Genomic DNA, 130,375 nt, shown 5'->3' with positions numbered 1-130,375 from the left:
CAATGCTTTGCAATGCAGAAAGGCTGTCAGAGGCCACCACAATGCCGCAACACTGCAAAGCAGATTCCGCCCATTCCAATGCCAACCGTATCGCTATGAGTTCCGACGTGAAAACAGAAAGGCGATCTGTCAACCTCTTCTTGACCGCCAGCCCCAGGTCAGGCACAAAATAAGCGGCGCCAGTACGCCCACTCTCAGGATCCCTAGACCCGTCGGTATAAATAAACACATCACCTGAGTGCTTATCAATGATCGCTTGAACGGCAAACTGCGGTGCCCTCCCAGCGACTCCTCTAAGCTTGCCATGCAAGCTAACATCAACAGGAGCCGGGACAAACTTCCATGGCGCTATAGCAGACAAAGCCACCGACGGGCTCACACGCAGATCACCAACCCCCGCAAGCCGCGCCTTCGCATTTCCTACCTGGCTAAAAACCATACCGCCAGCCTCACTCTGCCCCCCATCAACCCTGAGAAAGTCCCTCACCAGGTGAGAGCTCGTATGACCTTGCACATTCACCCAGTAAGCCAACAGAAGTTCTAGCCTCCGGAGCCGCAACGGCAATTCCCCCAACTCAACCTGCAGCGCCGAGACAGGGGAGGTCCTAAAAGCCCTACAGCAGATGCGCAAGGCCTGGGCTTGCTCCACATCAAGCTTCTTTAAGTTAGTCTCAGCCGCAGACATGTAGGCTATACAGCCATAATCAATAGCCGCCCTCATGACGGCCCGATAAATACCCAGGAGCGACCTTCTGCTGGCCCCCCAGTCCTGGCCGGATAGACAACGAAGCAAGTTATTCACCCTTTTGCATTTACCACTGACCTCATCAATGTGCTGACGCCAACTAAGCCTCTCGTCAAAGGTGACCCCCAAGAACCTCACCTCCCTGACCTGTTCGAGCACCTGCCCATGCAGTCGAAGGGAGACGTCCCTATGCCCATTGAAGAAACAGATCACTTTAGACTTCCGTACGGACAGTTTAAACCCCCACTTCAGGGTCCACTGCTCCACCTGCTGTATTGCCCTTTGCAGTTTCGCCTCGTAAAACCGGAGATTCCTCCCTCTCACCCATAGAGCGCCATCATCAGCATAAAGGCTCCTCCCAACAGACCCATCCACGTCGTCAAAGATGTCCTTAATCATAACATTGAACAAGATAGGGCTACACACACTCCCCTGCGGGATCCCATTCTCTACCTCATAGACCCCAGAGTAAGCAGCGCCCACTCTGGTTTGGATACGCCGGCCAGACAGAAAGCTCCGGACCCAGTTAAACAGTTTACCCTTCACACCACACTTCCGCAGCTTAATGAGGAGCCCATCCTTCCAAACCATATCGTACGCCTTCTCCACATCAAAGAGCACCGCAATAACCTTTTCTTTCTGAGCCCTGGCCAGCTGGATATCAGATTCCAAACACAACACGGAATCCATGGTGTTCCTGCCCCTACGGAAACCACTCTGGTGCGCGGGAAGCAAACCCTGACTCTCCAAGAAGTAATCCAACCGCTCGGTAACCATGCGCTCCATCGTTTTCCCGAGCTGCGACGTCAAGGCAATCGGCCTATAACCTGAAGGGTCAGACGCTGGCCTACCCGGCTTCAGAACCGGCACCACCGTAGACTGTTTCCACGCAGATGGAACACAACCTGAATCCCAAACACGGTTGAAAAGACCCAGGACTAGCCCAAGCGTGTCATCAGTCAAATGAGAGAGCATGTCATAGCACACCTCATCTTTATCCGGGGCTGTCTGTTTCGCCTTAGAAAGTGCTCTTCTTAGCTCAAACAAACTAAACGGAAGGTCAAGGTCATCTTGAGTCGAAGGCTGGTGCCCAATCAGCTCAGAATTCTGGGCCAAAGTACTCTCCCTGTAGTGCCTTTCCGCAGGTGAGAGATTGTCAGAGCTGTGCACCGACACAAAGGTGCTGGCCAACAGTTCAGCTTTGTCAACGTCGCTGACTGCTTCAACACCATTCAGTATTAGGACCGGGGTCCCATGACGGCGCTCAACCCCATGCATCCGCTTAATCATCCCCCAAACATCCCCGAGACGCGTTTCTCTCCCAATTTTGGAACAATACCGCCTCCAATAGGCACTCTTGGCCGTTCTTACAGTTTTCCGCACAACAGCGCGGGCCCTCTTGTAGTCAATGAGGGCACCCTCAGTGTGGGTAACCCTTAGCCGGCGAAACGCCGCATTTCTCGCCCTAACAGCATAACCACATGCTTCATTCCACCACGGCACCCGCTTCCTATGTCCACTACCACCACTCTTAGGAATCGTGCCTACCGCTGACTGCGTGATGAGCGAGACAATTGCACTATTGAGAACATCCACCTGAGTCAATCCTCCTTCCCGCAGAACCCTAGAACCATCATCAGCTTTCCTCAGGAAAGCCCCCCAGTTCGCCCTTGCCAACTGCCACCTCTGGATCCTCGTCCCCCTGACCACACAGCTCCCAAAGCCAATCTCGGTGCGGACTAGATAGTGATCGCTACCAAAAGAAAGATTACCAAGAACCTCCCAACTACAAACACCAGCTAACTCCTTGGACACAAGCGTAAGATCTATTGCACTTTCCGTACCGGTCCCCATATCATAGCGGGTCCCACTCCCATCATTCAGACAAACCAACTCCCTTTGATTGATAAAACCCTCTACCACCTGCCCATACCTATCGGTACCACTACCGCCCCACAAAGCGCTATGCGCATTAAAATCCCCACACCACACGGCCTTTCCCCGAACATCCTTACCGATACTATGTAAGGACTCTAACGTTAACTCACCACACGGATTATAAAGGTTAACCACAGTAACAGCTTCACCACCCAGCCAGACCCTTACCACCAGAGCCTCCGGCGCTTTACTCACACTGACAACAACGTAATTTAGGTCATCTCGGATAAACACAGCCACACCTCCGCCTCTACTCTGCTCCCTATCATTCCTTACACACACATACCCTTGTATCCCAAAACCCCACCTAGGTTGTAACCAAGTCTCCTGCACGCACATAACGTGAGGCTTGTTCAACAAGGTAGAGACAAAATGCTTAAATTCCTGGCCATTAGCACGAAGACTACGCGCATTCCATTGCAAGACAACCACCGCCATTATGAGCCCCCGGAACCTGACGGCGCATCGGGAGCCCCCCCACTCCCACTGCCAGAATGGGGCAGGGTGCCTTCCCGCAGCGCATCCTCTATCTCCGTTCACTCTGGACCCCCAGCTCCAAAGTACTTCCCTGCAGCCTTAGCGATGATCCTAGTCTTTTCGGATCTCTTCTTGGTTTGACCAGTACAGTTAATCACTTCCACCATAAAGAGGAAGAAATCTTTCCTCTTCACAACCAGTACATCCTCCGCACCCACAGGGCCTCTGCCCGTGGAAGCCACACTCACAGGCATCCCAGTGGGGACCTCCCCCTGGCCGCGGGCAACGCTGCCCCCTCCCCTGTCGCCTAGGTCACCAGCAGCACTGGCAGCCCGCACTGCATCCACCTTCACCTGACTACCAGACACCTTCTTGACCGCATCCGCGTAGGATATGCCTCGAGAGGCTCTAACTTTTTGCACCTCAGCAGCCCTCTTGCTGAACACGCATCCCCCGTAGGCAGAGCTATGCTCTCCCCCACAGTTACAGCACTTGAGTTTTGCTCCTTCGTCACACTTCCCATACTCGTGGTCTCCTGCACATTTACCACACTTCTGCTTCCCTCTACAGACCGCTGCAATATGCCCAAAGCGCTGGCACTTGAAGCAACGCAGGGGCGGCGGAACATATGGGCATACGCCATAGCGCATGTACCCAACGCACACCACACGAGGCAGGATCCCACCTTCAAATCTAATCATTATCGACAGGCTGTCACACCTTACCCCATCCCGGGTCACCTTCAACCGCCTAGCATCCACCACCTTAGCTCCAGTCAAATTCTCCTTTATGTCATCCACAGATGTCATCGTACGGACGCCTACGATAACTCCCCTGACCGTGCCTCTTACAGCATCAGACACAAGAATGTCCTTCCCCCCAGACACTTAGCTTCAATCGCCTTCCTTTGCTGAGCCACGTCCTTGCACATGACCAGCAGCGAGCCATCCCTAAGGACACTTGCATGCTTGACCACTCCCACAGCTACAGTCAGGCTCCTTGTCAACGCCATCGGATCCCACCCCTTAAAGGACACATTATCCTGCGCGAGCTTTATGAACACCTTACACTCTGAACTCACATCCCCGATATCTGCAACCCCCCGCCCTGCTCCTCACTGAGAGAGCCCTCCATAGACGAGCAAGAAGACGCCCTACGCTGCACAGGATCAGTGGCTCCAGGGGAGTCCTCCCCGCTGTTCATATCGTCACCGACCAGGTCACGCTTCCTCTTCTTCTTCCCCGTCATACGGACCGAGGCGTTCCTCTATGTTGCCGTAATATCCAAACAACGCTCAATAATCCACCGTCAGCGTGTATCTTCAGTTGTTGTCTTATGGCGGTTTATACCTATGGTGTTTTATGGCAGTTTCAGAGACCTACCGGCTTGCATCAGACTTGTGTCGTGCCTCCCTTGGCACGGCTCTGCGCCCCCACCAGATGGGCACGCCCCACACTTTGAGAAGCTCTGATCCATTTCCCCCTGCTCTGTCAGCATTGCTCCCTCACACACCATCAGCGCTGACCTGATTTTACGCACCGGCGGCAGGGAAACAATTTTATTCATGTGGACGGTTCAGCAGAGAAATTATTGGGATTTCTTTGCAGCTACTGTAGCTCAGATTTCTACTGTCGACACAGCATGAAACTGTGCAGACTATAAATACTGCCAAAGTCTTCTCCCCTGCCTTCCGTGAGTCCCATTTCCGAGTTAAATGTACATGCAGGAAGTATAATACAAGTTTACAAGCCATATTTCTGTTAGAAGATTTCTTCTAGGCCATTACGTTTAGTTTAGCCGGTGTAAGTACATTATGGAGTTCAGCGCTTCTACAACTCTGGCTTCCCTTGGCGACCCAACAGACTAGTTTTCCAGATGACAGACAGAGGGGGGAAATGGTAAAAAGACAATACAAATCGAAACTTGCATAATCACACAAAGTTGAAGTTGTAAAGATTTTACACGTTGTTTAAAATAAAACTAATTGGAAAAATATGCTCATGAAATCTTTATGTATTTTTTCAGATAGGCCTATATTATTCTATTTCTATTGCATGTTTTCTAGCCTCAGAACAGCAAAGCCAGAAAGAAAAAAATGGAATTGATGTCAAAGGGACAAGCACAGCTCATTGGAGTGCTAGGTAAAGGCGTAATATTTGTTCACATAAAACAGTCGGCCGGTTTAGAGTAAGAAACTCCCGGGCTGAAAAGTGGTTCCAGCTCGCTCGTGATTTTAAGTAATTTGATCAATCTGGACCATTCTGAGAACTTCTCAAGGTGGTTGGCTGTTCTTTGTGAAAACTTTGTGAAGTTCCGGATAGTTTGATCTCTCCCACCTTGACTATATCAGGTTTGCCAGAGAAACATTGGTCCTTTAAACCAGTGCTGTTCTGCTGTTAAGCACAAGAAGTGTAGTGTAGAGCATAGGTGTCAAACTCTGGCCCGCGGGCCAAATCTGGCCTCCACCACGGGGCTCTGCTGCACTGCTGTGTGAGCTGCAGAGTGAGAAGTGCACTTTAAGCACTATTGAACAGAAGTTTAGTGATGTGTCAGTTCAGGTGTACAGATAACTACACAGATGTGGAAATGTTAGTTAGTACATTTAAATGTTTTTTTAGATCTTGAGAAGTTTATTTTGTTATAAAGTCAAATGTTTATCTCTGTGTATAACTGTAGATCAACTCTGAAGTTGTAATGCACATAAACTGAAGCACAGTATTGGTGAAATTACACTTGTTTTTCTAAATACATTTCAGTTTATGAGAACAAACGTTTGTACTTTCTTTAATCGATCCAGTAATTGCTTCAGGCTATATAAAGCTATTTTTTTCTTATATTTTCAATAGTTTTATGTTTTACATTATGTTCGGCCCGCGACCCAGCCTGAGCGTCGAAATTCGGCCCGCGGCCCAAATGAGTTTGACATGAGTTGTGCTCTGACTCAACATACGCCCATTGCTCTAATTTTGTGCTTGACTTGATTCTTTGTATACGATTGGAGAACGACTGTGGAGTCTGTCCAGAAAAAACTCTTGAATGTATGGGATTTCAAGCTCTGTTTTGAGAAGATTGCTGACTCTGCAAAACTGCAAAACAACTGCTGCCATGAGTTTGAGTCAGGACGCCCTAGACGCGCATCCAAAGAATAAAAGTCCAAAGTATCTGCCTTCAAATGTACATGGCATTTACCTTCAGTTAAAATTAGATTAGTCAACCTTTAAATTTTCTCTTTTTACTTTGAGTGACTCTTAACTTGAGTCCAAATTCGTATGGCCTTATCCTGTGATGTTGCTTCTCAAACTGCAACCTGCCACGCCCTGTGCACGCTCCTGATTCCACTGACCACTGGCCACGCCCAAACATGTCTGGTGCTCCTCTGATCATGCCCACGTGCCATGTGCTTTTCACTCGCGCTAATAATTCCACCAGGTACTACAGAAACAAGTGGTTTCTTCATCTGTCGAATTTATTAACATCCATCTCTCACATAGAGCCATAGAAACACACTGGGAACATTTGAAACACACAGATATAACAATAATTAGCTTGACGAAAAATAAAGACAATTGACGACAACATTGACTTGACAAGGGCGAAAAAATGAACCTCGTTGGCTCAGTACCGAGGGCGAAATTAGATTTGGTTTCTTATTTCGGTTGAATTATGTCTATGAATGAAAATGAATCATGCAGCTTTTACCATCGGCTGAGATTGCTTCTTCTGTGTAATCAACGTCGCCTTGAGTATACACAAGCCTAGCAGTGTGCTACAGCGCCCTCTGGGCACAGAAAATTACAAGACAGAAAATTAAGTTAAAATGTGGCAATAACACTATCAATATTTTCCCCGGTTGGAAGTTAAACTTCATCCGAACTCGGGGCGCAAACATGTCTAATCTTGATAAACTCTGGGTTCTGAAACGTTTCCAAGAAGAAATTCCGAGTGAGGCTGTTCCTGTGTAAGTTAAAATAGGACTTAAGAGGACAAGTGAAAGGCAGCACACACTCACCTTTTCTGTTGTTAAAAATCACCTCCCAACAGGACCATGCACGCTCCTGGAAATTAAATCAATATTAGATATTTTTGGGAGGAGTTTACGCATCAGGCTGTTTGCAAGGTCACCATGGTAACATTTGCAAACTCAGCCCGATGCTTCACCATTGTTCCTCCATTGTGGAAGTTTGGGTTAACTGCAGTTTTGTTTTTTTAGCTCCAGTCTTGTTGGCGTAAGTGACTCACCCATTATTGTTTTCACTCCGTAATCTAAATTTAAGTAGTTATTTGCCTTCAGTCACAAGACTACTGTGATAATTCATCAAAAATATCAGCAGCCATGCCTATTCAAGGCTTAATTGTGGTGGCCTCGTGCTTAAAATCAGAATCAGAAAAGATCATTACCATTGTCAATAAACAAAATTCAAAACATAGGAACTTGCTTTGGTGATTTGGTGCAACGTACAATAATGAGCAATAATCAAAATTAAAGCCGCGGAGCGGCGATTATGGCTCTCGCCCGTGCAACCGCCTTCCCGCCTGTCCATGTTTTCTGCTGCGTTTTGCGGCATACCAAACGAAGCTCAGTAATTCACTGTTGATGACTGCGTAGTTTGCGATTCAAATAGTAGTTTGTCCTGACTGTCCTGAATTGCAAGATTGTGCTGAACGCAGACCTGAGCAGGGAGAAAGAGAGTGACTTTTTATTGATGTTCAGGGGGTCAAAAATACCTGAGTTGTGGCAGAAAGAACAAAGTCAAAGAACTAAGTCAAAAGAATTAAGTCTAAAGAATAAAGCCTAAAGCTACGTACGGACTGCCGCGGCCTAATCGCGCCCGACGCAGAATTTGAGCGCGTGTACATTTGAAAGGTTTACGCACCAGACGCGCGCTATCGACGCCCCGGCCACTGTACACGGGCGCGCGTATGGCGCGCTTGAGCTCTCTGCGCACATGCGCAGTAGAGGTGTTGTCGCATGAGCAGTGGAGTTGTTTGTTCATTGTGTAAAATGGCCGATATCGAGAGCGTTTTTGGTTTTCAAAACTCTCACACGGAGGCGCCGGGCTTGTTTCTGTCTCTGTATTCCACCGTGAATACATCGTACAGCTCCTTTCTCCCACAAACAGCCACAATCAGTCTTTCGTCTGCCATTGTTGACGAGCAAAGAAAAAGTGGTGCTTCTTGGGGAATTCCACGGGGGATACCGGAAATGCGAGGGGCAATACGTCCGTACGTATCTCACTGGCACGCGCGTCAGCTCTGATTGCCTGCTGCGGCGGCTGCTACGCTTCAGCTGCAGAGACCTCAACATAATCTGAACGAGTCGCGTAAGCCGCTTTGGTCGCCTCGGCCGGCTCATACGCGCGCTCAAATCGTCGAGAGCGTAAAAAAACGCACCAATCGCGGCGCAAAAACGAAGAAATCACGCCGTGGATAACGCACTACGTGCTCGACGCGCGTTTACCATAGACTTTGAATGTAAACTGGGCGCTTCGGCCGCGGCGGTGTGGACAAGGCTTAAAGAATAAAGTCTTAAAGAATAATAATTCGAATGCGGCACGAGAGGAAATGTCCCATCAAAATAAAAGAGGAAGAGGAAGTGAAGGCATTCATTGCACCTCTGCTGGCCAATTGTGAAAATACACAATATCTGCAATAGTAGAAAAAGCTTCAGTTGTAGTCATCCAAGAGTCATTGTCAATTGTCATTGACAATGACTCTTGGATGAGAGTCGAAACGTCTATTTTTTCAAACTGAGTCCAGATGACTACAACTGAAGCTTTTTCTACTATGGAACACGCCTGGACGAATGAGGGATTACACCGACAATATCTGCAATGCACTTTTTTAATGGCGTCTTGAGGAGAATATAATCCATGAGTTTCAAACAAATCAGACAATGTTGAGTTTTTCACACAATGGGTAGGGGGCGCTATACAGTAAATTTGTTACATGGGTATTTATTTCCAATCAAACCATAAAAACACATTAGTGAGTGAAATATGAGCTCCGTAGATCAATTCCAATAGGCGTGACTTGTCCTTGAAAAAACAGAAAATTAAGCCATTTTTGAGGGCGTGTTACGCGGAGATCGTAAAGAATATCAACATTATTTTCAATATTTATTAATTTTCAATGTCTTTAGATGCAAAAGGTGTTGTTTTGAGCTTGATCGGACAAAAAACCTAGGACAAGTACGATTTTGAAAAGTCAAGCGTGGCGGTGCCACTTTGATTCAACATGACTGACTTCCTGTTTATCATAGAGAGATGCTGCCAGGTGCTTTTTACTCGTCAAAGGTAGTTCTATCACTGTCTCAAGTTTCATGTGCCTAGGCCAAAGAGTAAGCGTTTCATGTTTTTTCCTTTTTTGAACTAGTCAGCACTATTGCGACGGGTGTTCTCGCAACCTCCATTTTATTGGAGTTCGGGCCGAGCCGATCGCGTCTATGTCCCCATGTGTGACATTCATCAATGTTCAGGGGGTCAAAAATGCCAGAGGTGTGGCAAAATTACCATGCAAGAACTATAATAAGAAGTGTAAGAACGAGAAAAAAAGCATGTCTCACCTTTCTGTCTCCCAAATTATGTCCAGATTTCAGTTGCAACTGGTTTACTCCAAAAAAAGGAAATGTTTAGTCTAGTCACTCGTGAAACAGCGTCAAGAGGGGCCCGTAGTGTCTGCATTCTTGGTGTGTGTGTCTAGAACATGTTGTTGTTGTTGTTGTTGTTGTTTTATGGCGGTTGACATCCGAGTGTTGCATTACCGCCAGACTTTATTCCTTAGACTTTGTCGTAGTCCTAAAAGTTCTTCTTCCAGTGCCTTGACTTCCAGTGCTTTGTCCTCAGACTCTGTCGTAGTCCGTTGTTGTTGTTGTTGTTGTTTTATGGCGGTTGGCATCCAAGTGTTGCATTACCGCCAGACTTTATTCCTCAGACTTTGTCGTAGTCCTCAGACTCTGTCGTAGTCCGTAAAAGTACTCCTTCCATTGCTTTGGTGTTACAAAGCCCATGAGGTCATGATATGTCTTTGTGACTAGAATAGTTGTTGTTGTTGTTGTTATTCCAGGGAGACTCTTCTTCATCTTCCTCTCCTTCTTTGACGTTCGGTGCTTCCACCGTACAGCGTTAGGCTTCATTCTATAGGCTTTAATATGTCCACTGATGTCGCTGCTTGGTAGCCGTGCGTCTACGAGACTGGGCGAGGACAGGAGACCACCCCCACCCCCATCTCGTCACTCTGATCACTCTGACTCCCCACAAGCAGACCCCCATCACTCCGACTCCCATTTAGCGCCTTTAGCCTGTTTTCTATATCTGCCCAATCAAGCTCCTTTGTTCCAAGGAATCTCCCTGCAGCTTTAGCAATGATCCTGATCCTTTCAGTTCTGCTTTGAGTCTGAGCAGCACAGTTTACAACATCCACCATAAAGAGTACAAAATCTTCTCTATCCACAACCAGGGTATTCTCATTAATTCTGGAACCTGCACACTTGGGACCTCCACTCTTGAAACCTTCACACTTCTTGGGAGCCACGCTGGCCTTTCTCATTTCGCCCTGGCTGGGAGCAGCGCTGGCTCCTCTCTCTGTATTTACTCTAAACTCGTTACTTGAAACTTTCTTGACTGCATCTGCATAGGATATACCTTGAGAGACCTTTATTTTCTGCACCTCAGCAGCTCTTTTGCTAAACCTGCATCCCCCGAAGGCAGAGCTATGTTCTTCCCCACAGTTACAGCACTTCAGTTTTGCACCCACGTCACACTTCCCATACTCGTGGTCTCCTGCACATTTACCACATCTTTGCTTCCCTCTACAGACCGCTGCAATATGCCCAAAGCGCTGGCACTTAAAGCAACGCAGGGGCGGCGGAACATATGGCCTGACGCTATAGCACATGTACCCAATGAACACCTTACTAGGCAGGCACCTGCCTTCAAGTGTTACCATTACCGACAAGCTGTCACATCTTACCCCAAACCGGGTCACCTTCAAACGCCTAGCGTCCACCACCGTAACTCCAGTCAAATTCTCCTTAACTTCATCCACAGACGTCGCCGTAGGGACACCTACGATAACTCCTCTGACCGTGTTTCTTTCAGCATCAGACACAAGAATGTCCTTTCCACCCAGACGTTTAGCTCCAATCGCCTTCCGTTGCTGAGCCGCGTCCTTGCACACGACCAGCAGCGAGCCATCTCTAAGGACACTCGCACTCTTGATCACTCCCACAGCTACAGTTAGGCTCTTTGACAATGCCACTGAATTCCACTCCTTAAAGGATGCACTATCCTGTGCAAGCTTTATGATCACCTTACAGTCTCTGCTCTCACCCCGGATATCAATAGCTTCAGCCTCATCCTGCTGCTCATTCCCAGAACCCTCGGACGAGCTAAGGGACTTTTTACGTTTCCGGGCACGTGCAGGCAGAAAAGGCTGCTCCTCCACGCCGTCCAGAATGTCTTCCATCCCCGATCCACTCTCCTCCGCCATCTCCCGTCTCTCCAGACCGGGTGTTGAGCAAGGTCTCCTCACAGTTTTAGTCCAGGGCTGTGTGTAGTAAAGACTTTATGGTTTAGACTTTATTGTTTGGGCTTTATTCTTTAGACTTTATTCTTTAGGCTTTATTCTCTAGACTTTATTCTTTAGGCTTTATTCTCTAGACTTTATTCTTTAGGCTTTATTCTTTAGATGATCTATTGTCACTGTCAAAATAAAACTCCTTCTGTATCTGTAAAATACAGAGGCCTTTATTTTGTAAGTGTTACAGGCGATCCAGGCACCTTCTGCACTGACCTGAGCAGGGAAAAAGGGAGAGAGAGAGCCTCGGTGACCTGGCTGCACCCCTTACTCCCTCTGCCTCCGTCACCTAGCAACAAAGACCCGCCGCTAATGCTAGCGCTAACTCTAATGCTAATGCTAAGCCCACGGCACGAGAGGAAATGTCCCTTTAAAATAAAAGAGGAAGAGGAAGTGAAGGCATTCATTGTGCCTCTGCTGGCCAATAGTTAAAAATACACAATATCTGCAATGCACTTTTCTTTACGCGGAGACCGTAAAGAATATCAACATTCTTTTGAATATGTATTAAATTTCAATGTCTTTAGATGCAAAAGGAGTCCAGATCCTGCAAATGGAGTGGAGTGCCAGGTTGATGGCATCGTCCACAGACCTGTTGGCTCTGTTTGCGAGTTTCAGGGGATCCAGCAGAGTCCAAAGTACAGCTATACAGTTTTTGACGGTGGTTGTTGTGATGGTGTAGAAAATTCTATTACATTTATTTTCGTAACGCCCGAAATCACAACAGTAGTTACCTCAAAGAGCAAAATGGCAACAGTTGCTAACAATAAATAACTTAATTCACACGTTCTAGCACCATAATATACATTTTAATTTAATTTAATTTAATTTAATTTAATTTAATTTAATTTAATTTAATTTAATTTAATTTATTTTATTTTATTTTGTTTTATTTTATTTTATTTTATTTTAATTTAATGGAACAGCATGTATTATTGAACAAAGGTGGGGCTGTCCCTGCCATTGGAGTTTTCCAGCTTGTGCAGCCCTTCACAGAGAGCACATTCTGTGCAAAAGTGCACTTCTTAAATTGCAAACTCCCCCTCATGATACGCAAGACAGCAGTTTTTGAAAAGTTTCAGATTTTCTAAATGTTCAAAATTATATTTCTATAGAAGAGCACACATGTGAAATGATGACGTTTCCAGCAGTCTCAGCAGTCTTCTAAAAAAAATATTGAATAAAATGTTCAAACTTGTATGTCATCGTATGGTTATTATTTGTAAGTGGCATTCCTCATTATTTATTACTGCAAACAAACATTTTATCAAGGGTCTACATGATCGGCCACTAGATGGCGTATTTGCATCGGTAGTATTCCCACTCGGGCGCTGGTTGGTTTTGCCACAGAGATTCAGATGTTATTTATTGTTCATATACGATTTAAGTTTAGGCTGCTTTATTGTTCCCTTAAGATGGCCTACTTTGTAAAGTTTAAATAAGTTGGAATCATTTAAGGAAAGCTTTTTTAAAGGCCATGTTTCGTTCGAGGAAAATTCTTTGTCTCCGAGAGGAGATGGTGATAACTTGTAAAGACAGTGCTCTTATTATTTAAAATAAGTCTCAGAGGGCTCCTTGAATGGGAGCTGGTTTACAGATGCTGCGTCGCTGTGTCTAAGATGCTCTTGCTGCCTGGTATGTCAGACCCCTGCCTTGGTCTCCTCCGTAGACCGTATGGTCTCCTCACATCTTCAGCATTGAATACAGATGGAGTTAAGCCTCAGCCTCCATAGCTCTAAGGCTACACTGTGGTGCAAGAGCTGAGCCAACAAATATGAACTGAACCAAGCAGGAATGCGCCTGGCACTCTGTCTGGCCTTTTTTCTATTAGGGAGGAGGGGGTTGTCATAACTGGGGTACTATGTAGTAAGATTGACTCTAATGAGACTCAGTAATCACTTAACAAAGACCAGGTGCTCCATCTTCTCTGTCCCTCCAGACAATAGGCCACGGTTTGATTTGTGACAAGAAATCAAGACCACAAATGATGTTCATCTTATGTATAAAAGGTTTATTAAATGACATTTGACAAAATAAAATAAACAAATAAAATATATCAAATATAACAATAATCCTATAACCACAGTTTGCAAAAGAATAATGGCAAATAGCTACAATGCCCATATTTATTTCTTCCTGTACAAAAATAAATCTTCATAAGTACTTTATTGTAACCTCTATATAATATTAAATAAAGGAGCACATATATACACACAATTGCAAATAAAAAAAACCAAACAAATATTGATTGCACTTGTATCTGTACAAAAACAAGTTTCAAGTATATTTCAATCCCTCAAGGACTGGGACATATCTCACAGGATCTAAGGGACTTCCCTTAATACAGTGTCCAGAACTGACATATATAAACTGGGAGTTGTGGAGATCTGTAGCTTCTCCCTCTTTGGCTTCATGATGTTCAATCAGTCCAACAGAAAAGTGCAGACAAGTACAATCAGATAACAATCCTCTGAGGATACACTTTTCAAAGTTTGTGAGGAGCAAACGTGTTTCCACTTTTACCGTGTGTCCACTTGGCCAGTCTGTAGCACTTTCCTTTGTACTGGCAAGTGGAGAGCAGCACCATTACCTCACTCTGTGCTATCCAGTGTCTATGAGCCAGCTGCAGTCTGTGCATGTTCCACATTGCTGAGCTGCAGCCGGTCGAGCTCTGACTCTCCATCCTCTGGAACAATGTACTAGACAAAACTTGGCATGAGTCAGAGGCATCTGAACAATTTTTGAGCAGAGCAGAGGACACCACGTCTCCTCTACTCCCTCTTCTCTGTTGAAACTCCTCTTTCAAAGTCCAGCTCATGTCCGTTTGAAGAGTGCCTCTAGTTTGTGGATCTGAGAGTCTCTTGGGCTCCACTCTGGCCTGACAATGCCCTGCTCCTGAGACTGAGCCTATGTTCAGGGACTGAGCGCCGTCTGCGCCCGTACCCCTGGGGGCTGATCTTGTCCACCGGGGCACTGCCGATCTTCAGCTTGTTGTTGAGCTGGTGCAGGCGGTGTGCCAATTCATGCACTGTGCAGGTACCAAGGTAGCAGCCTGGTCTCCGGGGTTGGTTGGATCTCTTAGTGCGGACATTAGTATGAGAGCTATAGAAGACCAAAGATAAATAATTAAGCTACAATTCCAAGTTTCCAAAAGGTTATTGAAGGATTACATGTGTAGCTGTATTTACCTGGAGTGTGTCAATGAGTCCCTGAAGTCTTCAGGTCTGACCAGTTTCTGCTCTGTAGACAAAGCGTGAAGATCCCGTCTGAGCCGGCTCCCCAGCCATGTGTTTAGCCTGGGCACAAGAACAAGTCCATTAGTCTCACAAATTAGATTTCTCTGAGTCTAATTTAAAATGAATAATTCATATGAGTAACGAACCTCTTTTTGAGCTCAGGGTTAAGCTCTTCACAGTGTGCTGCTGCGGCCAGCAGGCAGCCGCATAGGAAGGAGCGCAGGATGAATCTCATTTTGAGTCTGTGGACATCAGAAAGACAAACATTAGTCACTCATTCATTTCATAAATTAATATTCAACTTTTCATGTCTCTCTATAGCAATGTTAAGTACAATAACAAATTTCTGTACAATGCCACATCAAGAGTCGTAACCCCAAGTTATTTGCACCTATCATTCATTTATTTAAAAAGTTAAGCTAAGGTCAAGTTTTGCTGGGTTAAGTAAACCTACAACCATACTTTGGGCCCCTAGCCAGTGACGCGAAGGACACTCAGAAGTCCAAAATAACCATGGCTCTAAAGTCAAACACAGCTAAATTTGATTAAACTCACTCACCTATGCAAATCAGTGGTGGCCCAAAATAGCACTTTTATTGTAACAAATAAACAGAATTGAAATGGTGTCTGACCCTTTGGGGCAATACTCGGTCAGACACATGTTAAGATCAGAACTGCTTATATAACCAGAGATAACCTGTCTATACACTTGTTCTCTGATCACAAAAAGGATAAGAGCAACAACCAACGTTTTAAAATCACACATACCTGTTAGCTAGTCTCCACAAGATGCAAAAGCTCTTTTTAAAGTTTCAGGTCTATTCCTCAGGTTGAATTGACTTCTGTAAGGCAGCTGTGTCACTTCTCTAATAGCCCGTACACAGCAGACAGGCAGCATTTATAGTGGAGGTGGGAGGGGCTCATTGACTGACAAAACAGCCTCTCATCTTTTACTCCCACCCCACGCAGCGCTGCTCTATGGACGACATCATGAGAGGCAAGGAAAACGAGGAGAAAAGTTTTACAGTTTCAAAATGGTTTCTTTTCCCAACTAGAAAATACATAATTTCCACAGCAAATTTAACAGAAATGTACTTCAGAAATGGTAAAGCATTAAATAATAGTATGTTCGAAGTAAGTAGTTTTTATGCTACAATTGAATTGTTACTGTTTTTTCCCCCCAATAATATATTTTTTACATTCACTGTTGTTACCACTAGACTAGTCGGTGTAATCCCTCATTTGTTCAGGAGTGTTCCAGTCCAAAAGATTCAGATGTAGTCACCTGGACACTGTTTTACTTAACAAAAAAAAAGTGTATTGTATTTTAAAAGTGTCCAGGTGACTACATCTGAATCTTTTTCTACTACTAGACTACTATTACTACTACCTCTTCCACTACTACCACTACTTTGCGAGCTCATTAACTATTGGTTGAAATTACATCCTTTTGAATGTACTTTATTTCTAAGAAGCTAAATTCTTCTTCTCAAATGGATTATTTACTAAGCTATAAATATCCAGGACGTTTCCACTTGCATTTCTATCATACACAAATATCAGCACATAAAATATATTCATCTTTTCATAGTAGGGGCTCAGAGGCATAGCTGTACTTTGCCGGCGGCCCGACTAATTGCTTGTAATACAGTTTGAGGAATGTTTGTTCTCCACGTCAGTGCGAAAGTACATTATGAGAGCGATGAATGTTTCTGAAAGACACGAGCCTTGGGTAACTCAATAGCTGCAGCAGGTATGCTCAGCTGTAACACAATACACTTGATGGATTTGTTTGTACGAGGCAAATATTTAACTCCAGAGCAACACATGATTTATTATTTGTGCAAAGTGGAATTTTACAGTTATCTAAAACTAAGTGTGGACCCAATATGGTCTTCAGCAACAATCTCAATCAAGTGTGAATAATATTAACTCAGACATTTTTGACGCAACTGTTTCTAGCGGATCACATTGAAAATAACCCTTCAGGTCATAAACATTCTCCAGTTTGATCTAATCTTTTAAAAGTTTCCACAGCATGGCATTAAATGGCTAAGTTACAGGTCAGGTCTTTATAGAGGCAAGCCCACAGACAAAGAATGTATGTTTTTTATGGTATTTGTGAGCAATAAAAACACCTGTAACTGATTAAATGCAAAATAGATAAGTTTAATGCCATATTGAGGAACATGATTTTTAGGCAAACCAACACGTAACGGACCCACCACCACAAAATGTACATAGTGCACATTTAAAGATAAGAGCTGATGCGTTTTCCTGAAGAGACTGTATGTTGCACTGCGGTTATACTAATAAATGTCTGCTGCAAATTGACTTAGAGCGTTCGATCTAATGGAAATTAAGTGACTCTTTATGTGTCAGAATGTTTTTACATCATCAACATTATCATTATTGGACGTTTATTGAATGAATTATAGTTGAATTTATTCAATGGATGAAACTGTGTAAAACCCAGTTGGGTTGAACAGTGTAAAATGAGGACATGAGGCGATGAGGAAATTTCCCAACTGTATTATGTGTTTCAGAAAGTGGGAAAGAGAATCTTCTTTCGCTTTCGATGAACAGAAAAATTGGTGCGTTTGTTGGTTTCAACATGCCCAGCATGCTCAACACATGAATCCACGACTACACCCATTTTTCCGTGCAAAGCTGCAATGTCCCCCTCTTTCAACACAACATGGTGTCATAATTTAAACCCAGAAAATATATAAATGCTGACCACATGTTGTAAAGCTCCAAACATTTTGTAAGCACTTTGTAATGATAATTGCTGTCGGCATGAGATGCAATCCCCTTAGTGGAGTTTACTACAGGAGATTGTGCAAGGTGGACAAAAACTACTTTTTGGCTCCATGAATAGCATTTTCTTGTCTCTTGTGAAGCAGATGTTATAAAATGAATGATTGAATTGAACACCTTTTTATTGTTTGTTTGTTTGTAAAGGCACATACTGGGAAATTCTGATAAAACGGTTGGAAAGTAGGAAACGCTGACTGTTAGATCTTAAAACACATACTTCAGAAGTGACTCAGTAACAGTCGGAGACTGTCACATTTGTCTACAAATGTTTGCTATTTTCTCATCATACGTATCTAATCAAAACCTTTTCCCCAAAATATTTTGATTAGCCTAGATTCAAATATGTTGTCACATCTTCAGGGATCAAACGAAAGCATGTTTTGTACAAAGAGTAGGTGGGGATTTAACAAGAATCCTTCAGGGGAAGCGGGGAATAACAATGACTATTCTGGCAATTGTTTGAAATGGAAATATTGGTAATTCTCACATCAGGATCTTTTGGCTTTACAACCATAAACTAAACCGAGTATAGGCTACATTGAAAAAAACAGGGCCATTAGTCTATGCAGTGACAGTTTAAATGAAGGTTTAAAAACAAAATAAAATAAAAAATATATAAAATCAGTATTGAAGCAGAATAAACCACACTGTCATTGGGACACTAGGTCTAACCCAAGAACTAAACCACATCTTCACTAGGACCTAAACCAGGGTGACAATTAGTCAAGGTGACACATTGTTTCATCATGTTTGTGCAACTTTAGGCAAATGCATTCCAGAGTTATGCCACACTGTGCAATTAAAAAAAAAAAAAACATTCAACGTGTATTATTACAGAAACTGTGAAACCATTATTACTAACAATTTATCCTTGGCATATATATACAGTATATATATTTTGTATTTGAGAGCCAAGTGCTTCTTCATTTGTAAACTGGGGGACCCACGCCCATGGATGTGTCCCGTCTGCACGCACGCGCACTGACTCCTTCTGTCAAACATGGCTGTGCTTTGGAAGAAGGAAAAATGCTGAATTGTGTTGGTATATTCCGGGAATATCAGCAGGCATGGCAAGATTGGCTGACTATTTCATTGTGGTTGGATACGACCATGAAAAAGCCGGTAAGTTTAACTTTGTGTCAGCTTCAGAAAGGATCTCGTACGCTGTGGTTTGTGCGTCAGGCCGTCAGTCACTGTGGATGTTGATGCCAGTGCGATTAGCCTGCTGCTAGCTCAGAGCTAACAGGCGACAGGGAAAACTCCTTATGCTGCCAATAGCTAAAGTCAAAATGTAACAATGCCTTCATATGCAAATCTCCTGAAGATAAATGCGTCGTTTGGGAAGCAGATCGCAAACCATCTTATTTAAGTGTATGTAACTTGGAAGAGACAAACTTTCACGAGATTCCCAAATCGGTCATATCCTGTCCCTGTTGCTCGTGATTATGACTCCCCTGTTACTTTGTCCATTGGAGTAATACATGTTATGATAACGACACATACATATACATATTAAAGTATGTTCGGGAATGCTTGAGTTGCAGGAGACGCTTAGTTTGAACCATGTTTATCTGTTTGGCTCTTTTGTTGCTGCACGCCCCTCCCGTCTCCCGTTGGTTGCACGCTATTTTTACCCACTCCTGCCACACTTGTCAAAATTTTGATGTGCAGCGTTTGTTTTTGCCGGAAGAGCGCTGAGTTTTTTCATAATGGGCGTAGCAATGCTCAGCTGCAGAGGCAGATTTATGCTGAAGTCTCCACGGCTCTGAGGAGGGACAGGAAGCTCCCCATGCCTGATGCACAGCACTGGAATGCTCTGCTTTGGACGAACACAACTTTTGCTTTTCAGGCTGTGGGAGGACACTGCTCACTGCAGAGAGGGCTATTTGTGGACAGAAGAGAGAAAACATCCACCTGTGTCCAGCAGTGTAGTAGTAATCTATAGGAAGCAACCATATTGTAAACAAGGACCGAAATGCATGTAAATGAGTCATGATTTGACAAATAATGATGCATTCATTTTATTAAATTATTGTCCGAAAATGGTCTCAGTTGCGTGTAACTTTCTCGTAATTTTCAGCTTTTATTTTTCAAATTTCCCTCACAAACTGCAACGTGCTTGACTTAAAACTATGATATTGTTTACCACATGTACTATACCACCAACAAAGGACAAGGACAAATCTTATGCACTTTAAGTTGCAGCCTGTCTAATTTACAATTTTACAAGTTGGCGTTTATGTTTGTAATAGTTAGCATCACTTCACTGTCTGGAGCGTAGGCCTGGTAACGGTGGCTTCTTTGTACCAATGCCACGCTGAGGCCAGTGCAGCTGGCTTGAATCTACTATGAAAGTCACAATAGATTGCTTTGGACAAAAGGTAGATGACCAGTGTCTTTTATCGCCTTTGAGTGCACCAGAGTTGTCTGCCAGAAGAATATTTTGTTTGTGTAAGACAAACTTTTCCTGGCAGTGCTAGGAAGACCCTGACTTTTCTTGCAGAAGAGGCTGCTCAGGCAGGACGCAGCAGAAGTGACCAAACATCAGATCTGTGTGCGTGTTGATTATTGTTGATGGTGGAATTCATATCTCACCCAATCAAGGCTTAAAAGCGTGCTAATGCAGTGTCAACATGTTGATTCTTTTGCTGTGAATTGAAATTGAAACGATAGACCCCAGGCAGCCTCTTATGCACCAGACCCGAGTGTCTGACGGAAGAATAATTAAAACCAGGGAGTGACAAGCCGTTTGGGTCGTGCTCTTTTGGGCTGCTCTGGCTGTTTCTGCGCCGGCTTGACCCAGTTCTTGTCAGATTACTAGGAGGGATACAATGCCAACTAAGCATGCAGTCCATATGTCATTCAACCAAGTAATCTCTGTAACTGATATTGCACAATTACATTATAATGTCACAGAAACCAATTCCATTTAGGTAGCTGGATGTTTTAATTTATTTTTTATTATAATACTTCTCGATTATTTTCCTTTTCCTTTTTTCCACAGTAAATACTTCACACAATCCCTCAAGACACATGACCTATTTCACCAACTATACAACGCTAATCATTAACTCTGAGATATTTTTCTATTTCCAGCGTGTTGAAGTGATTTAAAATAGCGAAAGTAGGGCACTACTAGATTCCTCATCGTAAAACCACGTATAAATGCCGCTTGTCAGTCAAACTGCAGCGTTGAGTGTGACAAAGTCCAGCAGAGCTTTTATGATAAAAGGGAATTTGATCTGAGGAGCAGATTCCTCCAACAGGACCCGAGTGTAGCGCTGATCCCTGGGGGGCCGTGTCGTGAGTTGCAACACCCTGAATTATTTTAACAAAAATGCTGGTATGCACCGGGAAAGCAGAGATGGATGCTATGTACTAAATCTGCGTTGTTCTCTGCTTTTTCCATTTGCAGACGGGCAGTGTTTTTCCCTCACTGGCTGGAAATGTTCTTCATAAATCCAGTGTGTTTTTGCCCAGCTGTCTGTCTCAAACTGTGAATTGGAGGAATATTATAGTTCCTAAAGTGTGATATTATGTCCAGATTTTCTAAATGAAGGGCTTATGTAAGGAATAGAAATTAGAGGAATTTACAAACATCTTGGAAAATACCTTTCATTTGCAGATTTGTGGGTTTCTGTGTGTCTGGCCTGAGTAAATTGATAACTAGCTCTAATATGACACAAAAAACCCAGAGGCCAGAGCGAGTTTCGTCGTCATATAAAGCTAACAAACATTAGCACGCTGACGGTGCAGTTCTTGCTTTACGGAGAATAAAACTCTCTAATAAGATAGAGTTCTCCAGTTAGATGCAGAGAAAGTGCTTTGGTCTCATTTTCACCCAAATAGATGCTTTTACATTATACATGTACTGGAGAAAAACAGATTTCACTTTATTACATGCAAATTTATCAGGAACAGGCTCCTTAACTTTCTTGTTCTTGTCTTGATGGATTTTAGACTACCTATTTTAATTTTTTTGTGGGGAGACTGTGGATGGTTGTAACATGGTGTGAGGACCAGTTAGGAAACAGGAGTATGCCATCTTTATTGAGGGGAAAACATATTTTGAAGCTTGACATAAATGTTTCAACCCAAAACGTTTGTGTTTTGTGATGGAAATGTTTCAGACAAAGTTCTAACTCTGTAACACTGAGACACTCTAACACTGTATTAGGAGTCGTCTCTTTGGGAAACTATGTTGCCTTTTCTTTTTATTATGTCAAACCATTTTTCTAATATACAATATACATATGAACTAATGCAAATTAGTTTTTATAAAATACGAGTTGGAGCAATTGACATGAAGATGGGGATTGTTTGTAAAGGCATCTGAGAATGTCTCAAATAAAGTCTCTCAATCAGATTAATGACAAAATGGCCAAAGCTCTGTGATGTAACACTGAGAAGACGGGCCTACATATAATCTCACAACTGTATTTAGATATAAAAATCACATAATCACATACACATACTTACATTGCTGCAGATAAACAGACTTGGAGTTATGCTCAGTCACAAACTGCAGTTATAGATGATGTTCTGGACTTTCAGTTCCCCTTTCTCTGTTCTTCCCGTAATGCCCTTTATAGCCAACAAATGTAGGTATTTTGTGTAAAAGTTTGCGAGCTCACAAAGTGAGAGAGTTCTAGATGCTCAAGCAAAAAGTCCCTGTAAATCATCATTTACTTAAAAAATGCAAATCTGATTCATAATGTTGAGGTCATAATCTTGCAATTTCATTTTGAATGAATATTTGGCTTGCAAGTTGAAATGATGTTGCAAAATGATTTTGAAATCAGTGTCAGCTGTGGTTGTTAATAGCATCACATCTAGTCTAAAAAAAGCTTTCATAAACAACACATTTTTGGACCCAAATTGCTATTCATAATACAATAGTTAGCAGCTGTGTGTTTGTTGCAGGATGAAAATATGTTTTAGTGGCTTATTTACTCAAAATATGTCAATGAGTTCATTCAGTTAACCCTTGACCTCTGTGGTTCATCCTGCTTTGTCTCAAGTTGCCCCTCGCCTTGTGCTCTTCATCCACACTCGAGCACGCCCTACTGGCCCGACTAATGCCTCAATTCAAATGTTTATTTTTAAGACGCTTTTGCATGTTTTCTATTTTTTGATCATCATAAATCATCTGACTGTAAAAATAATGTCATTCACTGACATTATGAATGATCTGAAATAATTTCCTGTACCTCTGGTTTTTCAGCATACAATATTGTACCTCTTTAGAGGTCTAAAGTTCAGGGTTAGGTTTTGTCCTTAAAAACATGTTATGGTTTGAATAGAACATACCACATACAAGCTTTTGATAATTGCGTCAGTTCAAATGTGAAATTGCGTTTTCTATTCCATAGCGATTAATAGTGCAGCCCTTGTTTAAGCATGTTTTTATTTTTTCATTTCATGTTTAGTATTTTCAGTCACCGCTGCCGAGTTGTGGAGAGACCACAACGGGGGAGTTCCTTCCTCTGTTACATTGATTCAGAGGGAAACTCCACTGGCTACTGTGAGACTTGTTATGCCAACAAATGCTTGTCCAAATCTGATCAAAATCCTGGAGGTGAAGGAACAGTAGTGAGGTCTGTTGTCAAAATGTCAAATCTCCAAGTCTCTTCACGGGGGGCTCAGAGACACACAGCAGCTCAGATCTGGACCAGCTTTTCCAAAGTAAATGTTCTCTTTGGAACACTGCTTCTCGATTTGTAGCTCCGTCTTTCTTTTGCCTTTTTGATTTATTTCCCTTTTGGCATGGTGCTTGTCCTGCCATGACCTGCAGTACAATGTGCATTAGAACCTGGGCTGGACAATTCATCAAATTTGAACCAATTGAGATTCAGTTATGTCTGATAGTCGATGTGCTGAGGGTTTTTTGATTGAGTGGTTCACAGCTCTGTTAGAAAAAACGTGGTTTGCAGCAGAGTTCAGACATTGGAGGAATAAACTGATCTATTTTGTGTGTTAAATGGCAATGGTTTAAAGGCTGCTATGTTTATGATCATGAGATCAATACTAAAGGCCATGTTGATTTTGATATTTGAAAAGAAAAAAAAATCTAAAATTGAGGGGGGGGGGAATTGTTTCCCCCTCCATAATGCTCAGGTCTAATTACAACTTCCTACAAGTGTACTTCCTTCCTTGTGGGTTCCCTTTTGACACCTATGACTATCCAAAGGCAGTCGTTTTTGGAGAAAAATTGAGAATTGGATCAGGAGGAACTGCTGCAGACATGATTCATCTTCGGTAATAAAGTGGTGAAAAAAAGATAATCAATAACTGATGATGAGCCGGAGCCCGGGGCCAGAGCCGGGGCCCAGAGCTGGGGGCCGGGGGCCGGGGGCCAGAGCCGGGGGCCGGGGGCCAGAGCCGGGGGCCAGAGGCCACCGGGGCCAGAGCCGGGGGCCACCGGGGCCAGAGCCGGGGGCCACCGGGGCCAGAGCCGGGGGCCACCGGGGCCAGAGCCGGGGGCCACCGGGGCCAGAACCGGGGGCCACCGGGGCCAGAGCCGGGGGCCACCGGGGCCAGAGCCGGGGGCCGGGGGCCAGAGCCGGGGGCCGGGGGCCACCGGGGCCAGAGCCGGGGGCCGGGGGCCAGAGCCGGGGGCCAGAGCCGGGGGCCACCGGGGCCAGAGCCGGGGGCCAGAGCCGGGGGCCACCGGGGCCAGAGCCGGGGGCCACCGGGGCCAGAGCCGGGGGCCGGGGGCCAGAGCCGGGCCATGGGGGCCAGAGGCCGAACCGGGGCCACCGGGGCCAGAGGCCGAACCGGGGCCAGAGGCCGAACCGAGGCCGAACCGAGGCCGAACCGAGGCCGAACCGAGGCCGAACCGAGGCCGAACCGAGGCCGAACCGGGGCCAGAGGCCGAACCGGGGCCACCGGGGCCAGAGGCCGAACCGGGGCCACCGGGGCCCGAGGCCGAACCGGGGCCAGAGGCCGAACCGGGGCCACCGGGGCCCGAGGCCGAACCGGGGCCAGAGGCCGAACCGGGGCCACCGGGGCCCGAGGCCGAACCGGGGCCCGAGGCCGAACCGGGGCCACCGGGGCCCGAGGCCGAACCGGGGCCCGAGGCCGAACCGGGGCCACCGGGGCCCGAGGCCGAACCGGGGCCCGGGGCCGAACCGGGGCCACCGGGGCCGAACCGGGGCCGAACCGGGGCCGAACCCACCGGGGCCACCGGGGCCACCGGGGCCACCGGGGCCACCGGGGCCAGAGGCCGAACCGGGGCCAGAACCAGGGCAGTCTGACGTGACTCGTGCGTGAAATGAAGTCTGCTGGTGGCCTCTCCTCCACAGTCACATATGCATTGTGCTGATTTACCGTTTATAGCAGTGCGATAAATCACCAGGATGAAGGAAGAATGTTCAAGAGCAAAAACATCTGCTCTAATCAAGAAAGACCAACAACCAGCGTTCGCTTACGGAGAAATGCGCAAATAAAAGTAACTCGGCCGTGCTTACTATGAATAAACGGCCACTGCACAGAAGGACGGGCTGGTGCAGTGGAGAGGGAAGACGTTTAAATGAGGTTAAAACAGTCCAGACAAGCTTGAACTTATTAGCAAAATAGTCTTGAGCGATGCTGGTGAATGTGTATGGAGCGTAGAAACCCAAATGACACGCTTCCAGATATATCCTGTGTAATACTTTTTTTTTGTGTATCTGATGTGCTTACTGTATTTTTTTCAGGCATTTGTTATTCAGCATCTTTTCGGATAAGCTTGTGTCTTTGAAATGCATAATCTTGCATTAGCCTCTCTCTGCCCCCTTTCCTCTCGATGTACGTCTCCATGACAACACTGTTACTCAGGGCACAGCTGCACTTAAGCAAGGTTTGAGCAGTAAACGCTAGCAAACTTTAGAAACTTTTTATTATGAAACTAGTTACTCGTACACTTTCCTTGGCATTATGCAGGCGGTAAAACACTTCATGCAATCAAGCTTTTTAGTTGGAGATTTATAGAAGATTAGAATTATTATATCATTTTATTGAAGAATTGCACAAAACAAAAAGGAAAAAAAAACAGATGGCAAGTAAAAAGCTCTTACTAATCTAAACTAATTTTATAATAAACTCAAATGTCTTTAGAAACATAAATTAGATTAAAAAAATGTGTCCATAGTTTGTCCATAGAGATTTAGCATTGCTATGATGGCTCTAAAAAACAAATCCAAATCAAACGTGTACACAAAAGTCATCATAACGACTGCTGTGTGTGTAGTTTTTATGGTTATTGTTCCCATAAAAACTATAACTGCATTAATTTAGTATTCTTTTTATTGGAAGATACTTTTACAGTTTACTATTGTCAGATGATATTCTCTTCAGTTGGAGATCAGTCATACTCTTAAACATGCAAGCGCGTGCCGTGGACCTATCACATTCAGTCCGTATGTATGTTTCTGCCAAACTCCAAATTAAAAAATCAAACAAATGACTCCATTTGGGGATTTTGTCTCCCTTACGCTTCGACTAGCGGATGTTCAAATTAGCATGTTCCTTTTCATGCCTGGTTTCGATTAAGCCGGCCGTGGGGTTCTTTACAGTTATCAGGGGGGTCATATTTGTACGCACGGCTTGTTTTAATACAACAGTGCAACCTCATGGAATGCAAGGAATCCTGTCATTTATTTTAGTCCCAGGTCGAAAATTGGAACTGGAAGCATATGATATCAATTAGAGGAGCTGTAAAGACGTGTTACAGTTAGACCGCGTGGCCCTTTGCACCGCGCGGGGTCCAGATATGCCTCACTGCCGGGCCGCGCAGGTGAACAAAGGCCAACACAAAGTCTTGCAGACCTGAGATGAACACACGAGACCCATCAACGCCGTGTCTCGGGAGCCTTGCCGGGCTGAATTTATCCCCGCGCCTGGTGGAGTTTTAAGGAGCTGTTGACAGCAGGCTCGAGGCAAACGCAGCCACATGATATTATGGTAATTAGCTGCGGTGAAGGGGAGAAACGACCTATACGTGACCTGTGACCCCTCCAGACATTTGCGCCGATGGTCTGCTGAGTCAGTCAATCGGCTGCATATCGCTTCTAATATTGGTAAAGAGGATATTGAAAGGTTTCCTCAGAGATCGTTATCAATTCAATACTGAACATTTATTTGGTACAGTATTTGTCAGATATTTTTTCTGCACTGCCCCAGTTTCAATTATTTTTTACAAAAGTGAATTTCCCTGAAACACTTGCAAGCTCTCTCTCTCTCTCTCTCTCTCTCTCTCTCTCTCTCTCTCCTACGGGAGGCTGTGTGTGTCTTGAAAAGCAGAACTGTTTTACAGACAGATTGTGCCCTTAAATTGATATTATACAAAACTGGAACTTCTCATTGGTCCTTTATTTTGTGAGAACCTTTCTTATATTCACAGAGGAAAAAAATCGGAAATCTAACTTGAAATAGAAAATTAAATATTAAAGTAAAAGCTAATGCAGTATACATCTTCAAGGAGACAAGCAGATGATTGACCTCTACCAGAAAAAGTAGCATAGCACACTTTTAGTTAACATAATGTTATCTAAATAAGTTTAAATTGCTCTCCTTGAGCTACCAATTTAGTTTATTTGACACTTAGTAATTTGAAAACTACTAAAAAAAGGTCAAAAGTGCAGAGTAAAGCATTTAAAGCAACGACATATACAAACAATGGCCATGAACACTGTGAAATAAGCTGGATTAAAAACACAATAAGTTGCTTGTAACATTCTCGATCAAAGCTTAAAGTGCATTTTGCAAGACCAGTCCATATGGGGTCCCAGCGGGATAAAGTTTATTTTTTTTCTCTTTTCACAGCTCGAGCGTGCACTGGTCAGCCTTGCAAATCTGAAATGTGTCTGCAGTGTTGTACACCTGTTATAGATCAGCCTCCAGCTGTCATGCTTTTGTCTAAATAGCATGCCGTTATTTTACACTTCTTGGACAAACAGTAACTAAAAAAAATGACTGAGCTTTCGAAGGACAACTGATCAATCAGTATGCTGCTTTATTTATTTATTTTTCATAATGTTCTGGAAATGTATTGATTGAACTGAGCTTTGGAAAGAGTCGGAGCAGAAAGCCAAAAAAAATGCCCCCACATGCCTCTGGGCAAACGTTGATTTTTTTTTTTTTCAGCTCTGCTCACCACCCCCACGTTGCCTGCTTGTCACACAGCTTTACTACTAAAAATGAATGACCTCTCTGCTTTGTGTTAGGGGTTCCATATCTCACTTTAGGCCACATTCCTCTGAAAACATCTTGAATCGGTCAACCTCAGCAGGGCATCACCAGAGTTTTGTGCGCAGTTGTTATAGCCGTGACATGATATGCTTCGTGGTCGATCCAAAAATTCAATTCTACTTTATTGGTTCAGAGAAATTAGAGAGTTTAAATTTAGACGGGCCTAGGATTTTGGTTGTACTGTCCTCCTTGCAGTGTGAAATATATAAATAGTAAAATAGCTATAGTAAATCTAAGGGATGCATGATTTTTTGGGGGAAATTATTTTTATTAAGATGTTTCTGTATAAATATTGCAATAGACTTGCAATATAAAGCTGTAAAATTGAAGTTTACAATGTGCACTCTGTCTGAATAGAATCTAACTTTTCATTTTGTATTGAAGCTTTGCTTTAAAACATTATATAAGGGAAAATATATCCATAAAATTGCTTTGCCTCTCCTGTACATCAGTTTCAAAACGATAGAGACACGTACTTCATTTATGTGATAAAAGTTTGTCTGTATCTACCCACAGGTTCAGGAGAAGGATGTGGGAAGATTATCCAACGATACCCCAAAAAGGACTGGGAGGGCACCGCGTTCCCTCAGGGGGTTGAAATGGTAAGAGTCTCTTTGGACTTTGCATGTGATGTACCGGGGCAGTCTGTTTCCCTGCTTCCCAACATATAGACCTGTGTGTGGGCCAGTACCACTACCATTACGCACATAATGCGCAGTGCGTGAGGCATCAAGTGCTTCAAGGGGCACCACCAGCTTGACCAGGCAGTTTTACAATGATCCCCAGACCCTTCTTTAGGATTGTGATTTAAGCAATATAGAAAATTAAATAGCCGATATATTATTATTATTTACAAGTTTGAAGGGGCATGGGGGCACCACTAAGCATTTCTGCTTAGGGCACCCAAATGGATAGCATCGGCCCTGATTTTGGCTGCAACAAATGCATATTTAAGTAGTCAACCAGTTTGTGATTATGTTTTTGTTTACCATAAGTGAGCGCACCTGAAGAGCTGCACCAAGAACAATTATACATATATAGTCTGCACCTGTCCATAAGGCGCTGGTGTGCATGTTAATCTGAAATATTTAGACAGAAAGATGGTAGAGATGGGCTGGGCAAAGAAAATTATCATTCAATTTCGGGGTGGGTTATAATTTCTCTGTGAATATGAGTCTGAATGTTGTAAAACATGCAGCATTTTGAAGCTTAACATACAGCGAGCACCTCTGGACTGTCCCTACTGTCTCTCCTGTCCCCCCTGTCCTTGACCTCTCTGTGTGTCTGTCTTCCTCCTACTTTTCAAATACACTTTTAACAAAATTTAAGGTGGACATTTTCTAACTGGAGGCTTCTAGATAAAGAATAGTAATGAATAAAGTGTATTTTTGTTTTGCATTTTGAGTTAGTAATGCCACGGTCTTGGTTATAAAACATTTGTGTTCTGTATAGTCCAGATAACGATTATGATGATCAAAGTACAACTACATTTTTTGTGTCAACTAATCACACTGTTAAGTTGAAGGGCCCGTCAGCTCAGAGGGTCATACATTATAGTTTTGAAGTAAAGCCCCAAAGCACGTGTACATACCAGTACATCATATGGATTGCACTTCTGAACCAAGGTAAATGAATAAAAACATGCATTGTTCAGAATCCTACATGTTCCTGCTCTTATCAATGAGACGGTTTTATTGATTACATTACGATCTAAAGCTGGTAATGATCACTGGCTTTGTGTGCATACGTTAGTGTTTTTTTGTGAACACAATTGTTTTACTTGGTCAGATGAGGACAATCAAGTCTGTTACTGCGACACAAATTGAATCGACACATTTGTGAGGAGGATGTCAAATGCCTCGCAGTCTGTTGGTGGCCGGCAAGAATGTTCCGTTTCATTCTACACACAAAATTAATTAAAGGGCTATAAAATATGCTTTGTATCCTCTTATTTGTGTCACGCTCTGTAAATGCTTCTTTTTGTATTCATGTGGATGATCGCTTAGCTCGGCATAGTATATTGCATGTATATTACTGTATAACAAACCTGAAAGGCTAAGAGAAAATCAAATTGAAATATTCCTGGGTGTAAAATTCTTCATGGATGTTGATGGTTACGTGATTTGTTGAGTCGGTGAGAATCGTGACTTAGTTGACGCTTTACTCTGCTCTAGAATAAGCACTATTCTTGCCAATAAGCTCATTCCATTCCGTTCAGCAGATCTAAAACTGAATGTAACTATACACAAATATATGCGTTTGGTTCTGAAGGTTTTTGCTGCATCTTTCCAAGAACCAGAATAATTCTTTTCACATATTGCTCCAGAGCGGCTGAGACCGAGTTCAGTTTGTGACTTTGGAGCCGACAATTGCAGCTTCATAAGGGATTATTCCACGTTGGTGTTAACTTACATTTAGAGTGTTTTAAATGCATTTTTCTTGGCTTATAAATTAAGTCAAACTTGTATATAAAAAGACTACTCTCATCATATAAAAAGATTGATTTTGCAAAAGTAAATCATGCTTGAATACAGTGCGTGAAATGTATCCCCCTTAAGATTCCACCAGTTGGTAACATAAAAAAAGAGTTATTTGTCACGTACTCGGGTTATTACAAAAAAAAAGCCCGTCAAGGAACAGGAAATAAATTTTATACAATTACTTTTCCCCGTAGACTGTTACTAAGGCTCTATCATTTTAGTTACTTGATTTACATTGCACGCCAACTTTTCCAAACAGGTGGTACAAGGGCTCATATTGTTCAAATATTATGATATTGTGTATAAATGTTATGCAGCTCCAAGGCCTGTTTAATACTGTGTGTGTGCAAGAGCTAAACAATGGGAAGCATACCGTTTCATGAAAGATATCAGGCAGATCTCAAGCCAAACGGCCCTAAAAATTACGTCAGATAATTGTTAACTGTGTCATGTGATTTATTTATATGTATTTTTTATTTTGCTCAAGTTGCCATAGCGTATCATGCTGTTTTGGGTTATTTTAACATCACATTTATGCCAGACGCCTTTCCTGACCGTAAGCTCTTCTTAATTTGTTGGACCGTGAACCCTTGTGGCTGGATCTGACCACATGTTTGACCTATGAGCTAAATTCTGAAGCTTCTTAGCGCCAAGTAATGAGGACGGGTGGCTCCACAGCATCATGACTCAAAAATCTTGTCGTTACCAAATATTCAGAGTTAAATATAGCCCGGAGTATTGCTGAATGCATTTTGTTAGCGCTTCCAGATGTGTGCATTGGGACCTGTTGCTCCCTCGGTGCAGTTGTCATCCCGATGCTTCATTTCGTGTCGGCTCAAGTGAAGACCGAGGGCTATTTTCAGCGCCTCATTGGAGACCGCTAGTACTGAATTAGGATGCTTTTAATGTTCGACAAGTTCTGTTTTGGCAACATCCCTGAATATTTTTGGTAATTTAAATTCTTCGAAAATGCACACAGAAAAATAAAAATGGCGGTAACACGCTTAATGTGATTCATATGTTGTGGTGTAGTTTAATCTTGCACAAGGGTCCCAGGGGGGTAAGCAGGGACAGGAAATGTGCCTGTCTGTGATGGTGTGTGACAAACTTTTCCTCCAAAGCAAAATTACTGAAATTCCAACTTTGAAGCCCTAATGAAGACACACCATAGTGTTTAACAGACCCCACTAAGCAATTTGCATTTTGGCTCTGTCTCGGCCTGGTATGTAAACCATTATTACTTGCACATTTTCTTAACTCCACGATAGAAAAAACAAAAGAAAATGAGTCATTTACAAACTCCAAAAGAGGCGCACATCTGTACAAAACAGTGGATGAGGCTGAGCACGAAAAGCATTTTGCGGTCACAACAGGCCCCCAGCAAACTAAATAACCACAGATGAGGAATGCACATAGAAAAAGCCTTTACAACTTGCGCCGGAAAAATGTGTTTCTAATCTTTGCAGTGAAGTGATGATGATAGGAACCAGCTCGATGCTCGTCTGTTCTGGAAGAGCCCTGTCTAGATGGAGGTCAGTGCAGCGTGCCTTTTTTTTATTTTTTTATTTTTTTTTTACATCTCCGTTAACTGTAAATAGACACAGAGGACATAGTACAACTGTCAAAATATACGGCTGCGGGTAAAAATGACATTTCTGCGTCTGGACTTTAGTGGTTCATCGTCCGGGGCACATACCACAGATTATTACAAGCCGGGTTGGATTGGCCGCTCGGGCGAGTTTAGTTTCGTCTCGATTGTGCCCCATCACTCACACAAATGTCAAAGTATAAAAGTACGTCCTTCCAATAAATTCAAACAAAACCCTTATTTACGCTTTTTAAAACTTGGCATTACACTGTTTATGTTCTTATTTCAGACAACTGAGGAATATAATTCAAAGATTGACATTATTTTCAAAGTTGCTCCAGCATTTATTTATTTTTAATTAAATCCTATCATTGTTGAGCAGTCTTCTTAGAACTTAAAAAAAACAAAAAAACAGTTAATTTATTTATTGAACGTGTTAAGTCCCCACGATGGAGGCTGCTCCGGGTGAATTGCATGCGAGTGGAGTTTGTTTGCGTTTGGCCACAGTGACATACGTGACAAGACGGACGGAGACGTCTTGAGTATTTTGTCCATGAGGTCAGACGCATTCCTGAGCAGTTCACAGTAAAACACCAGGGTCAACTCGACACATGTAGCCAGCGGACGTCAGGGACAAGACTTCACAGGACACGCCATCAATCAGTGTCTCGTCAACACGTTTTGTACAGCACCACGCAGGCAATTCAGTGAAAATTCTTTAGTCTACCCTTACTTATGCCGTCTGCCTTATTTTGAAGATTATATAATTTTTTTCTGCCCGAGATCTTTTGACACTATCGGCTACGTGTCTGAAAACAGCTGCTATAACATGAACTGGTTACTTTGTTTCTCTGTGACGTATTTCACAGTTTGTGTTCATAGCTTTAACCAACCTTATCTGAAGAACATTTGTTTTAGGTCCTGGTGTTTTTGTCTTTGACTTCGTTGAATATGACTGTTTTACAATTCTACTAAATGATCGAAAATAAATTTAGTGTACCGGTTCTACAATCAATTATAACATACTATAATAGTCAGTCTACGAGGGAAAGAGACTATGAGCTTTCAAATCAGTGTTAATTTCTTAGATAAATGCATATTAATGTATTATTATTATTATTATTATTATTAAGATTTTTTTAAATAAAATATCCCATTCAAATGTATTCATATGGGTTCTAAATTGGTTTGGAAACTCTGTTGTTTAGTACAATGTTTCTTTTACCAACAATTAAAATAGTTGTAGCTAAAGATTTTCATTCTTCTCGTCCAGAGTTTGACTTCTTGACCTCCTTCCCTTTCCCCCCATCCTGCTGCAATCACGTCTGAATGTCCGGGAAAGACAAGCTATTCAGAAAATGTATTAACTGCTGGCTCCAGAACATATGAGACATTTTTAGTGACCCTGTTGTGACACTTTATTTATAGTCGTTGAAGGACTTTTTGAAGCTATTTGAAGCTGTTTATTGGGATGAGCGGCTCATGACAAAGCTAATCGCCTTGTTCATCATCATTAAGTCTTCAGGCGTCGTTAGTGTTTAGGCCCCTGTCCAAATCGCAAACGGATGAGAGAATGCACCACGGCTGAATCACTCAACAGATCACTTCACAGAAATGGCCATAATTTGACATGTCGCAGCGCACGTCGTCGAGTCCTATGATGTTTACGGCAATGAAACTAAACAGTGCATTCCGAGTGGCAGGATGCAGTTCCAATGGGATCATGTGTTTGACAGGAAGATCCACAGATGAGTAATCAATGCTCGCCGTGCCAATGGGGCCAAACACACCAGGAAACAAAGAGCTGTCGTCGAGCAAACTGGACTTTCCACACTCAAAACCACTGAAAGAAGTCGGAAGGAAATGAAAGGAACACAAATTAAAAAAGTGACTGTAATGGCAATGTTTTTCATTTTTATTGTGTAGTTTTAAATAGTAGTTGTCTAGTCTAATTTGCCATTTTCAATTAAATGCTATGAATAGAGTTAAAGTGAAAATCATGTAATCCACATAATTTGCTCATTATAATATTTAATAGATTTGTTTTACCGCTTATTATTCTCTTTTGTCACTATCATCATCAAAAGTGAAATCCTGCTTCCGAAGAGTGCACACGCTTTTTTGCTCGCTCCGCTTGCTATCGCTGCTTTCCTTATTTATTTAGCTTTTTAATCAGTTTTTGTCTTCCAAACATTTTTGCTTTAGACTTTTTCAAGTAAACCAAGGATTTTAAGAACATTTTTCCAGTTTTAACGACATATCTGACGCCAGCGACATGTCCGGGAGAAGAAGGGAGAAAGACTGTGAACGCTGTCGGAAATATCAACAAGAAATTAATGAGCTGAAAACACGGATATTTGTTTTGGAATCTGAAAAAGTTCTTCACGATACCATTCCTGTGTCAACCGACGGTAAGAAGAGCACACTTTTTACAAGAAAAACTGCTACTTTCAACCTAAACCGCAGTGACTCTGTGTCGTTTCCAAAACTGTCTAAAAACCAGAAAGACCAGGCTGTTTCTTGGAACAAACTTGGAGCAAAGCCTAAACGATACAAAGATAACGTGAAGTCACCTAAAATACAGCTCACCAACAGATTTTTACCACTTTCAGAGATCGAATTAAATGAAAAAAGGAAAGATGACGTGGCCAAAATACAGCAAGGAGGAACTGTGCCACAAGCCAAGGTCACGGAGATTGTTTTAGTTGGGGACGGCGCGATAAGTCACGTGACGCATGAAAAGATAAACACACATTCTTTTCCAAGCGCCACTGTTTCTGAGATAACGTCACTCCTTCCAAATATTATGGCTAAGCATGGAGGAGCTAAACAGCTGATTGTGCATGTGGGTGCAGTGGACATGCGGCGGGAACAGACTGAAGTTTTGAAAAAAGACTTCTTGAAGTTATTCGACGTGCTTGATAAAATGGAAATCAAAACATTCATAAGTGGACCTCTTCCAAACATCGACAGGAGGATAAACAAGTTTAGCCGGCTTCTTCAGCTGAACACATGGCTGTCCAAAGAGTGTTCCCCGAGAGGACTACACTATATTGAGAACTTCTATCTATTCTGGAAACGAGAGGACCTGTTTAAGAGAAATGGCCCCCACCTATGCAGAGGTGGAGTGAGGGTGCTGACAGAGAACCTGCTCCACGCTCTGAGGCATTGGACTGGGCCTGGACAGGGTCCTGAGCAGATAGTTAGAGAAGAGAGGAATGAGAGAAGAATTCCTGCTCCATCAGCCAGAGACCGAGCCAATGTTTCAACATCAAAAGCACCACAACCTCAGCCTCCACCAAAGGATTCATCAGCAGCTGCTCCACCACCACCAGCAAAGGATTCAGCTCCAGCTGCTCCACATTCACCTCCACCGCCTCCAGCAAAGGAACAATCTTCAAAGGCCTTGGACCCATCTGTGACAAGCCCAACAACATCCCTGTCATCGCCCCTGCCTTCACACCAGCCCTGGGTTCCCCCTGCAACATCTACTCCCACTAAAGATTCATCATTCTCCTTCTCATCTCCACTCTCACCCATGGGCCTTCCCAGCCATTTTGAAAGTCTGATCAAATCAGGCATTAAGATGGCTCCACTCACGCCCAATATAGCAAGGGCTATGACGACTACACCAACAAAAGCCCCACCACCCATCCGCCCTCGCCTCTCACCTGGTCCCAAACTCTCCTTGGCTACAAAAGCCCCACCACCCATCCAACCTCGCCTTTCACCTGGTATCTCCCATAGCTAGGATGCACTGGGTCTCAGCGTTGCCGGAACTTATTGTCACATTAAAAATCAAACCAACCCGGGGCCCTATGTAAAAAGAGCCCCCCCTAGTGCTATTTCTGTAGCCACATCATCACACAGATGGAAAAACAAAATGCGAGTCAGGCCCAATCTGAGAAATGTGATTCATATTCCCTGTGAAAAGATAAAGCCCAGTCTCACTGAAACTAGTCTGAAACTTGCTGTGCTAAATGTCAGATCCTTATGTAACAAATCTCTCTTAATTAATAATTTTATTTCTTCTTATAATCTTGATTTTATGTTTTTAACTGAAACATGGCTTGACAAAAACACAGGAAATGTAGTTCTGATAGAATCTGCTCCACCCAACTTTAAGTTTGAATCTGAAACACGAGAAAACAAAAAAGGGGGTGGAGTCTGTGCTGTCTTTAGAGATGAAATAATTACCCGCAGGTTGTCTTTTGGGGTGTTTTCATCATTTGAGTATGTATCCTTTAAAATGGAGCTAAAACGGTCTCCATCCATTCTCTTCATTGTTTTATACAAGCCTCCCCAGCACTGCCAAAGTTTTATTGATGATTTTACTGAGATGCTTTCAGTCATATGCACAGACTTTGATGGTTTGGTCATTACAGGTGATTTCAATGTGCATGTTGATAATATTTGTGACAGAAACGCTAAAGAGCTTGATGCTGTCCTTGAAACCTTCAGTCTTACTCAGCATGTGAGAGGCCCCACCCACAGCAAAGGACACACTCTAGATCTCATAATTACAAAGGGGGTAAATATTTCAAATGTTAATGTGATCGATGTTGCTCTGTCTGATCATTTCTGTGTCTTCTTTGACCTGTCTGTTTCTCCCAAACCTCCGGTTGGTCCTGCAGTTGTTCAGAGGAGACACATAAGTGATGGCACAGGTGCACTGTTTATGGAAATGATAAACTTTGAAAATGTCTCATGTTCTAATGTAAATGATTTGTTGAACTCTGTTACATCTAGTGTTTTGAATGTTCTGGACACCATCGCCCCTATAAAGGCTAAAATGGTTAAAAATAAGCAGAAGGCGCCGTGGAGAAATGATGATTCGGTCAGGGCACAGAAAAGGGAGTGCCGCAGGGCCGAACGGAAATGGCGCAAGTCAAAGCTCCAGGTTCAAAAAGAGATTTACAAAGAAAAGCTGAACATGTACAACCTAATCTTATGTAGAACTAGGGAAAGATATTTTTCTGAAATAATTGGAAGCTGCAGTAACAACTCGCGTGTCCTGTTTGCCACAGTAAACAGATTAACAAACCCTCCAGCTCAGCTGCCGTTAGAACTCATTTCCACATCCAAGTGTAATGAGTTTGCATTATTCTTTAATGACAAAGTTCAGGGCATTAAAAACGCTATAAATCCCACAATGCAAAAAATTACCCTAAAACCACCAAGACACTTAGAGCTAACTCACTTTGCACCAGTAACTGACAAAACTGTCCATGAGATCATCACCAGTCTGAGTTCATTTACATGCTGCCTTGATGTGTTACCCACCAAATTTCTAAAGTCTGTGCTGAACAGTTTGTTAGCACCACTCACTCACATAGTTAACATGTCGCTTCAATCTGGAACATTCCCAATGTCTTTGAAAACTGTGGTCATAAAGCCTCTCCTAAAGAAGAGCAGTCTTGATGCCGCAGTACTGAGTCATTACCGGCCCATCTCTAATCTGCCATTTTGGGGCAAAGTCCTTGAAAAGGTTGTTTACCAACAGCTCACAGATTTCCTCTTAATAAACAACTCATTTGATGTTTTTCAGTCAGGTTTTAGACCTCATCACAGCACTGAGACTGCTCTTGTCAAGGTGACAAATGACATCCGCCTGAACACTGACACGGGCAAAGCCTCAGTCTTAATTCTGTTAGATCTGAGTGCTGCTTTTGACACTGTCGATCATGGGATCCTCTTACAGAGACTAGAGGACTGGGTGGGCATCACTGGCACTGCCCTAAACTGGTTAAGGTCCTATCTGGAAGACAGGAAGTACTTTGTTGAAATTGGTAGCTGTGTCTCAGACCACATGACCCTGACCTGTGGAGTGCCCCAAGGGTCAGTCCTGGGTCCCCTTCTGCTCAACCTCTACATGCTGCCGTTGGGTCAGTTGATACGCAGTGAAAATGTGTCCTATCACAATTATGCAGACGACACTCAGATCTATGTTTCACTGTCGGCAGGTGACTATGGACCAGTAGATTCACTCTGTCACTGCATCCAACAGATCAGTTTGTGGATGCAAAACAACTTTCTCCAGCTGAACTCAGACAAGACTGAAATAATCGTTTTTGGCCCACAGAAACAAAGAGAAAGTGTTAGCGGTCACCTCCAGAGTCTCGCTCTAAAACCTACAAACCAAATTAGAAATCTGGGGGTAATAATGGACTCAGACTTGAACTTTAATAGCCATGTCAAATCAATAACATCAGCAGCTTTTTACCATCTAAAAAACATTGCCAAAATCAAAAATATAGTGTCAAAACCAGATTTAGAGAGACTTATCCACGCGTTTGTCTCCAGTAGATTAGACTACTGTAACGGCCTGCTCACTGGTCTCTCCAAACGAGCTGTAAAACAGCTGCAGTACATCCAGAACGCTGCTGCTCGGGTCCTGACTAGAACCAGGAAGTATGATCACATTAGTCCTGTTCTCAGGTCTCTGCAATGGCTCCCTGTGGCTCAGAGAATAGACTTTAAAGCAGCTCTGCTTGTGTACAAGTCTCTCCATGGCCTAGCACCAAAATACATCTTGGATATGTTAGTGCCATTTGAACCATCTCGGACTCTGAGGACCTCAGGGACCGGCCTCCTGCTGGTGCCCAGAGTCAGGACAAAACATGGGGAATCTGCGTTTCATATTCATGTGCAATTACTGTCGAGATCACATGCAATGGTATTTATTTATTTATTTGTCTATGGGAGTTTTTATTTATTTATAGGAGATCTTCTACTGAAAGTGTTTTTCAGACTTCCTATAAGTGATCTGTTCTTCTGTATCTACCTCTGTATCTACCTGCGTTGCACCAATGAAATTTCCCCATGTGGGACAATAAAGGATTATCTTATCTTAGTTTTATGCAGCTAAAATCTGGAACAGTCTTCCTGAAGATGTGAGACAGGCTTCTACTCTGACAATGTTCAAATCTAAGCTAAAAACAGTTTTGTTTAGCTGCGCATATGGCTGAAGGGATTTTTTCTTTGCACTCTTCTCTTTTGTTTGTGATTTTATTAGTTTAGAAAATCAGTTGGATTTATAATTTTTAATTTAGTTAATTTTATTGTATTTCTGTAATTTCTTTGTGATTTGAATGCATTTTTCCTGCTGTGAAGCACTTTGAATTGCCTTGTGTATGAAATGTGCTCTACAAATAAACTTGCCTTGCCTTGCCTTGCCTTGATCTATTGCACTATGTGAATTGAAGACGATTACCATTCCTATGTAACCAGCTTAAGGAAATCAAACTGTATTTATTTTTGTTTTTAGTTTCGTGATGCAGAAGACAATTGCAGGTGAACAATAATGGTAGCAAACAGACAATAGAGTAGTATAATGCAACACAAAGTACATTACAGACATAAACCGAATACCATAATCATGAGAGAGACGAGACAGTTCATTTGAGTGGCACATACATGGGAAGTTGTGTGTGTGAAATAATGTAAACATCGTAGGAAACGGGAAGAAAAGAGAGGAATAAACTAACACTATTATGCAATAAACTTTTAAATACTAAATAAGTATATACTTTATACTTTAGGTCCTAAGGAGATACGATCCATCAAGCTTTCTGAATGATATGATTTTGGGTTTCCTCTTTTGAGTAAAAAATTAATTGAAATGGTTTTTGGTTGTTTCTCGCAATAATTTTTTTGATGTATATATTTAGGCCCGAGCGCCACAAGCTGGCGAGAGGCCTATTAATCTCGTAAGGCCGTGCAAAGCACGGCTGTGAAAGTGCGCACATAGTGCGCACGAAATCGAGCGCGAAGCGCTCGCCCACTTCCAAACACTCACTAACGCACTCCTTCACTCATGCACGCCCCGTGCATACTAATTAGTAGTAGGAAAATGGAACATTACCGTTGTAAACGGGCGAAGCCCGTGCAAAATTGCGCACTAAACGAGCACTTTACATTGAGATGACGACCGCGAAGCGGTCGTCATCCCCATATAAAGCACTCATTTGCGCTAAGTAGCTCACGAATACGTTCCCCATCTCTTGCATGTTCCGTGCATATAAGCATGTAATGCAAAAAATGAACATTATTACTGTATAGAGGGCCAAAAACACAAAGTGGGCGGAGCCCACTCAAAATTAACGAAAGTACCCGTCAGTGACCAGGAACCCACACCATGAGGTAGGAAAGCGCGAGCGCTTTCCGAAAATGTATAGTTTATGATATTTGAAAAATGGGAAACATTGTTTTCGCATCGGAATATTATTAGGCCCGAGCCCCAGCAGGGGGAGGGCCTATTGCTCCCGCAACGCTGCCGAAGGCAGCGTTGCAACTGTCTGACCAAACATGCGGGCGCAGCCCGCATGTTTGGTACCCCGTCGCCCCTGGCAAGTACAGTGAACTAGCCCATGCCGAAGGCATGGATCATGCATACTTACTCCTGCTATGACAGAAATAGTCAACAATTTGTGAATGGGCGTAGCCCATTCACAAATTGTTGACAACAGCAGCGCGAAGCGCTGCATTCCTCCAAAAACCCTCCTGGCATCGTCCTGTACGCGAGAATCCATGCCGCAGGCATGGGCCATGCTTGTATCTGCTCAAATCAATGGAAGTCTATGGGGAGTGGGCGGGGCATCCCGACGGAATGGGGAGTGACGAGCGCGTAAGCGCTCGTAATGATGATTCCACCCCATGGCGGCATGGGGAAGGCTTAGAGCTTTCAAACGATGTATAATTTGTTGTTATAGTGGAAACGGCTATATTGTTTTTGCTAAAAATATTATTATTTTTATTTTTCTTGTTCTTCTGCTTTTTGAGCTCTAATTTGACCCCCTGAACATGCTCAAAAACTCACCAAACTTTGCCCAAAATTCAGAATCGGCGAAAAATTTGATTTTTTCTGGGCCATTTTTTTTTTCGTTAAAAAATGGCGCGACAGCGCCACCGACAAAAGTCAAAATACATTGCGCCTATGGGAGACGCCCCGAGGTCAACTTTGTCGTAAAGCTACGAAATTCGGGACACGCATTCCTCTCGTGAGGACAAAAAAAAAATATTATTGTGGCCACGCCCCCAGACTTACCCTATGGCCGCCATCTTCCTTTGAAAATGAAAACAAGCTGAGTTAGCCATTTTGTTTACGTCAAACTTTGACGAACTCCTCCTAGGGCGTTTTGCCCACCGACTTCAAAATCGGCGTACGTCCTCTGGACAAGTGGGACATCTAAAGTTATCCAATTTTTTGAGATACCTTTTACGGTCTGTGTGCGGCGCAGCCGCAAAGTTGGACAACTTATTTTGGAATATTGCAGATCTAAAAATTGTTCCCATTTGATCAAAACCAGTCCGATTAGGACCAAATTTGAATCAGTTGTTAAACTTTCTAGTTTGGACCAGTTTAGGCTGACAAAATTGAAATGGGCGCGATAGCGCCCCCTACAGAGTGACCTTTAAATTAACATTGAAGGTCAAAAATTAGTTTTACCAAAATTGTCTAAACTTTACCCAAAATTCTACTTTGCCGTCCCAATCACAAAAGCCAATCACAAAAATGCCTAATTTTTTACGGCGTAGTCGTAGCGATGACAGAAACCTCCCATGTTATCCCTATGGGAAAACCACAAAATCTCTCAAATTACCACATTTTTATGTTTTACACTTTAACGAAGTCCTCCTAGTGCGTTTTGCCCACCAACCTCAAAATTGGTGTACGTCCTCTAGACAAGTGGGGCATTTAAAGTTATCCAAATTTTAAGGATAACTTTTACGGTCTCTGTGCGACGGAGCCGCAAACGTTTCCCAGAATTCTGACTATTTGGCCTTCAGAGTGGTCTATAAACAATAGAGTTTTTCCAAATGACATGATATTTTGAACAAAATTCTAATTTGCCATCCTGATCATAAAAGTATGAGAGCCAAAGTCATATTTTGTACGGCGTAACCGTAGCGTTGACAGAAACATCCCATGTTATCCTTATGGGAAAATCGTAGAATTGCTCAAATCACCACATTTTTACGCTTCACACTTTAATGAACTCCTCCTAGGGCGATTGTCCGATCAAGCTCATATTTGGAGAATATCATCTACACAAGCGGGGCATCAAAACTTATCCATATTTTGATTCTAAGTGCTACGGTCTCTGTGTGGCGGACCCGCAAATATATGTCAGAAATGGGAAAACAGCGAAATCTCTAAAATGACCACATTTTTACGCTTCACACGTTAACGAACTCCTCCTAGGGCGATTGCCCGATCAAGCTCATATTTGGGGAAAATCATCTACACAAACGGGGCATCAAAAGTTAGTCATATTTTGATTTTAAGTGGTACGGTCTCTGTGCCGTGGAGCTGCAAATATACTGTCACAAATGGGAAAAACGCCAAATCCTTGAAATGTTCACATTTACGCTTCACACTTTAATGAACTCCTCTGTGGGCAATAGCTCGATCAAGCTTTACTTTGGGAAATATCATTTACACAAGCGCGGCATCAAAAGTTATCCATATTTTTATTCCAAGTGCTAAGGTCTCTGTGCGGCGGCGCAGCAAATTTGACTGACACTTGTGTTCATTTGCACTGGATTGGCCATGTCCAATGTGTCCCCGTCTGTCAAGTTCTTTTTTAATTCAACACACAATAAGGGCGCCATCTTTATCAAGTCGAAAGCGCAGAGTCGGAAGGCCGGCGGCCCGCGAGGGCCGTTGGATGCCGCTTGCGGCTTTAATTCTTTCTTCTTCTTCTTCTTCTTCTTCTTCTTCTTCTCGGGACCAACCCCCCTATTTTTCACCCAGTGAACATTGACGAAAAGTCACAAAAATGTTCACACCTCTAAAAATCGTGCCTCTCTACATTCTGGCTATTTCCCTTTTCTAAAATAAAAAAAATTGGCGCGTCAGCGCCCCCAAATGTACCAAAAATGCATTGAGAGATGGGAAATGACCCAAAAAAAAATCTGATCGTAGAATCATGAAATTTGGCGCAGAGGTAGATGGTGACAAGAGAAGTAAAAAATATTATTATGGCAACGCCGTCCGCCCAACCAAATGTCGGCCATATTGCTTCAAAAATGGCTAAACATGACTTCGGAGTTTTTCCAAACGTCGTACTTTTACAAACTCCTCCCAGGGCGTTGGCCCTAAAAAGCTGAAATTTGGTGAAAATGCTACTGAGGAGTGGGACATCAAAAGTTATCCAAATTACATTGATACCTCTCACGGTCTCTGTGCGGCGAAAGCCGCAAACTGTAGCTAGAATTTCAGAAATCTTCCATATTTAAAATTTCTGCCGTTTGCGCAGATAAAGTCCGAATTGCGTCAAATTAGAATCAGTTGTTAAACTCTTTGCCCTAAACCTACTTGAAGTGAAATAAATTCATTTGGCGCCACAGCGCCCCCTACAGATTTTATATGGAGGTTAAATGTTTAGTTTTGCGAAATTATATGAAATTTGACACACAACTCAATTTTAGCATCCCCATCAAAAAAGTCAATGAGACCCATGTCATAATTGTTATGGCGTTGCCGTAACGATGACCGAAACCTTTCATGTTATTCCAATGGGGAAATCGCCAGAACATGTTTACACTTTAGACTTTCACAAACTCCTCCCAGGGCGTCAGCCCTATTAACCTGAAATTTGGTGAGACTCCTCTTCAGGGGTGGACCATCAAAAGTTATCCACATTTTCATTCAAAGAGTCACGGTGTCTGTGCGGCAAAGCCGCACATTTTGCCAAGAATTCAAAATAAAATAGCTTTTTGATGGTAAAACAAAGGGGAGAAGATGTGACAGCGTCACAGATTCAGCAGTAGGCGTAATAAAAGGACAATTGGGGCGCGTTAGCTCCTCTTGCGGCGTGGCGGCGGCGTGGCGGCGGTGTGGCGGCGGCGTGGCGGCGGCTTGGCGAGGGCCGATCATTGCCGCTTGCGGCTATATTTTGTTCTTATTATTGTAATTGTTTATTATTATGAATTGACCAAATTATATTGACATCCTTGAATGTGTTAACATGATGCAGACAAATCCATTGTGTAATATGGATGTCAAGATTATTCGGTTAATCGATAATCCCGGTTATTCAGGTCCCAATAACATATTACTGATATAGCAAGGCCCACAAATTCTATTTTAAGATAAGTTAATAAATTAACATTTATCTAATGAATAGATGCTCTTTTACTCTTTTATTTGAATTTGTACTTGTTAGTTTGTAAAAAAAAAAAAATATATATATATATTTTTTTTTCACACACACACACACACACACACATCTCATCTCAGATATCACATTTCTCTCATATATATATATATTTTTGAACCGACTAACAAGGACAAATTAAAAAAAGAGCCAATAAACTTCAGATAAAATTGTGATTTATGTTCTAATCATAATTGTAACACGAAGGTCTTACACTGTATACTGTGACATCTCCTGTGTGTAATTCAGGTTACGATTTGATTACTAATGTGAATGTAACGTGCTGTTCCTCTTTGAACATTCGAGTTGTGTTGTCCTGGCATATTCTCGGACAGGACAGCGGGGTACAGTGAGTAAATGGTCTCCTGCCGTGACCTGAGGAAGCACCTGTTTCAGAGCAGCTCACTGCGCTCAGAGTCCCGCCCCGAGTCTTGTGACGTGGGCCAGCCATTGTACATTAGCACAAAGATGTTTATACCGCTCTTTCAGTTCTCTTCGTTGTGAGCGCAGGCTGTTTGGATGTTTTCTTTTTACACATGAAAACAACAGTGTTTACCAGACTTCAGCTGATTGAGGTAAAACACAGCTGCAGCAATAAACTCGCTGTGTAATATCAAATCCCGGCACCACAACTTTTGTTGATGTCTTGTTGACACTTTGAGACAGTACTGTCGTCATCACCGAGGGAATTTTTAGCTTTGTTTAAAATGTGGCTAACAATTCACAGATTTAAATTCACTGGAGAGGATAGTGCTACCTTAAACCTGTCGTGAGTCCGCCCCAGTGGCCAGTCCATTGGAAAGGCAGCCCAGAAAGCATTTTTCCCATAGAGCGTAAGCTTTTAAATCTTTAGCTCTGGGTCGCTCTGTATCACGCTGCTTCTCTAGCAGTTCTTCCTCTAATTGGTCAGCGCGGTCACATGGAGCCACCTCACTTGATGCTACATCCGGGCCACACAGCCACTGGATGTAGCTAGCTGCTATTACAGGCTAAAGTGGCGACATGCATCTTTTATGAGCCATTTTTCTGCACTTGAGACGTGTGTGACGTTGCACTGTCTGTCTGATTCACCTCTAAATGTTCCCGAACCATTGAAACGAGTGGAAATGTTTGTGCACTCAATAATAATCAATAATTGATTATTGACTTGTTACTGTTTGATTTTCCACAAAATTGTGTCAACATTTGTACCTTGTTTGTGCACGCCAGTCAATGACCAATCAATGATCCAGATCACAAAAGCATGCCTATGCAATGCAAACATTTGTGACAACATTTAGGGGTGAATCAGACACTTCGACGGGGCATCTGCATCAAGAATACGTGTGTGCTTTTATGCCAGTCATATATGATCTGTTTGGACAAATAAGATGGTCTCTTGCCTTGCAGACGTTTCCTGTATTTTGACACACTCTTATTTTAGACTTGGGACTTGTACAAGTGTGTCTTGAGTTTTGCGGTCCCACTCCAGGGACACCTTCTTAGTTTCGCGGGTTTTCAAATATATATGACTGCATTAAATTGTAATTATGCACATCGTCATCAAGCCAAATTAACAACCAGAGGTGTTGTTGACATCTTGCATGTTTTCCAATGTGCTTTGCTGGCGATGATTGTTTTTGGCGCTTTAGCAGTCAGATGTTCTCTCAGCAGATAACACAAATAAAATGTAAGTTATTAAACATTGCCACGACAGATCAAAGATGAACTACAATCTGATAATACCATAAAACACAGAGGATTCTTGTTGATGTTTTGAAAACCAGAGATATGACCTCAGCTGGGTCATTTATATAATAGTGGAAAATTTGAAGCATTGCCTTTCCTTCTTTGATTTGGGCCACATTCTTGGTTTTACAAATATTTACATAACCCACTGCATATTGTTATATCATACTAAATGTTCTTATCAGTCACTTAGTTTGGCATCAGATACAGGCCTGTTGAGATGCTGTTGAGGCATGTTGGGCATTAAATAGTAATGGATCAATCTACCGACTTTCCCTGAACAAGATACGGGAAGTGCTTTCTGTATTTTCTAATTGGTGTATTTGTTAATTTGGAAAGTGTAAGATTGGAATGTTGTGTGACCCGAGTGATGGTGATAACATATGAGCCTTAATTAAGGGATGGAAGTAAATTGTGACCCTAAATACACAATAATTATGAAAAATGGAAGACATTTATCATCGACAGGAAGATAGCTCTTTTAGTTCCATGTGTCAAATTTGTTTGTGTCATGGAATCAGACATACACCAGATGCTATTCCTTAACACATAGAGAACACAATTCAACTTAGAATATGAAACGACACAGAAATGTCAGACATTTGTATGGCATGCATGGGAGAAAACGCGGGAACTGATCACGCAAGCTGTGGTAAGCAGCCTGCGTGATCCTCCTGCGTCTCACCCTGTTTTTTCCCATGCTGGTTGGTTTTATTAGATCTTCTGGAATAGGCGGGTCACATTTCTCATTGGTCAGCTTCACATCAAGGCACTTGGTATTTTTCCGTAGAGATTGAGCCTTGGGTAAACATTCTTTGGCCCATCTTTACGACCCCTTCACAAATGCAGTTTGTCACACACCCGTTCTTCTCTTAGACTAATGATGCAGATAAAATATCACTATTATGCAGATAAAATACATCACAGAAATATACTCATATATTCACATTTTATCACAGTTTGTAATTTATTACATATTTTGAAAGAAGTAAAAAAAACAAGGAATTTGCGCTGGTAATGAGCTCAACAAATATCTTGTCCTCATTATCTTGCCTGTTTGCCTGTTAAAGTCCTAAAAATACTTGTCCTCCCTCATCTTCTAACTCACACATGGAAACAATAAAGTCGAACTGTTATAGAAGAATGTCTTCCGGTGACATTCTTTATCTTTTTTTTTTTTTTTTAAATCAAATCGCTGCGGTCCATCAATGCAGGCGGCAAAAAATATCAACCTTTAAAGTAAACCTTATGTGTCTGTTGTTGCATAACGGATCAGAGAAGGGACCCTTAAGTGTTAGTGACAGCGGCGAGGCAGTACCACAGTAAACTGGCTTTTATTAGAGCCCAGTGCACTATTGGGCTCCAGTTTAGTGAAGGACATTCACTGTTGCAATACTTGCTGACATAACAAAAGCCTATGCTATGACTAATGAAATTTGGATTGTAAAGTTTAAGCTTTCTTGACGAAGGCTTAGACTTGTGGTAGCACAAGGGATGAATCAAACCTGCTTTTTCAGTTCCGATACTGATACTCGAGTAGATGCTGAGACCCGATATCAACCAAAACCAAGTCATTTTCTTAAAACTAAATGTGCAATTCATCGAAACTGTTCTTGAAATGTTTCTCTCTTTCCGTTCTTTCTTTCGTCCAAAGACATTGTTTGTTTGTCATTGATATGAAGTAAAATATTTGAAATGACTTTGAGCTCCATTAATGTCTGATAAAAGCATAATGATTAAAAATAATACCAATCGAACTTAAGTTTTAAGTTTATCTAAGTGTAATCACATTTTGTGCCATGTCCTCTTCACATTAATGTGATAAGATAAAGTTTGATTTTTATTTATTTACTACTTTTATAGACGTCACAAAACATCACGTCAGTTGATATTACATTCTTAATACACACATTTGTTGTAATAGAATTGCTGTTCCACTGCTGACCTCATCTGGAGAGTCCCCGTTTGGCCCTGGACCCTTCACACTTCACTTTCCCTCATTGTGCTGTCTTCCTGCCGTGTGGCTCCCTCCAAACAAATGCAGACATCGAATAGAACTACAATGTCTAGTGCACAATCTGCACATTATGCAGTGAGACTTTCCTGAACACATTGTAAAATCTGTCATTTTCACGTAGCAACTCAACTTTAGCTAAACCTCCTTCTCTTTATCTCTGTCCTTACTTGCATGTTTTATGTTAATCTGACATTTCACTGTAAATAATAGCTTTGGATAGTGTTCAGTGCCGACAAGACATTTTATCTTGAAAGTTTAGATAGATCAGATGCTATACGGTAAATGCGGCATTAAGCTCAGTTGTGGCACAGGAGCAAGACTAATGACATTTCCTGGGTGATTGTAAATGTTTTAGCCCTGATTAAAATGTTGTGAATGTGCTCCCTGTCATGTATCCTCCTCTAGTTCTCTAAATCTAATCAAAAAACAAAACATTTTTTAGAAAAGTGATTCAGCACTTCAGCTTTTCCCTGAGTCATGTTAATCTAGCCCGCTCCGGCTTTGGTCTCGTCATGCTTTGAGAATGTAGCTACTCCGTCCTGACCAAGCGTTGCCCCAGAGGGGATTTCCTTCAACTCTTCGAGGGATGTCACGATATCAAATGTTTGTTTTATGATTGAGATAAGAAACATCATGATTTTACTATTATTTATAGTTGACACGATAACTAAACGACAGAGAAAATAATTTGCTTTTTTTATTTTAGCATCATCAATCAGGTTATTGTTCCTTAAAGGTGGTATGGACGATTTTTTTCAGCAAATTTTGTATCATATTTCCTCGTGGCGTGGATAAATCATTTGTCCTGCCACGTATCAATCATAAAACGCACCTACCGCTCACCTGCAGCCGCGTCAGGCTCGTTTCCGCGTGCCTAAGCGCATGGATCTATCATAATATAGTTCCCTCAGTGTACGGGGCAAAATGAAGACGGAGAAAGACAGTTCGAGCTGACGCAGAGGTGGACAGAAATCTACGGGAGATGAGCGATGCGATGCGCTCCGTTGCTCTAATAAACAAACGCACGTGTGTGTTGTATCAGTCCGCACGGGGGAGTGCGCATGCGCACTTCCGCCTGCGTTCTCAAATCGCCGAAAAATCTTCCATACCGCCTTTAATATGTTGTTAAATCAAACATAATAAAATAATAAAGTCATGTCATTTTGTCATAGAACAGTTAAAACAGCACATTTGTCTACTTTTGTGAGTATATATTCAAGTTAAATTATTACAATTTAATATATAGTTTGTCCTTAGAATTATCTACTAGAATAATCTCAAACGATTTAACCAAATAATACTTAAAATGCATGCCTAGAAATGCTGTTTTATTGGGATGGTCGGCACTAGTTCATATAGGGAATCGGGACGGAAGTTACAGAATCCAATATGGCGGCTCTCGTGGCGGCCCAAATCACTATCTTAAAAGACAATAATTATATGGTGGCCCTCGATACGCTTCAGACACTGGGTTAGGTTTAGGGTACACTTTGGATTTGGACCCAAGAGAGAAAATTATTGCCTGAGCTGTATCAGCGGGGCCGGTCTCGGTCGCCGCCATGTTAGCGCTCCGCGTTAAAAAGCTCTGCTTTATTTTGTAAAAGCGCTGTAAATAACGCCACGATACGCTGCTCCTAAGTGGCGGGGTGTGATCATATTGGCTTTCCATAATCCTTTGGGTAGCGCCGCTGCGCGCGCCACGGTGGCCGTCCCTGCTCTCGAAAATGCCCGTCCATATTTTAAAATACCCCGTCCAAAATACGGGAAGATGGCCTTCTATCTAAAAGCCTGCCAGTAGGAGTGCGTCTTGACTTTGTTACCACTCTAACAGTATTATGTGGTAGACGGGAAGATAACTGTATTAATAAAATTGTCTTAATTATTTTAGAACAAGCAAGACTGAAATCAAACGTGTAAGTTCAGTAGTTAAGAAATCAGTATCAGTAGTAGCAAAAAAATTACAATTTTCTTTTCTGTTAAGTAGAGTTGCCCCGATCAGGATATTTGAGGCCGATCACGTATACCGGTCACATTTTTCTAATAGTAATCCCCCAGTTCATAGGATCAACTGAGCTTTCTTGGCAATTTTAGGCACTAATGTGGTTCTGCTTATCAATTTTACTGTGTGAATTTAAAAAATACTTGTGCCGTTCATGTCCGCGTCATACAGCGGTGCATCTGGTGCGGCGCGCAGCCAAACAGAGTGGATACAAGAGCAGGTTTACGTGCAGAAGAGAGCGTAGAGGACGACTATAGTGTTTGTGTTTTTGCCACTTTCAAGCGCGACTTTGACAAAACCATGATGTGCTTTTCCATTTGGTAACTACTGCTTCAAAAAGCACATTTTCTCAGCAAAATAAGACACGACAACATTCACAGGCCCATGGCTGGATACTTTAAAGGCACACATTAAATTATTGCTTTTTAATGAGTAAATCACTGGTGTCTGTGTAGCCATAAAAGAGCGCATCTGAGCGTGCGTCACTTCATACGACTAATGGACGCCACATTTGGCTCTGAACCTCTGTTATGTTTGAACTAAAAGACTAGCGGGTGAGCTCGTAGTTCTGTACACGTGATCAGCGGCCGATCGATCGGAGCACCTCTACTGTTAAGAACTAAAACTATAAAGCTTAATCAAAATGTAACGGGTAGATTCATGGTATGTGCTGCCCGGTGGCCTAGTGGTTAAGTCAGTAGCCCATACGCCAGGCTCCACATGCAGCCGGCCGCAGCGTTGAGTTTGAGTCTCTGCTTTATGCATGTCCTCCCATCATTCATCCTCTTTTTTCCAAAGGATTTTTTGGCCCGTAGGCTTTATTAGACAGGACAGCTTAGCGCGAAATGCAGATGACCGAGAAGGGAGGAGATGCAGTAAATTGCCAGAGTCAAGATTCAAACTCACGGCACTGCGGCCGCTTTGCTCATGGAGACTGGCAAATGTGCTGCTGCTGCCTTAACCACTCAACCACCGGGTAGCACTCTCATGCCCATTTCAAGAATAAACGGTTTAATAAAGCCTTTGGGCCAAGATTGAAGTTTTTAGATTTCAAGGCCAATGGGTTATTGTTTTGTACTAGTTGATCAGTTGCTGTGCACAAACTAACCCTTAAAGGCGCAATGGACGATTTTTTGGCGATTTGAGAACGCAGGCGGAAGTGCGCATGCGCACTCCCCCGTTTATTAGCGCGACGGATTGCATCGCATCGCTCGTCACCCGTAGATTTCCGTCTTTTTCTGAGACAGCTCGAACAGTCTTTCTCCGTCTTCATTTTGTCCTGTACACTGAGGGAACTATATTATGATAGATCAATGCGCTTAGACACGCGGAAACGTGCGGCTCATGGGGACGAGCCACACGCGGCTGCAGGTGAGCGGTAGGTGCGTTTTATGATTGATACGTGGCAGGACTAATCGGCAGTCAGTCCATGCCACGAGGAAATTAGACTCGGGTTTGGGCCAAAAAAATCGTCCATTCAACCTTTAACTACTTACTAGTTTTTATTAAAAGTTGTACGGCTCCTAGACAGTCTAACTCTTTTTTTCCCCCCTTTCTTTTGAAGGATTTTTTGGGCCCGTAGGCTTTATTAGATAGGACGGCTTAGCGTGAAATGCAGATGAGAGAGAAGGGAGGACATGCTGTAGATTATCGGGAGCCGGGATTCAAACTTGCGGCCAGCTGCAAGTGGAGCCTGGCATATGCGCATTAACCGCTCGGCCACAGGGCAGCACAATCTATTTCTTTTGGATGTAATCTAACTGGTAACGGTTTAATTTTCTTAGAACCTTTTGAATTGAATTAGTGATCAAAGACCACAAAATGTCTTGATGATTCTGTTAATACTCGTTCTTCAGATATTGAGCCCCTAGCGTGGTGTTGTGACGACATCAGGTCAGGCATGAGATTGTGTATCACTGGCCATCACATGGTGAGGTTTAGCTAGAGGGCAACCCTGTACCCTGTTCTGTCATCAATGCAAAGTGTGTTGAGTCTAAGTCACTTGACTAGAAGCTAATGTTGGATTAAGTGGTGTTCATTTTCATCTTTGTGAATGTGCATAATGTTGTAGACTGTCTGCTGACCACTGCACCTGTTCTACTCGACTCCAGTTCTGTAACCGAGTGACATGCTAACAAATGTTGTCAGCCACTGCTTTTACTTCACCTGGCAACCTGCCGACTGGCCCAGGATCATTTATTCAGCTGTACAGATCAGGACGCAGACTCGCTGTACAAGTTTAGTCTGGGTTGAATTGTAAAAAAGGGAAATTTAGGCTTTTTGTGCTAGTCTGTTATATCGCTGTTATCACTGGTTTTCTTGCAGTTATCTGACTAGATGGATCGATTTCCTTGTCGAGAAGAAGGGTTTATTTAAATAGACTAATTTGAATCAGTTTTTCACTGTCCCCCTTCAAGGCAACTGCTGTTGTGATTTTTTGCCCTAGAAAAATAAATTTAATTGAATTGGATTTTAAATCAAATTCTATGTCAAATGTTAAAAAATACCAAAATATGCAAATATTTTAAGCAGCTAATAGTCTGACTCTTCATTGTTCATTTACCTCTTGTTTTTTCTAATTATGACTTAGTTTGGCGTGATAGAATCTGTGAAGTTTTTGTTACATCCCCTTTCTCTATGCCATCAATAAGCAGCAATTTACATGCGGACAGATTTTTCTGACAATCATTTTACAAAAAAAGCTGTTTTCAGATATTATTTGTGTCATTTTCATGTATTTTAGCCCATGTTTACTGTATGGTTGTAGAATTTCTTCTCCCGTTGTCACATCTGCTGCTCATGTTCAACCAGGAATTAGGAATCAAATTAGAGACATCACCAAAATGTTCAAATTGGGGGAAAATTTATTTAGTAAAACCTTAAATATGATCATGTTCACTACGTTTTAGTGATCATCGAACCTGTCTGATGCACTTGAGGATTCTGGGCCCTTGTTAAAAAGACCTGTATTGGCTGCTACTGAATGATGTCATGATTTCCCTTCATGTTCAGCATAAGTCTGAGCTCTGGCCTGGTCATGAAGTGTCTCAGCAGACTTGGCCTGCAGATAGTGGTTTAAAAGGAAGCTGTGATTAAATATAAAGGAAGTCAATTAAACCTCGTACAATTGCTCGTCCACGTGCTCGGAGCAGGTCACTCTCGAGCTTATACCCAACATATATACACAGGATGTTATATCTCCTCTGATCTCGTCTGGTATGTGCTCCCAAAGGTGCTTATCTCTTCTTCAGGACAACAATGAATGACATATTTGGAATAGTTTTGGACAGGATCACAGCTATCTGCACTTGTCCTTGGCTTGTTTCTGAGCACCCATGAGCACACACTCTGAGCGCCTTCAGCAGATTTCCTGAGTGCTATTGTATGAGCCGTAGGATGCGTTCCTTGTCCCCCTTCCTCTCTTCACTCATTCCTTTTCCTCTGCATTTGTTCTCTTCTTCCTTGATCCTATTTTTGGTCCAGCTGGTGTGCTATCAAGCCAAATAGAATAATGTTTTTCCTACATTCATCGGCTACAGTTCAAAAAAGACATAATGGAGCTTGGGCTGGCAGCAGCTCTTTTTTTTTTTAAATTGTTGTGATTTCTTTTTTTCTTTCTTCTCGCTAAAACAAGTGTATTACAATGATATTGTGAATGTAATTTTGAAGATATGCAAAATTTGAATATGGAATACATCATTTAGGGTAAACATGAACCTTTTTCACATTTGTCTGATAATTAAACCTCAAGCAATACATCTAAAAACATGTTCTAACATATTTCTGTTGCATTTACATGTCTACTTCGGGATATTCCCTAAAATATTGAGATACATTATTTTCAATTTCGCGAAGGTGTCTAATTGTCATATCTTGTGCTGTGACCTGATCATTGCAGATGATGCAACATGTGCATTGTGTTGCCTCAGTATTGTGTATCAATGACCTTGTCTTAGTTTCCACTCATGTTTTCCTGTCTGTGTTCACAGTTTTGCCAGCCGAGCGGATGGAGGCTGTCCAGAGAGAGGAAGATCCCCAGCTTTTTCACAGTTGTGTTGACGGACATTGATTCAGACAGACACTACTGCTCATGCCTTACCTTCTATGAGGCTGAAGTCAATCTGCAGGTATGAGCTCTCAACACAGCCAAGGCCATGAAAGTCACTCTGGTGCACAGTACTTAACACACATTTCCTATTCCAGTTATTCTATGCTATAGAAATGGCTTCAAAACTATCAACATCACTATCCCCTCAGTGTGATTTCTTCTGCTAAGCCTCAGTTGTACGTTAAGTCTCGTATCCATAAACTCCTACGAAGAACATGAAATTGTCTATAGTCTTGTCATTAACCTCTCCTTTCTTGGCTGGTAACATTTTATTGGGAGCAGACCAGTTTAATGCAAAGGGCAATCTAATTTCATACTGTTGTACTAGGATCTGGTTACTGATGGGCCTGTGGAACAGTGTGTCCTTTGTCTAACTAAATCACTCGTGCTAAATTCTGATATATATATTTTGGAAGTAGCACATCATCTGCCTATTCAGGGCCTTCTCTGAATAGTCAGAGTGGATATTATAGAGGTCTAAATCTCAATAGGTTCTTACCAAGTAAAACTGAGGTGAATTAATACCGGTACATAAAAACAGTCAAATCATCATGTTTTATTAAGCTTGTTGGCCCGTGGCAAATAGAGTGAGATAAAAAAGATGTTTGGTCTTGTTATTGAGCTTGAATTACTTCAAACACTTTAGACCCCATTTCATGAGTGGGGAATAAAAAGCTGAGTTGCCATACTTTTTATTACTGTGCAGTTTCAGATGCCTTCATACTGTGGGATGTGTTGATTTGTTTTTGAAAGAGACTTTCAGTGGTAAGGATTTATATTGGACGACCACATCAAAAGTAGAAATCTCCAAATGGTCCTTTTGTGACTGTGGACTATTGTTTTGTGACATTCTGTTCTATTACGGTAGAATAACATGGACTTCAATTTTTATCATTGCAAAGTTTGTATATTTAACATTTTATTTACATATATATTTTTTACACTGCAAGTTAAGTTCCTTGTGTGTGGAACTGAGAGCATCTGAAATATATCTGTGATCCCAAAAGGCTTTATAAATGAAAATATTGTAGTCAAAAGTATAGCGCTACCTGGTTGGTCTATTATTTGACCCCATCCTGTATTTCCATATACAGTCTGTGTCCACTGAAATCCTCAAATATCTATAGATGTTTATATGGTTTACCCCCACGATACCGTCACGCTCTGATCATCTGCCCCATTATAATTGAATCCGTCTTGCGTGGTGCAGACACATGTGCCAGTAAAACAAACATATTTCTGAACCAAGCTGATGAAGATGTTCGCGAAACGTGAGGCTGTTTTAACAAGCTTAACTCGCCAAATGAACGGCCCTTATCTGCTCAACGAGACTCCAGGAAGAATGTGGGCAGATGCTGGAGGAATGTATTTTGTCGATCTAACCACCTTACAATAATGGAGAATAATGGTGAAATGTGCTGCATCTGCTATCTGAGTATCGCATACTTCCCAAATACAGAAGCACTTGTGGCATGTTTTTCCTTTCTGTAGAAATATAACCATTTACGATGAGAACTCCCGATTAAGAACTGAATCCACTGTTAACATGTTTCTGTAAATGCAAATACAGGTCTTTCACAAAGTAAATTCTGCCTCTTTGTATCTTTAGTTTGAACATTGATCATATTACAAATCAAACTTAAAATACATTTATGCAATTCATATTTCAAAAATGTATACTATTAAAACAGAAAAGTATAACGATCAAGACAGACCTTGTTGACTTTTAATGCAATCAAAGCTTTGTAAATACAAACAGTTAAACAAATCAAATCAAATCAAATCAATTTATTTTTGTAAGGCCCAAAATCACAACAACAGTTGCCTCTGAGGGCCACAGGGAGAAATGAATCAACAATGTCTGTGGTGGCGATGGAGTCAGACAATGTCTGTGGTGGCGATGAAGTCAGACAATGTCTGTGGTGGCGAGGGACGATGTCCCAGGGTCCTCTGTCCTTAGACTCTCCTTCTCGGCCAGGAAAAACTACAAAAAAAAACCTCTTTGGGAAAAAAGCGTAGAAACCTGGAGGAGTTCCAGTGAAGGAGAGATCCGACTCTCACAGACGGACAGACGGACACGAGGAGACTGGAGCTGGACCCACTCTTCAGGCAGAAGAGGGACCGTCTGAGTCGAGCTGGACCCACTCTTCAGGCAGATTATTTCGTCGCTCTCACACCGAAGAATCCCTAAAAGCATGGAAAAGTTGCCTGCTGTCCTATAAGCAGGCTCTGCGTAAGGCCCAAACCAGATATTATTCAAATCTAATAGAAGTCAACAAAAGTAACACTAAATTCCTTTTCAGCACTGTAGCTAGGCTAACAAACTGTCACAGTGCAGTAGAGCCCTCAATCCCAGCTACACTTAGCTCTGATGATTTCCTCCTATTTTTTAATAATAAAATAAAAACAATCAGAGATAAATTAGATGAAATTACCCCCGCTATTAGCCCTGAACTAGCCCAAGCTGTAAATCTAACGTCCCATATAAATCCACCTGTAAACCTAGAAAGGTTCACAGCTGTTGATCAAGCAGAGATAACTTCAGCCATTATGTCCTCTAAAAGCTCAACTTGTGTCCTAGACCCCATTCCAAGCAGACTCCTCAAAGACATTCTTCCCCTAATTATAGACTCTATTCTTAATATAATAAATACTTCACTCGAAAGTGGCTATGTTCCACAGTCCTTCAAACATGCAGTCATTAAACCTCTTCTGAAAAAGCCTAATCTAGATCCCGACCTATTGGTAAACTACAGACCTATTTCAAATCTTCCCTTCGTCTCTAAAATCCTTGAAAAAGTTGTAGTAAAACAGCTTTGTCGCCACCTGCAGGACAATAACTTATTTGAAGTTTTCCAGTCAGGGTTCAGAGCCCACCACAGCACTGAAACTGCACTAGTTAAAGTCACAAATGATTTGTTATTAGCCGCTGACGATGGACTGGTCTCAATCCTGGTTCTGTTGGACCTCAGCGCAGCGTTTGACACCATCGACCACAACATTCTACTGCAGAGGTTAGAATGTGATGTAGGTGTTGGAGGAACAGCCCTCAGCTGGTTTAAATCCTATCTATCTGATAGGTTCCAATTTGTTAATGTAAACCAGAGCTCCTCACCAAGCTCTAAAGTAATTTACGGTGTGCCACAGGGTTCGGTACTCGGTCCAATTCTGTTTACTCTTTATATGCTGCCATTAGGCAACATTATCAGAAAGCATGACATTAACTTCCACTGCTATGCAGACGACACTCAGCTGTATTTATCAATGAAACCTGATCAGAGCGATCAAGTAGACAGACTTAGTACTTGTGTGAAGGAGATAAAAACCTGGATGACACTAAACTACCTGCTTCTTAACCCTGAAAAAACCGAGGTCATTGTGCTTGGCCCTAAGCATCTACGAGACGCTCTATCTGAGCAGATAGTCACACTGGACAATGTCAGTGTAGCCTCCAGTTCTACTGTAAGAAACCTTGGAGTCTTATTTGACCAGGAGCTCTCATTTAAAGCTCATATAAATCAAGCTTGTAAAACAGCCTATTTCCATTTGCGCAACATCGCCAAAATCAGAAGAATCCTGCCTAAAAGTGATGCCGAAAAACTTATCCATGCATTTGTAACGACTAGATTAGACTACTGTAACTCCCTGCTTGCAGCGTGTCCTAAAAGCTCCATAAAAAGCTTTCAACTGGTTCAAAATGCAGCAGCAAGATTACTAACAGGAACAAAAAGAAGAGAGCACATTACGCCAGTGCTGAAGTCTCTTCACTGGCTCCCCGTCGAGTCCAGAATCAAATTCAAAATTCTACTCTTGACCTACAAAGCCATAAATGACATGGCCCCATCCTACCTCAAAGATGCTATAGAACCATATCATCCAAACAGAGCTCTTCGCTCTCAGAATGCTGGCCTTCTGGTGGTGCCAAGAGTCTCTAAAAGTACTGTAGGAGGTAGAGCGTTTAGCTACCAAGCTCCTGTGTTATGGAATCAGCTCCCGACCCATGTTAAATATGCTGACACAGTCTCTTCATTTAAGTCCAGGCTTAAAACGTTCCTCTTCGAAATCGCTTATGGTCAGAGTAGTTAGGAACAGAAAGATAAACCCACAGCTTCAGCTACGCTGCCCTAGGAGTAACTGTGCTGGGGGAAGTATGACAGCTTGAGCACTATCCTCTTCTTCTTCTGACTACTTATGCTATCAAACAATATTTATTTTTTGATTCCACTTGCAAACTGTTCACCGCCTTCTTTTCTTTCTCTCACTCCTGAGGACCTGTGGACCCAGAGTGGACAAAGAGTACATTACGTCCGAGTCATCCATAATGTTGCAACTAATCTAATATGAACACACATATGAACATATAAACATGGCTATGCACATAACACATTGACTTCAGGCTTATAAATCTGTGGCCAAGTTTTACCTCCATAAACCTCCTCATTCTCTGACACTTTGTGAACTCTTCAACTCAAACTAGATATATAAAAAAATAAATATATATATATATATATATATATATATATATATATATATATATATATATATATATATATATATATATATATATATATATATATTTATTTTTTTTACATGTTTTTAGGGATCAAAGAGTATTGAAGCCGAGGGAGATGAAGAGGAGGATGAAGTGGAAGAAGATGGTTTGATCCAGCCGGCCGAAGTTTTTGCACCAAAAAGTCTTATCCTCGTGTCCCGGCTAGATTTTCCAGAAATATTTCGGGTAATTGCAACATTCACAAGTACAATCATTATCGGTTTCTTACTTATCAGAACTCTAAATTTGGTTTAAGAGATAATAAACACAATCTAATGTTTACGATTGCAGTCTAGAATTTATGTTGAAGATTTGTGTTTAATAAAGTTTTAATTTTTTTTCATCTCCAGGGATGTCTGGGTCTGATTTACACTGTGTACATCGACAGCTTGAGTTTCCCTTTGGCGGGACTAGTGGCCAATCTCTTCACATTCCAGGTCCCCATTGCTGGAGGATCACAGGTAAACTATTATGATGCGTTCAGGCCAATCTATGTTTCCTGTGGTGCGATTCAGCTACAGTAGTCCTTCGCACAAAGCTTTGGAGAGGTGTCCACTGCTCCTGACAGGTCAGCGGCATTGAAGCATGGGTCAAATGCAGAAGAAAGATTTCCCTATAGGGACAATAAAGTGTATCTCAACCATAACCTCATCAATGCCCTGGCTGACTTGGAAAAGCTGAACACTTGCGAAATTCATGGCACGTCAACCAATCAGGAGCTTCCTCCATAGTAGCAGTCTTTCCTCTGATTGGCATTGCACAAAGCAGCGGAACACGATTGGTCAAACTCATGTCCTGAGCATCAAAGACGAGTGTCTCCAGTGTCTGCCCTCCAAAGCAGCAGCGTCAAACTAGTTAACGCGGTCTGAATGTAGCATTGCTGTTTCCCTATGAGGACATTATTAGGACCGTTTATAAATGGAGGTTTGTATAGTGACAGGTCAACCCTCAGCCACAAGCAGAAATGTCTTTGTTATTCAATTCAATTAAATTTATTTTTGTAAGGCCCAAAATCACAACAACGGTTGTCTCTGAGGGCCACAGTGAGAAATGAATCAACAATGTTGATTCATACATATACATATTAATCACTCATTACTTTGCCTGCATGAAATAATATTGATGATTGCTCTTAGATTACTCTAAAAATGTCTGGATAGTTGTGATGAAGAATTACAGGTTCATTATTTTTGGTTCATTCTCTACCACAACTTAAATGGGGAAGGGTTAGGATGGGGTCTGTGAATAAAGGCTGTAAAGGAGACACATTTGTTAAACTGACACGTAGTTAATGATACAGGTATGTGTGGAATGGAAAGTAGGTTTCCTTGCTTTTGCTTACACATAAAATTGTTCGGGATAAGTTTTTAACAAAATAACAAAACTAATAATCTTATAAAATAAAATAAGTCTTTAAAATTTATATTTTATTTTATTAAAATCACAGGGTATTGCAATGTTTAAAATAAAGTGTTTGTATGAAATTATACATTTTATAAATGTAATTGCTTTTGTTTAAGACTTCTTACACACTTAAAGGAAGCAGGCCATTAATTTGAATGTCAGGTGTAAAGCTCTAGCCGTCAATGTGAAAGTTACAAAATAAACTTGCCCATGACCTTTGTTTATTGTGTTTTTGCAGAAGTTGTTCAGCCTCGGTGCAGGAGACCGGCAGCTCATCCAGACGCCTCTCAATGATACTTTGCCTGTTACAGGAAAAAGTGTTGCTATGCTTTTCCAGCAGCTTGGTGTGTTTACTTTATTTTTTACATAATCATAGCTAGAATATTGTCCTTTTACTATAAATATCTTACTTTATGACATGTACTTAACATTTCTAGCGCAATTAATCTTTGGTTTTGAAGTCATTTTCAAATGTCCTTGTGTGTACTGCACAAATCACGTGGCTTTCAAATGTGACAATTTAGCAATAAACCAAAGGCTGATTATGTGGTTTAGACGTTGTCCCATCAGTGCTGGTTACCCTGTTGAGAATGAGCACATGATGTAGATTGGATGCAGTCTGTTAATTTTCATTGCATAGTTGGTGGATTATGTTAAAGTTCATACACTTTGAGTCTGAGTGGGCATTACTGACTTGTCATTGCAGTGCTGTAAACAATTATGCTGAACCTGATGCATTTTAGAAATGTTATTCACATTGTAGTCACTCTGGATAGTCAACAAATCACATACTATACATTGTTCCATTCTGTCAAAACAACTCTGATTAATTTGTATTGGTCTTTACTGTATTATATCTACATATACTGGCTGGTGTTTCAGTGATTTTTTTTCCTCTTAAATTTGTTGCCTCATAACAATGTGTATTTAAAATTGTTACAAAACATTTATGCAGCGTTATGAGCTTGGCAAATGTTCCCCTCCTGTAATGCCTTTTCACTAAAAATAGAAGTACAACTTGTAAGGCAAAATGTAATAAAACAAAGTACTGCTAGAACTGCAGTAGTTTAAAAAAAAAAACTAAACAAATTCTGGTGACATAAGGGTTATAAGTCCATGTATTTACAAGTTACAACCCCAATATCAGCACAAGTTGTATGAGCCAATCTATATGAAGGTAAATATATCAGCTGATCGGCCGCACGTAGGCGCTAAGGCCGCAGTTATTTTATTACTTGGTTTACGGATTTTTAAATGTAATATATTGAACAGGCGGGCGAAATACAAATATAATTTCAATTTCAAAAGATTTTTTCTTCCGGGTTTTCCCAAAACGCACCACAGGAGGAGGGGGGGAGAGACGTGGCGCGCAGGTGAGTGTAACAGTAGATTTAGCGTGTTTTGCATTGGTAGAACTGATGCTTCTAAGTGTGCAGCCTTAGTCACAGCAAAACGTGCTGGAGAAAATATTGTAAACGGGTTTAAAATGTGTATTTGCGATATAAAGGAGTTAGCAATGTGCGTTGCAGACACGAAAACGGGCGCGCGCGTCTTCTCATTCTCTCCCGGGGCCGCGCGCAGGGACGGACCCACCCCGTCTTCACGTGCTCTTATCTTTTGACTTAATACCGCTATTTATATTTAATTTAAAGCTATTTTGCGTTGACGTCGGTACTTTATAAAACATTTTTTATAATAATATTATAAAGTTTATGTCGTAGAAATCAATAATCTAAGTGAGGCGGATCCGTAAACCAAGTAATAAAATAACTGTGGCCTAAGAGGGAGTGTTCATTAGCTCATCCACATGATATGGACGACCACAGGCAGGTCAACGCTTTGAGCACAAGTCACTCAGTCACTGCAGAGGAATGTGTGTTAAACATTTTGCACTAAACAGGAAGTTCTTCCACCGGTGGCAAGATAAAACTGGCCATCAACAGCCACGCTGCTGTTGCTTTGTGTTTTGTTGTCATTTTTCATTGAGGGCTCGGAAATGTGATAAGATAAGCATACACCTGTGCCCAAGGTGTTACTATGAACAACAGCCCCGAACCTCAAACGTTGTTTGCCTCCCAGAAAATGTGTGTCCAAAAATAGTTTTTCTCAGCTGCAGCTGGAGCAGCTGTGCTGAATTAAATGAACAAGCTTGGCTCGATCAGTCTGACACAGGCATGTTCACTTCACATTTTATTCATGCTTGAGATCGTCTTCCTGTTTATCACCAAAATGTGGCAAAACATCCCGGGCCAGCGCCCCCAGTGGCGCTCATCTGTCTACGGCTGTTCCTCTCACTTTATCTCTACACATTGTGTGATGAACTGCTCTGTCCGATACTTGATAGAAAACAATAACAGGAACTGTAAACTTAGACTTCCGTCTGATTATTATACAGCCATTTGGAATAATACTTATGATATGTAGGTCTTGCAAAATTTGAAAATACCTGCTATATCTTTGGGCAGGCACTTCTCTTCTCTTAATATCCAGAAATTAAACTATAAAGCCCAAATAACTGACAATTATTGACAATTTTGTACAATGTTATTACTTATTTAACCCTGTTCTGCTTAAACCCAAAGCTGATTATTTACTCATCCATCAGCACCTCAGTGTTGACTTAATGATCTTAGATCGATCTTGGAATCACATTAATTTAATTGTTTTCCTGTTTTTTCCATTCCAGGAATCCAGAATGTCTTAAGCCTATTCTGTGCAGTTCTGACCGAGCACAAAGTCTTGTTTCACTCCACTAGTTACCAGCGGCTCGGGGAGGCGTGCCGTGCCCTGGAAGCCCTCATGTTTCCTCTCAAATACAGGCAAGTGTCCCTTTCACAACACCGGCTGCAGATGGCATCTCATGTGATTTTCCACTCACACCTCGGCTCCTTGATTTTTATGGCGTGTTTCTGACTGTTGATTAACTTAAGTCCATTCTTTTTGGCATTATTCCAATCCCTGAAATGCAGCATCATCTGGTCACTTTCACAATATTTAAAAACATCATTATTATTATTGATACTGTTTTGCTTTTGTTTGTTTTTTTCAATTTTATCATTCTTTTACCAAACTAATGCTTTTTTTTTTTCAAACTTTACCTTTTTCCAAAGACCAAGGGCTTTGGTTGACCATGTTTAAAAACCTTTTGGAGATTTCCAAGCACAACTTTAGCCTTTAACATGTAATTTCTAATGATATGGCCATTTAGAGTAGTTTATTTTATTTTTTTTAAATTGTCAGACATTCATTCTTTTATAAATGTGATCATTGTTTCTGTTTGTGCACAGCTATCCTTACATCCCCATCCTGCCCTCCCGGCTGCTGGAGGTGTTGAGTTCACCCACTCCTTTTATCATTGGTGTCCACTCAATGTTTCAGACTGAAATACAGGATCTGGTAAGTGCAAAAAGTACCACAGTGTATAGGAGTCATTAAAGCAGAGGGATGTTGCCCCGTGACATTCTTCCAGTAAGCTGCCCCGGTGTGAGATGTTTATTTAGCTGCTTTCAGTAGTTTGTCTTCTCTGTGCTGAAACAAGCTGTGATCAAACCTCTTGACATGTCCCTATTAAATTGTGCTTTGCAGTTGGATGTGATTATTGCTGACCTGGATGGAGGGACAATAAAGATTCCTGAGTGTATCCAATTGTCTCTGCTCCCCGAACCTCTGTTACACCAGACACAAACTGCACTGTCCCTGGTAAACACTCACACATGTTGTTTGCACATTACATTGAGTTTAATTTCTTCATGTTAAGAAATGTGGTATTATTGTAGTATACAGTAGTTCTTTTAGAAGTAGGGCATATGGCGTTAAGTCTGCTGTTTTTGTAGTTTAAAGTAACAACAGATATTATTGTTTCTCTTGTTTTGTTTTTTCCTTATTAAATAAAATGTGTTTGTTGCTAATTGGTAAATGCATGAAATCGTAATTTTGATATTTGTTTTCTCAGGTTTTGCATCCTGATTTGGAGATTGCAGATCATGCATTCCCTCCATCTCGCACAACACCTTCTACCATTAAACTATTGGTGAGCTAAGGTTTTTATTCTCATTTAGCTGTAATTGTGTCGCTACATGAGGAGTGCATAATGCTTCTTGGTAACACAGAACGGCTTATTACCGTAAAGGCAAATAAAATCCTTGAGCGTAAATGCTTAATCTATGCAGAGTTGGGCATACCTGTTTGATGAGTGCTGTGTGTTTTAGGACAAGGAAGTGCGGGCCGTCTTTCTCCGGCTGTTCGCGCAGCTCTTCCAGGGCTACAGGTCCTGCCTACAACTCATCCGCATCCACTCTGAACCCGTTATTCACTTTCACAAGGTAGAGCAACTGCAAAATCCCAAGCAAGACAACAACCAAGTTTGTCCCAAGCATGGATTTTATTTTAGCTCATTTTTGCTGTGCAAACATAAAGATTTGTTCAGTTTGTCAAGAATGTGTGGCTTGAGTGCTTGAGACTTGCAGATAACCCTGTCAGTGTTGAATAAAGAGCCGAATACTGCTGTAGCACATCCGTGACAGTCTTTTCAGGCGATTGTTTTGTTTATGCAAGGCTCAGTCCACAATCCACTAACCTTGGGCAAAGCCCGGCTTGGAGCCATATGAAACGTATTAGGTTAGCATTTTTGTTTAGTGCTGGGTTTTTGTTTGTTCGTGTCTGTGTTGTCTCCGTGGTAACCCTTTAGCAGATCATCCTCTGTGGACCCCACATGGATCAGATTATAAACAAATGCTTGTTTGCCTGCAAATGCTGAGCGAGTAAAGGATTGAAGTCTTTTATCTGTTGTCACCAAAAGCATAACTGCTTAAACATTAGATAGATGAGATTTATAGCCATGTTTTATGACTACATTTATTTCACCCCTGACTGGGCTGTAGAAGTGTCTACGCTTTCAATAATAAAATATGTTCATCTTAAGACCCCATGCTGAGAGATTTTTTCAAATTGTGGTCTAAAAATGGCTCACAGTGTTGGCATTGACAGTACGGTATATCTATAGATCTGCATTATATTACTTCCATGTGTGTGAGATTGTTACTAATGTTGTTCTGACATTACACAGACTGCCTTCCTGGGCCAGCGGGGCCTCATCGAGAGTGATTTTCTGGCCAAGGTTTTGGATGGCATGGCCTTCGCTGGCTTTGTCTCAGAAAGAGGTCCGCCTTACCGAGTCTGTGATCTTTTTGATGAGGTATTGCCCCGTAATGGGACGAAGAAAGATTTACCAGTCTTACCATTGCATATATTGGAATAAATTTGATTATTTGTAAATTATCTTTTGTTTCAGCTGGTGGCCTTAGAGATTGAAAACTTTAAAGAAGAGGCAGTCAGTCTTGTCAAGCTGCAGAAACGAATCAGGGAATTATCAGAGCAGTTCTATAGAAATGTAAGGTGCTTTCATTTATTTACTAATTCTCGTATAGAAGATTATGGCACTTTTTGATTTTATTTTTTCATTTTTTGGTAGGAAAACCCAAATCCACACATGGCTTTTCAGAAAGTGCCTCGGCCGTCGGAGGGCTCTCACCTGCGGGTACATCAGGTCCCCTTCCCACTGTTGGACGATGAAAAGATAGAGATGGGGCTCGAGGAAGGCGTGGCCAAGCACAGCAGCACACCTGGCTTCACGAGACCGGAGAAGAAGTGTGTCGTTCCAGCTGGACCACCCGTTGGTACGAAAATCACCAAAACCACTATCAAAAATGTGTGACAGCCTTCTAAAATTCTCTATTCTTTTCCAGTGTCCTTTATGGGCAAGTGTGGCTCAGTGTTTAACAGCGCCCGCCGGCTGGAGGTGGTGAGGAACTGCATTTCCCTCATCTTTGAGAACAAGACCTTGGAGACGGAGAAGGTAATGTACACACATTTGTTACAATTGCAGCTAATCAACCTTTGGTGAGGGTAATTATTAGCTGAAGGCAGAGTTTATCAAACACACTGGGCTGTAGTGCCGTGTTTTGTGAGCCTGTCCTTGCACATCTGTCTGTGTTTGTTTTTATTTAACGTCTCCCAGCTGGCACACCTACAGTAAAGCCACTCAGTGAATAATTGTTTTTGTACAACCTAATATTAATCATTATTATGCAGACCTACTAATAAAACAACCAAGACTGTACAGTAAATTGTTCTGACAAACTATAGTTTTTTGCTTTTCAAACAATTGTCTATGCATTTCAAAAAAGGAGTGGTTTGTGATCCAAAACGTAAGATAATTGAACCTTATTAATGATCAGTAGTAAATGGATAATCCCTAAATTAAAAAGTTATTCAAAACTGTTTATTTTGTGTGGTTTCAAATGTACAATGTCACCAACGAGTATTTGGTCACGTATCTCATGCCAAAATTGGATTTTAAACATTTATTTTATGCTTCCCATCTGCTTTATTTAGCACTCATATAATCCAGCCCTGTGTTAATGTAAGAATGCATATCCCATACATCCTCTCAGCCCCCCATGAGGCTATAAATCTTATACAGGCAAATGGTCAGGGCAAACTCCATTACCCAAACCAGGGCTTTACGCACTCCAGAATTCCTCCATATTAAAATTTCTGCAAACATATGTTGGAATTTATTATTTATCATGATAACAATTTTACATGACTTACGTAAAGAATAATGAACTCACATCTAGACTTCAGACCTACGAAATAATATAATAATAAGTGGTTGTTCTATGTAATAAGGGTATTTTTTAAAATGACTTTGCTCCACAGACACTACCTGCTGCGTTGCGAGCCCTCAAAGGAAAAATGGCTCGACAGTGTCTCACTGAAGAGTTGAGCCTTCACGTCCAGCAGAACCGTGCAATACTCGACCATCAACAATTCGATTACGTCATTCGAATGATGAACTGTGCTCTCCAGGTGAGCCATTGCATGTTGACTAAATTAAACATTTATTGTGCTGAGGGGAATTTGCCTTGCACACAAGAGCACATAAAATCATCACACAAAGGCAGACTGAGTAGTCGGAGAAGAACACAGACATTAAAATACTTCATGTGTCATTTTAATATCTATACAAACTGTAACTAAAGCATACATTCAGACAATTATTATTTTCAGATGATAATTTGAATTGGTTTTGAAAATATATTGAATTATTCTTTTGGTTGACAGTTTGAGAAGCAGTCCAAAAATTAGGGCAAATTATGTGTTTTTGCGTTGCTCGTAAAGACTCAGACGCTTTACCGAACCAGTCTTTATTGGATGTTCCTTAGGTTTTACTACATGGCATCAGGCTATTCCAGTGCATTTAATGCTTTTACAAAATCCTCACAAAGTGCCGCTTTTATGGAGTGACTCTGGATTCCAGTCATTCCTCTTCTCTGCCTTCAAACTGATAGAAAGCCAATTAATCCCACCATCTGCCCGGGAGGAGGACACAAAAGGCCATTTGATGTGTCATTTGTTCCACAGTTATGAAACAAACCACAGCATGAAACTTGTAGTTAGAACACAAACAAACTGTAGTTGCATAACCGGATGATTTTTTATTTTAGAACATGTCAGGTGTGGATCTATTAAAGAAATACAACATTTGTAAGATATCATATTTAAAAGTGCAATTTCTCTGGTGCTGGTCCATCACCTACATGTTTCCAAGGAGATATTATTGCTTTGCCTCCTTGATCTATAGTGTGTCATTAAACCTATATTTGTCTTGAATTTGTTCAAAAACCTGCATGCAGGATTGCATAAGAATTTAGCTGAGCAAGTAAATCTAAGTGGCTTCCAGAGGTGTACGCCACACAAACTCCACCATGCAATTTGTGATTTATAAATGCCACCTACAGCTGGAATCTGCGTACGCAAACCCACGTCACATCATGCCTTCTCCCCGCCTCCGAAACACCATGCATTGCCATGCAATGTGACTTATGAGATTTACCTTAATTTTAGCAAATAATCAATTGACCGAGATGCGCAGGAGTGTGCGGAGTGTGCGGAGTGTGCGGAGTGTGCGGAGTGTGCGGAGTGTGCGGAGTGTGCGGAGTGTGCGGAGTGTGCGGAGTGTGCGGAGTGTGCGGGCACTTTAAAGGCTTTATGACAAATACACATTGACTCATTCACTCAAATTAACTTTTAAAACTACAGAATAAATGGTGTTTTCTCTCGGGTCCGATTGTTGTTTCTTAGATCTGTTTACAAATTCCGAGGATCTTCTCTGTATTGTCTCAGACATGGACTGATACAGTCATCACCGGCTTCATACGTGTCATGTCAATAGGAGTGGTAATCTTTCTGATTAAAATCATTTTTGGCTTTTCTGACAGTTTCCTGAATCAAACACTTCTTCAAACACTTTAGCTCCTCTCCACGATTGTTGACTTGCAGGAGGGTCTCAGTTTGTGTAGATATAAGCAAAGTCCCATGCCTAGGGGAAGTTTTATATATGATACTATATATACGTAGTATATATTATGATACTACATATGGCACAGAGGGCGGTACAAGTGCATAAGCAAGCTTTGTAAAAGAGGTCCCAGACCTTTCAGTTGGCCTGCTGGTGTCACCTGCGTCTCTCCATGGAGATGAAGATGGTTGGAGAAATGTGACATTCAAGGCTAAGCAATAACATCTCCAGGTGACGGACCCAGAAAAGTTACATAGTGCACCTCTAATGATAGCACTATAATCAAAAGCAGTGGATCCTCCTGAAGCCTGCAAAAAATACAATGATAAAAACTTGGTTGATATGTTTCTTTTAAATTTGTTCACAAGTAATAACAGAAATATCTCTAAATTTAAAAAAATATATATATATCTCTAATTTAATAATTTCAACTTCTGCTATTGTTCACTTTTTGAATAAAAGACTTTGTTCATGTTTTTTAATTTTAATGTTTATGCAAACAATTTGTTGCAAATGAACTGTAAACGTAACATTAATAGTGAATAGCTTGACAGTAATTACTTTCACATTGTGAACTCTCCTCTTTCTTTCAGCTCAGGGCCAGATAAGAACCCTAAAATTATATCAGTGAGTGTGTGTGTGCCAACAGCTGTGTGCGATTGGCTTCATGTGAGATATCTCGGTGTTGGATGGGGCCAAAATGACCTTTCCCTCCAAAAATGTTTCCTTCAGATTCAGAACAGTGACAACATGATGCCTCATTAGTATTGCTGGCAATCATGACAAGTTCCTATACTATAAACAAATAATTATTTTGGCTGATAAAACATTTGTAGTTTAACGGTTTGCTTGGGGCTAAGTGACAGCTCAGTGCTGTAGCATGCAGCGAGATGTCTGCAGTCTGTTGAGAAATGTACAATAGGCCAAAGGTTAACAGGGGATGAGTCTGTACCTTGTCTGTGCTGGTTAATGTTTTTTTTTCCGTTACATTTTTGTTACATGCGAGACCTAAAAATATGTTTAGTGTAACGGTTTTGGTATGCCTGCATTACAATGACATGTTCTTCCTGTATTATTGAAATGCTTCTCGGTCTGACAGCCATAAATTACCCAAATTTATGACCTCCTCATTAATTTGGTTAATGTAGTTGCTGATTAGTGTTGGTGTGTGTGCGCATGTTTTTTCTCAAATGCATTTTTTTGAGGGGGAAGTCAACTTGCGCAAGCCATGTGGGGGAATGCGTCCTGCTGTGTGGATGTATCCTGGCATCTCAACAATTTCCTGTCCGATAGGATTATGAGTCCTCTGTGCTCTGCGCTCTCATGGTCCCGGGCCTCAAAAAAGTGCTGCAAAAGTGCGCTCTGAGTGGCCATTTACTCAAAGTGCGGCTTTCATGGGATTCATGGAAAGCTACTAGATAGATGCATTGAGTATCATATTAGTAGTGCAAAGCGTGTACATTAAGATTCAACTAAATTGGTGTCACTAAAAAAATCTAGACTACTAAAAAGACTATATATATTTTTTTTTTACTGCATTATATTCCATGCATTTTAATAATAAAAATAATGCATCAGTCCTTCCTTATCGCTTTTCCAGATGTTGAAGGTCACTTTACAATTTTTGTGAATTATTCATTCACTCCTACACTCTGTGGTGGTAATCTACTATTGTAGCCGCAGCTGTCCTGGGGTAGACTGACACAAACGTGGCTGCCACTTTGTGCCATCTGTCCCTCTGTGCCATCTGTCCCTCTGACCACCACCACCCTCACACACACTCCAGATTCATACACGGCAAGGTTCATACACGCCAACCCTGCTTTAGGAGTTAATAAGACCATAACATTATTGCGCCACATCACATTCCATTTTTACTTGCAATTTATAATAATTAAAACATAATTTTTCTGGGTATAGAAATGTCTCCAAGCTACACTTAAATGTTGCAGGGTTGCACAGAAAGCGTCTAATTAATGCACCACCATTGTCTTACCTTTTTCCAGATTCATAGAACCTTAGTTACATTCATAACTATCGTTTTGCCTACATAACCACCAGTTTTGAGGTAAAAATCTTAATTAATTAAAATTATATAAGGCGAGAGTTTTTTAATTTGTTGTTTCACGGATTTTCCTTGGCATTTTTAAAAGGGGAGGACGGAATAAAAATACAATTTATTTTCCCATTATCAAATCACATTTCTACCATTGTTCTACCAGAGTTGAATTTAAAAATTAAATTTTATTCTAAATAATTTTCTTTGATTCTTAGAATATAGGCCCTACTCCCACCTCTCCACATTATCTACATAATTATAGTTATGCAAGACATTGAAAATAACTCTTATTATACTGCGGTGCGCGTACGTGTGTGTGTGTGTGTACGTGTACGTGTGGGTACGTGTGTACAAATCCAGTAAAGGAAGTTATGAAAGCTATTTCCAGTAAGGCCAAATGTTGAAATTTTAGGAAACTGCTAGTAATTTATATTATTTTTATTTGTACTTGCATTTAAGTTTTGCTTTGTGTTACAAGTCGGAGAGCTGCATTAGTTACTACATCTAATATGGTTCCTGGATGGCCACAAATAGAGTAGCCTCACAAGCCCAACATTCACATGAGCACTACAGGTCTGATTGTTTGTTTGCTTTACTTTGATGGCTGCTTTCCAGACAAAACACTAGATCTTATGAATTTATGATACTGCAGTGTCTGAAGCAGCGACTCAATCTATGGGTACAATTGGTGGTGCACATGCTTTTTTGGTGGTCAATTGACAAGGGACTTGTTTAGATCCTTGTGTTTTAGAATTATTTGATAGCATCTAAACAGATGTTTTAAGATATCTCACATATAATCAATGTCAATTCACAAATTTGAACCTTATAATTTCTAATAGTGACTAGACTTGTTTTATCATAATAAAAAATTGGATTTTGACCACATTATAATTAGCAAATAATTACAGATTAGTCCTGAAATAACACATTTGCATAACAAAAATTACTATATGATTTCAGTCACAGTAGATAGAGTAGAGGATATTTGTTTTTTTCTGTGAAAGCTCATTCACAGCTGTTTACTGGCATAGGCACCATGTGTAAATGAAGGGACCCTCCAGCCACCAGGGGCCCTCTCCTTATGCGCCTATGCTTTATTTTTGTAACAAAAAAACATGATGTATTTTTTTTTAACAATAATAAATAGGATAATTTTAATTTAAAGCATATTTTTTGTGCCAATAATAATCATATTTGTTTATTTTGGTTCTATTGCTCTAAACTGTATTTTAGATGCTTGTGAAATAGATTGTTGCATGGATGTGGATGATTAAAGCAATAAGACTCAAAAGCCCCCCTAAGCATCTTGCACGAGGCTCCAACAAAGCTAGAAACAGCCCTGTATATTCACTTAAGTTTCCAAGGAATTAAATGCATTTTTCCCAAACCTTTTATTTGCCTTTTTCAATATAATCTGTTGGAATAGTTTTAACGGCTCCACTTCTGCTTCTGACCTTTATCTCTTGAAACCCTGTGACTTGCCACATTTTAAGGATGCTTGTAAACAATGAATTGGCGTTGCTCCAAGCTGGAAATGTTTACTCCAGTGCGACTGACTGCTAGGAAAAACACTTTACATACCACGTGGCTCAGTCTATGGGGGGCCAGGACGGAGAAGGCAGGCATTCTTCTATTGCTGCAGTCAGTACATTGTTTTTCCTTATGTGTTTAGTACATTTCAAATATATTCCCTTAACAGTAAATAGTTCAGAGCTCTCAGTATAGACCACTACCACAAGCTAAGCATTTATCACTACATCTCTCCTCCTAGTGACATTGAAAAAGAAGTAAGTAACTGCTTGGGCCTTCTCTATGCGAGTTACAATATCAGGACAAATGCAATCTTTTGCCTTTTCGTGGTTTTAAAGTAAATTTCCCCTTGACAACTCTCATTTACAAAGTTCAACAAACAAATCCCAGCAAAGCCTTCCACCCACAAGTACCAATTTCCTGTGGATAAAGCCAAATGGTCTTGTTTTATTCTCGACATTCTCTGAAATCTATTTAAGTAGAGTATAAAACTATCCTTAAAGCTTTTACTGCATCAATTTTCCCTAGAAAGCACTATAAAGCACTGCCTCTGAAACGGTGTCAGAGCAAAAGTAGTTTGGAGTTACTTGAAAGTATATCAAACCAATTATTTTCAAATACTGTTGGTTTTATAATAAGAAATATTGACATTTCTCTATTGAATCATTGTTTTTGCTGTGATAAATAAATCCTTTGTCTAGCCAGAAGGTCGGATCGTGTGGTCATTGTGAATTAGACATGCTCATTTAATTCAAGAATGCTAAACAGAAGATTACCAGTAAATTGGTGACAGAAGTTTTTCAATAATTATGTAAAGCCAAAGATGATATAACCAGATTGGAAGCACATGTCGTCACCACCAAGCAGACAGAGGGGTTTGGCAGAACTTTATAGCCATTATTTTGACATTTGACAGGGCTGTGTGACTTTAATAACATACTGAATGTCCTAAATGTATATTCTTGTAGGTTCGGTAGAAAAGCCAGCTAATTTTGCCACATTTTTGTTTTGTCCACAGGACTGCTCCACATCAGAAGAATACATTGTGGCTGCTGCTCTGCTACCGCTGTCAACTGCATTTTATAGGGTATGTTTTAAGAATGATTCTCAAACCATGATTTGTTTTCACTTACTTTACCATACACAATGAAGCAATATGTCACTGTTTACACATTTACATGGCAAGAAAAACAATCTGATACCTAGAACAGATAATCCAATAATTACGTTTTCTGTGCCAAGAGAAATCTGATAATTGCAAACACCTGGTGACAATTCATTAGTGGATTGTACAATTAATAAAAATACAAAAATAAACTCTTAACTTTGATTTTTTTACATTTTCTTACCACATTATTTTGCAACTTTTTTTTTTGCAGAATTTTCCTTTCCAACACCTACATAGGTGTGAAAAAATCTGATTACTCACATGAGATTTAACTGCATATTTTATAATCTGATTAAACTCCAGAACTCCGATAATGATTATCTCAACAATAAATCATATTTATTAAAAAATGGCACATATTTTGGGGCTTCAAAAGTTGAAATTAGAGAGTTATAATAACAGTACATTTTTCTTGATGTTGAAAGTCCACAATCAATCATGTGGTGAAGAAGAGAGGGGAACACAGAGTTATGCAGCATCTCAGCAGGTGTCATTTAAATTTTGTGTAAACAGCCTTGTGTTTGCACAGTTAACCGAAGAATGTTGTTATATCAAATAAACAAGGCTCAAATACAACTTAGATGACATGTTTTAAAGAGCAGTATGTGCAAGGACAGTATGTACAATAATTGAGTGCCGATACCAGGCAGTTGTTTTTACAAAAACGCTGACCAAATGTCTCATATTCATCTTTCTCTAGTACCTCTCATTGTTACTATAATGTAAATCTAATGTAACGTCCACTCAAACAGTGGTAGTGTAACCATTACCGTGTAACTAGAGAGCTACAGCTATAACAGATATTTATGCGGCTTTGACAAATGATCAACCCTCTGGTGAATTTGAGCAGACAGTGTGAGTACAAGTTTCACCTGAAGACATGTTTCTCCTTCTGGCCATGTGTTGAGCAAATCAAAGCAAAAAGATGTTGTTTTTTTTTCCCTACATATTAAATAAATATATCTTTGGATCATCTCTCTTCTTAATTGTGACAATATGGATATTGCACTTCAATGTTAATGACAATGTATGGCCAATTCGAAAGCACTGTAAATGTGTCATTTACGATTGGACTGTGGACATTAATACTGTTTACAGCAACCAAAAGTACTTTGGTACCATATGGGTCAGAGAACATGGGAACGTCTTTGTCTGTTTCCATTCCAATTCCCTACTTTTGAAGTGACAACATTATTTTTGTAACTTGTCTTGAGAGGAATCTTAATGGCTATTACCCCAAGTACATGCTATTATTATATTAAGTCATTGCTTTCCTCCCTCTTTGACCCTGAAAATATTGTTTTGAATGCAAAATCCAGATGAAATGAAGATGGAACTGATTTGCTAGGTAAACAGTTTTCCAAAGCTTAATTAACCTTTGCACAGTGCCCTGTGTGAGGTGTGAAGTTTTACTTTTTGTCAGGTCTGTGCAGTCTGTACAGTGTTTCTGGTCTTTATTATCTTTTAGTAGTGAATATATCCTTTGCTATCTTATCGTATTTCCTTTTAATTTGAATGTGTCATAAGGTTAACTGTCTCTGTACTAACCCAAACATGAGACAGACTTACACAACACAAAACTCAATTGTTTGCATTCTTTGAGCCAAAGTTTATGTATTGGCTGGACTTGTGGGTTATCCCAGTCAAATTGGCATGCTTTATTGCATATATGACGCACTGGATGACCCACAGAGATGTCCATTTCTTGAAGTGCATCTCACCCTGTTTACTCAATTGTGGAACATTTGTTTTTCTTGTACATTGTGTTTTTCTCCGTAGCGATTTCCTATGGATTGAGTGAGAGGGTATGTTTATAGGGGGAAAATGTTAGCTAGATCCAATACTTTGTTTTACTTGACTTTTAGGGTAAATCTATTGTTTGCATTAAACGGTTTTCTGGTTTTCAAGAAATCAAACTTTTCCACACATTAAGCTGGCTCACTGATGAAAGTGATGAGCTGGATCACATACAGGCCATCTTGCATTCCCACAGAGGACCAAAATAATGACTGTTTTGGAATCCACAACTTAGGAATTCTGTGAATGCTTCTAAACAATTGTAAATAATGTTGCTGCCCCCTGGCTAGTGACATATTAAGCATTAGTTTTTTGCACTGGCTGTTTTAAAGAGTAATAACGATATGAGATTGGAGAACTTTGTGCTGACCTGATCTGTCTTACGGCTTTGACAGATGGGCTGAGATGTCTCCGAAATGCATATATGCTTCACTATAAACTAAGAACGCGATCCAAAAGTTAAAAAAAGATCAGTCTCTTCCCAGACCAATCCATACGCTGTTCTGAGGCTTTTTGATATTTTTCTTTCCCCCAGTTCAACTTTATCTCATATTTAATTTCAACAGACTTTTACACCATTACATTCCGCTGTCTTCTCCTCCCCTCTGCATCTGTACATCTGAACACGTTTCTGTGTGCTCACCGAATTATCATACATATACGGAAGAGATGACCCGGGTCACTGTGACCTGGACATATTTGAAGTGTCAACAAAAACCTCAGAACGGAGAATAGACAGGAGATGGATAGCCTCCGCTCCAACTTATGCAACATCTGCATCAAAAATTTCCATGCTATCCACTTTCCATTTAGCATGGGTTCTCGTCTGGTTGCTCTTGGTGACTATGTAAGTTTGCCAATGTAAGTTACCCTTTAAAATCATATAGTCTTAATTCCATTGTTTAAATAAGTTGTGTAAAATTACAAGCATGTGGCAGACAGACTTGGCTTCCTTCTGTATTTTCCAGATTTTTACAAACAGCCAATGCATGTGATTCTTGGCTCACTGAGTCATATTCTAAATGGTTTCTTACTGCCCTCCGGCCACCACTATTTTTCTAAAAGAATAGGTGTTTTTATCCTTCGATTTCCACTGCTGTTTTGTTCTTACATTTAAATTCTATGCGATAATGTAGATGTAATGCATATTTATTGGGTGCTATTCATTGACCTCAGAATGGCTCCACTTTGTGTTGTATGTTTTGTTGTCCTCTATATGCTTTGTTGCTGCTCTAACTAATTGCCCCTTATGGAATTAATAACGTTGTCTGAATTGGAACATTACGTCTTATTTCCCATGTTTATCAAATCCTTTTAGGGCAGAGTTTTTTTTTTCTTGGTGAAGGGTCAATAAAGAATTGCTTCTGGTGTTCACTGTATGTGTCAGCGTTATATATTCAGTTTGGTCTGTTTTTGTTCTTCTTTATAAGATAAGATAAGATATTCCTTTATTGTCCCACATGGGGAAATTTCATTGGTGCAACGCAGGTAGATACAGAGGTAGATACAGAAGAACAGATCACTTATAGGAAGTCTGAAAAACACTTAGTAGAAGATCTCCTATAAATAAATAAAAACTCCCATAGACAAATAAATAAATAAATACCATTGCATGTGATCCCGACAGTAATTGCACATGAATATGTGTCACGACAGCACATAGATTGCACATGAATTTCACAGTAATTACACATGAATTGCACATGAATTCCAACAGCAATTGCACATACGACAGAATTGCACATCAGTATTAGGTTAGGTCAGTATTGCGACGGGATAACGTGACGATCTCCGGGTAAGACGACAGTTCTCTGCAGTTTCATGAGTTCCTCCTTTGTGGAAACGCGGTACGGCGCCGGGGGGCGGGGCCGGAGCCGGGGGACTCAGAGCCAAGACACATCGCAACGACACGACGAAAACACTCAATCCAGCCGAATAAAGTCAAAACAAGTTAATTTAAAGCGATTCCAATGCGTGTCCCGATCGTTCGTGAAGTTCCTCTTTCATATAAACGTGTATATAAACGTGTACCGACGACACGCCGTACTTTAGCGCGGCCGGAGGGCGCGGGGGGGGGGGGGGGGGGGGGGCTGGTGGGCTCGCTCGGAGCTAGCTCACGTCACAACAACACAACGAACGCAACGAAAAACGCTCAAATCCAGCCGAAAAAAGTCAAAAACAGTTGAATTAAAAAACTATTCCAGCGCGTGTCCCTATCGTACAGTAAAATAGAAAAAATATACTAACTATATTTACAAAATATAGGAGATAAATTATAATAGGGATTTGCACATAGGAAGTTAGCATGAGAATGAATGACTCTTTCTAACAGACTTTCTGCTTTCAGAATTCTGCTGAAAGTTCCTTTCCCTTGTTTCCCGGACAGTACTTTTTGTGGAATGATTTGTGACTGAAGATAAACTCGTAACACACTTATAGATGCACTTTTCTATTCTATTTAGTACTCACCATTACAGTTGTAAATGGAGTGGGCAGCCCTTTTAATAGTTAAATTATTATAAATGAATAATCTTCTTATTTTGCAAAATAGAATAAAAACTCATTTTACTGACTCATAGCTTTCGGACTCTGCTGGAGGGCGGACTTATGTTTGTTCCAGTTATTTATTGCCACACTCTACTTCTTACACCAAAAGAACGGTTGGGGTAATTTTCCATGCATAGCTCTTTGTGATTTTGTGTACAGTTTGGATCAAGTTAAATTCTTTTGGCTGAGAGAACTGCATGTTCCCTTTTAGGAGTTGTTTTTTCAGGCAGCAGGTGTTTAATTAACTCTTTAACACAAAGAAATCAAAACAACGGCCTCTGCTTTATATGTTTAGTAGACGTGGGGTGGTCTGTCACCCCATTAAGCGACTACACAAAAAGAAAGATAAATGCCCAAAGTTCCACAACCTACTTGTTTTTTTCCTTACTGGTATTTAGGCCATTTTGTTTCGGCTCACAAATCATGCAAAACATAACTTATTTATTTATGCTTTTATTTTTGTCTTGTGATTGGTATTGTATTGTGATTTTAATATGTTTTAACTGTTGTAAAGCACTTTGAGTTGCTTCGATGTCCTATTGTCATTTGGTTGGCCAATGAAATGTCAGACAGATATTGGGTAATGCGTTACATATAGTAATTGTGCATACTGTGTCTTGTGTTTTACAGAAACTAGCTCCTGGGGTGAACCAGTTTGCCTATACGTGCATACAGGACCATCCTATATGGACCAACCAGCAGTTCTGGGAAGCCACTTTTTACAGCGAAGTTCAGAGCCAAATCCGAGCTTTGTATCTAAATTCATTGGAGAAGGGAAGCATCATTGCAAAGCTTAAGGTAAGAAGAAAATAAACTATGAGCACAGCAATGGTCATCATAAATCCTACGGAGCATTTGTAGACATTTCCATTCATCTCGACTTGGCCGTGTCTCCAGGAGGCTGTGCCCGTTTCCACTGTGGTGAAAGAAGAGGATCAGACTGCCATGGATTTGGCAGCGGAGCAGCTCAGGTGTTGGCCCAACCTGAGCAAGGAGAAGCAACATGAGTTGGTGAAGAATGAAGAGAGCACAGTGTTCAGTCAGGCCATTCACTACGCCAGCCTCATGGTCTACCTGCTGGTCCCCCTGGACACCAGCAAGAACAAACTACTGCGCAATCCCCCAGTGGCAGACTGGGAGAGTGGAAGCAACAGCATCGTCACAAACAGGTTACATGTTTCGCACAATCTTGTCCTTTCTTATGGGAATACACTGTTTGACAAAAAAAAAGTTAAATATGCTATGAAAGAAAAGGAAAAGCAGCATCCATGCATTGCTACCAGATTAATTTAAAGTTACCACAAAGGGATAGTGGAGGAGTTCAAGTATCTCGGGGTCTTGTTCACGAGTGAGGGAAGGATGGAGCGTGAGATCGACAGGCGGATCGGTGCAGCGGCTGCAGTGACGCAGTCGCTGCATCGGACCGTTGTGGTAAAGAGGGAGCTGAGCCGAAAGGCAAAGCTCTCGATTTACCGGTCGGTCTACGTTCCTACCCTCACCTATGGTCATGAGCTTTGGGTAGTGACCGAAAGAACAAGATCGCGGATACAAGCGGTCGAAATGAGTTTCCTCCGCCGTGTGGCTGGGCGCTCCCTTAGAGATAAGGTGAGGAGCTCGGCCACTCCCCCCTGTGGCCGAGTAGAGCCGAGTAGAGCCGCTCGTAGTAGAGCCGCTGCTCCTCCACGTCGAGAGGAGCCAGCTGAGGTGGCTCGGGCATCTGTTCCGGATGCCTCCTGGGCGCCTCCCTCGGGAGGTGTTTCAGGCATGTCCCACCGGGAAGAGGCCCCGGGGAAGACCCAGGACACGCTGGAGAGACTGTCTCTCGGCTGGCCTGGGAAAGCCTCGGGATCCCCCCGGAGGAGTTAGAAGAAGTGTCTGGGGGTCCCTGCTCAGACTGCTGCCCCCGCGACCCGGCCCCGGATAAGCGGCAGAAAATGGATGGATGGACAAAGGGATAGAAATGTAGTGCGAAATAAAGTTAAGGTAGATCAATTTGTCTCACATGGTTAAAGCCTTGTGCTCCAGTTTCATGATCTGGGATTACTTATTCCTCTATGAAATAAGATGATGATAAGTACGTGCGAGAGCATGATCCTTTTTCTCAGTAAATGAAATATTCTCCCTGACCGTCCAGTAAAAGTCCATCTGGTGAACTTGGATGGCTGCCACAAAAGATAGTTTTTTTCTGAGACATTGTGTCCTTAACCAAACCAAAGACCTAAGTCGTATCTGTAGAAAGGAAGGATGCTCTGGCTTTTCTCAGAAAGATGTGCTGAGATGCATACAATTGAGATTGAGCATACAATATTACAGATTCAGAGATAATGCTATTGAGAAAGAATAGATCCAGCAAGAGCCTTGCATCACCATCACTGCTTCATATAAAACATTGTTATTGACTAACACACTCTGTGATTGATACAGGTCTCGGTGCCTTGCTCTATTGGGTTGCAAATCACTCTTTGTTTTACTGCTCTTTACTCTTACAAGTTCCTTAAAGTCAACATACAAACCCAATGCACTGATCTGTCTTTTAACACTGGTTTAGTCTCTTCATATTTTTCATTCTTCATTTATGCCTCTGTTTACAGCATTGCTGGCAGCGTGGCCGAGAGTTTTGACACTGAAAGTGGTTTTGAGGAGTCTGAGAACAGCGATGTGGCCAACTCTGTGGTCAGGTTTATTGCTCGATTCATCGACAAGGTGTGCACTGAGAGTGGGGTGACACAGGACCACATCAAGAGCCTGCACAGCATGATCCCAGGTAAAATAATGTGCTACTGGAAAATGTACCAAAATGAACATTTAACAGTAAAGAATTCTCAATATTATTAGTTGTTGCAATGATGCATACACATTCTTATACACACATACACTGTTGTTCTTGGTCTGTGTGTACATGTGGTAATTGTGTGTACATGTGGTAATTGACCTCTACGTCTGACCCATAGGCATTGTAGCTATGCAGATGGAGGCTCTTGAAGCAGTTCATAGAGAGAGCAGAAGACTACCCCCCATACAGAAGGTAAGTGTTCTATACTGCAAATATCTCAGTTCAAATAATGTAAACGTTTGCAAGAAAATACTAAAACTAGTGAGATTCATAAAAATAAGTTTGGTTCTCAAACATTTTTCATTTATGAGTGATTGGCTACTGAAACCTATCTCCAAGTTCTTGTAGGACTTTCCATCAATTTTGCTCTTTTGTATTTTACCAGTTGGCTTTTGGAATACCATGTTACGTTTCTGCCAGTTTTAGGTAATTCCCCTCGCGCACACTCATGCACACAGGCAAACAACATGCCAGCATTGTCATGGGAGCAACTTGCAGGGCTCGGTGAGCAGTCTGGTCTGATGTCTGGTTTATTTTGTTGCTAACATCTCATATTAATGTGTTGGGCAGCACTTACCTGGACTGCACGCTGCGAGTGGCATGCTGAATACAAAACGTCTGAATGCCACTATATGTGGTTGAAATGACAGTAGCAGGTTCTGCGTTATGGAAGTGAAGTAGCATGGTTACATTTTTTTCCTTTGTGAAACAAAAATGTTAACATAAGCTGCTTTTCACATTTATGTGATTGCTTTATATGCACAAAAGTTTTTTTCTGCATAAAACCCAATCTTTGGTAAAACATGATCAGTTATCATCCAGCAAAAAAGCAAAACTGTACAATACAATAAAATAAACTAATATGTAATTCATTTTCATTTCAAACAGACTTCAAAAACATTTTATTTCTTTCAAAAATAAAAACAACCTCAATTTTCAAAGTAGTTTTTCCCATGTCTGTCGGACAACAGTTTGTTTTTGAAAGCGCTTCATAAATAAACATTAACTTTGACCTTTAGCTTGAGCTCTTCTTTCCAGTTCAAAATGTTAACATGCTTTAACTAAAGCATGGATGCAAAATATTTTTTTCATACATGTAAAGTTCTCATGTTTTCCATTAACAGTGACATCAGTTTGTAGACTGCTACAGTTTGTCCCTTTGCAGCTGTCTGTATGAGCCATTATCTGTTCCTTCCCGTCAGCCTAAGATTCTGCGTCCTGCTCTGCTTCCTGGGGAGGAGCTGGTGTCAGAGGGGCTGCGAGTGCTTCTGGATCCAGACGGTCGGGAGGAGGCCACAGGGGGCCTGCTGGGGGGTCCTCATATCCTACCAGCAGAGGGCGCTCTCTTCCTTACCACGTACCGCATCATCTTCAAAGGCATTCCTCACGACCCACTTGGTCAGTGGCACATGAATTCACCGACGTTTGTTTTTTGTACTCGTCCTGATCATTATCCTTATAACACTCACACAGATAGATGTATGATTTCTGTTTTACATGGTTCTTTTTCAATTACAATTGAAATATATCTGTTAAATTATTAGAAGGCAGATGTGCACTTATCGTTTCAGTTTATGGCCAATTAACTTCAGAAATCAGATTTGTTTTACATTTTACAAAGTTTAAATATGAATTCGAATCATTAAATTCATTTTACCCAAGGTAAATAAAGGTAAACTTTTACCCAAGGTTTGACACTATTTAAATTCCTATTTCTAAAAGGGTTTATTATTGAAACTGTGTTTATAGTTGGAGAGCAGGCAGTGATGAGAGCTTTCCCAGTGTCCACAATGACCAAAGAAAAGAAGATAAGCCTCCAAAATCAGCTGCAACAAAACATGCAAGAGGGTCTACAGCTCCGCTCTGCATCCTTCCAGGTGAAGTAACTTTAACTTTAACAGTGAGTGATGAGTGTCAGCTCATGTTTGCACAGTCCTGTCTGTCAGAACCCTGCTCTGACCCAAAACATCCTGGTTCTGATGTTGTGCTGTGGTCTTTATCACATGTTATTTCCCATGTCTGTTTCTAGTTGTTTGTCGCTTTATGATATATATAGCTATTCAGATTCAGAGGAAGATGACACTCAATTCTATATTTAATTTAATTTTTGTTTCAATGCTTGTAATGGGAACAAACACAGATGTTTTTTTGTATGTGAAATGTTTAATGGTGTTTTCTTTTTAATCATTGATGGTTTGGATATATTTGGGGAGCCTATAACAAGACAAACTTCCTTATGTCATTACCTTCTTAAACTCTTTATTTTGCTCACATTGTTTGCAGTTGATTAAAGTTGCGTTTGATGAAGAGGTGACCTCAGAGATGGTTGAACTCTTCAGGAAGCACCTTCAGAGGCTCCGATACCCTCAGTCAATTTTTACCTCATTTGCTTTCGCTGCTGGACAGACAGTGCCACAGATAATCCTTCCCAAACAAAAAGAGAGGAACACTGGCTTTCGGTATGAACTTCAGACATTAATAAATAAGATAGTTAAATATTTATTTAGAGTGTTTGAAATGTTTCCTTCTTTTATTTTCACAGAACACTATCCAAAACTATTGTTAAAGGTGCCAAAAGGGCTGGAAAGATCACCATGGGCCGGGGAAGCCAGTCAACTCTGAAGAAAAGTAGCAGTAGAACAACCTGGAATGAAGATGATGACATTTCAAGTATATGTTACATTAAATATCATTCACACCCCCAAACGTAAACCTCTAAAATATGGTATGATGCATTAAACTTGTTATGATGTTTCAGTATCGGATGATGGAGAGCCACCACCGAGCAGCACTTTGCGAACGTCCGAAAAATCGACAATGGAGCAGCTGGTGGAGCAGTCCTGTTTCCGTGACTACCAGCGGCTCGGGTTGGGCACCATCACTGCCAGCTCGTCCCGCTCCAAATCCGGAGAGCAGTTTAGGATTACAGCCGTGAACAGACTTTACTCTTTGTGTCGAAGGTGATGCTGACGATTGCAAGATAAAACTGATTAAGCTTTGTGATATTTGTCTAACTTGTGTTTAACAAATGTTTTAGAATTTGGCATCCCACATATCACGTTTTCATTAATTTGTTATCTTGTGTTTGTTTTAGTTACCCGGGGTTGTTGGTGGTTCCTCAGGCTGTGCAGGACAGCAGTTTACACAAAGTGGCACGCTGTTACAGACACAATCGCCTCCCAGTGGTGTGTTGGAAACATCCACGCACCAAAGCCGTCCTCCTTCGATCAGGAGGATTCCATGGCAAAAGTGTTGTAGGACTATTCAAATCACAAAACCCTTCTTCCTCAAGTAAGCAGTTTCACATCCTTATTTGTTTAAGGGCAGTGGTTCTCAAATATGTAATACTAAGAGCTGCTCGATTATGGGGAAAAATAATAATCGCAATTATTCAAATCTTAATTGAAATCCCAACTATTCAAACAATTATTAAAGGTGGTTTTTTTTATCATATTTCCTCGTGGCGTGGATAAATCATTTGTCCTGCCACGTATCAATCATAAAACGCACCTACCGCTCACCTGCAGCCGCGTCAGGCTCGTCCCCACGTTTCCGCGTGCCTAAGCGCATGGATCTATCATAATATAGTTCCCTCAGTGCACGGGGCAAAATGAAGACGGAGAAAGACAGTTCGAGCTGATGCAGAAGTGGACAGAAATCTTCGGGAGACGAGAGATGCGATGCGCTCTGTTGCGCTAATAAACAAACGCACGTGTGTGTAGTATCAGTCCGCACGGGGGAGTGCGCATGCGCACTTCCGCCTGCGTTCTCAAATCGCCGAAAAATCGTCCATACCGCCTTTAACTTTGAAAGTTTCTAAAATGATAATAATGAAAATAAAGTAAGTAATGTATCTCAAAGAATTACTCCACAAGTAGAAAGGTACAATCCATGAGCCAAATTCAAGGAAACGCGCACATGCTCATTTTACGCACTGTAGTGATAATGTTAATCTCGTTTACTCGATTACACAGTTTTAGTAATCGATTCAATCAATTGCAGTTAATGCTATTGACATTCGATTAATTACACAGCCCTGGTTAGGCAGATTACTCTACAGGTCAAATATTTGCTCGGTTTGGAGTCGATTTAATATTTTTTTTTAATTTTGTCCCCCTTTTAGTTCCTTGTTTAGAACTAGTATAGCATTTGGGTAGTTTTATTTTATTTCTGGTTTAGCCCTAGAATTGTCCAGTTTTAGACCTGGGTTAGATCTTGTGGTACTCAACAGACCCAATATTTTCTGCAGTGATACTTGGTGTGAAAAGTTTGACAACCACTGATTGACATGAAATACACCTTGTCCACTGAGCTGTTTCTGCTGCTCTTTCTGCCAGTTTCAGAACCGGTTTTGCCGTTTTCCACTTTGAAAATGCTGGCTTCTGCATTTTCACTGTTCCGGTGGAATACTAAACATAAAACCTTTTTATAGTTTAGACTTACTAAAAGTAAGTACCGGTAAAATAATGTCAGTTTAGGAGAAGAACAAGTAAATGCTAACTGCTGGCTAGTAATCAATGCTATGGCAACAAATTATTATTAGCTGGAAACCCAAGCTGACAGTCGGCACAGAACCAGCGCCAGCCCAGAATCAGCCCAGAATCAGTACCTTGGTGGAAACAGATTATCACTGCATCAAACTTTTGTGTTTGTTCTGCAGCTCCAACCTCATCCTCAGAGTTGTCCAGTAGTCTCGAACAAGAAAAATATCTGCAGGCAATCCTCGACTCCATACCAATCTACTTCAAGATGAACGGCAATAACACGCTATCTAACCGCTCACTTGTTGGACTTTCTCCAGGTACAGTATCTCTGATCACGCTGGATTTGCCCAGCTACATAAAACTCTTTGACCTTTCTATAAGCTACTTTTACTGTGGGAACACAATGAAGAGTGCATTGACTACAGTTCTTGTTATAGTGGGTAAAACTGCCAACTCGACTCGCAGTTATTTTTGTGCAGAGCAGTGACTTCAGACAATGACAGACGTTACAGTATATGCCCCTTATTGAATATATGAGACTTTCTGCAGACACTAATCTAATTTTTTATGTTTGCTAAGATTTGGAAGGAAGTGTGTACAATAAAAAGGTTATGTAAAAAATACAGGACAACCTTGGGTCAATGCCCTGCCAATAAATCTGAAAATGTCCCACTTGTTTTTTGAGTATTAGAATAGAACGGTTGTGTGTTGTTTTTTTGTACAGCCACTGAAAGGAGGACGTCCAGGTTACCAAAGATGACCCCTGTCCATTTGGATATTCCTTTCACAAGCAGCTTTACAAGAGGAGGTGAGATAGTTCTCCTACATTTATCATCCTTCAAGATAGCTTTACAGATACGTTTTCTCCATCTTAAACAAAAACAAATTAAAAACTGCCGGATAAAACAACTGCATTACTTTACATTGTTTTTGTTTTACATTATGTTACACTTAAATCTTCCTTAAATGTTGCTTGAATGTTCCTCTCAAACAGTTTTCTCATTTTAAATAGGTATAGCTGCATATTAGTTTGTGGTAGAGTAATGTGTTGAAATATTGCATCAGATTACATGTTATGCACCTAATCTCAAGGCTTCGGCTTCTGGCCTTTTCTCGAAGTAAACACACTGTAAAAACAACAATTGCCCATTTCTAGTGGAAAAATCATAGACCTTAGTATAAATCTTATTTGAAGGTTTCCCAATTCATTCCTCACGTTTCACAGTAATTGAGGCAGTACTCTTAAGATACATTCTTTCTGCCATGTCCATACATCATCCTAATCTTAACGTCACAAGGCATGCCCATGTATCTGTGCTCTAAGCAAGTTATCTGAGTTGGTTTTGGTGTCAACGTCATTTTGAGATAATTTGTCTCTACCCCTCTCTCTGCCCTCATCTGTTTCTGAACCTCATGTAAACCATCCAGTCCTTGAGTACAGAGATAAGCTTTTCACTCACTCACACCAAAAACATTCAAGTAAGGAGCGGGCCCACAGTCAAGGTACAGTGATCAACTCCATTGCCCGAGTTCTTTCTAACGTCGAGCTTCATTACATTACCTCTGCCTAACCCCCACAAGTGGTCACTAACCGGTCATGCGCTCCTCTGCACTGCGCTGCAAACCACCTTCTACAAACATTGATAGAATTGCACTAATCTTTCCTGACTTTGTGGGCGCTACTTTGGGAGCCATGGTTTTTCACAGACCCATGTGGCTGCTGTAATGTGGCCATCATTGTTAATACATTGGCTCGCTAGCGCCAAGTGTGCACAGCTCAGAGTCTGTGGCGGAAAGAAGTCTGTTTGTCATGGCAGACCAGAGATGAATCACACATCCAACCTGTGGCTAACCTCATGGATATTCAGTAAAAAGTCCTAAACATCTGGATTTTTGCATTAGTGAAATTTAACTTCTGTTATTGTTGTTAAAAGTTGCATAACTGAATTAACTGGTGCGCCAGTGATTGCGTATTTTTTGTATTTTAAGCTATCCTTATGAAGTATCTTTTTTCAACTTTCAATTTTACAGGGTTAGTCAAGGGATGTACAGTATGTAAAGCGTGTGCCAGTTTTGAGACTGAAAGAGCTGGAGACAAAGTGAAAAATCATGTGCATTCATCAGTGATTCATGCTGCTGGAAAACATTGCATGCTAGTTTCCAGAGAAAAGCGTACAGTATGTAAACTTTTATAAAATATCAACTTCTGCATCTGATGTTTTACTCTTCATTGACAAAGGATAAAAACACATGTAGAGTGCATGAAGTGCGGCATGTCCTGACTCCTTCAAACACGACAAATACGACAATAGTGTGACTTTTCTTGAATCCTTTTTGCATCCACAGGCATGTGGGCCAGTCTCAGAAGCAGCGCAAGGCTGAGCCATCACCACACAGGAACTGAAGTGGGGGCCAGGCTGGCAGGGAAGGATCTGGCCCCCCCTGCAGGCAGCACCAGTCTCCAGGCTCAGCTCCTCAAACACCAGGCTGCGATTTATATTTTTGGAGAAAAATCTCATTTAAAGGTGAGGACGTAAATTGAATTATATTATATTTGATCAACCTGATTGTACGTGTAAAGAAATAATTATTTTGATTATTATTATTATTATTATTATTAGACATTGTTTTAGTAAAATCTTTCATTTGTTTCTCCATGTTCATTATTTTCTTTAATTCTAATTTAATAAGTTTACTGCATCACCATCATAATAGCCTTCTGTGTTGATCAAATTGAGCTGTGTATTTCCTGACAGGGTTTGAGAGTGGATGCATCTCTGAACTGTGAGCTGGTCCCAGTGGACTTCGCCGACACACGGCAGGTCAAAGGGAGCTTCAAAAAGCTTCTCAGAGCCTGTGCTCCCAGTGCCACTTCGTCTGATCCCCAGGACTCCTTTTTCAAAGCCTTGGAGGACTCAGAGTGGATCCTACAGGTAAGTTCTAACAACTGTTTAATTTGGAATAGCATCTCGTATTTTTTATTTTACTAGTTTTCCCCTCATTTTATTGTTTTACCAAGGCCACACAAAAGCCATGTTCCCTTGGGAAATGTTTTCATAATGATTGGTAATTCCACTATCACCATTGTTATCTGACTGACCCCAGAAGTCTTTATATAGACCATTTTACACAGGCCAGTTAATAGTTTGTGGGAAAATATTTAAATTAGTGTGTGATGTACTACTAGGTCAAAAGCTGTATTGAATGGACACTAATGATTAATCCATTTTTTTGTGTTAATCGCTCACAGCTTCACAAGATTTTGCAGTTGGCTTTGTTTCTAGTGGAGCTTCTAGACAGCGGCTCGTCTGTTCTCCTGAGCTTAGAGGAAGGCTGGGACATCACCACTCAAGTAAGAAAAATGTGTGCTGTGGATCCATTAAAAAATGAATGAAGAATGAATCTGTGTTCATGATCAAACAGCGTTTGTATCTTTTATTTAGTGTTTGTACTGTTCTTATTGTATAGTATTTTATCATGACTGCACCTAGGCACGTAGTGCCCATGACAAATTTCCCTCCCAGTGACAATTAAAGGTTGCATGGACGATTTTTTTGGCACAAATCTGAGTCTTATTTCCTCGTGGCGTGGACTGCCGATTAGTCCTGCCACGTATCAATCATAAAACGCACCTACCGCTCACCTGCAGCCGCGTCAGGCTCGTCCCCACGTTTCCGCGTGCCTAAGCGCATGGATCTATCATAATATAGTTCCCTCAGTGTACGGGACAAAATGAAGACGGAGAAAGACAGTTCGAGCTGACGCAGAAGTGGACGGAAATCTACGCAAGACGAGAGATGTGATGCGCTCCGTTGCACTAATAAACAAACGCACGTGTGTGTTGTATCAGTCCGCACGGGGGAGTGCGCATGCCGAAAAATCGTCCATTGCGCCTTTAAGTTCAACTTAACTTCTTAATGGAGCTCGCGCCGTTCAGTAAAAAAAATCTGCTGTGACTTTGGTTTGTTTCTTGGTGCTGAGCAGTACTTTTCTCCTCAGCTCTGCGCTCTTAGTCCTTGTGAACATCAGCCGCCAAGTGATCTGCGCTCGTCCTCATCAGGACTGATAAATTATATTGTGGAAAATTTAACCACCTGATATTTTCTTGAGAACCGAGCTTCTCCTTTCAGGGAAGTCTCCCAGCCTAATTTCATCAGTGAACTCTAGATCGTGCTCACAGGAGCAGCTCCCGGTCCCTGTCTTTGGACACAGGTAATTCCAGAGCCGGTATATTCATTTTATACTGTTCTTGTATAAAAAACATAATTAAATTCAAGTGTTTGGTGAAAACCAACTATCAATTTGTCTTTGACAGCCCTAGAAAAAATACAGTCAGTGATTACACTCAAAACGTGTATCTTTGTGTCTTAATCCCAGAGAATTGAATGGGGATCAGTATGTGGAAATAGAGCAGGGTATCTTGATCAGTACCTGATTGTCAGCAGAGGCACCTGAACAATATTTTTTTGATTTGTATTAATCAGAATATGGACTGACAAAAAAGAAGTACATTGTTCATAAATCCTATTTGAAGTTAAAGTTTAGTCTTCCATTTGTGAGGTGAAACTGCTTTGTATCTTTGTATGCATCAATCTTTCTATTCAAAGAAGAAACAAAATCCAGTATCAGTAGTACCTTAACCTATGTGGAATTAACTGTTACATAAAAGACTTACTGAACTTTATAAGTTCTTTACTGAAGTATTTGTTTGGATGTAAGTATCAAGATAGGAGGTACCCCAATTAGCGGTAACCATGGCGAAAGGGAGGACGCATGAAAGGAGATGTTCCCTTTACATTTCTGAGGATTATCCACAGACATGCATGGTATTTATTTGGCTGGGTTCATTAGTACAAGCCTTGTTATAGAACAGGCTCAGCGGCACCACCTGCTCCTCCAGTATTCACTTGCATCATCGTTGACCCGTTTTTGCGAATAGTTTAACTGACAAATAAGATGCGTACAGCCTTAGGTCATTGTTGAGTGCTGCTTTCTGTAATGACAGTTTATTTTTCTTTCATTTTGGGTGTGTTATAATTATTTCTATCCTGATCACTATCCATGTGGTTGCTTCATTCAGCATTTTTCTGCATGTTTACTCTCTGAGCTCATATTTTCCATATTGACCTGTTAAATTGCACATGTTTGCCTTGCAAGCGTGTCCTTCAAATGTGTTTACTGGGTTTTGAAGGCCCCAGGCTGCTGTTTTAAAGCGTAATTTGTGGATCCCTTATGCCAGGCACGTGTTCTGCTCGGAGCATCTCTCTCCACGGGCCACTGGCTGCATTACGCCAGGTCCTGATCAGGCCCACACAGGCAAATGGGCTCCATATGCTTTGGCTAACCCCCCGTACATGGACCATAGACACCCAGCAGACTCAAAACTCTACCTTTTGTATTTTTGCTTTTTTGCATTTTCATAAAAAACACCTTTTGACACACATACGATGTTCCACCTAGACTACCTGCTATAAGTAATTGCAAACCCGGATGTTGTCTATACTCCTCACTCTGAGATGGATGTTGCTGAAAAGCCCAAGGGAAGCCACAAACTATGTTTCCCGCTCATTCCTCAAGCGTCAAGCCTCATTAGTTGTGTTGGAGGAGACACGGGCAGGAACGCAGGCCAAGCATATTGCATGTGTGGTGCTCAAATGGTGTTTAGTTGAGTGCTTTAAAATCTTCACGCACAAAGTTATATCAACATTATTGATAGCAGATGATCAACTTGGATGCCTGTCTTTGGTGTGTCATTGCGTTTCTGTTCAGACCTAATCAGTTATTCCTTGCATGCTTTGTAATGTACACATCACATCTTTGCAGGTGGTGTCCTTGGTGCAGCTGCTGAGTGATCCATTTTACCGCACTCTGGAGGGTTTTCAGGTGTTGCTACAGAAAGAGTGGCTGTCTTTTGGTCATAAGTTCAGCCAGAGGAGCAACCTTAACCCCAGCAGCCAGGGCAGTGGCTTCACACCCATCTTCCTCCAGTTTCTGGACTGTGTGCACCAGGTAAATGTATTCTCTCTCTCAGTAATGAGTAATTCACATACATCACATCACTTGTAAAAGGTGTATAAAGCGGTTATGATGTACAGTGTACCTGTACATTTGGTTTAACTTTGCTCTGTTCATGCCTGTCTTAAATTCTAACATGGGTGTTGAACCATAGAGAAGACTGCTCCCCAGATGGTCTGTAAACTCATCGTGATCAGGCCTGACTTCTCTACTTGCGTGTTTCAGCATCCTTTCATATTTGAGTGCTTGTTTCAAGATGCATGTGGAAAGAGTCAGAGTTGGAACGTGTCAGTCTCAGAATGAGGATGCTTTAGGAAGGACGGGAGTGAGCTTCAATAGCTGAGATAAAGACTGATGACCAATCCAACTAAATTTAGACAATATTGGGGGCTCTTTCCGGTCCAGCGGGTTATCAGGCTCTCTCCCTTATGCACTTACATCCACGCAGAGTTTCTCCATTTTCATCGGATTGCGGACTTGGCAATTGACTCTCTTTGGCCCAGGTTCTGGGCTCTAGAGACAGTAAGGAGCAGTAAAGGAGATTCGCGCAAGAGCCGAAAATAGAAATGTCTCATCTCCTAAACAGCTGTTGTTTTTGCCAGTGGGCCCAGGTGGCCACAAACATTCAACGCTTGATCTTCTTTCACATTGACACAAGAACAATGAGTCCTGTTGGGTTCAGGGGACTCACTAAATGTTTCAGTATTTTGTTCTGGCGGTTTATATCCGTAATCAGCAGTTGCTAAGGCTAACCATAATCCAAACCCCCTACACTGATTGTGAAATAATACCAAAAATAAACACTTTCTAAAAAAAAAAAAAGAGGAAATAAATGGATGCTCCGTCGAACATCTTGGAAGTCCTGTTTGTTCAGATGTGGTTGTGTCTACTTTACTCAATGTCCATGACCCTAACCCTAGATAAGTCAATCATGTTATTTTATTCTCTGTGCAGCGTGTAGTAATCATTCAAGATAAAAAGTAATATTTAAGTATACATTTTCAATCTTCTTTGCAGATTCTGGAACAGCATCCTGTGGAGTTTGAGTTTAATCAGTATTATCTACGATTCTTGGCTTATCATCACATCTCAAACCGATTCAAGAACTTCCTGTTGGATTCAGACTACGAGCGCTTTGAACATGGTCAGTGTCTGCCTGACGTTTTATTTGTTTCATAAAATAAGACAATATACATGTGACGGTATTTAAGATGCAATTACAATCACAATGTGTCTCTAGCCTAGAAAACTGGACATTTGAACATTTCCACATGGCAATAAAAAAATATAATTAACATTTTCAACTTCCCTACAGGCTTGTTGTTTGAAGACAAGGGTGATAAACAGGCCCGCAGAGGCATTTGTATCTGGGACTGCATAAACCGAATGCACAAAAGGAGCCCAATCTTCTTCAACTACCTTTACAATCCTTCAGAGACTGTGGTAAGCCTAAATCTACTGTATTATAGAATAGCTTTAATCTCATCCAATCATAATTCCGTTTCAAATCACCATCAATAACTGACTTACTGAACCCTGCCTGTCTTTAGGTCATTTTGAAGCCCTCCATCGGCATCCCCAGTTTGAAAAAGTGGGACTATTTCACAGACGAGACTCTGTCCACTGGTCCCTGTTACGACTGGAGGACGATGGCCGTGAGGTCAGAGAGCTCAGAGGAGACGGACACGCTCTCCAACAGCCAAAGGCGGATCGTGTGGCCGTGCTACAGCAGCGTGAGCCGAGCCCAGCCGGACGCCATCACCAAACTGCTGTTGGTAAGATATTTAAAGCTTTAGACGTGTTTAAATGCACCAACAAAATGGTTCAAGATCCAGAGATGGGTCACTCCGGTGTCCCACTGCTCCACTGGGTAAAAGATGGGTAATTGTGATTGTATACAATGTTAAAAGCCTTAGACAAGTCAATGAAAATGGCAACACTATATTTTTTGAGATGCAGAGCTTGCAAGAAATCATCTAAAGCCTTAAGAGCTGTGACCATACTATGTTTCTTTCTAAAACTGGACTGAAAGTTAGATAAGAAATAACTGGCATCTAAAAAGTATTTCAACTGGCTGACCAGCTTTTCAAGAATTTTGCCTAAGACACAACGTTTAGGCCTGTAGTTGTTAACTTTACTTGGATTGACATCTTTCTCAAATTTAGATTTCCAGATTTAAATTTAAGCTATTAAATTGTACTATTTAGCTTAAATTAAAGATATGTGTTAGCGGCTAAGTTATGTAAACAGGTGCCAGTGTCAAGAAAAAGGGTTTCAAGTTATCTGGTATTTCAGCTCACCAAGAACTAAGAACCAATGGACAGTGAAGTAAAGTTAAAAGAGCAATAATCCAGACTTTTGCCTCCAAAGGGGATTTCAGAACCAACATTTGATTTTGTCCCTGATTGACCAGGCAATGAACACTAAAAGAGCAAACCAGCAGATACAAAATGCTCATTAATGAAACTCAATATTTTACATTCATCATTCAACTTTAGACCATCCTTGTTCAAAAAGCTTGGCTGATTGTTGGCGGCACAGAATCGTTTTTTGATTTTACTACTTTCCAAAACTTCTTAGGATCATTTAAGTTCTTTAGATCTGAGAGATAATAGTCTCTGTAGATAGTTTAGTAGATCTGGCTTTATTGATAGTGGAGGTACATTTGTTCTGCAACTGGCAAAAAAGTCGCCATTCCCCCTCAGCCTTAGATTCTCTCGCTTTAGCCTAAGCAATATCCCCCTTCAGAGAGTAAGAATACCTGCTCATTAAAGTATTTCCGGTCACGTTTGATCATGATTTGAGGTTTTGGTTTCATAATTGGGATCTATAATTGCATATATCATTTTTTTTTTATCTTCACAGGACATTGAGAAGTTGGAATCAGAACTTCACCAAAGCTCTGATCGATGGCAGACTACACTGGATAAAGTCAGAATCAGCATTCAAGAAGACCTCAATCAAGAAGGAAACGTATGCAGTCAAATATATAACATCTCCAATGCTTTAAAATGTGAAAAAAAGTGCTACAATTTCTCTCCATTTCTTTCAGCTTTCTAAACAGGCCGTGTCGGTGTCGGGGCTCATTCCCACGTCCAGTCTCCAGGCCATTCAGCGTCGCTCCATGCTGCACCTGCCAGAGAGCGAGGACCGCAGCACCTCCACAGCCAACGGCATCAACAGACGCGCTGCAACGCTATACAACCAGTTCACCCCCAAGAGTGACGAGAACAGGTGGGCTCCGATCCCCAGAACTAATACAGTACAATAAAAAGTCCACATTTGGTTCAGTTACTACTGCTGAGGGACCACTCCAGTTTTGGAAGATGATTCAGCGTATTGGTATGCTGTTGAGAAATACTTGTATGCATTCAAATATGTGTAAGATTACTTGGGAATTCCTGGCCCAAATATAAAGATCTTGTTTCTAGAAGAACTTTGCTATGACCTCATTTCTGTTCAGGACAATACTCTTACCAACTTGAGATGATCACAATGATCAATTGCATCAGTAACTTTCCAGCTACATCATTGTTTTGTGTTTTTGGCAAGTCTTCTCGGGAACACTATGTACATGAAAGCATCATGTTGTTGTTGAACATTTTGGAAGGGATTTACTGGCAAAAATCATCTTCAGAGAACTATTTACTATTTATAATTACATGACTATTTACTGACTGATTCATTATAGTAGTCAGAATAAAGTAAACAATCATAATACCGGTTTGTGTAAGCCCTCATTCCTCCCGGAGTGATCCATCGTAGAAAGTGTCATCACAATGTTTTAAAATGTATAATATCATGATGCAGTAAAGTTATGACATTGTTCTAACTGTTCAAAATTCTAAATCTGTCCTTGTCTTACAGATCTTTTGAGGGGATCCTGTACAAACGTGGAGCACTTTTGAAAAGCTGGAAACCTCGCTGGTTCGTGTTGGACATCACCAAACACCAGGTCAGTAAACCACATTTCTGTCGTACTGTCTTAAGTAACGCCGCCGTTAACGTTCGGATCGTTCCAGCTGAGGTACTACGACACTGGGGAGGACACCAACTGCAGAGGCCACATCGACTTGGCTGAAGTGGAGTCCGTTTTGATCACTGCACCAACCATCGGAGCTCCTAAACACATCAGTGAGAAGGCTTTCTTCGACGTGAGTACTGTCATAAGTAACGCCGTTGTTAACCGTTGTCATGTGGAAACGGGTTCATCTCGAGGTCAAAAATAGACCTGAACTTCTTGTCTAATGTTTTTTTCTTTCTTACAATTCTGCTAACATTTAATAGCACGTGGGTTTAGGCTTTTTGACCAGGTTCGATACATTTTACATTGAAACTGTTTATGTAAAGAATGAGAAGTAGCCCGTCACTCAAAATCAGAGCTCACAGAGTTAAACCTTTTGGATACAATTTTCTTTCATGTTTGCTTTTTGCTTTTTGAAGAGTCTCTCACCAGACCGCCCTCGTCTCGGCTTTGTCAGTACTAATATTGACAAAAATATACCGGTAGATGCCAAAAAAAAAGAAGTTACCGCCATTAGTTTTGTGTTCTTACTAATGCATCATTTACTATTTACATGACATGGGTTACTTTGACTATTGAATACCATAACACTCATGTAAAACCATGTCAATTCTTATTTTAAAATTAAATTAGTACCAGTCATCAACTAAGAAACACAATCATGGCACAATTCAATTAAAATAAAAGTCCCATTTGGTCCAAAGTCGGTCAAATTTGTCCATTTCCAAATTAAGCCCGAATGTAATTTTGTCCATTTGTCCGTTACTACGTCAGTCCAGTCTTTAGTCGTTGGTGGTGTTTTTGTCATTTCTGTGTGATGGCCTTTTGTCCTGCCGCCAATAGTACATTCAAAGGTATCCATTTATTGTGTCCATGGCAGGAGTTTGAGGCCCAAGTTCATAGTTCTAAAATTCAAAAACGGTCTGCAGTGCATTACTAATTCAATATTTGTGAACAACAGTAAAGTCCCAGAACACGTGATTGTGCTTTGCCTCTTGGCTGCCACATTTTCTCCAGTAGTTTGCAAAAAACGTGTAAATTCATTATTGGCACACTCTTAAAGTCAAACACCAAAACATAACAATATTAATACTTCTGACATCTTATTCCTTTTAGCTGAAAACCTGCAAGAGAGTCTACAACTTCTGTGCCGCCGACGCTCCCAGCGCCCAGGTGTGGATGGACAAGATCCAGAGCTGCATTTCAGATGCATGAGACGCCGCGGAGCCACAACTTTAACACAGACGGGTTAAAGCGAGGGAGATATCACAACCACTTGAACATCTGTGCCGTCTTTCGGGACTACAATTAACAAAGTGCCTGGTAGTGTTCGCTCACACTTAAACCTTTTCAGACTTGTTGCTCAGCTAACGTCACGGCTCGATTGGTCAGCATCGCGATTGCCGGTCGGCGCGTTACCTCCAGGCCTTAGACGAGAACAAAGTGAAGATAAGCTGACCTTTTTTAGGAGACTGCACTATCAAATACCCTGCGAAATGCTGTAAATAGATCAAAGCAATATCACTGGCCATTCAAACTGTGGGTGACATTTTAGATTTAAACGTTAGACGAAATGGCCTATTAAATCATTTCTATCCAATATTTTTACTACATGTCGCTGCTTGAAAAACAAACACACAAACTATGTACTGCCAAAAAAAAGAGATTTTAACGCACAGTATATAAAAAATGAATTTGTTTGCACTTCTCAAATGTATGCACTCCTCAGAGATTTTTAACAGATGCAGAAAATAGGCTCTAGGCATCACTACAATGTAAATACAAACAGCAGAGATTACACGAGATGTTTTGCACAGCGCATTCAAAAGATTTACCTGACATTTTCTATTTAAATTTGTGACGTTCCCTTCGGTTGAATGTGTATTGTTGTCTGAATAACATGTCCGTCTAATGTAAATTATTTTTTTATATTAAATGTCAAACGGTTTTATTGTCCGTGCTCATGTTTCCTGTACATACGTGTGACATTTCATTTTATATACTGTATTTACTAAACTTTTCTTAACTGTCATTCTAACGTGATCAATTTAGTCTTTTCAAATGTGTCGTTGGCGGTGCAAACACTGTACCTGGATGGCCTGTTTCTTATTTAGTTACATTATGAATTAAAATACAAACGTGCTCTGTATTTATTAAGGGCTTTAATAAACTCAACTTATTTGACTGTGGTTTCTAAGATATTCCCGTTCATCACATTTACAAGAACTCTATGAAGAAGCACGCTAAAAAGATGTCAGAGGTTTTGTTACTGTATCTATACCATGTGTTGTGGTGACACTAATCTTTGAAAATAAATCGAACATACTTGAAACTACCACTGAAAGCCTTGATCGTTTTATTGAGAATCTATTGTTTGGTTTGGTGCATTCATATTCCATTTATCTATGTTCTGCCAGAACACAATTCAATCATGAACTGAATGGATTTTTTTTTCCTTTTTTTTTTCTTTTCTTGTTGACAAAAGATGTTTTTTGGCCTCTTTAATATCACCCCTATTAACCAGTTCATGTAAAGTAAAAGTCTTAATATGAATCCACAGATTACATGATTTTTTGATTTCTGTTTCTTTTCTGTTTCAGAAATACCTCTTTAAAAAGTGCATTAGCACAGTGAGCTAATGAGTGAGCAGGCCCATGAGTGTGTTCAGTGTGTTGAGCAGTCGGATCCATTGACCCAAAGGTTGGCGACTCAATCCTGCCGTTGTGTCCTTGGGCCAGACACCATCTCGCCACATGTGAATGTGCTATAGATGTTCTGGCAGCATATCTCGCATCTGTGTCTCTTGGTTCTTAAATTCTGCCCTCTCTCTCTTGTGGACGGCTGTGGCCGTGTGTGTTCAGGCTCTCAGCAGGTGCAGAGCCACAGCAGCACCATCTGTGGGTGCAGGGATTAGGCCCCCGCCTAAAGCAAAGGACATGCTCCGGAAACGCTCCACTGAGGGTGCATTTACACACGCCACATCAAAACTGGGAATAAACTAGGCCTATTTCCAGAACTAAACTAGAAACAGGACCAGACCAAGTCTACATCAGGATAAGTATAAATGAACCCTGAGATTATATATTATATTTAATGGAACATTTTCTCTCACATTCTAGTCACTTATGCACATTCTAGGCACTCCTCTAAACTGCACTCCTAAAACGGGATCAAGCCAAATATGTAAAGAAATTAGAAATGTTACATAAAATGGCCTTTTGTTGCTCTTGTCATCTTCAAAGCTTTGGTTGAAATACTCTTATTATTTATGAAAACACAATTTCAGTGTAATTGTTATCTTATGTGAGTTGATAGAATGTGTAATGTTTGATTAGAAATGATTTAGTTGAAGAAAACAAATTTAAGTCTGCTTTTGTTCTCATGAACTTCACAGCTGCACAAAAATGCTTCTTGCATGAAACAATTGTTTTACAAGGGCCCCGAAAAATACTCAAGTGACAGATGATAGTGATTTATTTTATTGGTTTGTTTCCGTAGGGCCGCCTCCTCCACTGCACAGTGTGAGCTGCTGGGGGCCCAGTCTGAGGTCCACCTGCTCCACGGCGTCCTCACTGGTCCATCGCACTAGCTCCAGGTCACATTCCTGGAGCTCAAAACTCTGAATTCATGAACCAACCGGACACTATTACACCTCACTGGAGATGGTATATTTTAGGGTTTTTGGGGTTACCATAAATTGTGTGTTCCCTCTCTGCCTTACGGCTATTTACAGGCCTTTAACTTGGGGCCACTACAGCACAATCTGTTTGGCTGGTTTGACTTGTGCATTATGTAGAATCTTTGCTGTTTCTTATTAGTATCATATTTTCAGTGTTCAAGTACAGTTAAATCAAATGAACACACGGTGGTACTTGATCTCACAAGTTTCAACTGCACATTAGTAAGACAAAAAAAGAAAAAAACACAGCCTGGTGTGTACTTGAACACACTTGTGGTACTTGAATTAACGATAAATAAATGCTAAATCACTAAAACAAGACAACTCAATGTGAAAGTATTCCAACTATTCATAATGCAGTTCTTAACAAATATAATGCAATGTAGGTATTTAGTATTCTGCAACTAAATACAAAGTACAAAAAAAGTATTCCTCTTATCAGCGTATCTTTATATAATTCAAAATAAAATACGACGCAGATCCTCTTTTAACTGCTCTTTTATCGAATTGTGCAAGCGAAAACTCATTATGGGAGGTTTTTACTCTTCCAGTCAGATTTTAGCACTCTGAAATATGTTCCTGCTTCAGATTATATTGGCAGTGGATATTCTTGACTGGGATTAGTGCAATTTGTCAAGGGCATTAAGGATACATGTGCCTGATGGGGATTCAACGAAAGACGGCCTTATTTCTGGAGAAGATGTTTTCCTGTTTGGGATAAGAAAATGTCTGAGAATAGTTTGGACTCTAACGGCTGCATAACTCTCCATTTCACGGAACAGTTAATCTTCTTGTTATTTTGTCACTTGAGGCAATAAATACCGGTTTAGAGAGTAAAGGGGGTGTCTTGAACAAACTCATTTTGAACTAGACAAAATGGTTAATCTATAAGAAAAAGCCTGCATGAAATTAATATTAAAAATACAATCAAAATTATATAAAAACTGGTTAATCTCTTTCCAAGTCAAATCAGCCACGTGTTGCCTCTCCAGCAGTGGCATTTATGACACTGTTCTTATGAGGACCCCTAGTGGATAATAATGAATGCCAGGGCTTTTTAACAATTATATTAAATACAAATTTGGTTTAAAGAACAACATTTCAAGTGTGCTCAGATGACCTAATCCAGAGTAAGTACAGACCTTTTAAAAGTGTGTACACAAAAACATGCTCAATTCCATCTTGGAGAGAAAAGTGAAGTGGAACATAATGTGGTTTCACTGGAGGAACTGGGATTGACCTCAGAATATTGCAAAATATGAAAAATCAAGATGGTTTTGTCAAATGAAAACCGTTCAGACACATGTGAGTGATATCAGAGCCTGGTTTGAACACATTTGCTTTTGTATTTTATGGCATTTGTTTATTTAATGGGAGATTATGAAATACATTTTTAATAAAAGCAAAATCCTGATTTTAAGGTTCACATACTTTTTCATTTGACAAACCTTTACCTATATTTTACTACGACTACAGGTACATGATACATACGTCATCACAAATTACAGTTACACTTTTTGTGAAGCTCCAATACAATTTAGCGAAAAGAAAATAGTAATAGAAAAGCCGATTAACCGACATTTCTACCCTGGAAATTCAAAACAGGTGCATTTTAAAGAGTCTATAAATTGCAGTATAGAGAATGTGAGGAAAAAACATGTTATAAAACACGTTCAAAGCAACAGTTGGCTATAGAAGTACATTTACACCGTTTGGGTCAGTGCGTTGTCTTTGTCTTTGGCCTTCACTCACTTCCAGCCGACCAGTTCCTACTTTTCTGCCAGAACTTCTTGCGCGTCTCCAGTTCGCCCTCAGTGAACGAGGCTGGTCCCCAGTTAGTGATGATCAGAGGCCCTTTGGGACCTACAAAGGTAAGAAACGTCCTATAGTACAATCTGGACTGTTTGAAAATGATGACCAACTTAACATGTACCTGGCTCGATGAGACGCAGCAGTCCTTCGAAACTGGTCGTCATTCGATTTTTGTTACGTTTGTTTGCCACCAGCTCCAGCCTTCGAGACACATCCTGTACGTTGATAAAAATGTGTTATAAATGTTGTGGATTTTCTGTTAACACTGTGAAGAATAAGAACGCTATCCCTGACCCTGAGATTGTGAAACGTAAGTGTGGCATACTTAAACCTGCATATTTTCAACACAATAATCACATTCTATTTGTTGAAGAGTAGAATGAAAAGTTTTTTATGAACGTGCCGGTAAGTGACAAAGTAAAAAGTACTGTGCAACTAAACTTCTTATAGGTATCTGTTCTTTACTTCAGTACATTTTACAGTAGATGCTTTTTCTTTTACTTTACTTCACTACATTTTAGAGCAGGTATTGGTACTTTCTACAGCTCTGCATTTTTGGACAGGACTGAAAAGTAAACGTATTTTTGCTCATTGTTTTTAGACCAGCTGGCAGTCTTTTGTCTGGTTTCTGATTTTTTAGCACGTTCATGTTTTAGAGAATTTTAGAGTTTTAGAGAAAACTAAATCAGGTTTTGGACAGGAAATGTCTCTGATGATCAATAATCAGCACCATTTTTTGTTTTAACAAGATGACAATATGACAATTTAATAGTTCTCAAACTCCTTGTGAATGACCATGTTGTACCTTTTGGTGTACGAAAGTAGATTTTTAAATTTTTGCTCCTGTATCAGTACTTTCACTTAAGTAACACAACGGGACACGCCTTCCACCACAAATGGTCGTTCACCTCGTGGTCCTGGCCCGCTCTGCCTCTTTGCCTCTCCAGTCTCTCCAGCTGCTGAGTGGCCTCCTGAAGTCTCCTCTCTTTGTCCAGCATTTGGGCCTCCAGCTCCTGCCTCTGCTTCTGGCTCTGGGACAGCGCCCTCTGCTGCTGTAAATGCTGCTGCTCCAGTTCTGCTCTCCTCAAAGCCTCCTCCTGCAAAAGCCTGAAGAGTTTTAGAGAGTTTAGATCATTGTTTGAACAGTAATATTAGTCATTCATGATCATTTTTGCTTTTTGGATGCACTCCCTCAAACATCAAGTCACATACTGTTACGGGGGAGCTAAAAGTATGATGAACGTTCTAAATGTGATGGAATAAACAATTTTACAGCACAAAAACTACATCTCTATCTAAATATGACCTGGTCTGCAGTTCTGTCATGGCCTCTTGGTCTCTTCTGGTCTGTCTCTCGTCTTCTAGCACCTCCTGCAGCCTGTGGTACGTGTCCTCCAGCTCCTTCACGCGGTGGAAGTAATGCTCCAGCTCCGGAGACTTCTGATCCACCTGCTCTTCGCCCTCGAGATGCTCCTGCGACACAGAAACACCACAATTCACTGACAAGTACAAACATTTAATGATCACTTATGTCGTTTAAAGGTCAGTTACCATATTCTCTCTCTCCAGATCGAGGCTGTAGAACCTCATCCTTCTTTCATCGTCTAAAAAGACAGCTTCCACTCTCTGCAAAAACACAAGGGGAATTTGTTGCAGTTAGTGTGTGTAGTAACTGGTTCTAGGTTTAGTTTCGAGCGCGCCAAAACGTCAGGGAAACACCAAGCGCCTAACAATAGATGTGTTCACAAACTATTTAAGAAAGGAGATGTGAAACGTTGCATATGGTGCCCTGCCCATGCCGCTCACTGATAGACATGCTTCACTGTCCTTCTGTTCTCTGCGTTTGCACTTTGTAGTTTGCAAATTATTATCTATAAAATGTGCTTACAGTGACAGGCCTGTTTCTAGCTTTTGGGAGGTTCTTGGCAAAATTCTGTTTGCAAATCTGTTTTAAGTTCAGAGGCAAAAAGGATGCAGTATATTTTGAACAACAAAAATTCAGATAGAACCAAATAATTCTAATGTAACGATATATGTAGCAATGTAAATATTTTAATTATTTTATATTATTTTAATGAATTGCAAATGGATGCGTGTCTCCTCCAGATTTGTACGTTTCCCACTGGGTTTTTGTCGTTTTTCCTGCAGAAAAAGGGTCTAAGGACAGTGGCCGCTCTGGGAGAGTTATCCATCTGCTTCATTTCTGTGAACACTGGTTAATCAGCTTCTCTTTGATTGACACATGTTTGATTTTCTCACTTATTTCTGCTGGAAACTGCTGCTGAGCTTCTGGGCCTTACAAAAGCAACAATAATACGTAATCGGCTCTGTCAGTACCTTCTCCAGATCCTCCAGTTTCCTCTGCTTGCTCTCGCTGTTTGCCTGAAGCGTCCTGATCCTCTCCTCCAGCTCGTCCTCCGCCTCCTGCCGCCTCCGCCGCTGATCCCTGCGCTCATCGCGAGCCTGGCGTTGAGGAGGCAACAGCCCCAACTTCTGGATCTGAATGCACTTTTCAATGGCTAAAACAGAGAAGCAAGAATGTCATTTCAGGAGGAGGCTATACCAACTCTACAGAGATTTAAGAGATGGGAAGATTTCTACCTCGAATCCATTCCTTCTTTTTCATTTTATCTGATGCACTGATCTCAAAACTTGTGGCACCACTTTTGATGGACAAAACACAGCTTCTTCCATCTTTGTCTGGCAGAGACTGTTGGCAGAATGTATTTGCTCATTATATAGGACACGCAAAACGTTTAAATATGATATACAAGCAATATAAGACAAGATAAGATAAGATATTCCTTTATTGTCCACACATGGCTAAATTTCATTGTTGCAACGTATTGTCCACACATGGGGAAATGTCATTGTTGCAACGCAGGTAGATACAGAGGAAAAGGACAGATAACATAATAGAAGAACTCTTATAAACAAAAACTCTTAAAAACAAAAATCCTGTAGACAAAACCTCTCATTTCCTAATAAGGAATGGAGGGGGAAATTAAATAAAGATTAAAATAAAATAAAAAAAACAGCTAGCGTAAGACAAGATAATACTAATAATAATGGTAAAATAAACATTTTCATCAGTTATATGCACATGAATGTGACATTATTATATGACATTATATAAGCAACATTTCGCTCAAATTTACCTCGACAGTGCAGTTGTTGTCTATCACAATCATTCCCTTTATATCCATTAGATCTTCTGAGACATAATACTCCAGAGAATTGGGCCGAAGCACAAACCAGAACTCTGTCCAGGTTTTCCCTTTCACGTGGCACCTTTTCACCATGTAGCCCTTCACAGATCCAAGTCAGGTCAGTGGCAAATATCAGAAGTTGTGAGGTTTACTGCAGAAAGTTGATACCTGCTTGAGGAGGCCCAGGATGAGCTCTTCAAACACTTCGTTGACGGCAGTGGACAGCGTTTGGGAACTTTTGTCTTTGAAGAAACGCATTCCCACGAGTTCAATCAGCTCCCAAACTGTCAGAAAGCTTTTGTGGAAGTTCGACTGGAGACGATGCTCCGCAAAGTCTCCGTCGCTCCATATTCCTCCCATCGCATCGGTCAGCATCTTCAGCAAGTACTCAATCTACACAAAGCACAGCATGTATAAAGTTAGATACAAGAGTGTGGCGTGGTGGAAAGTAACAAAGTACAAAAGTAAAAACATTTTACTGTCACAATATCAAGTATAAAGTGTAAGATTATTGTGAGAAAAACCATCACGATTTAACGATGATTCATGTTTATTACTGTGTTATTATTCCTCAGGTTTGTGATTGGCTTTATGAAATCAAACTTTCTGAAAGACGACATGAAGTTTAATATGACAAACACATCCAGATAAAACAGTTATTCACATTTAGGTCTGTTCCTAATTTTGCTTCTAAAATGGTCACGGTTATTATTTTTTGGTTCTTACGATTTTATTGTGACATGACTAATCACGATTATCGATTAAGCGAATAATCTTGACATGCCTGTACTTAAATAAAGTTTTTAGGTACCTGAACTTCAGCCTAAGTCAACCTTACACTGGATACTCTATACTTTAACTTCACTGCATCAGAGAGCAGGTATCTATACTTTCTACTTCACTGCATTTTTGAACTGCACTGAAAAGCAGAACGCGTGTACATAATATGGGTGAGAGGTTATTTTTAGCAGGTTCATGGTGACATCCTGCATACGCCCTAAATATGAGCCAAAAATAGGGAAATTGATTGCTACTGTTATTGCCCAAAATTTAGCACCGATATTTAGCAAAATCACTAAATTTAACGCTTTATCAGTTCTCAAAATCTGTGTGAAAAACGTTCACATTTTACTCTTAAAGTACATTTTTATACTGGTACTTGACAACTATTACTGAAGTAGATTTTTGTATGTGCTACTTATACTTTTACTTGAGTATATTTTGTATGTGAGATCTGAAGTAGTTCTATTTCTGTATTAAACATCTGCCTAATCATTATTTCTAATTATAAAGTCGTTTTTTGGAATTTGAATTAAGAAAATGTGAAAAACTGGATTGACAGTGTTTTAATGGATTTAGTCAGAGAATTGTTAGAATTTGACATATGAAATAACTAAATTCAGAGCTTCTTCCTGCACTGAAGTCTGGCCAGTCAAACTCACCTCCTGGGTCACAATATACAGCGGGTATTTGTGCTCTGACAACAAGTTGAAGATGCACCAGACTTTGAAGGCGTCGTCGTGTGAGATGTTCAGATGTGGAATGGAGAGGTTTCTCTTGTAGCACGAGGCCCAGCAGAACCTGAACAACTCCAAAATGTCCATGTTGTCTTCTTGTACCTAAAAAAGTACCATATGTAACACTTCTGCCACACATTATTGTCTCAGAGGAGATGTTGTGAGATTGTTTTGCCTGTGGTGTTCCACAGTATGAGATCAAACATATCTGTGTGTGGAGCTATTGAATTACAGGTATTGTATTTATTTATAGTTCATTCTGGCCTGTAAATGAGAAAGTCAATTAAAAAGTCTGCTCGTCTCCATGAAGATTGTTAAGTTTAATGCCATACTGCAGAATGTTCCAACCAGCCAAAGCATCTCCATGGAAACAGGCAGGTGTCAGAGTTACAATTAAGAGATTTTTATTTCATTGTATTGTAGGACAGAAGAATCCATTTGCAAAACAGATATCTTTGTTCTGAAAGTGTGTCTTATTTTCCATTGAAAACAATCTTAAACACATTTTACACTTACAGGGACGAACCAATATCATTGCACTAAAATAGATTCTGCTTTTGAGAACACTGTTTGCCTTCAACAGTTTTTATTAATGGCATGTTTTTTTTGTGTTTACGTGCGTATGAAAGGTTTATTATGCCTGTTGTACAAATAAATTATAGTTTCACACCAATCGATTATGTATTTGTGGAGAAAACTTCACAAAAATCACTGGGTGATTTACACAAAATAAAGGTGCTCTTATATATTTTAATTTGTGACATTTGACGGGTGATTTCCTAGTGTGATGTCATCAATTACAAACAGGAAGTGGAATTATAAACCTAAAAAATGTGCTATTCACAATTGTTTTAATGAATTTATAGTAAAATGCAAAATACATTTTTCTTAACTGCATTTTAGTTCAATGAGTGGTCCAGCCTGTCTCGGGCTCTTTAACAGGAGATGCTTGTACCAAGTTGTACACCAGGCATGTCCAAACTATGGCCCGGGGGCCAAATGCGGCCCTCAGACCAATTTTTATTGGCCCTTCGGCCAACAAAAAGTGTACTTTTACTGTAAAAAGCGTTTTGATGTTACACCAAACCTTATTAAAGGTGTGGAGGCTCATCGAAACAATGTCAAATGCAAAATTTCGAAATATTCACTGTCATTGGACAAATTCGACGTCATTAGGTCGTTTGTGGCCTTTTGCTCAGTATAAGTTTCATAATGTGGCCCCCGGTGACAGGTTTGGACACCCCTGATAAGACATTTAATGCAGTTGTACAACACAGGCCAGTATAAATGAGTCCACCTTGTTGAGAATGTAGTTGCTCAGATATGGCATGTATCCTTGGTTGGACAGAGGGCCAGGCTCTTTATCTATGAAATGCTTTTCCAGCTCACACGGATCAAAGGGGATTTTCATCACAGCACAAAGGTTGACAGACAGAACCTGAAAAGTGCAAACCCACAGTTAAGGTGCTTCCAAAGAGATGCCACGTTTCAGAAGTTACAGTGAAGGGAGAAGGTATTAGGATCAATATAATCAGTTCCTAGCCCTCACCACAGTCGGCTGTATTTAAATGCATTACTTTCAGACAGAAAAGTGAAAGTGTGGCGCAGCCTTCATCTGCCTTCTCACACAAAGTACCATTCTGTAGTGACGCACATGGTTTCTTACAAATGAGATTAGATCAAAATGTTTTCTAATCAGACGGAGACAGTTTGACAACACTCCCTTTGAGAGGAAAAAAATACTGAAATGACTTGGGGAAAAAAGGTTGAGTATAGCAGTTTCAATAAATCAAGCTCAGACTATTTGTTGTGCTCCTTTAGAAATAACTTATATGACCATAGCTAAATACCAGCTTAGAAAGTGAAGCACTCTAATATTCAATCAGACCAGAGCAAGACATTCCTCGGAAAACATTGAGATCTTCATAAATAATACTTTAAAACAGGCAGAAATACAAATACCACTTTCAGTAGCAACTTGATTTCAAAATGTCAAATGAAACAGACCTTTAAGTGAGATTTGGACACTTTCCCACGATGATCCACATCTAAGGCTGTGAAAGCGTGCCAAATACATTTCAAAAGTTCTTCTCGGTTCAACATTTAGTCTGGACAGTTTTCCCTTACAATAGTCTATTGTGAAAGAGGGTGAAGTGTGAATTACAGTGATGCTTGAAGTAATTTTCATAGAAACTTTCTCATGATCCACCCAAAAAGATAAGCCCCACAAGGGAATACATTACAATGCAAATTTACAAGAAAACACTCAAGACATTCCCTTAGCTTTTTTAATATGTTGTTGTATATATATAGATGATTTATCCATACACCAACCAAAAGCTTGAGACCTTCACGATAAGTCCAATTGTACATGCGTAAATGTAGTCAATTGTACTTCCAGTGCTCACAAATGCATTTCCTATAGCCATACTGAACACCAAGAGCTTTCTTTCACCTGAATGAGACATTTACAGGTTTTCCACAATCCTCTGTAACAATGACAACCAGCCATTACTTCTAAGTAACAAAGTTACAGCGGTTCAGTTTAAATAGTCCTCAATTAAAAAATTTGCAGTCCAATACAGAAGGCTAGGAGACCTGAACAATATGAAAGTGCTAGTTATTAATTTACAGAGATCAGGCATCACATAGTGCTATGAAGTATCCAATATGCTACATATGAATACAGCTGTTGACACCTTACAAAATGCCTCAGGTCATTTTCAAGGCTACTTGAAACAAAACAAAGAAAATAAATCAATAACCTTGGCTTATATGTACATAAACCTGTTTGTTTATGCAGGAGATAAATGTTATCACCACAACCAGAGGTATACCATGGCCTCTTGGCCTCTGGGAAAATGGATTTTGTCCCCTTTTCTAATGTGTTAACCCCCAATTTTGTTTCAGTGGGGAAGTGTTGCCATCATGATCTCCTCCACTGGACTCCAAAGAACAACGCTGTTCAGAACTTCTTCTTTCCTCGTGCTCAAGTTTAAGTTGGTTTGTTCACCTCAGCCACTGGTTACATTTTGGTTGCTTTCCCAAGTCTTCTGGTGGATTTCCAATAACAGTTTGAAGAATGACTGAGAAGAACCTGTTCTGGAACCACTACTTAAGGGAACAACACAAGCTTTTCACTTCACTACAATCAGTCACAGAGTAATAAAAAGTAGAACGGAGACTCAATTCATTCCCGGAGCAGCGCCGCCAAAGTTGAATGTTGGCGGTACCACTGGTGCTGTGAACTTGTATCCTCCGTGTTTCTCAATCATTTTGGATTCTAGGAAAGGAAATACATCAGTAATCTATGTCTGAATATAATATAGCACCACATTTGTCTCGTAGTCCATAGAGTGATTACCGTGTGCTGCTCGTCTCTGATCTGCGAGTGTGCCAATGTCCTGAAGCTGTTTGCCCTGCTCTTCATCCAGAGCTTGCGTCAGCGCCTGGTACCACGCCTGGTCACGGAGCTCAATGTCTGGAACAACAACTATATCAACACAAGGCCGCAGCATCATGAGACATTTAGAGGCAAATTAGCATGCTTCATACTTTGCAATATGGCTTTGAAGATTTGATACTCGTCTACGAAATTGTCTTCGTCGTCAACCGATGTCGTGTATCCCTCGAGTGCCGTCTCCTCCGCGTCATCTTCCTCCCAGTCTTCATCGTCTCCATCCTCTCCCGCCTGCTTCGCCAACATCTCAAGATACTCCTGCCCCTCTTCGTCAATATCGTCCTCATCACTGTTCAGTTCAGCTGCATTAAAAAAAAAAAAAAAAAAACATTTTATAGACACTTATTGGTAGGAATTGGGTTTTAGGCTCAGTCCACTAAAGGAACAGAGACATCCCCAAGTTTGATTAGTGTAAAGTCTTTTAATGTTAAGCACTCTGGTCAGCTAAAGCCGTTTTAAAATGTAAATAATCAAATAGAATAGAAGGAGGAATCCTACCAGTTTCATCATCTTCATCCCCATCTTCGTCATCGTCGTCATCGTTCTCGTGCTCAGCCCGACACGCATACGCCCTCTTGAGGCCGCTAAAGAGCATGATGGCAGCTGGCAGGAGCTGACCGGCCACTTGGTTGATCGCCTGAGGCCTGTGCTCAAGGTCCATCAAAGCGCAGAGACCCAGAATTGCCATTTTTCTGTCATGTAGTCTGGACCGGAATGAAAAAGTACAGTTATACTATCGTTGTATTTAAGGGATCCAGGGTGTATCATATGTGAATCTCGTTTACCCAAGGAAGCAGTCAATGTCTTTGAGCCACTGTGATATGAAGTGGTTAGTGATGGGCTCAGTGTTGTTGGGGAAGCGGAGATTCTCCAGTGTGTTGAGGAGAAGAGGAGGGCTGTAATAAAGTGCAGCGATGGCGACCTGCAGACACATGGTCCTCAGCTCACTGGTCTTCACCTCCCTCGTCAAACGCTCCAGTGCAAGAGCCACAAAGAGGGGCACCACCTGCAATGACGCCATGTTTATTCAAGCGTCAAATAACAGGGTGTGTCTCATACATGAAAGAGTGGAGCAAGTAAAGTAGTAATAGTTTACTTTTACAAACCTGGTCAATACCACGACCCTTGCATTGAAGAATAATAACTTCCAATAGTTTAGCAGCATGGCATTCTGGGTCCTCTCCGGGGTCCCCTGTTAAGATCTGAAGGAAAAAAGCTCAATAAGACTAAAACTCAAGATAAAATCTTTGGCACTAATTAGGCTTGTGTTTTTACCTTCTTACACATGCTAAAGATAATCTCCAGGTATTTAGTATCAGAGAGCAGTGCGTCAGTATCTACTGTGACATAGTTGTGAAGGAGTGGCATCATGTCTGCAAAAGTATCGTTTAGTTAAACATTGTGCAACAACATTTATCATACAAAAATAATGGCCTCAGTCTCAAAAAAAGCATGTACCTGTGAAATAATCAAACCCATCCTGCTGGAAGACTTCATAGACCAGTGGAAGCAGCTGCCACATCTGTGGCGACACCTGCTGGCACGTCAGGCTGTGAGCCAGGGACAAGATCTCCTCATAAAACTCTGAATAACAGAAAGAACCGCAAGTAAGCAACTATTGCTTTAGAGTATTCTTTGGTAGTTTTTCAAACTGCCAAGGGTTTAAGGTGAAATACAGATCCACAGGCCAGTGATCTTACCCAGTACATGCTGTTGCAGCACAGTTCCAATTACCTGCAGACAAATGCCTTCCAACTGTTGTGTAATCTAAAAGAGAACAGATATTATAGACATGAAGAAATATTCTCCCTTTCACATCCCATGGTTTTATGAAACTGCTCTAGTTTGGTCAGAAATGGTCTGCCTGAGCACTATTTCTAGTGTGTGTCTGAGCTTCTGAGTCATTTTGAACATGGTGAGAATAGAACATGTTCCCAGGAGTTGGTGGGAGGCTGAAGTGTGTTGGCAGCAGCTTCGTCCGACCGAAGAGGCTCTGTGCAGCTGATGAGCGTGTGGGCAACAGCAGCTCACCTCTTTGTGGTCCTCCACAACACTTAACAATGTGTCAATGGTGTTGAGGATGCCCATGGCAGTCACTGCCTTGTCATCTCCTCCCTCTTCTTCAGGCCCCGTCTGAATCACCTGGTTGAATGTCATTGCCTGGAAAAGGAAACAATTACATAAACACTGAAATGAAAAGCTGGTGCTGTAAGTAATGTTTAATTTGAGAGAAATCAGTGGTACCAACCAGATGTTGCGTCATTTCTACTGCTATGGGTGTAACTTCCTCACTGTATTCACAGATCATCTTCTGTATGACGTTGGTGAGATCGTCGTTCTCAGTTTCCCGGACAATGTGCAGCAGCGCCTGCATCACAGGCCGGATGAACGGAGTAATATATTCTTTGGCTAGAAAAATATTTTAAATAAATAAACAATATTTTCAAACGATTAAAACCGTGAAAAGGAAGTGTGAACAAACCTTTTTCTTGGTTGCTGATGAGAACCTGCAAAGCAATAGCGGCCTCCACCTTCACTGGCATCTCATTGTCATTGATGAGGCAAAGTCGCGTGAGCTCAAGAGCCGTCTGCAGGTTCTGGTCACTTTTGAACTTCACCTCACAGAAGTAATGCAGTACCCAACATGCCTTAAATGGTTAAATTAACAGAAATTATTTAAAGTATAGCAAATCAACACTTGATTTTTAATGATTAGGTCAGTTGCACTTACCCTGGCCCTCATGTAACCTAGTTCACTGCGGAAAAGGGGGAAGACGTGATTCTGGAGCATAAACTCCATCTGGTCCTTGTAAATCTTTTTCTGTTATGAATAAAAGGCAATTTTGAAGTTATAAAAAAGGTTTCAACCCATTAACAGGTAAAATATTTTTTAAATAAGAACCTTGAGAAGGATCTCAGCCAGTGATCCGATCATGTGGAGGGCACCATCTTTTTTCCTGGGGTCTGATGCGGGGTCTGTAAGAATCTGGTAGCAGAAGCCCATGGTCTTTTGTAGCACCTGAACAGCGCATCAAAACACTTTGTTAGGCTAAATTTTCAATAACAAATCCATTTTGGTCCAATTCAAATCACCTCTTTCCTCTTCATACACGCAGTAAACAGCAGTGTTTGTGCTGCTGTTGTGGGGGAAATGAAGTCCTCAAAAACATCTATGAGCAAAAGAAACATTGTTTATCACCAGTCATGCGCTTTTATGTGTCAAGGTTTAATGCTTACCAAATTTCATACGGATATACTCATACGGATCTTCCTGCCATAGCTCCTCGTCACTGTCTGTGTAACACATGAGAGGGAAAACCACATCCTGAATGATAACCTGCAAAACAAAAACAAAGTCAAGGATCAGCCAACAGTTTGAAGAATATTACTCACTCAGTTAAATCAACTTCATTTATACCTGAATGTGTGGCTTGAGATTCTTCCACGTCAGTGCGTGTGCAATGCCCTGGTTGATAAAGTTGAGTGTCTGCTGAAGTACGCGAGGAGCCACATATTGTGATGTCTTGTACTGGTATAACACTTTAAGGAGTACCTACAAAAAGGTGCTGTGAGTTTCCATTTCAATTCAATGAAAGATGGGAAAAAGAGGCCCCACTTACCTGTTGTGCTGTTACTGCATACTCTTTGAGGAAAAATTCTGCAAATTCTGTGTACTCTTTAGTTGTGTTGCCTGGACTGCCATATCTAGAATACAATTGTAAATTAATGCATTGTTTTATAAACTGTGATTTTTCTGTGTGAATGGTTCAAAGCTCCACCTTTCAAACAGTCGAGCCAAGATGTGAAGGGCCCACTTCTTACACTTCCACCACGGCAGCTCAGGGCGTTCATCCTCGTCGATCTGCATGGTCTCCTAGATTATAGAATATACAATTGTCAACTACAAAATCCAACCCTAAATCTTCATTGCATTATTATGGAAGTGCCCTTACTGGAGGTACGTCTCTGTCCACGATTGCCCTGAAGATTCCCATCCATTCTGTGAGATTGTGTCGGTTGATGAGCTCAAGGGGAAGGTTGTACTAGAGACAAAAAAGCTATGATAAACAAAACCAAAAATAGAAGCTCAAGAAAACACACAGTGCAATGTTACCTGGAAGAGGGCATAGAGGATTTTGAGGATTTGTTTCTGGATCAGGACTGACTCGCTGCTGGGATCTGGGAGAAGCTGGATGAATCGGTCTTTGAGCATGGGCATGAAGACATCCATGGCGGCAATCAAAGGTGTACGCTCCTCTGGCTTTTTGTATCTGTCCCACAGAGGTTATGTAAGACTATGGAACGTACTAACACCAACATGAAATTTCCCCATGTGGGACAATAAAGGATTATCTTATCTTATCAGAAAGACATTAACTTACTCATAATTTTTGACAAGCTGGTAGAGACAAAGCAAGATGCCAAGCCAGGCTGCACTTTTGTCTGATTGCAGATAGTAAGCAATTTTGTCCACAAAGGCCCTCCACTTGACAGGATAATCGCTCTTGATCATATGGTGAACGCACGTTGTCAACTGTACTCTATTTAAAAAAAAAAAAAAAAAAAAAAAAAAAGTATACAGAAAAAAATGTATTAACTTAAGCTCCCAAAGAAAAGATGATATTCCCTCTTGTTTTTGACAGTTACCTGATGCGCTCAGGAGACTGGATGATGGCTTCCACTATGTTTGCTCGGATAAACTCCCTGTCCACCTCAGGGATGTTCTTGGCCGGCACCTCTGTGACCGAGTCATCACCATCGCCCCAGTGTTGTGTGATCATGTTCTTAAGGTAAATTACACCTATGCATACAAATACAACTTGTTTACAAAAATCTGCACACAACACACAGCCCAGAAATCTAAACAACAAAGCAAGGGAATAACATGCAACGGTACAAATGTGGCACAAAGGTGTCAGTTGCGTTCAGATCTACTAAGTGGGGCGCCCTTGACAGACGGGAAGAGCTCAGGGAGTGGAGGAGTGCAAGTTTGCCACATGCCGGACTGCTGACACTGAAGGCCAGACTACAGGAAGGGCATCAAAATCCAACACACTAATGCAGACTTTGACTTGTATTTCTAAGTGATGTGCGAGTGCAGATGGAATACTAATGTAAGAATAGTAAGAGACATAAATATGCTGCATGTTTTATTGAATTACCCGCTTGTCTGACAGGCAAATCCAGCTGATCAGACATGGTGACTTGCAGCAGAGCAGACACAAAGTTTACCTGGGCGTGACCCTGTAAAACAAACAGATTTGTCTGAGATGATGCTTAAAAAAAATACTATATTGACATGGAATCCCCCCCTGTAATGAACAAATGAATCACAGGCACCATGCATTCATACAGGCTGAATGGGAATCAAGCCTTCTCTGGATGAAGCACAACACAATTACCAGGAGCTGGAAGTGAAGTCATTCCTAACTACAGTGTGTCATTCATGTGAGCACTGCACTACTTAGGTGGGTGCTAAACAAAACCATCAAGTAGGCCAGGCCAGAGAGAGGGAACATGAGACCAGGGGGAAAAAACCCATGACATCAAATGATCAAGAAAAATATTGAAATAGAGAGTCATAAAGTTGTCACTTAAAGGGATATCCACTGGGAGTTAAGTATCATAAAATGTTTTCATGGCTCTCACTATTGATAGTGAAAGTGATACAAGCAAGTGTGATATTACGATTGCATCTCTAATAATATCCATGGTTTCGGAGAAACTAGTGTTTACTTTAAGTATTGTCACAGTGACACGTGAGCAGCAGGTTAGCTCGCCTTGTTTAGCCACACACACGACTAGCTTGGCTTTAAAATGTGGGCAAACAATAACCTTCAATCAACTTTGACTTCAGCCAAACACACACGTAACGGCACCAAAAAGAAGTGTGAACTTCAGTAAAAAGAGGGAAGTGCGCAATGTTGTAGCACTTATTGCCACATATCAGGCAGAGCTAGCGGGATTTAGCGACACAGCTGGCTCAGTTCAGGCTAACACTTGCGCTGATTCCTGATACTTCTGTTCTCGTGGATGGAAACACCCCAGGTCACTAAACACGAGCTCCACATGTGACAGAGCTTCTAATAAACCAGCAGCACTGTACGTGTCGAGCAACGGGACCTTCACAGGTTCAGGGTAATGGAGATCGCTCCATCTTGATGTTGTGAGCGGAGGCCCGCGCTGAGCCCGCGCCACTACTGCCATCGTTACCCTTCCGACTTTTACCTCGTTCAGCTGCCTCTCCGCGGCCTCCCGCAGATTGGGGTCCATAGTGCCCCGAAGGGCCTCAACCAAAGCGTCGGAATCCATCACGAAAACTCTGTTTACGACTCGGATTTAGTTTTTCAGGGGTCCGTCAATTCCCAGTCACTGCGCACATGGACGCACAGCTCTCCGGTTACCCGGCGCGAAAGGAAGGAGTGGAGAAGTACCCGGATAGTTCAGCAGCGCACTTGAGCAACACGAACATCCGGCCGCTCAGGCCAGTGTGGGAGATGTAGTCAAATACTTTTGTCCATATTTTGATGTCCCCGCAAATGCTCAAAAGTATCTGAACACATTCAGGCTATGCAATAAAAACTTCTAAAAACAAATGACATTATTGAATAGCAGCTTATCTTCTTCTTCTTTGGTGTTTTATGGCGGCTGGTAAGTGTTAGATTACTGCCACCTACTGTAGTTGCACATCTTAGATTTAATTCTTTAAGCTTTATTCTTTACACTTTATTCTTTAGACTTTATCCCCCCTTCCTCTCGCCCCTCCTCTTCTTCTTCTTCTTCCTCCCCGGTGCTTCATGACTGGCGGGAATGGCATCCACCCTCTGTAAAATTGTGATTTCTGGAGTTACTTCCGTTGTTGTTGTTGTTGTTGTTGTTGTTGTTGTTGTTGTTGTTGTTGTTGTTGCTTTCACTGGGAGCCGTGCATCTACCTCCATGTCTTTACTCTGATTACTCTGAGTCTCCAAATGGAGACTTCCTTTACTCTGACTCTCATTTTGCGCCTTTAGTGCCTTTCCTTTAAACTGAAACTAAAATATTTAAGGCAAGTATCAATGATTTAAGTTGTATTTAAGTGCGTTGTATTTAAAGCGAGGTATTTATGTTGTAATTCTAACCAAATATATGTGCTATTGAGAAAAATATCCATTGTTTTTGTGTACACAACTTTTGGGCTCCCCCTAAGAGTGTTTCTGAGGCTCCCCAAGTCACTGCTTTATGCAATAGATGTTATGACCGCAAATACAATCAAAACATGGCCACCGCAATCGCCATGGCAACAGAGCCCGTATCTCTCTAGCCTTTATTACACCCAGTTGGGCTATGCTTTGTAGTTGATATAATTCACACGTAGTTATATAATTTTGTGTCACAATTATAAAGTAATTAAATATATTCAGTAATTATTCACGAATATTGTATTTTTTCGTAAAAAACATGGTAAAACATGACTTCAGTGTCTACTAGGAGGCGCTGTTGCCGTTGCCATGAGATGAAGGTCAAAGGTCACAGCATGTCGTCACAAGACGGTACAGGAGCCGAGTTATATCCGCATTAGCTCTTGTGACAGACTTTTCAGTGCCCGAGCATATATAAGTGTTGAAAAATGGCAAAAAAGCGGAGAGAAAGAGAAGAAATTGACGCCCTCTCCTCGACACAGGCAGAATTAAATGAAAATGACGGTAAAACGCAAATATTAAAAGGTATGTCCCTGCTATGCTCGCGGCTAACCAGAGCAACGAGTCGACGACACCTTCAGAAACAAACATTTTCTGGTGTTGAAAGATTGTCAATTGATATTTTTCACTGCTTTAAGTGGACGTGGCCTTAGTCTCCTACTTGTTATAGTGTTAAAGCGACATAGTTAATGTCAGACAAATCGCTAAATTTAGCTCCATGGTTGTTTTCCAGTGAAATGTAAATGTCAAATATGAGGCAGGGGTCTAACATTTCGGATTCACAAGTCAGTATCTTGACTGGTTATAAGAAGCTGTTTTGATTGTTAATTATTCCATTAATTTATTGTTACTACTTGACATGAGCTCATTTGGATTTAAGACCAACAAAACCACAAAAGATCCACCTTTTTTTGATTGTCCAGTGCCTACTGCTACTGCTGGAGAAATCCTCATTTTTTTTATTATTTAATGTAATTCTTATTCCACAGAATCCCCTCGGCCTACTCAAGGATCAGCACGGGCGTCAGTTCTTATTCTGGCTTTTATCTTCACATGCGCTGCCTCATTCATGTACCTGGTCTACAAATATTTCCCTGAGCTGTCCGAGTAAGTTGTGGTTTATATTTTAAAATATGTGTTACATGTTTTGAAATCCAGTATTGCACTACTTAAAACTCATTTTGGATTCTCTTTCAGAGATGAAATGGAGAAAATTAAGATCCCTAAAGACATGGAAGATGCCAAAGCTTTGGGAACAGTTCTGTCCAAATACAAAGATACATACTACACTCAAGTGTTGGTTGCATATTTCGCAACATATGTTTTGTATCCTTTTGAGCAACTACCAATTCTTGCAATAATCATGTGAATTACTTATCATACCTTTTTAATTTGTACTAAATTCAATTCAATTTATTTTTGTAATGCCCAAAATCACAACAACAGTTGCCTCTGAGGGCGACAGTGAAAAACGGATTAAACAATGTCCGTGGGGACAAGGGACGATGTTCCTGAGTCCCCTGTCCTTAGACCCTCCTAAATGGGTGTATTTGTATTTTAAAATGCCTTTACCCCAGCAATAACTGTATTTATTGCTTTATTGCAGTACCACAGTTTGCTCCTTGACACTAATCGTACTAGTCTTCAAACATTTGCAATCCCTGGATCTATTTTTCTGAGTATCCTGTCTGGATATCTCTATCCTTTTCCTCTGGCCTTATTCTTGGTGTGCCTGGTAAGTTTGATTCATTGTTTACTTATGACACAAATCACATTACATATTCTGTCTAATGAGTCATGCTTAGATATTGTACTTTTAAATTATTTATTTTAATATTATACCTCACTCACTGCAATACAGTGAAATGCTTGTTCATACATGCATCAAATACCTTAAAAGTAGTATAATATATAAACATAACATTTAAGGGTGATTGTATATAAATGGATATGTAATACAAATGTGCATTGTTTGTCTTTTCAGTGCTCTGGATTGGGAGCTTCCTTCTGTTATATGCTGTCTTACTTGGTGGGCAGACCCATGGTTTACAAATATCTAACGGAAAGAGCTCAGAAATGGTCTCAACAGGTAAAATTATAATGCTTTGTGAATTTTCCAAGAAATAGGTTGTAATTTAATGTAAATTTAATTCCTTGTAGGTGGACAAACACAGGGATCACTTGATAAACTACATAATCTTCCTGAGAATCACCCCTTTTCTTCCCAACTGGTTTATCAATATAACATCTCCTGTCATCAATGTGCCTTTAGGAGTGTTTTTTATTGGAACCTTTTTAGGTAACCTTTTAACATTTCTTCTAACACGGTTTATTTATATACTTTATACTTTATTATTATATTTTTGCTTGTTTCTTCAGGAGTTGCACCGCCATCCTTTGTTGCCATTAACGCAGGGACAACACTGTACAAACTGACCACTGCTGGGGAGGCCATATCCTGGAATTCTCTTGCCGTCCTGGGTATTCTGGCCGTGCTCTCTATTTTACCTGTGTGCTTCCAGAAGAAACTGCAGAAGAAACTAGAGTAGAGTACAGCATCTCACCTCATGCTTTACCTGCGTTCCTCCTCAGCTCAGGAACAATGCCGCAATGTGGCCGTGTGGTTTGGTTGTATTCACACTGCTCATGACGCTGGCTATTGATCACCAGCTCACCAAGAACTACTGATTATTACTGAATGCATGCAGGACGAGTGGTCCTTTTTTACTGCAGTCAGTGCTGTTTGCATTGGTAACATTTCTGTGAGCGATGTTATTTGTATACATTTAAACTCATACATTTATGGTTTAATTTTATTTGAAGGTGCTACATGTAGGATAAAAAAGCATGACTGATCTTTATTTACAGTATTTTCATTTGTTTATACCACAACAGATGCATATGCAACAGTTGAGAGCTATTCTATTTGCAGTACCTTCATACTAATTTTGTGCCTGTTTTTAATATTTATTTTCCACATCAGGTCAAATATATGTTGACGGCAATAATTCTAGAATAATTTAATGCATTTTTGTCCCTAAGACCGTTAAAACTCTTTTATTGCACAATTGACAATGATTGTTAGTTGTATCTGAGACTAAGGTATTCTTCTTTCAACGGCATATTTATATATTTAAAGTTTAGCTAATTTGAAACCTGTGGCGGTTGCATTGTGTAGTTTTAATTGAAAATCATCCCATACTACGTTATTCCATTGGCACACTTAAAAAAAAAAAAAAAGTCCCTCACAACTTGTGGGAGATTTAAATGAAAAAGCATAACATAATTTTTTGACCTTTGACCTGGTTACGTTGTGCTCTTGTAATGCCATTAAACCTCATCTCAAATGGACAGAAGTATTATCTCTGTTTTTATCTGTTTTAGAGGGTCTTGATGGTGCAGCACAAATACAGCGGATGGTGCCTCGTGAGAAACATAAAAATGATCCTCCATGCTTATTTTAGTTTTTGCCATTGTAGGTCTTTCTTTGTATGCTCTTATATTGCTGCTAAAGGTGTGGAAGATTAAGTTATATGTACATAAAGAATTGAATTGTCTTTCATCTGTTAATCTTCCTCTTTTAATCTGATGTTTCAATACTAATTTAATCTTTCTATTTGAATAGCCATTGGCATATGTCCATTAATCTGTTTAAAAATTAAATTAAATTTCAACCATTAAAGGGTTCAAGCCTATTTTGTTTCTTGCGTTTTATTAAAATGTCCTGTTGCATTATTTTCTTTTGATGTAATGTTAAACTATATATGAATATATAAATACATATATATATGAATATATATATTCATATATATATATATATATATATATGAATATATATATATGTAGGTAGTAAGAAGATAGTAAGATAATCCTTTATTGTCCCACATGGGGAAATTTCATTGATGCATTGGTACATATATATATAAATATATATATGAATGAGATACAGACCACAGATGTTAAGGCACGAACGCTCCTGACCATGCATGGAGGGTTCCATCCCAAATTCAGCACCCTGAGACTGTACTCTGGCCGTAAGGAAGGAAGGCCGTGGACTAGTGAGTGTGAGAGCCACTATCCAGGACGAAACGTTCAAGATCCATAATTATATCAAGGACAAGGCTCCCACAGATGACATGCTCAGTGAATGTCTCAGACACTGGGGAACAGAGGATGATGAGGTGCTGGAGGGACCATCATGGGAGGACAAGACCCTACATGGGATGTACCATCAGAACATAACTGAATTGGCTGATATCACAAAATCCTACCAATGGTTAGAAAGAGCCGGTCTGAAGGACAGCACAGAAGCCTTGATCATGGCAGCACAGGAGCAGGCCCTTAACACCAGATCAATAGGGGCCCAAATCTACCACACCAGACAAGACCCAAGGTGTAGGCTGTGCAAAGGGGGCCCTGAGACAATCCCACACATAACTGCAGGGTGCAAGATGCTGCCAGGGACAGCATACATGGAGCGCCATAACCAGGAGGCTGGCATATTGTACAGAAACATCTGTGCAGAGTACGGGCTGGAGACCCCAAGGACAAGGTGGGAAACACCTCCAAAGGTGATGGAGAACGACCGAGCCAAGGTCCTCTGGGACTTCCAGATACAGACAGACCGAATGGTAATGGAGGACCAACCGGACATAGAGGTGGTCGACAAGGTGCAAAGGAAAGCTGTGGTGGTGGACATTGGAGTGTCATGGGATGGTAACATCCAGAAAAAGGAACATGAGAAACTAAAGAATTACCAAGGCCTCAGAGAGGAGCTGGAGAAGGCCTGGAGCGTGAAGGTATCGGTGGTGCCCGTAGTTATCGGAGCACTTGGGGCAGTGACCCCCAAAGTGGAGGAATGGCTTGAGCAGAATCCAGGAAAAACATCAGACATCTCGGTCCAGAAAAGTGCTGTGCAGGAACAGCAAAGATACTGCTTAAATTAATTTAAAAGTACACAGCAGTGGGATGTGTACCTTTATAATACAGGATAACTCATTACTCAAACATGCATGGATCAATCAAAATACAACTTTGAATAAGTTAAAGATGAGGGAACGCCGTTATAACGTGTTTAAAAACTGTGTCCCCTTTATTCATCCCAGAAACAGTAGTGTAGGCCTAGTACCATTCTATTCATAACCACCAGAGGGCAGAGTCGGACAAATTTTGTTATTTGATTTTTATTTATTTATCATTTGTATTTCATTGAAATGAAAGAGGGAAACTAATATCCCATAAATATTGCTTTATTATAACTGGCCTATTTATTCTATGCATATTTCTTTCCCTTTTTTTTTTTTCCCAAACATGTTCTTGATTTGTTGTTGAATGAGGTGGGACATGGACGGATGGGATCGAGAAATTTAAGCTCATAGATAATGGGCTAACTGCAATATACAATGTGATTTTTAAAAAAGTTTTTATAAATCATAACTCAAGAGCAAAATTAGAATAGAAATGGAAATACATTACAACCCTAAAAGCCAGTACACTCACCAAAGAGTTAATTTCAGAGTTTTAGAATGAAAATGGTACCAATAAAAAAGTGTGACATTCACAAGTGGGACAATCAGGCACATGGACCTGTGCAGGACAAAGAGGGACATGTAGTCACCGTAAAGAAGACATGTCATACTTTTGACCAAGTCCTAAATATTGAACTATGACATAAGTTGCTCATCATTTTGAGTCCATTGTGAACAGCAATGTTGATCTAGTAACATTTTTCACTAAGCAGCAGATTTTTGCGATTCTCAATTAAGTACGGGGATGTGGGCGGGGATAGGGGGTAAATTACAACAGTTTTCTGAGCAGTCAAGCCACGACAACAAGCCCTTTTCACAATAGCTGGTTATGGTTGCCATAAGTGTGCAGATCTTCACTTAAGTCTTGCTCAAATACAAGATCTGACATCAGAGTTACAGATGGATAATCACTGGCAGAATGTTAAGACATACGTACGATGTAAAGAGGACGTGTTTTTATCCTCAAAGTTAAAGCCTAACATAGCATTAACTTAACTTAATATAAAACAGATGTACTTGTTTAAAGTACAAATAATCCAAAGGTGAGTGTTTTCATAAACAAGTTAGGTCAGTTTTTGGTGTTATTTTAACATTATCCATCCATCCATCCATCAGTCCATCAGTCCATCCATCCATCCATCAGTCCATCAGTCCATCAGTCCATCAGTTCATCAGTTCATCAACATACACATTTTTGAATAAACTAATGACAAGGAAACATCACTGTCACAGGGTGATAACTCATTTAAGTTGAAAATATGTCCCCCTGAAAAAAAAAAAAAAAGCAGGTCTTCACACGGTCGTCTCATGTTTTATTGTGAAGTGCTGGGCCGGATGCGCTCTGGGCTGCAGCTTGACGCCATGGCTCAGTCTCGGTTGTGATTTCGGTGCTCAGTTCTGCCGATGACATCCGCGATGGCAGAGGCAAACCACGTCCCGGGACTTCTTTAATATGCTCCCTGTCGAGGGCATAAGGGCACCATCGGACCAGTCTCAAAATGACCACCGGCTTCAGCTCCGGTTCTTGCCGATTCGCAGATTATTTTGTAATCTGCGGACTCGACACCGAAAGCGGACTGGAGCCAGACGAGTTGTCCGGTAAGCGCGCTAGCCCAGCGGGGTAATGCGGTACTGATGCTGTGGGACATTTAATCAGGACTATGTGGACATTATATATGACGAACACTGTGATTGTTTAGCTCTGTCAGTGTGTTGAACGCGAAAGCCGCACAATGCGCACAGGGTTAGGCTGCGCGCGCGTACACAGGGAGCAGCAGAACGCAAAGGCCTCGAGCTCCTCTTCAGCCTGTTTGTGCTGCTACTGGATCCATCTGCACGTTTTGTTTATCCCTGTGTATTAATGTGTTCTAGTTACATGGAATACCCCGGTACCACGCACGCCGATCTTTCCATTTGTGACTTGATGTATTTGACTTTGACAGTATTCATGTCAGTGTGTGTGTGGATATTTACATAAAGGATGTTATGTTCTTCTCTGGAGGATTAACCTGGGACCACATCCGCCCTGCGCATGTAACGTAGTAACGCTGTGGTCTGCTGGTCTTTATTTGATTGAATTGTTTTATATTAAAACACATTGTCTTTCATTATTGCATGAATATGAATAAGCCATACTTGTGATCAATTGGCATTCACACACAAACATGAAGACATTTATTGCACAAAGTCCCTGTGTTCCAAACATGTTTTTACTGGCAGAGGATTGGCTGGTCTGAATAAGCTCCAAACTGACCATTGGCAATTTGAAATGTTTGATGTGATATTGATTTATTAGAAATCGATGCATTTCTCCGCCGTACTACTCACACAAAATACTAAAAGCATTTCTGCCTTGTAGTGGACCATGTCACCAGTACTTTAAATTAGGGATGTCATGATTTAAATATTCTAGTGTTGTGATTATTGTGAGAATAAACATTTTATTTTATTATTTGCAATTGTTAACATTGCGACCAAAACAACAATAAAATCCTACATTTCTTTTCCTTTTTGTGTTTTTAAACACATTACCGCTCCTCAACATGTGACCTGCTTTTACAAATCAAACTTTCAGCAATATAAAAAAAAGCACTTGCTTAATTAGCTTATAAAATCTTAAAGCTTATAAAATCATCACACTTCTTTTGATTGAACTAAAAAGGACTTAATTTAGAAATGTAACCAAACTTTTTGTCTTTTATTGTGGCCTAAATAATCCGAGTACCCTACCATAAGAATCTTGACATCCATACTTTAAATGTATTATAAACAAATCATATCAGAAAAGAAAAGTATTCTACTGTCAAGGTGTGTTGTGGTGACTTAGCTGAAACCTGTGGTCATGCATCAGGACTTTTGCTCTCAAGATGACACAACTTAGATTAAAGTATTTCATGTCCAAACACATGTTGGAAATGACTAGGCAGGGAAACTCCTTGGCTCATCAAAGAAAGTCAGGTCTTTCAATATGAACATTAGAATTGTTCTTCCCCTTTGCACTTCTTGATTCTTCTTCCTGAAAATGTTTTCCTGAAATAGTGACGAAAAGAACAGCTGTTGCTTCCCAGACTGGAAGTTTAACTGTTCAAACATGTACTTACTGCATATTTGCACTTTGTACGCCTTTATTTGGCTATTTACTGTTTTGACTCTATTTTCAACCTTTGGGCTCTTTCAGCAGGACACACACACTTCTGCTGCAGCACAGGAGTTACAGGAGGCTGTTTTTTTTTTTCTAATCTCGTTGCTTTCTGTTTGAAGGTTGGGGTTTGCCCTTATCAGCTGTTTCACATTTGAGTTTCTGAAAGGAAAGGAAGTGGAAATTCCACTGTCAAAACTCATGAGTTGTTGATTGTATCAGTGAATGCGTGCTACAGGTACGATGATGAATGAGTCTTTGTTTACTGTTATTCAGGAGGATGAAAAATGCACGTACGAATGGCAGCGTCTATTTGTGGTTGGCTCTCACTTTACAGTTTTAGTCCTACAGAGGTTTCTTTTTTTTGGCTTGATATGCCAAACACAATGCTCTACATGGCGTCATTTAACATATCACATTCACTTACTAATTCACTTACACATGCAATTTTCTGTACTGAATGTGCTGATGAAGCTCTCCAAAATGAAAGTCCTTTAGTTCAAATGTCATGGACAATGCCGTGTCTCTGGAGACTAGGCCTGGGTGATATGAGGAGGAGTCAATTTAAATCCAATTTGTCTTTTTAATAACTAGGGTCACAACTATTTTAATATGGACGTAATTGAAGTAAAATTTAGAAATCATTATAGAATCATTATTAATTAGCCTATACATGTTCCAAAACATGCCATGAACTGAGAAAAAAGTTTGACTCAGTTTGGCAGTAATTGCATGAAAATGACATGAAATTAATGTGTATTTGATTAAAACACTCTTTTGTCTTTTATCCTCAAACGGCTTCACTTCAGCTTCATCTGTATCAAATTTAGTAAAAATCTCTAGACTAATCGATTAGCAAAATGATCACTAATTGCAGCACCTATTACTAACTAATACAGATTGCTTTCAATGTTAATACCTTGGACATAAACAATACTTTAGCTCGGGGCAATTTGAGACAAAAATAGTCCCATTTCTTCCTCCAACCCCAGAACTCTGCTCCAAAATACGCGCTTTTACTAACAGAGGATGGGCTGTATCAGAATCAAGACTTAATTTGTCATTTCAGGAAAAGAAAATAAATATTACACATACAAATACAAAATACATCGTAACCTCTTGATTCTAAATGACCCAAGCTGATCGTTGAAGATGAGAAGTGATTCTTAGTATCTCGTATGTCCTCATTTTCAAAGCCTACTCATGCCGAGTGAAACAAAATGTTATAATGACCAGGGCTTTTTGTGAGCCGGCTCTGGGCCACACGGGGAGCATTTGCATATGTATAGCCGGTTCCCTCACTGGAAAACTGGAGCGCTGGGACATAAGTACGCTCACACACTGGCCACGCTCATTCAAATGCTAAATATCAGTTTGAATGTCTCTGGCAGACGCCCATTAAGCCTCCGCAGCAAAACAAAATATATAAATGTAACGACATGAAAGCACAATAAGCACTTTCATATTTTCTTTTAAAGTGCAAGGTGTGAAGATTTACTATCCCAGCGATTTGCATAACACACTGTTCTATTGTAGTGTTTATTTAGTAGGAAAATGCATAGTCTTTCAATTACAATTTCATATAACTGGTTCGTTGAGCCGCAAGATTAATCACAGTCCAATCGTAATTTGAAAGGACGAAATTTCCTCCACAAACAGCAAAATGTCCTGTCTTTAAAAACTGATAGCTCTGTACTTCAGACCTGTCCTGAAAAACGTATGATTCTTTTATTCTTGTCAATTCCCCTCATTATCCTATGATTAAAACATAAGTTGCAAATTTAATCACAATTGCAGTTACTTATAGTTTTTCCAAATCGTGCAGCCAATTATCTATGAGTCAACTAAATGTTGATAATCTTTGTTCATTGATGGAAACCACATTTTGTCAACAGGCTTTAGTCTTTTCCACTCTGAAGAAATAAATAAAACAGCATTAAAAAGCATTTATAGTTGCAGCATTCTTCATCTCATTTTTCATTGTATCTGGTATATTTTGCAGCCTGCCCCCTGTAGATACTATAGTCGGCAAATGCCTGATGTGCAATGTAGCTCTTCCCTCTGTTTGCATAGAGGGCACGTGATTGTTCAGTCGCTCCCCGATATCCACCCCGTACATTCTTTCCCATCAGGACCAGAAGCTCGCACATTCTTCCCCCGATGAAAGCGTGTTTTCTCCGCACTCCAGTCGCACACCTCCCAAGCAGATGTTCTCCGAGCACAACGTCCGACCTTCCGACTTAACATGGGGTTCGGCGACTTCCTGTCCATTCACCTCGGCCTGTCCGTGTGATGAATGAGCGAACTGGATCATGATCATGTCCCAGAGAACGTTGATTAATACGTTATTTTGGTTGCGCAGACGTTGGAGTTTCATGAAATGTCTAACTCATTAATCGTAATAATAACCACAATGTAATATATACAAAATAATATAGTATAGTCTTCTTAATAATTCAACTAATAAGTTACTTTGGCATAAAAACAAAGACGTTAAATCACACCACGTACTATAAACTTATCATTTGCTATTTGGTGTTGTTAGTTTTACCCTAAGGTTTGGTTGGTTAATGTAATGTAGCCATTCCAAGTAATTTGATGGTACTTGAAGTGAATACATAATCCATTAATTAGTTCTTAATATGCCTTTGTGCGTGGCATTTTCATCCTCCCTCATCACCTTACTCGTCGCACTTGGTTGACCAGAAATATTCTTGACGCCGTTTTCCCATCACTGGTATATTTGCATTCACCAATGAGAGTAAACGGGGTGTTTTCCAAACCATATTGCGATGACTTCAGCTTTTGAGCGCGGCGCACATGAGGAGAGTGGGCCGAGGGCTGTGGTCTTGAGGAGGAGTGTGCGCAGGAAGAGACACTCGAACACGGGGGCGGTGCCTGGCTGTACAAGACGGCCAAAACCAGATCTGTGACGCTCGTCGCTCTCGCTGCTTCCGTTCCTCGCTCCGCCGCGCAAAAAGCCATTTGTTGACACGCAGTTATGACATTGTCGATGCCGAAGTAGGTGCGAGCGACAGAAATGTATAGTTCTATTTTGGGGGGGTTTATCCTGATTCCTGATGAACATAATTGCACAATATCGTGACTGCTAAAAATGGGCTAAAATTAAGCAACATGGAAGAAATAATACAAGGTTTTTATTGTTTTGTTAATTGTGACTCTTCAGGTCACATTATAACCATGAGAACTAAGTAAAAAATAAAAAATTAAGGCAATCTGCTCTCTATAAAATTAAACTTAAATTTAAAGGTGCACTATGTAACTTTTTCCTCTTCCATCCTGTCTATGTGGAGATGTAATTGCGTTGTTTCCTTGGAACGTTCCACTGAATGGTAATAAACGTACCTTTCATACTGTTAACGGGATCGCCTCGCCACAGATCTTACTTGTAACTTCGCCTGGTGCGTTCTCCATTGGGTTGTGAAAGGTATCAATACTGAATAGGGCCGGGAGTCACAGGGTCCCTCACGATTTGATACATGATACTCGATACAAGGCTCACGATACAATAATATCACCATTTTAACAGCATTTTTCTTTGTTAAACCACAACCGGCACAAACTCTAAATTAAATACACCCATTACAGTCATCAAAATAGTAAAAATGCCAAATAGTTTGCGAAACAAGGTTCCTTTCTTCAAACAGAAAGTTAGAAAATAATTCTGGAAATTATACTAAATATTTTGGCACACCCCTAATATTGAAACTAGTATTTAAAAAACACATTTCCAAGACAATATTTTGTGTTTAAAATTACATTCTATTATTTTTGTTCTAGTGTTTTCAGTTATTGTGGTATGAAGTCTACTCTTTAGTATTACATTTGAGTTATTCATTTTTAAGTTACAATAGTGCACCTTTTTAAATGGCTTCTTATCCGGCTGTTTATGTCACATTAGCTTTATAATTCATAAAGTTAATACTGTCAATAATTGCAAATGTTTTTAAAATCGTGATTGTTTCTTCTCGCATGGAATTTGATTGTGAGTTTGCGACGTTCCTGCGCGGAAGAAATAATCAATACAAAGTTCAGAGTTATTGACTGAGGCAGTTGTTGCTCCTATAGCGAGTTCTGTTAACCGGTTGCATAATAAGCGTTCTTTGGTTCCTCCTTGTGATCTTGAGTTTGCCTTAAGGATGTTCAGCTTTAAACCACATCATCAACATGTGACAGGTCTTTTGACTTTCAGGCGTATGACACAAACAACAACCATGTCAAATTTGTGGAAAAAGTCAAGTGAAACCCCAAAAAACAAAACAAAATGGCTTAACAACACACAGAAGCATTAAAACGTTCTGTAACTTTTTCAAATTTGTGTTGTATTTTTGTACCGACCATTTCTTTCTCATCTTTAACCGTAATAAATGTGTCTGTGTCTCACCCCTTCAAGAAGACAGTCTGAGCTTTGTAACCTACTTTCTCCAGAGTTGGCAGATTATGAAAGTTGCAGCAGATTAAGCCTCTAATCCCCGAGGCCGTGGACTCTGCCAGGAGACTTTAGCGTACCTGTGTCTACTACTTTGGCAGACGGGCTGTATCTTCAGAGTGGAGAGGGCTTTTCATTGAGTCTTTTGTGGTTAACATAATGATAGTCTCCCACCTGGAAAACCTTCTGTGAATGGTTTTCCAAGATTAAAAAGGGAGAGCCTGTAAACTAACCATAAAAAACATTCTCAACATTAAACCTTTACAATATAGGCTATTGATTCTAGAGCACATTTTGTCAGTGATAATGACAGGATTTATCTTCATGAATATGAATTATTGGTGCCACACATATGATATCCATATATTTAATTTGAATGTTTGCATTTTAATAGTGTTTTAGTTTTAGTATTATTAGTATTTTAGTAGCAATCACCCCATCTGTGTCTTAAAGTAGTCTTAAATGTGTAGATACAGTAATAAAAACAAATAAACTTTGATTTAGAAGAAATTGACCGTTACACAATTTTGTTTGAGTTAATTGATTCTTTTTTCAGCTTTCTGTGGTCTGCATGCACAGCACTGGCTGCATGAAGAGGAGACAATATTGAACCCTTGTACATAACCCCAGCAGCTGCCTTCATTTAGCGTAGCCACCTGACAGAGACATGCTAATGTCTAGTGTCTGTGTGCAGCTCCCAGAAGCACAGCTGTGCTTGCACAAACAGAAGTGATGTCCACTGAAACCCCCATTTTAATTCTATTTTTGTTGTTTTATTTGTTGTGTAGCTTTATGCCAGTATATAGAAGCTACTAAATTCAGTGATGGGGCCAGAGGCAAACTGGCGAAGGGAAATGAAGGTAACCCTGGCACCACACACACCTCCCTTTAAAACCCAGGCATAGCTTCAACCCTTCACCGCACCCTATAACCTTTGACCTTTGTTTACTCCCTAATCTGACATTTGCACTTTTCTGAGCAGGTTTGGGGACTTGCCTGTTATGTTTGCACCATTTTTCTTGTCTTGGTTTTCTTACCCTGCTCCTTTTGACCAGCTCCTTCAGCCGCAAAATGTACAATGAGCAAAGCCAATGTTTGACAATCACTGCTTCTGTTTCTCACACTCAGCCGGTGCTGCCTTCACGGGAGATGCTTGGTTGATGTTGTCTCTATCCCTAGTATGAATGACTTTTAGCACTGCTGGTGTGTGCATCACTTCTGCTTAACTCTGGGTTCAGTTCTACTGTAATTTAATTTGTATTGACAATTAAAGCTGACAAAAAGCAGTTTGGACCAACTTCCAAAATGCGCATGACAGCTTTATACGGTTCAATACAACCTTTTTCTAAATACAAAATTGCTGACTCGCTTTCCTTCTGGAGTTTTGCTTGGCACCTTAAGCCCACTGCTTCCAACCAAAATATTGTCAAACCAAATAGCCTGAAAAATAACCTTTCTCTTTTCCGTCTGTTTATGTGATTTTCAGGTGAGAATTTTGAGCAGAGTCCACTGCGAAGAACTTTTAAATCCAAAGTTTTAGCACATTTTCCGGAAAATGTGGAGTTGAATCCATTTGACCAGGATGCTGTGGGGATGGTATGAATATTTATTATCATTCCATATTTGACATATTGTTGTGTTTTGCTTCAGTTACATCATGTCGCCCTTGCTCTCCCCACAGCTCTGTATGCCAAAGGGTTTGTCGTTCAGGACACAGGTGGACACTCGAGAGCCTCAGTTTCACTCTTTCATCATCACCAGAGAGGATGGCTCTCGGACCTATGGCTTTGCCCTCACCTTCTTTGAGGAGGTGACCAGTAAGCAGATCTGCAGTGCAATGCAGACTCTTTACCACATGCACAATGCAGAGCAGTATGACATCTTGCACACCCCCACGTCCCCCAAATCTCCTAAAAGACTGGAGGAGCCCCGGCAGCGCCCCATTCTTCAGGCCGCCCCTGCCATCTCCCGCCTGCAGCGCTTCAACTCCTACGACATCAGCCGTGACACACTGTTCGTCTCCAA

The 130,375-nt window shown here is 40.9% G+C and overlaps 6 protein-coding genes across 12 annotated transcripts in view; 3 read left to right on the top strand and 3 right to left on the bottom strand.

The window, feature by feature from the left end:
• Positions 1–13,724: 13,724 nt before the first annotated feature.
• On the bottom strand, positions 13,725–15,843 carry adma (adrenomedullin a). Its single transcript, XM_072464673.1, is given in 5 exon segments — positions 13,725–14,634; positions 14,637–14,836; positions 14,923–15,030; positions 15,117–15,212; positions 15,739–15,843. Coding segments are annotated over 4 exon segments (483 nt in total). The 5' UTR covers positions 15,206–15,212; positions 15,739–15,843; the 3' UTR covers positions 13,725–14,548.
• Positions 15,844–18,756: 2,913 nt separating this feature from the next.
• Positions 18,757–97,217, top strand: sbf2 (SET binding factor 2). Of its 2 annotated transcripts, XM_072464669.1 has the most exons (42): positions 18,757–18,912; positions 28,537–28,622; positions 53,983–54,120; positions 58,702–58,839; positions 59,004–59,114; positions 60,296–60,401; positions 62,744–62,876; positions 63,345–63,453; positions 63,643–63,756; positions 64,010–64,087; positions 64,266–64,379; positions 65,123–65,251; positions 65,348–65,446; positions 65,528–65,732; positions 65,802–65,911; positions 66,778–66,927; positions 73,030–73,098; positions 78,154–78,321; positions 78,421–78,692; positions 80,115–80,287; positions 80,475–80,548; positions 81,559–81,754; positions 82,106–82,233; positions 82,640–82,815; positions 82,899–83,026; positions 83,115–83,316; positions 83,451–83,647; positions 85,017–85,157; positions 85,565–85,648; positions 86,269–86,343; positions 87,187–87,365; positions 87,597–87,773; positions 88,091–88,192; positions 90,664–90,849; positions 91,873–91,999; positions 92,171–92,298; positions 92,406–92,630; positions 93,721–93,828; positions 93,908–94,089; positions 94,723–94,810; positions 94,878–95,009; positions 95,996–97,217. In XM_072464669.1, exons 1-42 carry the CDS (start codon positions 18,858–18,860, stop codon positions 96,092–96,094), a joined length of 5,691 nt encoding a protein of 1,896 aa, XP_072320770.1. In that variant the 5' UTR covers positions 18,757–18,857; the 3' UTR covers positions 96,095–97,217. The 2 variants fall into 2 exon arrangements, with proteins under 2 accessions (XP_072320770.1, XP_072320771.1); XM_072464670.1 differs by lacking the exon at positions 86,269–86,343.
• A 3,085-nt stretch (positions 97,218–100,302) lies between these two features.
• LOC140381197 (switch-associated protein 70-like) lies at positions 100,303–107,249 on the bottom strand. Its single transcript, XM_072465223.1, has 12 exons — positions 107,104–107,249; positions 106,394–106,534; positions 105,022–105,198; positions 103,748–103,972; positions 103,529–103,678; positions 102,972–103,080; positions 102,708–102,889; positions 101,922–101,996; positions 101,677–101,843; positions 101,279–101,477; positions 100,492–100,585; positions 100,303–100,421 (listed from the first exon to the last, which is right to left on the bottom strand). Exons 1-12 carry the CDS (start codon positions 107,197–107,199, stop codon positions 100,303–100,305), a joined length of 1,734 nt encoding a protein of 577 aa, XP_072321324.1. The 5' UTR covers positions 107,200–107,249.
• A 121-nt stretch (positions 107,250–107,370) lies between these two features.
• On the bottom strand, positions 107,371–115,047 carry ipo7 (importin 7). The gene is made up of 25 exons (XM_072465222.1): positions 114,785–115,047; positions 113,719–113,800; positions 113,204–113,357; positions 112,939–113,097; positions 112,671–112,827; positions 112,510–112,599; positions 112,336–112,430; positions 112,177–112,261; positions 111,975–112,109; positions 111,794–111,893; positions 111,650–111,726; positions 111,459–111,575; positions 111,288–111,377; positions 111,039–111,204; positions 110,805–110,965; positions 110,588–110,716; positions 110,257–110,323; positions 110,015–110,140; positions 109,832–109,929; positions 109,663–109,758; positions 109,342–109,562; positions 109,055–109,260; positions 108,652–108,858; positions 108,461–108,577; positions 107,371–108,379 (listed from the first exon to the last, which is right to left on the bottom strand). Exons 1-25 carry the CDS (start codon positions 114,866–114,868, stop codon positions 108,282–108,284), a joined length of 3,117 nt encoding a protein of 1,038 aa, XP_072321323.1. The 5' UTR covers positions 114,869–115,047; the 3' UTR covers positions 107,371–108,281.
• Positions 115,048–116,079: 1,032 nt separating this feature from the next.
• Positions 116,080–119,225, top strand: tmem41b (transmembrane protein 41B). Of its 2 annotated transcripts, none has more exons than XM_072465225.1 (7): positions 116,080–116,238; positions 116,724–116,841; positions 116,932–117,060; positions 117,376–117,469; positions 117,719–117,823; positions 117,895–118,033; positions 118,114–119,225. In XM_072465225.1, the coding sequence occupies exons 1-7, from the start codon at positions 116,163–116,165 to the stop codon at positions 118,281–118,283; spliced, it is 831 nt and encodes a 276-aa protein (XP_072321326.1). In that variant the 5' UTR covers positions 116,080–116,162; the 3' UTR covers positions 118,284–119,225. The 2 variants fall into 2 exon arrangements, with proteins under 2 accessions (XP_072321326.1, XP_072321325.1); XM_072465224.1 differs by having other exon boundaries at positions 116,080–116,259; positions 118,114–119,223.
• Positions 119,226–122,117: 2,892 nt separating this feature from the next.
• The window catches only part of dennd5a (DENN/MADD domain containing 5A), a 21,312-nt gene continuing 13,054 nt past the window's right edge, over positions 122,118–130,375 (top strand). For 2 of the 5 annotated variants that reach the window (XM_072465824.1, XM_072465822.1), the window contains exons 1-3: positions 122,125–122,360; positions 129,837–129,946; positions 130,032–130,375. The exon at positions 130,032–130,375 is cut by the window's right edge and continues 335 nt beyond it. In XM_072465824.1, the coding sequence (XP_072321925.1) occupies positions 122,261–122,360; positions 129,837–129,946; positions 130,032–130,375 (554 nt within the window). In that variant the 5' untranslated portion in view covers positions 122,125–122,260. Of the gene's footprint in view, positions 122,361–129,138; positions 129,211–129,836; positions 129,947–130,031 lie in introns of all 5 variants that reach the window. The other 3 variants (XM_072465825.1, XM_072465821.1, XM_072465823.1) reach the window with 3 other exon arrangements.

This window comes from Eucyclogobius newberryi, unplaced genomic scaffold (genome assembly GCF_026437365.1).
Source record: "Eucyclogobius newberryi isolate DKJ021-1_F unplaced genomic scaffold, fEucNew1.0.hap1 SCAF_5, whole genome shotgun sequence".
Taxonomy (NCBI): Eukaryota; Metazoa; Chordata; class Actinopteri; order Gobiiformes; family Gobiidae; genus Eucyclogobius; species Eucyclogobius newberryi.
Note: the sequence above shows the minus strand (reverse complement) of the source record. Positions and strands in the feature narration are given on the sequence as shown.

Coding starts and splice junctions, on each gene's coding strand:
- sbf2 (XM_072464669.1), top strand. CDS start 18,858: ATGGCAAGATTGGCTGACTATTTCATTGTGGTTGGATACGACCATGAA. Junction 85,158..85,564: donor ACTTGTTGGACTTTCTCCAG/GTACAGTATCTC, acceptor TTTTTTGTACAG/CCACTGAAAGGAGGACGTCC. Junction 92,631..93,720: donor CCATCACCAAACTGCTGTTG/GTAAGATATTTA, acceptor TTATCTTCACAG/GACATTGAGAAGTTGGAATC.
- LOC140381197 (XM_072465223.1), bottom strand. CDS start 107,199: ATGTTGAACCGAGAAGAACTTTTGAAATGTATTTGGCACGCTTTCACA. Junction 106,535..107,103: donor TGTCCAAATCTCACTTAAAG/GTCTGTTTCATT, acceptor TGCACTTTTCAG/GTTCTGTCTGTCAACCTTTG. Junction 105,199..106,393: donor GCAACTACATTCTCAACAAG/GTGGACTCATTT, acceptor GTACTTTTTTAG/GTACAAGAAGACAACATGGA.
- ipo7 (XM_072465222.1), bottom strand. CDS start 114,868: ATGGATTCCGACGCTTTGGTTGAGGCCCTTCGGGGCACTATGGACCCC. Junction 113,098..113,203: donor CAGTCTCCTGAGCGCATCAG/GTAACTGTCAAA, acceptor TTTTTTAAATAG/AGTACAGTTGACAACGTGCG. Junction 108,380..108,460: donor TCAGAGACGAGCAGCACACG/GTAATCACTCTA, acceptor TTCCTTTCCTAG/AATCCAAAATGATTGAGAAA.
- tmem41b (XM_072465224.1), top strand. CDS start 116,163: ATGGCAAAAAAGCGGAGAGAAAGAGAAGAAATTGACGCCCTCTCCTCG. Junction 117,470..117,718: donor CCTTATTCTTGGTGTGCCTG/GTAAGTTTGATT, acceptor TTGTCTTTTCAG/TGCTCTGGATTGGGAGCTTC. Junction 117,824..117,894: donor CTCAGAAATGGTCTCAACAG/GTAAAATTATAA, acceptor AATTCCTTGTAG/GTGGACAAACACAGGGATCA.